At 38.1% G+C, this 108,649-nt stretch overlaps 1 protein-coding gene and 1 long non-coding RNA gene across 5 annotated transcripts; one reads left to right on the forward strand and one right to left on the reverse strand.

Annotated features, from left to right (window-relative positions):
* Positions 1 to 19,940: 19,940 nt before the first annotated feature.
* On the reverse strand, positions 19,941 to 54,227 carry LOC140517381 (uncharacterized). 3 transcript variants are annotated; one of them, XR_011971569.1, is made up of 6 exons: positions 54,066 to 54,227; positions 53,163 to 53,251; positions 49,036 to 52,294; positions 41,503 to 41,588; positions 25,050 to 25,226; positions 19,941 to 21,426 (listed from the first exon to the last, which is right to left on the reverse strand). It is a non-coding gene; the product is annotated as an uncharacterized lncRNA (long non-coding RNA). The 3 variants fall into 3 exon arrangements; XR_011971571.1 differs by lacking the exon at positions 19,941 to 21,426 and adding an exon at positions 24,356 to 24,551; XR_011971570.1 differs by lacking the exon at positions 19,941 to 21,426 and adding an exon at positions 24,637 to 24,684.
* A 114-nt stretch (positions 54,228 to 54,341) lies between these two features.
* Positions 54,342 to 87,216, forward strand: LOC140517380 (cytochrome P450 2C23-like). 2 transcript variants are annotated; one of them, XM_072628574.1, is made up of 9 exons: positions 54,342 to 54,587; positions 65,034 to 65,196; positions 65,496 to 65,645; positions 65,996 to 66,156; positions 77,370 to 77,546; positions 82,557 to 82,698; positions 84,430 to 84,617; positions 86,003 to 86,144; positions 86,637 to 87,216. In XM_072628574.1, exons 1-9 carry the CDS (start codon positions 54,357 to 54,359, stop codon positions 86,816 to 86,818), a joined length of 1,536 nt encoding a protein of 511 aa, XP_072484675.1. In that variant the 5' UTR covers positions 54,342 to 54,356; the 3' UTR covers positions 86,819 to 87,216. The 2 variants fall into 2 exon arrangements, with proteins under 2 accessions (XP_072484675.1, XP_072484676.1); XM_072628575.1 differs by lacking the exon at positions 77,370 to 77,546.
* Positions 87,217 to 108,649: the final 21,433 nt, after the last annotated feature.

Consider the following 108,649-nt stretch of genomic DNA (forward strand, 5'->3'; position numbering starts at 1 on the left):
CACAAGAAAGTAGGAGAGGAGATGGCAAGTGGAGTGAGGGGAATGTTAGAAGGGACAACAGATGGGAGAAGGGAGTCACTAGAAATAAACACTTTTGAGAAGGCATAAGGTCAATTGTGGGGGAGAAAAAGTGGGGGATAGGGTAGGTCAGAGGGCAATATAGTTAGTTTTACACAACATGATTACTATGGAAGTCTTTTGCAAAACAACACATATTTATTCTGCATTGAATTGCTTCCCTTCTCAGTGGGGCTGGGGAGGGAGGGGGGAAGTAGAGAAGTTGGAATTCAAAGTATTAGAAAGGAATGTTGAGAATTTTACTGCATGTAATTAGAAAATAAGAAATACAGAGAATGGGGTATGGAAATTTGTTTTGCCCTGCAAGAAAAGAGACAAGATGGGGATAAGCGAGGGGTGGAGTGTGATGAAGGGGAGGGTACATTGAGGGAAGGAGTAATCAGAATGTAAGGTATTAGGAAGTGGGGGGAGAGGAGTGATAGGGAGTAAAATTGGACATGTTACAAAGTGAGGTAAAAGCAATCAGTATTAAAACAATAGACTGCATTAATTACTGAGAATAAATCAATGTCATCTTTAGTTTGGAGAAAACAATTTTAGCCTAAATTTCCTAGAGGAAGGTAACATTGGGTTAAATTTGGCATTGATGGAAAAATCAAGGTTTCAATGGTAAATTTGATTTTATGATTGCCATTAAATCAGGAACTAGAACATGTATAGAAAGGCATGTAAGCGACTTAAGACTTGCCTCAAAAGATGTTCCTTTACCAAAGTGAAACTATAATCGTATTGGGAGCCTGGTTATTGGAACTTGCCATTTTTAGATGCTATGGGACAATTAAGTGAGTGTTCTTCTGAGTCTAACTCCAGGAATGGGTAGACAGAAAGGAGAGCTGAGCCTCCAATCCATGATGCCAGTAAACTCATGAGATGCTGATATACACTTCATAAGGTGATCTCAAGGGAAGGGTGGGAGAAAGGCTGTTCAGCTTGGGCTGAGGTGGGATTCTCCTGGCTCAATTACCCCACTGACACATGGCAGACTTTATGCCTGACTGAATGCAAGTGGATAGTCTAATTCTGCCTGGGGTTGACATGAGGTTGACATGAACTTGGGGAGACATTGTATCCCTGCAATGTCCTTACTATTGGTGGCAATTTCCTACAGTCAAAAAATTTGTAAGCTTAATACCAGATCAAATCAATTATAGATTAGGGGTAGGGGAACATCCAAGGTTGTCTAAAATTAAGCTATTACGCATAATACTTTACACCAACACCATTAAGTTAGGTTCCTTTAACTCTTAGCAATACTGTGGAGACAATTTGGTCAAGGGCTTGTGAAGTTAGCAACATAAATATTATCTGTGTCTGAGATGGTTAATGTTTAAAAAAATTCTTTTGTGGTCCATATTATAAATGCTTTAAAAAGATGTATCACCTAACCAAAAGTTTGAATTGCTATATCTGTTACAAACTGTGTTTAAAATAAAAAATAAAATAAAAAAAAGAAGTTCACACCAAGTTCAAAAGAGTCTATGATTGGTCACCAAGGTCCATGTCTCCTATAATAGAAAGAAAGAAGTTAATCTCAGGTTAAGTGGGTCCATAGTTCAGGTAGGATTGCAATTCTGCCTGATACTTATTTGTTATATGACTATGTACACTGATTGCTGCCTCTAATTTTCCAATGTCTACACTGACTGGGCAGAGAAGGTGGGCGAGGATGGAATCATAAGATCACGCCTCTGAAAATTCCAGTCCTAGAACTGGATCAGTTCCTTTGTTTGTAGTCAGAAGTTTCAGTAAACTGCTGCTGGACTTAGTCACTGTTAGCCTGTTAGGTCAGTTCTGTAAGTTTAAAGTGAATGAGCTGCTGATTCCCCACAAGTTTAGGACACTTTGTTTATTTGACTTCAGATTTCCAAGCTGGGCTAAAGGCTGGAAGAAAATCCCTGATATGCTCCTGGGATCAGAGCCAAACAGTTACGTAAGCATCCAGAACATTTTGTCTTGCTCAAGAAACAGATAAGGTCCATGTTTACATCCACTCCCTTCATCCAGGATCTTTGACCTAGAACCAGCTTTGAGATGACAGAGGTATCGGAAGGCATATATTGCTGTACTCTGTGCTGATACAGGCATCCCCTGAAAAACCTTTCTTTCCTGGTGCTTCCTGCTCTGGTTGCCTCTCTTGGTCATACTTCCATACCTAGATTCTGGGAAACATCACAGACATGGCACAGATGGATAATATGACAATGAAAGGGAGCTTCCTTTTTTCAGACATCTTCTGAAGACCCCCAGCCTAAAGCTAAACAGCTTGACTTCTCCTAGTGATAATTTCATCTTTCTATAGGTGGAGAAACCAACAACAAAAATTTATTATTCATATGATTCTTCTTAGCAGGTAGAAAATGGTAGCTTAGGCAGAGCTGATGAAAAGCCAGAGGGGAAGTGAACAATTCTTTGTTAGAGAGGGCAAGGAAAGCCAAATAGTCTGTCATGAACCCAAGGTTTTAGAAAAGCAGATCTCAAAGGGCTGAGTGAAGAAAGGACTAATATTCTACAGGGGATGTCAATCCAGGAGAGATGGGAGATGTTCAAGAATAAAATGGTGAAGAAACAATGGGAAATTATTGCAATGAGAAAGAAAATTAGGTCTTGTCTGAAGAAATCAATGTTGATGCACAGGAAACTCATCAACCAACTTAGATTTTTAAAAGAAACACACAGAAAATTGTCTCTTGCTATCCTTTGATGATTTATCATTCTAGGAATGGTTAAGAGAAAACCTAATTGCTCTCTATGAATTTAAGTCACTTTACACAGATGAAACACCCAGATGAACTAGGTCCTGAAAGATTTTCAGATAAAATTACAAAAAAAGAAGAAAATAAATATGCAAAATTAATACTAATGACTTTTATGGCAATTCCTGGCAAATACTAAGAACAGATCAATAAAAAGATGTGTAACAAGCACCAAGAGGTGTGATGATTACAAAAGGCCAGCATATCTTCATCTAAATAAATCATGGCAAGCTAATCTGATTTCATGCATTAATGGAAATGTGGAAGGTGGCAGAAGAGCAAAAGGCTTGGATTTAAACTTTGATTTTAAATGATAGCTACAGAATATGGAAGTAAAGCCCTGAAGGAGAGAGCAGGCATAAGAATATGGCACAGGTGTATGAAAATAATGTAATGAGTGCTGAAGCTCACAATCATCTAAAGCTGGCTAGGGAAGAGGAGAACAACAAAGATGGTTGTTTTTAAAAGTTCTATTTGGGGGTAAAGTAGGATCAACCACAGGAAAGCACACTTGCTTGGGGTGCATGGGGCAATAATGCCAACAACAGAAAGAGGGCAGGTATGATCATTTCTTTTTTGTTTCCTCTGCCAAGGAGAATGGCATATGCCCTAAAAATGACTCAACAAAATGGCTGAGAGGTGATGCTCAAGGTAAGTAAGGAGATAGTAGAAGAATATCTGATTTTACTTAATAATCTAAATCCACTTTTTCAATGAACAATGCATAAAAATCTTTCTTTTTCCTTCCTACCTCAGCTCCTATAGAAAAACAAAACCTTGTAAAAACAAATTCTTATATTGGCCATGTTTAAAATAACTGTTTCAGTCTGTACAGTGAACGTGTCAGCTCTGTATCAGAAGGTGGGTAGCATATTCCATCAAGAGACCCCTGTAATGGTGATTTGTCACCATGCTGGTCACAGTTCCTAAGTTTTTCAGAGCCAATTGTTTTTACAATGATGTTTTTATTGCATAAACTATTCTCCTTCTTCTGCTCACTTGGCTATATATCAGTTCATATGTCTTCCCATGTTACTCTTAGACAATCTCTCTTCTTTCCTTACAGCACAGCAATATTCCAATATATTCATATACAGTCAGTCTTGTTTTAATATGATGTATGATTTCCCTCGTTACCACAATATCTAAAATCATGCAATAAAACCCCCAAGTTTATAGGGTAAATGGGGTTAGGGGAGCAATAACTTTGCCAGTAACATTTTAAAAAGAGTAAGCAAATGAATAGAAATGGTGACATGGTTTTTAACATGGAAAATTATTAAGAAATACAGAAATATTACAGTAAATGTTACTACAGGTTCACTGCTACTCACTCTGAGCCCCAGGGTGGAGGGGAGGCCAAACCTCTGTGCCTTGAGACTAGAGGTCTTAGAGAAAAAGTTGAAAGGAGAGAGAGTAAGGACCAGGCCTTTTCTGCTCACAATTCCTAACTGCACCATAAAATACACAACATATGGGGCACTTTCCCTGGTCTGAAACCTTGGGTTTGCTTATGTAAGTGGGTATGGAAAGGATTACACCTTGTAAGTAAGCAGGGAGTGGTGCTGTTTCTCAGGGAAGAGATCACACAGAAGTAAACCCAAAATTTAAGTTATGCTCACCACGCTCCCTAATGGATTCATCACACTGGAACAAATTCCAGTTTTCCAAACATGCGTCGTGCCAGAACTGACTGTGCTGTGATTTGTCTAGCCATTCTCTAACTGAAGAGCACCCCCTCAGTTTCCAGTTCCTGCCACATAAAAAGAATTGCTCTAAATAATTTTATACATACATACACACACACATATATGTCATAGATCTCTTTCTTTGATCTCTGCATATAGACTGAGTATTTCTTGGCACAGAGTATATGAGCTGTCACCTATCAGTTCTGGGCCCCAACCATGGGACAATGAACCTGTGGGAATTTTCCACCCCTGGCCTAGTCCCTTGTGGTTTTCTTCCTCATCATCCTGTTTGTGTGGAGACATGGAGGCAGAGTGGGGGAAACTCTCTCCAGACTCATCTCCTCTGTCTGTCTTTTGATACTTCCTCTAGTTGAACTCGCCAAAGATCCCCAAGTTTCTCTTCAAGGTAAGGAGGCTACAGGACCTTTTCAATAAAAATTCAAAAATTTTAAAAGAGCTGAGAAAAAAAGATATATTCCTTTCTATCCCCCTTCAATTTTCTCCAGAGATCTATAATTTCTATTTTATCCCGAGTTTTATTCACCTCCTTAACTTTTTAAAATTTGTTTTGAGGTTAGATTTATCAGTTTCAGAGAGGGGGAGTTTGAGGTCCCTCACTAGTACAGTTTTGCCATCTGTTTCTTCCTGTAACTCCTTTAACTTCTCCTCTAAGAATTTCGAATCTGTACCACTTGAAGCATGTATATTAAGTAATGAAATTGCTTTGTTGTTTATGGTGATTTTTAGCAGGATATAGTTTTCTCCCTTATCTCTTGTGATCAGATCTATTTCTGCTTTTGCTTTCTCTGAGATTAGGATTGCTACCCCTCCTTTTTTTACATCAGCTGAAGCACAATATATTCTGCTCCAACCTTTTATCTTTACCATGTGTGTATGCCTCCATTTCCAATTTTTTCTTGTAAACAACATATTGTAGGATTATGGTTTTTAATCCATTCTGTATCCATCTCTGTTTTATGAGAGAGTTCATTCTATTCACATTCACAGTTATGATTGCTATCTGTGTCTTTCCCAACATCTCCTTCCCCCTGTTCATGCTTTGAATTCTCACTTCTCTCTTCCCCTCCACAAGAGAGTTCTAATTTGTGACCGCCGCCTCCCTCAGTCTTCCTTCCCTTCTTTCAGCCCCCTGTCCCTTTTAATCCCCTTTTCCCTTACTACTTCCTCCCTCCCTTTTAGCCTCCCCTCCATTTTCTTTTCCCCTTCTCCTCCTACTTCCTATAGAGCTAGATGCATTTCTATACTTAACTACGTTTGTTGTTCCCGAATAGATAAGAGGAACTCTCAAACAGTGCTCATCTCCCTCTCCTCTTTGCCTCTACTGTAATATATTTTTGTGCTTCTTCTTGTGGTGTAATTCATCTTTTTCTGACTCTTCCTTTTCACATCTCCCACTACAATCACTGTGTACTCTTTAATCACTTTTTTGTTTTTTTCCCGTTTACCTTTTTATGCCTCTCTTGAAACCTGTGTGTGAAGATCGAATTTTCTATTGAATTCTGGCCTTTTCATCAGGAAGGTTCGGACATCCTTTATTTTATTTAATATGCATCTCCTTGCTTGAAATATTATGCTCAAACTTGCTGGGCAATTGATCCTTGGTTGCAGTCTCAGTTTCTTTGCCTTACGGAATATTGCATTCCAGTTCTTTTGGTCTTTTAATGTAGAAGCTGCAAGGTCCTGTGTGATCCTGACTGTTGCTCCTTGACATTTGAATTGTTTCTTTCTGGCTGCCTGCAGTATTTTCTCTTCACTTCACAGTTCTGGAACTTGGCAACGACATTCCATTGTGTTTTAGTTTCAGATCCCTTTCAGGAGGTGATGATGGATTCTTTTGATGACTATTTTCCCTGTGGATCTAGGACTTCTGGGCAATTTTCCTTCATATTTTCTTGGACGATGTTGTCCAGGCTATTTTTTTCATCGTGGCTTTCTGGTAGACCAATAATCCTTAGTTTTCTCTCCTTGATGTATTTTCCATATCAGTTATTTTTACAATTAGACATTTTGCGTTTTCTTCTATCTTTCTATTCTTTAGATTCTGTTTGACTGGTTCTTGATGACTCTTAGAGTCATTAGCTTCTATTTGTCTGATTCTCATTTTTATCTAATTATTTTCTTCACTTAACTTTTGCATCTCCTTTCTCATCTGTCCAATTGTTCCTTTTAAGAAGTTACTTTTTCCAGTTAGGTTTTGTACTTTCTTTTCCTTTTCTCCAGTTTTCCTTTTAAATTCTTCCGTGACTTTTTTTCTATATTTTTAAGACCATTGGGCAATTTTTCTTCCATTTCTTTAATGTGGCTTTACAAATTCTTCCTAAGCTCTTCCAAGAATGCTCTTTGTGTTTCAGACAAGTTCATATTCCCTTCTGAAGTTTCAGATGGGAGTACAGTCTCAATACTGAATTCTTTGGTATTCTTGTTTTGGTCCTTTTCCCCATAGAAAGAGTCAATGTTCTTTTCTTTTCTGCTTTCTTTCTTACTCATGATGATCACCCTTTTCCTGACTTTTAAAGTAGATTTCTGCATCTGGGGAACAGGGGGCCCTGTCTCACAGTTCTTGTGCCTAAAGCTTGAGACTTTTTGTGTTGTAGTCTCTGGTTCTTTCAGCTGCAGCTTACCTGGTGCTGAGCTGGCTAGTGTTGGAAAGCAGAGCCCAGGTGAAGTCTTTTTTCCCAAGAGTTACCCTTTAGCTAGCTGCGTTAAGTGTGAGTGAGGGGTGGTCTGACCACAGGAGATCTCCTCTGGTGAGCTAGAGCATAGACAAGCTCAGTGGTTGGCGATTCCATCTGCGCTAGTGTCTTCCCGATTTTCCTGGGGTGCTGAGGCATGCCTGGGGTCCTGGTCCTGGTGTTTGAAGGCTTCATCCCTCTGGGGCTCAGGACCTTCTCCCAATTTGCTGGGTAGTATTGTCTGGGACAGCTCCAGTCTTGCACTGGTATTCTTCAGCTACAGCAAGAGGGACCCTCCTAAGTGATTTTCCTAGCCTTGTGGGCTAATAAACTGTTAACCCCTTTTGCTGCTCCCATTGTTCCAGGGCTTTTCCCAGGGAGATATTCTCTGGGCTCTTCAAGGTTGACAAGGGGAGGGAGATAGCAATTACTGATCACTCCATCATCTAGGCTCCTGGAACCAATAATCTATCTTAATTTCTTTATTATATTACCCTTTATGTCTAAATAATATACCCATACTGGCCTTATCTTGGTATACCGTATGACATGTTTGTCTATACCTTGTTTCTGCCAAACAATTTTTCAATTTTTCCTGCATTTTTTCGGTCGGATTGTGAGTTCTTGGCCCAAAAGCTGAGATCTTTGCATTTATCAAACGCTAGATTACTACAGTCATTTACTAGTGTGTATTGTGTACCCAATCTATTCTACTGATCCACCACTCTGTTTTTTACCAGTACCAAATTGCTTTCACAATTAACACTTATAATACAATTTGAGATCTGGTATGGCTAAGCCACTTTCTTTTGCATTTTTTTCTTTAATTCCCTTTACGTTCTTGGCATTTTGTTTCTCCAGATGAATTTTTTTGTCATTTTTCATAGTTCTGTAAATTTTTTAAGCTTGATTGATATGGCATTGAATAAGTAAATTAACTTAAGTAGAGATATCATTTTAGTATATTGACTCAACTTACTCAAGAGCAATTAATATTTTCTAATTTTTCAGATTTGTATTTGCATGGGAAGCATTTTGCAATTTTGTTCTATTTTCTCTTTCATTGCCACTCTACATTGGAAAGGGAAAAAAGAAAAACAAAACCTTTACCATTAATATGCATTGCCAAGAAAAAAATCCCACATTGTGTAAGTCCAAATATATAGATATATCCATGTCTTCTGTCTAACACCTTTCTGTCCAGAAATGTGAAGCACATTTCAACTTGGGTCCTCAAGAATCAACATCAGTCATTGCACTGATGAATGTAATTAAGGCTTTCAAGTTTTCTTTTATCTTTACAATGCCAAACTTGTAAGAGAAATCCGTTTGTTTCTGCTTGTTTCATTTGAAATCAGTTCATATAATTCTTTGTAGGCTTCTTTGAACTCATTGCTTTCAAGAAAATAGTATTCCATAATATTTATAGTGTAATTTTTCAGCCATCACCAAATAGATTATATCCCCCCCACACTATTTTCCACTTTGTTCTTTGCTACTACAAAAATAGCTACTATAAATATTTTTACACAAATATGATTTTCCTTTTTCTCTGATTTCTTTGGTGGATAAGACTAAGAAAGCACTTACTGGTGGAAGGATATGCAAAATTCAGTTTCTTTTGAGAGAGTTCCAAATCTCTTTAGAAGATGACTCCACTTACATCACATTAATGTGACAGTTTTTCTGCAGCTCCACCAATATTTGTCATTTCTTTTTTTTAAATCAGCTTTGTCAATCTAATGAAAATTAGATGTGCTTTCATTTTTATCTCTCTAATTCTTAGTAATGTGCAACAATTGTTTATGTGGTTGTATATGATTTGGTTGTTTTCCTTTAAGAAATGTTTGTTCATAACTTTTGCTCCTTTCTCATTTCATGAATGTCTATCATAAATTTGAATCAATTCCTTATAAATCTTGTCAATGGCATCTCTAATACAAAAGAATTTTGCAAACATTCCTGCATAAGGCAACTTTTCCTTTCATTTGGGGCTTCAATTGTTTTGTTTATATCAACAGTTTTAAATTTTGTATAACTACAATTGTCCCTTTTACAATCTGTGATTCTCTAAATTCATTGTTTTATCATGAACTCTTTCACTGTTCATAGATCTAAAAGGTAATTTCTATCTTGTCATATTCCATGTGATCTTTTATGTCATTTTGAAGTTAATCTTTAAGAATGGAGTGAGGTGCTGATGTAACTGAGTTTTGCCACAAAACTTTTTAGTTTTACCACCACTTTTTAATTAAATAGTGGATTCCCATTCCATTACGTCATTTGTGTGTATTAAGCATTTGGCTTATAGATTAGCTTGCTATTTTTCTTTAAAATTTATTTACTTTTGGTTACATTTTGAGTTCCAAGTTGTCTCCCTTTCCTGTTGCCAATACTGCATTCGAAATGGACAGCATATGATACAGATATACACATGTGGAACCATCCAATACATACTTCCACATATAAGTTTCATCGCTGGAGGTGGATGGAATTTTCATTTGCAACTCCTTTGTAATTGTTTTGAATGCTCATATTGCTCAGAAGACCTTAGTGATTCACAGTTACTCTTCAAACAATATTGTCAGGAACCTCAAGGTAAACAGTATTGTTTGAATCCAAAGTCTGGTACTTGGTATCTGTGCAGTATTAGGCATGTCACTTCATCTTTTTAAATGGGAAAGAGAATGCTATGGTCATGTATTAATTCATTTTGTTCAATTCACCAAATCCTTATTAAGTTCCAAAGCAATATAGAGCAGTGTTGGGTCTTCAGAGAGATGCAAAATTTCTAAAAGATGCAATCTGTGCCTACATGGAGGGTATATTCTCTCAGAAAAAAACACACAGAAAACTTTTAAAGAAATACTAGAAGACTGGTACATCAGAAGGTTGAAGATAAAATCCAGTGGGAGATCCCAGAGCATGGGATCATTAAAGACTGTAGGGAACATGGTAGACTTCATGAAGCAGGTGACTGTTGCATCAACGTTGATGCATATGCAGGGATTCAACAGGTAAAGAGTGGACCAGAAGAACATTCCAGGAACTGGGAGCAGGGGAACGAAAGCCACAAAGACAGAGAACCTCAGGGTTTAATTGTGGGACAGAGAATGGTCCAGTTTGGCTTGGTCATAAAATACATCAAGAGGAGTACCATGTAGATAAAGTTGGAGAATTAAGGTGGTACAAGACTGGAGGTCTGGCGTACCGGTTCTAAGTTTTCTACTTCTCAGGAAAGCCTAGCTTGTTTATCTCTGCAGCCACAAATCAACACATTTCCATACTCCAGATGGTATTGATGGTTATAAGATAAATGGGATGGAGTGGTGAGTGGAGATCAAGATAGTCTCTGGTCCTTATAAAACTGAAGAAGACAACTAAAGCCACCCTTTCATGAACTCACCAGCACTCACTCTCCTTGCCAAAAGTGAAGAGGCAGAGGCTGACCATGGTACTGAAATCCACAATGTCAGCAAAAAAGGACTTAGACATGTTGATTCTTGAATTTTGCCAAGATTGATTCACAACTTTCTTCTTTTTCTTCATATATATTTATTTAAAACATGGGACATTTTTCTACTGTGCAGTTTTCATTTTTGATTTCTTGAAAATATGTCTCTGGAAAAAGAGAATTTGCAAAAGCCTATTGTGCTTTCAATGGAGCTACTTGACTACTATCTTGACCTTTGTCTTGCCACTGGACTCTGATGACCCTGGAGGAGAGCGAGGGTGATGGCTTTGTGCAGTTCTATCTCAAATTCAGGTCATGTGCAAATCAAGTCATCATGTTCCTTGTATCTTTGGCATTCTTGTAGAAAGAAGGTTTGACCACAACAAGAAAAGCATCAAGAAAACAACAATAAAAACAACAATGGAAGACCTATAAGAATTGATCCAGAGTGAAATAAACAGAAACAGGAGATCATTGCACACAGTCACTTCAATAGTGTATTGACGGCAATGTAATGATGTAATGGTAGTAAACTATGACAGACTACTCTGATTAATACAATGAACCAAGACAATTCTGAAGGATTCATAATGAAAAACGCTATCTACCTAGAGAGAGAACTGGTGAATTCTGAGTGCAAATGAAAGTATAATTTTTTCACTTTATTTTTCTTCCTTTTTGTGACATGACAAATATAGAAATGTGTTTTGCATGGTTTTAGATGCATAATTGATATGTTTTTTGCCTTATCAATGGGTTAAGAAGTGGCTGAAATTGGAAGTTGAAAGAGGGAGAATTTAGAACTCAAAATATTTTAAAATGCTAAAAAATAAGTTTAAAAATTAAAACATCAACAATAAAAAGAAACTAGAGCTAAGAAAAGTGAAGAGACGGGACCAAAGTCCCATAAGCAGTAAGATGCAAAGATGGGATTTCAACTCAGGTCTTCTGACACTCAACCCAGTGACTGTACCGCAAAGTTTTCCTTAGGACTTGAGACACATCTCCTGGGATTTAATGTCAATCAGCTGAAAATTCTGTCAAAACCCAAGGCTTCCACTTCTTTCAATGCTTAAAACCTTTGTAATCTACCGTTTGATCCCATCAGTCAACTCAAACTAATCTCTCAAAAGTCACTAACTCTTTCAGTCAAATGTGCTAATTTTTTCAGAATCCTAACCCTTCTGTACTTTTCTGCTGCTTTCAAAGCTGGGGATGACATTGTTTATCTGTGTCCTCTCTCCTCTCTGGGTGACACCCTCCCTTAGTTCTTTTCTTGTTTCACTGATCCTTTGTCTCCCTTACTGGTTTATAATTCACATGTTAACCAATGAATTCATTACTCATATAGGATGTTGACCACAGAATCACAGAAGGAACTTTCTCCATGGTAATGTCTGCACACTATCCATTTTGGCTTACTTTAAAGGTGACACGACGTTCATTATAGCATCATTTGCATTCCGTGTTTACCACCCCCCCTGGATCTTTTCTGTATGCGTTATGGGTGGCCACATAACAATTCCAGTTTGCCTATGTTTGCCTTCATAACCAAGCAATCCTGCTTTGTTCCAGATTCAGGATGCTTATCAGCACTTTCTGCTATACATAAACTTCACACTTCTTTCCAATGTGGTGCCCATCTCTTTAAGGAATAGGGAATAAGGGCCTCTAGGTGTGTGACCTCAAATAAATGCCTTTGCTTCATTTGTAGACAGTGTGAGTCTGAATTCTTTAGAGACAACACCATGACATATGACTTACACCCCAACAACGTCACACCCAAGAACTGCTGTTTCACAAGACTCTTTCCACTTCTCCGATACTGTTTCCATCTTCGCAACTTTGTCAGCTCTCAGGGTTTATCGATCATCTTTATGCAGATAAGACATGCATAAAGACATGTAAATATATGTACATATATACACACATATGTATAAATGTATTTACGTATGTGTATCTATCCAGCCCCAGTCTCTAACTTGACATTCAGTCCCACAACATTAGTTACTTTTGGACATTACAGATTGGATGCCTCTTTAATGTAAACACATCTAAACTCAGTATTTTTACTCCCAAACCTTCCCCCCTTTTGAAACTTCCTTGTTTCTATCAGTACTCTCCTTATGATTTGGAGAACAGCTCACTGACCTTGAGTAGGTGCATGTAAATGAGTTTTCCATTACAGAACATGTGTGGAGACAGACAATTTCAGCTATGTTCTCAGAGGTCCATCACAATTTTCTCAGTTCAGGTCTTTGGACTTTGGAACATAAAATTCTTGTTCATTGCCAGGATGCTAAAGAGTATTTGACTTACAACTGGTTCTCTATATAGGACAGAATTTTATTCTGAAACACAATTAGAAATGTACTCTGTGTTGCTTTCTGGAGCCTTGAATGCCCACCTTTTGCTCATCTCCTTCCAGTAAAAACTAAGAAATTTATGTGCTAAAATCTTGATGATGAAACGAACATTTAACATACCATAGGTGCATAGTAGGACTTTGAACAGCTGAAGAATAGGTGAAAAGATATTTATTTCATCTCCACCAGTTTTGTGTCTGGAAGTTCTTACTGAGTTAGAAAAGTTTTGAATGTCCACCTAGATTTAAAGTAGGAGTTAGCTGTGATACCAGTCTGGTGATAACGCCTTTGTTTTTCATTTAACCTTAGTATAACTTTGGAAGGATTCCTCACCAGAAAACTAAAATGAGAAGGAAAACTAATTTGATGTCCCAGAGAACTAATATGGAAATGATCATCCCCAGAGTACTAGTATTGGAAGAAAATTAAGATAAAAACATAACCCTCAGGGTACTGTCATAGAAAAAATACTGCTTCCCAGAATTACTAGCATGGGATGGCTCATTCCCAGAATGCTGACATGCATAAGCCATCATCCAGAGTAACATCACAGTAACAATATAATGCCAACATTGAAAAGTTCCTCACCAGAATTACAAACTAGAGAAAGCACCTCACCAGAGTACTATCAAATGATGAATTCTCTTAGTCATAGCATCACATGAAGACCATCTTTTGTACACGGAATTGAGGTTGTGAGAGCCATCTGTGGAGAAGCTCCCAATGCCCAGGAGTCCTTTGGGTATTGCTTAAATTCCCCTTGTACTTCACTTTCCTAATTCTGAGCGTGAAGGGTTTGGACTGTATGATTTCTAGTGTGCGTTCTACTTGAAATAGTCTACAACAGGGGTTCCTTACAGTCTTCATGTCATAGCCTTCTTTGCACTGCTTCTGGTGAAGCCTAGGGAGAGACTTCTTTCTCAGAATCTTATTTTAAACATGAATCCAATAAAATACAGGGAATTGCAAAAGGAAGTAATTTTATAAAATAGTTATCCAAATGATTTTTGTAATGTGTTCACAGACCAAACATTAAGAATCATTCCAGTATAAGATTCTTAATTCAGTAAATTTGCCTACAGTTGGTATTACATGATGCAAAATGAATTTCTTTCAATTTTCTATTTAAATATATGTCAAAGAAAATCACCAAATATGATTATTTCATTTCATTTGATCCTCATGCCTTTAGCTATACAACTCTCAAATCTCTATGGTGACCCCTGGTCTCTCTTTGGTATTTTAGTTTTACTTCTTCAATAGCTTTTTAGACATTTACAGACATCACAAAGTTACTTTCTTTTTCCATACTAGCTTTCTATATTGAATAATTTCTGTCCAGTGTATTATTTTATCCTAGGCATCCAAACATGAATATTGGAGTCAGCTTTGTGTTTTAAGTAGTGCCTTCCTCTAATCAATCTTCTCCAATCAATCATCAAATTTCTCCCTTTCTTCTTTTATTTCATAGTCCAGGTCTATCAGGTAATAGGCATTTATTCAGCACCAATTGCATATCAGGCATTGTGGTAAGTGCTGCTAGGGATAAATGTAATAGCAAAAGTGAACCTTGCCCTCAAGTAATTCCCATTCTAATTGGGGAAGCCCATGTTTTATTGGAAGAAGCTTCATCATTTCACCACAGAACCCTTGTTATAGATTGTAAATGGTAAGAGATTCATTGCTAGTTCTATTTTTGTTCACTTTCAAGACAAGCTCTTCAACACCAGAGTAATACAAGTCTATGCTTCAACCACTGATGCTGAGGAGGCCAAAGTTTCTCACTTTCATGAAGACCTACAACCTCTTCTAGAAATAATACCTAAGAAATGTTACTTTCATCACAGGGAATTGGGATGTTCAAATAGGAAATCAAAAGATAATTGGGATAACAGACAAGTTAAGCCTTGTAGTACAAAGTAATGCAGGATAGAGACTAAGAGAGTTTTGTCAAAATAGCTCACTGCTCATAGTAACACTCTTTCTCAACAATGCAAAAGGTGACTCTACATGGAAATATCACCAGTTGATCAATATCAACATCAAACTGATTATATGCTTTTCAACCAAAGGTAGAGAAACTCTTTACAGCTGGTGAAAACAAGAACTGCATCTGATTGTGACTCAGATCATGAGCTTCTTATTGCAAAGTTAGACAAATAAACACAGCATGGAGAACCATGAGTCCGTATAAGTATGGCCTAAATAACATCCTTTATGAGTATGAAGTGGAGGCAATGAATAGATTTAAAGGATAGACCACCTAAAGAGCTACGGATGAATTTCATAATACTGTACAGGAGGCAGCAACAACAAAAAAACTCAAAGATAAAAAGGCCAAAAAAATAAAATATCTGTCTTGTGAAGTGTTACAAATAACTGAGAAAAGAAGGAAATTGAAAAAGAGGAGAAAAGAAAATGCATACCCAACTGAGTGTAGAATTCCGGAGAATAACACAGAGATAAGAGTTTCTTATGTGAGCCAAAAAGAATAAAAAAATAAAAGAAAACAATAGAATGGTAAAGATAAGAAATATCTTCAAGAAAATGAGAGAGATCAAGGGAATATTTCATGCAAAAATGGAAATAATACAAGACAAAAATAGAAGTAAAGGAGAAGATATAAAAAAAACTGATGACAATGCACAGAACTATATTTCAAGTTCATCAGTGCTCTCTCTGGAGGGAAACAGCATTTTTTTTATCAAGAATCCTTTGGAATTGCCTTGGATCATTGTACTGATCAGAGTAGTCAAGTCTTTCACAATTAATTATTATTGCAATATTGCTTTAACTGTGCACAATGATACCTTGGCTCTTCTCTTTTTACTTTGCATCAGTTCATAAAGTTCTGGCCTTTTTTTCTGAAACAATTCTCCACAGCATTTCTCATAACCCAATTGTACTCTATCACAACTATACGTCACAAATTTTTCAGCCACTTTCCAATTGATGAGAATCCCCTCAATTTCCACTTCTTTGTCACCACAAAAGGAGCTGCTATAAAATTTTTTGAAATAATCCTGGTCCTGTTAAGAGGATTTTACTGAGCCAATCTCTAACCTGAAAAGGATGAAACAGCAGGTCAGAGACAAAACACCAGTAATCATGCAGCCATTTAATTAATTAGTTACATTATGAGTAGTAGATTTGCAAATTGGGAATTTTCCTTATCAGAATTCCACCTTGCTGAAATGAAAACAGAGATTACATACACAAATCACAAGTGGGAAGGAAGGGGGAAAGATAGATTATGAGCAATCGTTTTCAGGGCTGGAGAAGGCTCCCTCAAGTGGAAAACAATACAATTGTGGAGTCCTGTGGGAGCAATATTGTTCAAATTTTTGGAGTTTCATTACTTGATGGGTCAACAAGACCAGAAGTCTGTGATGGGAATGAATTCTACAGTCTTTAATTTGCTCCAGGTACACAGTCAGTGACTGTGAGCATTGTCAAGCTTTGACTGATCATTTCAAGCTGTATTGTGAGCTTCTGATTCACAAGAGAGGCAATTCTGAGAAATTTAAATTCATTATGTATATAATATCCATTATTATAAAAATAACGATTCCCTTCTTGGTCCTTTTCCTTTGATCTCTTTGGGATACAGACCTAATAGTGGTATTTCTGTGTTAAAGGGTATGAAGAGTTTTATATCCCTTTGGGCATAATTCCTGAGTGTTCTCTAGAATAATTAGACAAATTCATTACTCCACCAGCAGTGTTAAATGAAGAGTTGTGAAAATCAAATGAAATAATATATGTAAAAAGTGCTTGACACAATGTGGTGCATAGTAGGCACTATAGAAATGGTTTTTTCCTTCCCTTTTCTTTTTCCTGCCTTCCAGATTCCAAGAATGTAGTTCATCTGGGCAAGGCTTATTGAATTTACAGGGCACTATTTGTTCCTCTCCAACTGACACATGTTCAAAGGACATGATTAGGCAATTTTGGGGGAAGAAGTCCAAGCTATTAATGCTGTAAGAACAAATGATCCAAATCACTAATAATTAAAGACATACAAATTCAAACAACCCTGAGGTTCTCCTTCACAATCAAACAGTTGTGAGAACAGACTAAAAAGGATAACGCATGCCTTCAAGGGCTTTTGGGGGGAGGATTCTGGGAGGATGGTGGACTAGGTTACAAAATTCCAAGCTCTCCAGATTTCCCCTACAAATGAGAAAAACATAGAGTGATAAAAATAAATAAGAATAGGGGAAGAACAGTGGTCCTCCTGAGACAATCGGAAATCTGAAGAAAAATATCAAGATGAGGTTTGGTCTCTGCAAAGAGTAAACACTTCCAGGCTAAGTCCACTTAAACAAGTGCTGTCAGTTATCTGGGATTACAGGTTGCTGTGAGAGGAGTTGGGCATTTGAGCCAGGGAAAATCGAGGGGATCTCTGCTGACAAGAAATGTCAGCTGTGCAGCAGAGATGTTGCTGTGCATGACAAGGAACCAGGACAAGCTCAGATGAGTGCAAAAGCACTGGGGTGGGGACACCACTGGCTGTGGGCACTTATGGGAGGCTAGATTTGTTGGTTTTGGTTCTACACCAAAGGGGAGAACTGAAGAAGGATCTGAGACCAGAGGCATCATCTCCCATATCACAGGGCTAGAGGTGATTATAAAAATGAAACTGCTACAAATAAAAACAAAATATGAACAAGCAAAGGAAAAGGAATCCAACCATGGAGAATTACTATGGTAATAGAGCAGACCAGAATTCACATTCAGAGGAAGATACTGAAACAAAGAAACCCTCTTCTATCCCAAAGACTAGTGTCAAATCATCACTGGCTGAAAAAAATTTCAAAAAAGAACTTTTAAAAAGACTTTAAACATAAAAAGAGACTGAGGACAATCTAAAAAAATAAGAACTATTCAAGAAAAACAAGATGATCATGAAAAGAAAGTCAACCAATTGGAAAAGGAGATCCAGAATCTTATGGAAGAAAATAACACCTTGAAAATCAGAAGATCAAGAGAAAATCAAGAGAAAGCCAGAGAAGCTATAACAGATCAATAAATAATAAGAAAAATATGAAAAAATAGAAGAGAATGTGAAACATCTCAGAAGAAAAAACAATTGATCTGGAGAAGGGATTATAAAGAGGAAACATAAGAATAATTGGACTACCTTAAAGCTGTAATTTAAAAAATCTTGATGCAACAATACAAGAAATGATTACAGAAAATTGCCCTGAAGCATTAGAACAAGATGGAAAAGTAGGAATAGGAAAAATCCACTATTAACACTTGAAAGAGATTCTACAAAGAAAATCTATAGGAATATTCTAGTCAGATTCCAATACTCTTATTTCAAGGATAAATATTGCAAACAACAAGAAAATAAAATTAAATATAGTGCGAGTGGCAATTAGAATATCATGAGCCTTGCCTAAGAGATTCTAAAGGACTGCAGATCTTGGAACACTATATACTGAAGAACAAAAGAACTGGAGTTCCAGTCAAAAATATTTTACCTAGTAAAGCTAAGCATAATCCTGAATGGGGGGAAATGGGCATTTAATTAATCACTAGACTTTCAAGATGTTGTTTTAAAACAAACCCTACCTTAATAGATTTAACTTTCAAGAGCCAAGAGAAATATAAGGTATATGCCAAAGACTAATTACAAGGGACTCAATGAGGACAGACTGCTACCTTTTATGTAAAGCATATGTCTAATACTGTTATTAGTAACTGGGTAGTTCATAAGAAATATTGGGGTAGACCTGAGCATGATATGATTTTCAAAAGCAAAACCTTTTAGGAACAGCTAAAAAGAGAAATCATCTTATATAAATGAGGGGAGAGAGGAAGAGCCAACAAAGAAGAATTAGATGGGGAAGGGGGCTGTTGATTTTGGAAACCTATTTGCATTGGGAATGGGTTAAAGAACAACACATACATATCGAGGAGAGTATAAAAGTTTTCTAAATTCAGGAAGAAATAAAACACTAAGGGAAAGGAGAAGAAGATAAGGGAAGGATCTTTACAGTGGCAAGTGAGGGAGTAGATCAAAGAGGAGTATAGAAAGGTATTTTGTTTTGTGGGAATGGGAGAATAAGGGAGGGATCCTGGTGGGGGTTAGATTAAGTAATAGGAGGGCAAGGTAGAAGATAGAATAAAGTAGAGGAGTCAGGAGGGCTAGGGATATGCAAGAAGACATGCACAAACATAAAATAAAGATCAGAAGTGGGATTTGTTAGGGAAAAAGAAGCAGGAGTATTAATCTCGGACAAAATTAAGGCTCAAATAGATTTAATCAAAAGAGAAAAACAGGGAAACTACACTATAAGTCACATTTATCAACATTGTTTTGGATTATTTAAAATAACTAGACAGTATAAGGTGGGAATATTGTTGTGATACAGGAAATCATGAGTTGATGGGTCTGGAAAACTACAGAAAGACTTGGACTTATGAAGAGGAGGTTATTGACCCTCAGAGAAACAGAGGATAAATTGGTATGATCTTACATAGATGCTTCTTAATGAATATGTCTATATATGAATGTGATTATTAATATCTAAGTACATGGATGTGGGAGTGCATGCATATATAGGTCTTTATATGTCGATATCTTTATCTGTATATATGTATATATACTTGCATGTGTATGTATCTGCACTTAATTGTGCCATCGTGGGTGAGAAGGAAGAGGGAAAAGGAACAAAGTAAAAAGTGTAGAGCATAGAACAAACTAAACTTACAAGGAAACAAACAGAAGATGGACAACTCTCAACACAATGTTTAATATTTATTATATAAGTTTTTTGAAATAGAAATTTATTGATGTATATTTTGAATTGCATGTGGCAATATTTTTTTTATTTTCTTATTTTGTAGTTAAGTTTAAAATTATTTAAAATTACAAAAAAACCCCTACAATTTGTTCTAATATGATTGATACATTAAAGAACATGTCAAACATAACATGAATTTTGAGTTTTTTTCCTGAGAAGTGACAAGAATGCAGAATATGGCACCACTTAACAAAAATTTACAAGTTGCTAATCTTAACACAAGTAAACCTAAGGCTTTTGACAAGGTAAAGTGCCACATGCATTCTATGATTTATGGTACAGTTAGGAGCTGTGAGCAGGGAAAGCCTGGTCCTCACACTCTCTCATGCCAATTTCTCCTCCATGGCCTCTAACCTCAAGGCTCAAGTTTGACTTGCCCTGAATCCTAGGGCTCAGTCATTTTGTTTAATAATTTTTAGGGCATGCATCCTTCTCCTTGGAAAAGAAAACATATAAGAAATGAACCTCTCTGCCCTCTTTCTGTTGTTGACACTATTGTCCTGTTTACCCTAAGCAAGTGTCCCTTCCCTTGGTTAATCCTCTTTTGCCCTTGTTCACTTAAATCCAATTAACTTATCATGTCATGGCATCATCTCCATGATGACATAGACCTCAATAACAAAGTACAAACAGCAGCAGCACCAAATGACTGAGTCACTCAGTGTCTAGCTTTTCACATTTGAAAAGTGAGGGAAGTAATGCTTGCCTTACCTCACAGAATTTTAATGAAAATTTTAAAAAAATCCCAATATCTGTAAAGAGCCTGGTAAATGATAAAGTGCTATGGAGAGTCATAGGCTCATAGATCTAGAGTTGAATGAGAAATTGGAAGTCATTGACTCCAACAGCTTCGTTTGACGCATAAGCAACTGAAGCCCTAATTAGGGCAAATGACTTGACCAAGGTCACATAGGGAGTCATGAGCAGAGAATGCATTTGAAGTCAGATCCTCTGACTCCAAGTCAAGGTCCCTTCCCAGGATACCAAGCCAAGTCATTATGTGCACTGCTGGCCTCACAGGAGTGGTCAAAGGCGATGGTGCACCACAACTGCATTTTACACTACAAAATGCTCTAATTATGGCTGTGTATGAGTTTAAAAGCTCTATAAAGGTCTAATAATGATGTACTTCTCATTATTACCTTCAGCTAAACCTCAACATAGAAACTGGAATGAAATAGAATTCCATCTTGTCCAGAACACTGTGCAAAGTTTGGGGGTTTGATGCACCCAGTGCTATTTTATCCCCAAATTGGAGCACCTGGAGGACCTCACCAACCAAATGAAATTTTTCTTGCTCTCTATCATGATAATGTTAAAAACTGTCCATAACCATGAGTCTCCCTGACAATAATGATTAGAAGGCTGGCTCAAGGTGACCTCATTCTAGAATCCACATCACTCCTTCTTGTCCTTGAACCATGTACCTTGCATCTGTGTGAAACAATTTAGCAGCAATTAAATAATAGCAGTCCTGGATCAGGTAAACAGGTAAGTTTTAAAGAAATGCAAACATGCTCAGAACTTCATGCCAAGTTCAAAAGAGTCCATCAGTGGTCACCAGGGTCCATTTCTCCTATAAACAAAGAATGAAGTTCATCTCAGATTGAGTGAGTGCGTAGTTCAGGCAGGATCCCAGCTCTACCTGCCACTCATTGGGTTTGTGGCCTTTTGGAAATCTCTTCCTATCTCTGTGCTCAAATGTCCTAATCTTTAAACTTGGAGGAGAACGTTTTATTGGGAAGGGAATCACAGGACTACAAGGCTTCCCTCTTTGAGAACTGCGTGGTCTAGTCCAGCACTCACAGTAATCATAGAAAGAAATTGAAATCTAGGGATAGGAAGGGACTTGACCAAGGTCAGGATGGTAACAGGGGGTGGAACCAGGATGGTATTTCTGATATTATTCTCCAGTCACTTAATCACTATGTGGCTCAATTTTGTCATCTGTAGAATGGGAATAACAATAGCATCGACTTACTCAAATTGTTGAGGTAATACCAATAAAGCTTTTTTTTAAAAATTTATTTATTTATTTTAATTTTTTTTTAGTTAAATTTATTTATTTAACTTTTAACATTCATTTTCACAAAATTTTGGGTTACAAATTTTCTCCCCTTTTATCCCCTCCCCCCCCAAACACCAAGCATTCTAATTGCCCCTATGACCAATCTGCTCTCTCTTCTATCATCCCTCTCTGCCCTTTTCTCCGTCTTATCTTTTGTCCTGTAGGGCCAGATAGCTTTCTATACCCCTTTACCTGTATTTCTTATTTCCTAGTGGCTAGAACATTACTCGACAGTTGATCCTAACACTTTGAGTTCCAACTTCTTTACCTCCCTCCCTCTCCACCCCTTCCCTTTGGAAGGCAAGTAATTCAATATAGGCCAAATTTGTGTAGTTTTGCAAATGACTTCCATAATAGTTGTGTTGTATAGGACTAACTATATTTCCCTCCATCCTATCCTGTCCCCCATTACTTTTATTCTCTTTTGATTCTATTCCTCCCCATGAGTATCGATCTCGAATTGCACTCTCCTCCCCATGGCCTCCCTTCTATCTTCCCCCCGACCCTGCTTGTTCCCTTATCTCCCACTTTCCTGTATTGTGAGATAGGTTTTCATACCAAAATGAGTGTGCATTTTATTCTTTCCTTTAGTGGAATGTGATGAGAGTAGACTTCATGTTTTTCTCTCACCTCCCCTCTTTATCCCTCCACTAATGAGTCTTTTGCTTGCCTCTTTTATGAGAGATAATTTGCCCCCTTCAATTTCTCCCTTACTCCTCCCAATATATTTCTCTCTCACTGCTTGATTTCATTTTTTTTTAAGATATGATCCAATCCTCTTCAATTCACTCTGTGCACTCTGTCTCTATGTATGTGTGCGTTTGTGCATGTGTTTGTGTGTAATCCCACCCAGTACCCAGATACTGAAATGTTTCAAAAGTTACAAATATTGTCTTTCCATGTAGGAATGTAAACAGTTCAACTTTAGTAAGTCCCTTATGACTTCTCTTTGCTGTTCACCTTTTCATGGTTCTCTTCATTCTTGTGTTTGAAAGTCAAATTTTCTTTTCAGCTCTGGTCTTTTCATCAAGAATGCTTACAAGTCCTCTATTTCATTGAAAGGCCAATTTTTCCCCTAAAGTATTATACTCATTTTTGCTGGTTAGGTGATTCTTGGTTTTAGTCCTAGTGACGTTGACTTCTGGAATATCCTATTCCATGCCCTTCGATCCCTTAATGTAGAGGCTGCTAGATCTTGTGTTATCCTGATTGTATTTCCATAATACTTGAATTGTTTCTTTCTAGCTGCTTGCCATATTTTCTCCTTCACCTGGGAACTCTGGAATTTGGCCACGATGTTCCTAGGAGTTTCTCTTTTTTCATCTCTTTCAGGTGGTGTTCTGTGGATTCCTTGAATATTTATTTTGCCCTCTGGTTCTAGAATCTCAAGTCAGTTTTCCTTGATAATTTCATGAAAGATGATGTCTAGGCTCTTCTTTTGATCATGGCTTTCAGCTAATCCCATAATTTTTAAATTGTCTCTCCTGGATCTATTTTCCAGGTCAGTTGTTTTTCCAATGAGATATTTCACATTATCTTCCATTTTTCCATTCTTCTCGCTTTGTTCTGTGATTTCTTGCTTTCTCATAAAGTCCTTAGCCTCCATCTGTTCCATTCTAATTTTGAAAGAACTATTTTCTTCAGTGAGCTTTTGAATCTCCTTTTCCATTTGGCTAATTCTGCTTTTGAAAGCATTCTTCTCCTCATTGGCTTTTTGAACCTCTTTTGCCAATTGAGTTAGCCTATTTTTCAAGGTGTGATTTTCTTCAGCATTTCTTTGGGCCTCCTTTAGCAAGATGTTGACCTGCTTTTCATGCTTTTCTTGCATCTCTCTCATTTCTCTTCCCAGTTTTTCCTCCCCTTCTCTAATTTGATTTTCAAAATTCTTTTTGAGCTCTTCCATGGCCTGAGCCCATTGGGTGGGCTGGGACATAGAAGCTTTGATTTCTGTGTCTTTGCCTGCTGGTAAGCATTGTTCTTCCTCATCAGAAAGGAAGGGAGGAAATGCCTGTTCACCAAGAAAGTAACCTTCTATAGTCTTATTTCTTTTCCCTTTTCTGGGCATTTTCCCAGCCAGTGACTTGACCTCTGAATTTTTTCCTCACACCCACCTTGCCTTCTGATCCTCCCAGCCAGCATTTGGGGTCTGAGATTAAAATGCTGCTTCGAGCCTTAGGGCTTTTGGGTGGAGCAGGGCTGCTATTCAGTGTGAGATTAAGTTCAGGTGCTGAGGTCTGGGCAGGGCTGCCTCTCAGGCTCAGTTCCCTCAGGGGGTTTATGCACAGACCTTCCACAATGGATCCAGGCTCCTGCCCCCTTGGGGAGCCCTGGTCTGCAGCCGCCTCTCAGCTTCTACCTCCCAGGGGGGCCTGAGTTATGGGGGCACCCCACTCCTCTCTCGACCTGCCAAAGAGACACTTTCACTGACCCCCCTCACCTGTGGGTGGAGGGACTTGTGCAGTCGCTGGAGATCCCGTCCCTGAAGCCTGCTTGGATCTGTACCTCTCGGTGCCGTGGGCGTGGCAGGTCTGGGCTGGGCTGGGCTCCGCATCTGCAGTGCAACGGACCTTTTGCGAGAGGTTTGCAGGTCTCTCCAGAACAGAAATCTCCCTCGCTCCAATGTTCTGTGACCTCTGGATGCAGAATTCACCATGAGTTACTTCCCTGTAGCCGTTCTATGGGTTGTGGGTTCGTAGCTATGTGTAAGTGCATCTTTCTACTCCGCCATCTTGGCTCCACCCCCCTATAAAGCTTTTAGCATGGTGTCTGAAACATGGAAAGTGTCACATAATAATAATTATTATTGTTATTGCATATATCAAGGGTTCTGTGATTGAATCAATGAAGGAGCTCCTTCTAAGAACAGAAAAGGTAAATCAATTATGCTTTTACAGAATAGGTAGCTCTTGTGTAAGTACTCCTAAAAATCCTCCACAGGGGCAGTATGCAGGGGTGGTCTGGTAAATGTCTAACGTATGGCTTCCCAGAAAGAAATGCCGGGCATATTTTCATATTAAATAAACCCCACTAACATTTACCTCATTAATTTTGAAGTCTGCAAATAAAACAACAATTTAAGCACTTCTTTATGGTATTTGTCAGATGTTCAAGGTGTAAATGTTCACACTTACAATTCAAAAACCAGCTCTCTTGAGATGAACAGAGCAGGCTCTAGCACATCTTTTGGCAAGAGTTGAATGCTTTATCTTCTCATTTTATTCTAAAACTATCACATTCTCCTTTCTTCCAACAGAACAAGAAGCTTTGATAGAGTGGCACCTTTAGACAAACTGCTGGCAGTGGACTTTCTGTGAAATGAAGAGAGGGTGATAAGTGAATGAAAACTAGCTGAGACCATACTCCAGTGCGTACATTTCTTCTTGTAGTGTTCCCTGTATGCTGACGATTGATGGCACATTAGATTATCCTTGAATCTTTAAAGATCTGTGGGTAAGTCAAACATAGGGCAAGGTGTACATCCTGATGCGATTTTCAGAGCCTTGCACCTGACATGAAAGCAGATGTCAAGTATGAACAGAGAAATGTGTCCCATATCAATCCAAGGGGGAAAACCATTAAGAATAAAACTACCTGTAGCCATAGTCTCAATCTGAGATCTGTAGTTGTTCCCCAAACTATAATGGGGTAAGTAATCCATGGAAGTCTGTAAGAGGGATGGATTCATGCTCTGCTTGAGCTGTCATTAGTAGGTGAGGGCAAATACCAAGGATGATTGGAGGGTAAGCATCATCAAGGACTGATACAGTAAAAGACAGCAACATGAAAGAAAGATCATTGTCAGGAAGGCTAAAGCTCAGAATACATCCAAGCATCTAAAAAGGTTTGGGACATCAAACGTCCAAGTAAGAAGAAGAAAGATAGATAGTGGGGAGAGCTCCTAGGGCAAGTGGACTACTGCTCAAAGAGGATAGAAAAAAGGCAAGGTATGTCAATGCCTGTTTTGTTGCCTTCTTCTCTCTCAAGAGAAACGTTCTTCAAGATGAAGGACAAGCATGATTAAGAAGTTAATCAAGCCCAGTTTAGCTTAGGACATAAGAAGATAACAGCTAATCACTTAAATGTGAGGTGAAGTCTGCAGTATCTTAGAATCTGGACTCTATAACCATGTTTTCTCAAGATGAATCTGGATATTTGCTTTGTCCTTAGCTCAACACACACCCATAGGTCAGCAGAAATTTGGTTGTTGACAGCTTCTGACCCCTCCTCAAAAGATGAGCAGGGCAAAATACTGGCATACCCTTACTTTCCCTGTGCATTTTAGGGGAACATTAGAGTCAGGAACTCAGTCTAAGGGGTCACTTCCCACATCATTAATGTTTTAAGTAAATTACTTGATCTGGTCTTCTCCATACCATACATATCTTTGATAGTGAATAGAGAGCTCGAAAGGATTCAGCTCTCTCCTGTTACATATGAGAAAAAAGGGGGCCCTAAGGAGTTAAATGACTTTCTCATTGACACATACATACCTCTTAGCTGAGGCTAAATCTAAATCCAGGTCTTCCTGATTCAAAGTCTAGTGCTCTAACTAATATGCCATATTGTAGGAGAGGAAGAAGGTTGCCTAGCAAGGACAAATTTATGGTGCAACAATGGAAGCCTTAGGAAATTGGGAAGGTTCTCTTCTCTCAGAGTAGAGAAATGAAGATGGTGGTAAGGCTCCTAGGACAAACTTTATATACCTCATATGGTTTCAAATTATTTTCCCTGTTGTCTCTCATTATTTCATGAATTTCATACTTCTCATTTAGGATAAAGGTAATCCCCAGGCTGAATTTCACTTGAAAAACCTATTAATGACTGCAACAGACTTGGTGCAGGGACAGAGACAACTAGCCTTACTCTAAGATATGGTCTGCTGCTCATTCTGAAACATCCTAAGATCCAAGATAAAGTAGAATTGCTGTGTTTCCTGACCAGGCCTGCTTTCCTAGCATTGTACCTTGCTCAGCAGATGGTCCCACTTTCTCACTTTTTGGATTTACTTGACTCCCACACAGATGAGCAACAGGTCACACAGTAGCATATTTAAGAAAACAAAACACTGGAACAAGATCAGAGAGTTATTTAAGTATGTGAAGGTCTATCATGGGAATTCAATTCACTTTAAGATGTATAAAGTTCACACTATACACCTTCACTTCAACACTTAGGATGGAAAGACTCAAATAACATGTCCCCTTTCCTCAAATGACTGACATCCTACCAGGATGGATCCAAAGATGCAGAACTAGTAGCCACGGAAAGAAGTTCCAAATTGAGCAATGAAAGTTTCATATAAGGAAAGACTTGCTTATTAATTCTTTATTTTTATTATTCTATTATTTTTATTATTTATAATTACCTACTACAAGACTATTAAAATTCTCCCAAAATTGATTCATCTGCCCTGGAAGGCAGGAGTTCTTGATTGTTGAAGGTTTTTAATTTGTTCATTCCATTAGAAAGAGGATTCCTGTTCAACTAAGGATAATGCTGTCATTTTTAACGGTGAGACTCTATGCCTCAGCAACCTAGGTTATTGAGACAGGAGATGAGATACATACCTATTGAATGGTTTGAATCAAGATTATAATATCATCACCAGCATTATCATATTCATATAAAGACATCTATTTTCTTTCACAATGTTAGCTGGAATCAATATAAAGGATGTAAGGTTTGCAAATCACTTGACATATTATTTCGTTTATTGCCCTATAAAGGAGGTATAGTTACTATCTCCATTTTACAAATCATAGAATAATAGATTTAGAGGTATAGGGAAACTTACAAGACATATAATTTATGATCCCCATTTTTCCAATAAGGAAAATGAGGCTCAGTTAGGTTTAATGACTTGCATGAATACATACAGATGGTGTCTAAAGAAAATGTAAACATTGTTCTTCCTGACTCCTATCCACGAAGTCACAGAAAATTATTCCATCGCTGTTGAAAAAGCCTGTTTCCTGGACTATGTAGAAGGAGGACACTGAGTAAAACTGAGAATTATTTTAAGTCGTAATCAGGCAGGTACTCCTCACAGGTTCTGTTGCGCATTTCCAGGAGAACAGGAAGTTCAGTGATTATTACTATTTTTGTCTTTGCAGCAAAAATTCATGAGGAAATTAATCATGTGATTGGATATAATCAAGTTACTTCCATAAAGGACAGACAAGATATGCCCTATATGGATGCTATGGTGCATGAAGTGCAAAGATTCATTGACCTCACACCTTTCAATGTGCCCCATGCAGTGACCCATGACATTCAGTTCCAAAAACATGTCCTCCCCAAGGTAAACAGTCTTGGGGCCATGGAATCTAGTGCTGGCAAACATCAAAAATGTCATTTGATCCTGTGACATCATTTTAGACATGAGAAAATCAAGTCTCATTGTCACCATCTCCTAGGAAGTTCCCCTTAAGGCAGTCTTGTTAGATATAGCTAACTTGGATGTGGTGCTGAATGGTGAATAAGAGAAAAGCATATATTTATTTTGATTCACCCTGTTTTTCATTGATCACAGCACCACTGGAAAGACAATGTGCAAGGAAAATAATAGAATGACATTGCTAAAGAGAAATTTTTGTTCACGCCATTTCCTCTTACTAGACAGTGAAGTAGATTATGTAAACGCTCTTATTTGTCCCATTCTATAGATGGAGACATTGAGTCTCAGATCTAATGCCTTGCTCAAGGGCATTTAAAAATGTTGGAGCTGAGACCAGAACCTGGATCTTTAAACTCTAAAATACTACTTTCCAGGGGTGATAAAGAAACACTGAATTAGACTAAAGTTTTCTAGCAATGGCTGAGCAGAACTGTTCTCCCTCAGAGAAAACAGAAGGGAGCATCTCATCTAATTTCACATGTAACATACCCCTTTGAGTGCATTATGCAATTCCAATCATCAAACATTCTCAAGAACCAACTATGTGAAAATTTCTAGGTCAAGTTCCGTTGGCAAAAAGCAAAAATAGAAGGATATTTGACCATTAAGGACTTTGGTTTCTCCATGAGGGAGCACAATTTGGAGCCAGAAAAGTTCATCCAAAGTATCATTTCTTTCCTTCACACTCAAGCTGGATTTGATTGGCAGAATGACTTTCTGCTGAAGAAACTCCCTTAGGGGAAAGTAAAGTGTGCCACCAGAGGCTTAAGCATTGCCTGGGGCACTGACAGTTCATACATCCTGACCAAAGTCACAAAGGCAGCACATGTAAACATGAAGTATAGATCAAAGAACTAAGGAGAGAAAGAGCACAAAAAGATTCTAAAAAGCTGAAATGAGCAATAAGTGCCTTCAGGGAATGGGGCATAACCATGATAAAGGTATGAAGATCACTGAGGGAGCCTTGTGCATGGGAATAAAGCAATTGGACCAGTTTAACTGGAACCCCAAAGAGGGCATGATGGGGACAATAATGGGGTCATCAACTTAGAAAGCTAGACTGCAGTCTATGTAGATTCACGATGGCTAGACATCCCAGTCACTCAAAGAAGTCTGTATTTTGTACTAGACAAAAGGGAGTCACTGAAGATTCTTGGCACTGCAATACAAAGGATGTTCACAATGATAATTGACTTTCCCCTGGAATTTCTTCCCTCTAGGGCACAACAATCTTTCCACTGCTCTTCCCAGTCTTACATGAGAACAAAGAGTTTCCCAAACCTGACCAGTTTGACCCCCAGCACTTCCTGGATAAGAGTGAGAAATTCAAGAAAAGTGATTACTTCATGCCTTTTTCATTGGTAAAAAGAAAAACTTCCCATCTCTACCTCTCACTCTAAAAGGAGAATTTTGTTCCCCTTTCCGCCCTTCTCTGGATAAGCTTCCTCCTCTTAGTTCTCCTGAGGATATATTGTACCATTGAGGCACATGACAATGATTTTTCTAGTATTCCTATGGCCTGATTTCTCTTTAGATCCCTCAAATGATGAGCTGATCCTCTTAGCTGCCTCACCTGACCCCTTACTTTAAAGAAACACTGGCAAGGTCCACTGCACAAAGGCTCACCATGAGAAGAATAGTATAAAGAGGGAATTTCTTCCTTACCTTAATGATGATTGATGGCTAAAACGTAACAAAATAATAGTTCTGACTATTTCTGCCCATCGATGTCCTTCTCTTTTACTCTTTTCCTCACTATTGCCCTTGATCACTGAGTCTGTTTTATTTTGTCTGACACTGGGATGTTCTGTGAAGACTTCAAAGTACAATTTTCTTTCCCTCCAGGAAAATGATCTTGTCTTGGGGAGGGTCTAGCAAGAATGGAGCTGTTTTTATTCTTTACCACAATTCTATAGAACTTCACTCTCAAATCAGTTGGAGATCCTAATGAAATTAGTATCAGGACCAATCATGTTGGGTTCACCTATGTTCCACCATATTTTCAACAGTGCTTTCTTCCTCATGTAGGAAGACGATGAAGTTGATTTAGGAAATTATGCAACTGTTTTCATCTTTTTCACTCAGTACTCTCATGTTCTTTGACTGAAATCCCCTTGAAAGAAAGAAAAATTCCCACCAGTGATCAAAATGAGTCTTAATTTCCAGAAAAAAGTCAGGTTAACAAACTACCTTGTACGCCATTATGTAATAGGGGCTGCCTTTTAGTTATTTATGTGCAACTCCCTTACCAGTGTCTCCAGTCATGATCTAATTCACACCCTCAATTCTAGTTTTAGGATATGGAGAAAGATCTGTAAAATATCGCCCCAAGAAAACTCATATTAATTTGTAATTTTCAAATATCCAGATGAATCATCTTCTCTGGCATTGCATAGCTCTTGGTTGTGAATGTAGGGAACAATAAACTTGGTGGTGTTGATAATAAATCCTAATGTGCAAATGTGTGCCTGCACTTCCATACATTGAGGATTCATGACTTCAGAAGCAGCATGGTAATATGGAAGGAACCCTGACTTTAGGGGCAGAGGACCTGGAACCTATGTGCACATGTTCACGAGCAGTAAGGAAAAAAGCAATTGAATTAGAGATATTGAAAACTGGCAAAAGACAAGGGTGGATAGAAAGCACAAGTGTCAGCAGAGAAAGGAGTTATGTATGATTAATGCTAACAACTTGTGTGTCCTGGGACAAGTCAATTTACTATTTATTCTCATATCAGATTCTTCATCTCTATAATGAATAGATTGAACTACATGGGCTCTGAGTTCCCTACTGATTTTCCATCTATAATACTCTGATGAGTGCAGATAGTCCATCCATCTTTACTTCAGTGGACCATTTTCAAAAGTTAAATTCAACGGAGAACCATCCTCTGGTGACAGCCATACTAGTGAGGAACTTTTCTGCTATTGACTAGGATGGTCATTAAACCATGGTGATTAAACCACTGGTCATTGGTGGACCCATAACTTTCCAGTGTTGTACAGTCTTCTAGAGTTTAGGTCTTAACCACTCAAGACCACATCTAAGCTACAACAAAATGCAACACATCAATCTGTCAAGGATCTGTGCTTTTGTTGGCAAAGTCCCAGAAACATAAGAACACAACTAGAACTCACTAGCTAAATCTGAGAGAGTTAACTAAAGTTCTCAGACATCATTGGACTTGCCTATGGTCACACAGTTCTAAAGAATTATTTGGAGAATCCAGACCCATATTTTTCAGACTCCAAATCCAGCTTTTATCCACTACAACACACTGTCATGTTTTTCCTGGGGCTCACACTTTCTGCATCTCTCCTTTTTCCTTCACTTCTATGCCTCCCTGTTTTCCAAGATCCTTCCTTCATTTCTTGTATCACCTTCTTCCTTTCAGCATCTTGACTCAGTGGTGAACCAGTTCCATCTTCAGTTGACCTCCATGTCAAAATCCCTTGTTCTCTTCCACTATACAGACATGTATCCCATGCCAAAATCCAACATGGAATTACTCCTATCATTTGCCTTCTCTTTTACTATAGACTTGCTACTGACCACAGAAATTTTCTCTAGCTCACTACCTCCCCCCACATATATTCTAAGATTTCTCTTTTCTGTTTAGTCCTCTCACATCCCGTTCCTTCTAACCAAGAAACTGAACTCCATCTTTCACTGAAAAAAAAAAAAGAGGATGTCTATTTCATTGAAGAAAAAGAGCAAATTTTTTCTACAATTCTATATTCTAAATTACTTCTTCATTCCACACAAACTTCCTTTCTTTTGGTTTAGTATGATAGATGGAGGTGGAAGAATAGAAAAAGAAGGCAGCATTTCTCTATGGAACCATGTACTTCTCTACTCGGGCCCTTAATCATACATAGCTCCTTTCTCTGCTGACATTTGTGCTTTCTGTCCACCCTTGTCTGTTGCTGATTTCCAGTGTCTCTATGTCAATTGCTTTCTTCCTTACTATTTGTGAGCATGTGCTCAACTCTCTCATTTTTAGAAGGAAGTAAAAAACAATTCCAGAGATTCCTTGGCTGCTTCTTGCTTTCACCCTTCAAAATGACAAAACATGTTTTTTTGGAATATGTGCCAAGTTAGCAACAGCTCTCTAACTCAGTGGAGGAGACTTTGCTTCAACTTCTGGGAGGCACAGTATATCTGAGTCCTTCATGACTGGCTTTTCATCTTAAAGGTACAAGGTGCTGAGTCACACATGGCCAGCTGGAAAGTCACCTGGAAATCTCTCTGCCCTGTTCAACCCCAAGTGTATTGCCCTTTTCTGTCTCTCCTCCTTCTCATGGTCGGTCTTTTTACTTTGTTCATTCACTCCTCTTGCCTCCAGAAGGCTACAATTAAGTGCATATATATTTATATAGATACACATATACTTATATACACATACATACATACATATATACATACATATATTTTCCTAATAAAATCCACTTCTAATCTCCTTTTTATGTTTGTGTGTCTTTCTTATCCCTCTTAACTCCTCTACTCCTTTACTTCTGCCCTCTGCCTTGTCTTCATATTAATAGACCTAGATCCCTTCCAAGGACCCATCATTTTTCTTCCAATTCCTTTAAATGTAAACACCTTTCTATGTCCCCCTTTAACCTACTTCCTCACCTTTCCCTCTAGAGATTCCTCCCTCATTCTCTCCCCCTACTTATCCCCTTAGTGCTTTATTTCTTTCTGAATTTAGAAAACTTTTATACTCTTGTAGATATATGTCTTGTTCACTCTTTAACCCATTCCTAATGAAAATAGGTTTCCAGAACTAAAAGCCCTCCTCCTCCATCTAATTCCTGTTCGTTGGTTCTTCCTCTTAGATTTCATTTGTATAAAATAATCATTCCTTTTAGCTATTCCTAAACAATTTTTGACTTTTTAAAGTCATATCGTACTCTAGTCTACCTCAGCCTTTTTTATGAATCAGCCAATACTACTAACAATCTTAGACATAGGTTTTAAGTTTTACATACATAAAAGTAACCTGTCTGTCCTTATGGAGTCCCTGATATGCACCTTATACTTCTCTTGACCCTTGGACATCAAATCTTCTATTAAGTTCAGAGTTTGTTTTTTTCACAAAGTCCTGACCATTCATTAAATATCTATTGTTTTCATCCAGCATTATGCTTATCTTTGCTGGGTGTGATATTTTTGGCTGGAACCTCAGTTCTTTTGCTCTTTAATATATAGTGTTCCAAGACTCATGATCTTTTAGTGTCCATTCTGCTAGATCTTTTGTGAATCTAATTGTGGCATCCACCATATTTAAATTATTTTTTTCTTATTGCTCATATTTTATCCTTGAGCTATGGGTTTCAGAATCTGACTGTGACTTTTCCTTGCAGGATTTCTTTCAGGTGGTAGTTAGATTTTTTTGTATTTCTGCTTTTCCATCTTGTACGTATGCTTCAGGTCAAATTTCTTTAATTATTTCTTATATTATTTGTATCAAGATTCTGTTTTTGATCATAGATTTCAGAGAGTCCAATTATTGTTATGTTTTCCAGATCAGCTGTTTTTCTTATAAGATGTTTCACTTTCTCTTCTATTTTTACATTCTTTATATTTTATTTTCTTATTTCTTGATCTTTGATAGCTTCCTTGGCTTCCCCTTCCCCAATTCTGATTTTTGAGGAGTCATTTGCTCCCTTAAGATTCTGAATTTTCTTTTCCAATTAGTTCACTTTCATTTCATAATCTTCTTGCTTTTCTTGGATTTTTTTTTAAGGTTTTCATCTATTTGTCTCCACTGATTTTTAAAGTCTTTTCAAAATTCAGCTATGAATTCTTTGGGAGGAGGTTACCATTTGATGTTATTCTTTGGCGTAGAACAAGGTTTCTTTGCTTCAGTATGTTCATCTGAATATGAACACTGATCTTTTCCATTGCTATAGGAAGTCTTTGTGGTTTGATTTTTTTCTCCTTTGCATAAGAATTTAAAAAAAATTTTAGTACTTCAGCTTTTATAACCACCTTTAGTCCTCAAATATTGGTGATGGTGCCTCTGGCCTGATATTGTCCTTTAGTTCTCCCCTCTGTCTTGGAACTGGAACAAAGTCCTCCAGCCTCCTGTAAGTGCTCACATTGAGGGGCATCTCTGCCCCACTGCTTCTGCATTCACAGGCATGTACTGGTTCCTTCTTGCCCCCAACACTCACCACAGCACAGCTGGGTCTACAATCACTTGTCAGCAAAGATTCCCTTCACCTTCCCTGGCTGAGATGCCCCACTCCCCTCACTATTCCAGGGGTAAAATTTCCTAAAGCTAGGGCCTAAATAGCCTCCCAATCCAGCAAACCCCAGGGCTTGCACTTTGTTATTTACCGGGAACCTAGGACTAAGCTCAGAGGTTTTATTTTTCACATAAACCAAATCTCATCCTGGGACTTCTCTTCAGATTTTCTCCATTTGTCCCAGGAGGACCCATTTCTGCCCCTACTCTTACTTACTTTTACTGCCCAATATTCACCCCAAGGCTTTGTTGATGTCATTTCTGGAGGAATATCTTGAGAGCTTGGAATTTTCTGACCTACTCCGCCATCTTACCAGAATACTCTCTACAGTGTCTTTTATTTGCAAAATTATGTTACCTTTTACCAATCTTCATCTTTTGACCTCTCTGACACCTTTCATATTATTGACCACACTCTCCTTCTATGCCAGTAATGCTTCTCCCTGGATTATCTTGATGCTGTACCTCTCTTCTAAATATCTTCCTTCTCCTTGTCTGGCCACAATGTGGCCAAGATAATGAATTTTATAGACAGTAAGGGAGGGGGATAAGTGGGTGCAGTAGCCATGATAAACAATCCTTTAGATGTGCTAGCTATATTACAGAAACACTCAGAAGCAAAATTAGCAATTCTGACATAAGGGACAGAAGCATCAAGTGACTTCAAATGCACTTTGCAATGACCAGGACATTGCATCATATTGAAGGGAGAGAAACTCGGGGAAACCACTAAGGAAGCCACAGGGGTAGAGAAAGGATCAAGAACAAACTGAGAAGGAGCTCCAATGGGATGGAGTCCTGTTGTCAGGGGAGAGAGAGCAGGAAGGTGCCAGCTGAAGACTGCCCAGTAGCCATTTTGGGGGGGGGGGGGGACAAGATTATAAGATCCATTGTTTCTACTTGCTGAAAGAATACAAAAGATTCCTCTCACTCTCTCATTGGTGGAACAGGGGAACAAAGTCCTCTAGCAAAGTCCTCCACCCTCCTGTAAGTGCCTACAACCAGGAGTGTCCCAACTCCACTGGTTTTGCACTCACCAGGCATGTGCTTCTTCCTTCTTGTCCCTGGCTGCGTTTCTGCAGCACAGTTGAATCTGGCATTCCTACCTGGTTCACCTTAGCTATAGCACAATTGCCCTATTTTTGATTATCTCATGTAAGATGTTATAGCCAATAGGTTCTCAAAGCAAGGACTGTGATCACTTCTCAGTCATTCTGAGGCTATCTCTCCTAATACTCCTAAAAAGCAATCTCTTTCTACACCTGTGACAATCTCCAGATGACGGCTAGGAAAAGTCTAGTGATTGTTTGGACAATGAAAATTCTTTTCTTCAAATGTAGCTTACCTAGTGTTCCATTCATCAACACCTCTATCTTTTAAAACCCTTATTACATTCAGGAAATATGCACAAAATTGGTGAGAAAACTGAATGACAATATGCCTCTTCCCCCTACCCCAACATAAAAAATCCCAAATGACACCTCAGACACTACAAATTTCAAAGGATCAGTGACATAAAAATAAAAAGTCACATGAGAAAAGAAGATGAGAATGAAATGTTAGCTCTTTGAAAAAAATGGGGAGGGCAATAAAAACCTACCAAAATGTTCCTAAACATTGACATCTGGTCAATACTTTAATTATCTAAAATCTTATAGTTTTGTACTTACAGTTTTCTCTTATAGTTTTAGACAAAGTTGCTTGGCATGCTGAGAGGTAAAATGATTTGCCCACATTCTCATAGACAGGACATAAAACCAAGTCTCTAATAATTTCAAGGTCATATGTTACTCCACAGAATTGGGCTGCCTCTTGTAGTACTCCCACATACTTTGCTGTATTTTCATCCATCTCATCCCTATTATTCAGGGACGTTCCCCAGTACTCTGTTCTAAGCCATCTTCTATTCCCTCTCTATACCAAGGATTCTTAAACTGAGGTCCAAGCACCAGTGAAGGTCTAAGGATTGATCTCAAGGTGTCTATGGGCTTGTTTGTGGACAATTTCACAGTACCAACTACCTGGTGAATATATTTCAACGTTGATGTCCCATAGACATCTCACACTCAACATGTCCAAAACAGAAGTATCTTTTGCCACAAACCTTCCCCATTAATGTGAAGGGCATCACTATCCTTCTAGATACCCAGGCTTGCAACCTCAATGTCATCCTCAGTTCCTCTCTCCTATCGATTTCCAATAGCTAATCTCTTATTGAGTAATATCGTTTCTACCTTCTTGACATCTCTTACATACATCTCCATTGACATCTCCACTCACATAAATACCACTCTTGTTTATGCCTTCATCATCTCATGTCTGAGATCACACAATAGCCTTCTGATAGGGCGCCCTGACTTATTTTTCTCTCCATGTCAAACCAAGTTACCAAACTCAGCTGCCAAACATTTAAATCACAAGTCTGATCATATGTATAAGAAAGTGCATTCATTTCTTATTACTTCCAGGATCAAATATAAAAATGTTCTGTTTGACTTTTAAGGTCCATCAGTACCTAAATGCTTTCTATATTTCCAATTATCTGACTTTTTTCTCAGTAACTTAGACAATCAGGCAATAAACATTGCTTAAGTACTTACTCTGTGCCAGGTACTGTGTGCTAAGTGCTAAGGATACAAAAAGAGATAAAAGAAAGTACCTGCTTTCCCTGGAAGAACTTACACACACACACACACACACACACACACACACACACACACACACACATGTCCTCACACACAGAAAAGCTTTATATTCAAAGAATTATCACAGAGAAGGCACTAGAATTAAGAACTTTGGAAAATTTTCCTGTAGAAGAACGGACTCTTAGTTCAGACCTAAAGGAAACAAAAAACAAAAAAGGAAATAGGTGGAGATGAGGAAGAAAAACATTCCAGGAACGTGGCACAGTCTGAGAAAATGCCTGTACCTGAGAGATAGAGTGTCATCTTTGGGGAACAACCAAGAGTCCACTGTCTTCTTTCAGTAAAATGCTGTTTCTCTATATTAATTGATTCTGGTTTTGCTCTCACCATTTCTAAGATCATGATTACTCCAACTACTTTTTTTTATTTAGCTGAGGAATATTAAATTGTGCTGTAGTTTCTTATTTTAACTGCACAAATCCCTTGTGTTTTAAGTAGATTTCTTATAAACAACATATTGTTTTATTCTGCTTTGTAATTTATTCTACTATCCTCCCAGTTTTCTGTATGAGTTTATTCACATTTAGGAACATTTATTGCATGTTATTATCTTCAACCCGTTCTCTATACTTATTCTTCTCTGGACCCATCGCCCTCCATTCACAAGTACAAATGGTAAGATGAACATAGAATATGCTCAGCATTGGTCCTCCATGATTGATGGAGTCTGACATTTTCTCTTCTCCCTTCCCAGACAACAATCACAGGGTTCTACCTTCCCCTTTTTCCTTTAAAAGTTTCTCTTCTCAACCCTCACTTTCACTTTAGAGTTTGTTTTACTTATAACTTATCCTTCACTGAATCTAGAATCCTTCTTGTTTGATACAAGCTGTTTGATCCTCAGGTAAGTCTACTAATCTCTATTAAGATGACACTGTAGAAGCATGGATCTGTAGATCCATGCAGAAGTATGCTCAGGCTCTTCCCCCAAAACCCTTAAAATACCTGCAAAAAAGACTCTAAAGAAATTCTAGAGCAGCAGAAGTCACAAAATGACAGAGTGAAACAGATTTCCAGTCCAAGACAACCTGGAAGGCTGACAGGAAGGATCTATTGTATTGAATTCAGAGTGGAGCTCATTCCAGTGTGTCACACTCCTGCATAGACAGGATTGGAGCAGACTTCAGGTCTCTTAAGCTGCTGTGGTTTCCAGATTTCTCAACACACAAACTCCAAAGACAGCTTCAAAGGTCAATGAGAAAACTTTCTGACCTAGGTGAGAGGAAAGAGTTATCTGGCCCCAGTGTCAGCCCCAGCTCCAGCTCCAGTTACAGGGGTGCAGCAGCCACAGCCAGAGCGGCAACTGCTTCTGGAGCTCTTGGATTACAGACAGTGGGGGAATCGAGGGGTTGATCTGTATCTCAGTCCTGAGTGGTGGGCCTGAAGTGAGGAGGAGAACTGGCATGGCAGAGCTGATGGCAGGAGTGTAGAAGGAATCCTACTCACAGTTCCATGGCATAAAAAGTGCTTGTGGTTGCTCACAGACCAGTGTGCAAGACAGGAGAAGAGTAAACACCTATCTTTTGATCATACCATTTTGGAGGAACTAAGAATTTACAGGTCCCTAGAGATATCTTGGGGAACAGCTACAGAAAACCACTGCCGAATGGGGTACTATAACCTGCACATAATAAAGATCTCAAAAGTCTAGTAATTGTCAGGGGAAATACCTAAAAGGGGGAAAATAAGACTGTAGAAGGTGACTTTATAAGAGAAAAGGTATTTTCTTCCATCCTTTTGGAGGAAGAAGACCAAAACTTACAACACAAGGAAGACAGCAAGATCAAGAGTCTTACATCTAAAACCTGAAAAAAATGTGAAGTAGTTTTGGGCCATGGAAAAGCTCAAAAAGGATTTTGAAAATCAAATAAGAGAGGTGGAGGAAAAATTGGGAAGAGCAATAAGTGTGATGCAAGAAAATCATGAAAAATGAGTCAACAGCTAGCTAAAAGATACCAACAAAATGCTGAAGAAAGTATGACCTTTAAAACTAGACTATCCCAAAAATGCAAATGAAGTCCAAAAAGCCAATGAGGAGAAGAATGCCTTAAAAAGTAGAAATGGCCAAATGAAAAAGAAAGTTTAAAACTTCACTGAAGAACGTAATTCCTGAAAAATTAGAATGGAGCAAATGGAAGCTAATGAATTTTTGAGAAATCAAGAAATTATTTTAAAAAATCAATACATTCAAGGAAAGAACACAATGTGCAATAACTCCTTGGAAAAATAACTCACCTGGAAAATAGATCCAGGAGAGATTATTTAAAAATTTTTGGTCTACATGAAAGCCATGTTCAACAAAAGAGCCTAGACATCATCTGCCTAGGAATTGTCAAGGAAAACTGCCCTGATTTTCTAGAACCAGAGGGTAAAATAGAGATGGACAGAATTAACCACTCACCTCCTGAAAGAGACCCCCAAAGGATAACTCCTAGGAATATTGTAGCCAAATTCCCACATTCCAACGTCAAGGATAAAAGCAGCCAGAAAGAGACAATTGAGGGACTATGGAAGAACAATCAGTGTAACACAGGATTTATCAGCTTCTACCTTAAGGAAATGAAGGGTTTGGAATATGATATTCCAGAGATCAAAGGAGGTACAATGAAAATCACGAATCACCTAACACAAAAAAAAACTGAGCATAATGCTTCAGGGAAAAAAATGGAATTTCAATGAAATAGAGGACTTCCAAGCATTCTTTAGAAAAGACCAGAGCTGAAAAATACAAGAACCAATAGAAATATGAAAAGTTAAACATGAAAGAGAAGCCATAAAGAACTCTACAAAGTAGAACTGTTTACATTCCTACATGGAAAAATGATATTTGTAACTCATGAGATCTTTCTCAGTGTTAGGGAAGTTAGAGGGAATGCATAAACATACATACATACATACACATATATGGGTGTGTGCATATGTATATATGTATATGCATATATATGTGTGTATATTTCTGGCTTAGTAAGAAGGCAGATGAAATTCAGTTTTATGCTGATACTAACATTCCAAAGTGCTTTTATGATTTCCTGAAAGCTATTTATGGACCTAAAACCTATGGTGCCAGTGGAGTCACATTGATTAGTGATAAGGACATGATCCTAGAGAAATGGGCTGAACCCTTCCATAGTGTTCCAACGGATCATCATCAATCAATGCCAAGTCCATTGGCCATTCACGTCAGGCTGATGTCAATCCCTCTCTAGCTGAACTTCCAACTGAAGAAAAGGTTTTCAATGCCATTAGGATCATTTCATAAGGCAAAGCACCTGGTGCTGATTCTATTCCAGCTGAGATTTACAATGTAGGGGGACCATTACTCAAACAAAAGCTGAATGAAATTTTCCAGGTTATATGGCAAGAGGAAGTTATCCCTTGGGAGTTCAAGGATGCCTTCATTGTCCATTTCTATAAAGGTAAAGGAAATAGATTGTCCTGTGACAATCACAGGGAGTTCTCTCTCTCTTTGCCATTGCTGGCAAGATTCTTTCTAAAGTCCTCCTTAATAGGGTGACCCTTCACCTGGAAGATGGTCACCTACCCAAGAGCCAGTGTGGCTTCAGAAAGGGCCAAGGAACAGTCGGAATGGTGTTTGCTGCCCGACAACTCCAGGAGAAATGCCAGGAGCAGAACAGAGATCTGCACACACAATGTTTGCAGATCTGACCAAGGCCTTCAGAACTGTTAGTCATGAAGGCTTATGGAAAATTATGTCAAAATTTGCTTGCCCAGGAAAGTTCATCAGCATTGTACATCTATTTCATGATGGTATGTTTGTCCAGGTTCTATATAGTGGACAATGCTCTCGTGTCTTCCCAGTCACCAATGGAGTGAAACAGGGCTGTGTACTCACTCCCATGCTTTTTAGCATGATGTTTTCAGCCATGTTGTCAAAGGCTTTCAATGAGGATTAACACGGCATCAGGGTCATCTACTGTGCTGATGGTAAATTCTTCATTTTGGAAAGGCTAAAAACCAAGATCAAAGTGAAGGGAGTGGTGGTGCACGATTTTCTGTTTGCAGATTATTGTGCACTCAATGAAGCTTCTGAAGCTGAGATACAGCAAAGTATGGATCAATTCTCTGCTGCCTGTGCTAATTTTGGACTAATAACTAACACCAAGAAAACACAGGTGCTCTATCAGCCACCACCACACCATCCATACATGGAACCATCAGTTACAACAAATGATGAAGTTTTGAATGCTGTGGATAAGTTCACTTACCTTGGTAGTGTACTTTCCAGGCATGTACACATTGACAATGAGGTTGATGCACACATTTTCAGAGCTGGCTCAATGTTTCAGAGGCTCTGAAGAAAAGTTTGGGAGAGAAGAGGTATTAGATTGATGACTAAATTGAAGATTTACAAAACCGTTATGCTGACCTCATTGTTTTCTGCCTGTGAAATATGGACAGTCTACCAGCACCATGCCAGGAAACTAAATTGCTTCCATTTGAACTGTTTTAGGAGGATTCTGAAGATCTTCTGAACATCTGAAGTATAAGGTACAAGAAACTGAGGTCCTTGCTCAAACTAAACTGCCAAGCATTCCAACTATGCTTCAGACATCACAACTCCACTGGGCTGGCCACGTTGTTTGAATGCAAAATCTATGCTTGCAAAAAAGACTGTTTTATGGAGAACTCTCATGGGGCAGGAGATCACATGGTGGTCAGAAGAAGTGATACAAGGATACTCTCAAGAATTTTGGATTTAACTATGTGACATGGGAGACATTGGCACAAGACCACTCAGTTTAGTGTGCCCACATGAGAAAGAGAGCTGTGCTCTTTGAGCAAGGCAGAATTGAGACAACACAAAGGAAAAATAAGATGAACAAATTCAGAGTGTCCACCCCAAATGTTCATACCAACTATCTGTGCCCAATCTGTGGTACAGCATTCCGAGCTCATATAGGTCTGATCAGTCACAAGTGGACACATTGAAACTTGATGTTATCATGGAGATGCCATTTTGGTCCTCCTCGAGAGCAAAGGAAAACTGCCACCACCACCATATATGTGTACACACATCATATATACATACATATTCACATACACGTGGGTATGTATGAATATACTATATGTGTGTATATATATGGGTAGGTGTGTGTATGTATGAATATACATGTATATATATACATATATATATATGAGCATATTGTATGTGTGTGTGTGTTTGTGTGTGTATATATGCATAGGCAGAGGGCACAGAATGACATGAATATGAAGGGAGAATACGTAAAAATAAAATATACTGTTTAGTGAAATACATTAGGAGAAAGAGAAAATGAGAGGTAGAATGTAGCAAATCATGTCACATAAAAGAGGCAAGAAAGAGTTTTTACAGTGGAGGGAAAGGGGGACAGATGAAAGGGAAAAAAATGAACCTTACTCTTATGGGATTTGACTTAAGGAGGAAATAAGCACCTCCAACTGGGTGTGAAAATCTATTTCATTCTGTCAGAAGGTAAGCGGGGAGGGAATAGGAGAGGGCAAATAAAAGAACGGACAGTAAATTGGGGAAAGATAATGAGATGCAAACACTGTTGGCAGGGGACAGGTCAAGGGAGAGAATTGAATAAATGCCGGGCAGGATAGGACAAAAGCAAATGTGGTTACTCTTTAGCAACATCACTGTTATGTAAGTATTCTGCACAGCTACACATGTATGACCTCGATTGAATAGCTTGCTTTCTCAATGAGGATGGGTGCGCATGGAGGAAGGGAGAGAATATGGAACTCAAAGCTTGAAAAATGAATGTTAAAAAGTTATTTTTGCATGCAAGTGGGAAATAAGATATACAGGCAATGAGTTATAGAAATCTGTTTTGCACTACATGAAAATGGGTGCAGGGGGTTGGAAAAAGTGGGGTGATAGAAGGGAGGACAGACTGAGTGAAGGGTGGATAGGGTTCATGCTTTCCTTGGGTGGGGGGTGGGAAGTAAGTTTTGTATTCAAATTCTTGAGAAAGTGAATGTTGAAAATTGAAAAATAAATAAATTATATATTAAAATTGAAAAAAATTAAGCTACCAAGAGAAAACATAAGTAATGAAGTATATTACCCTATCTCATGAAAATACTAAGAGGAGGAACAAACTAGAAAGGGACAGAAACCTATTAAGGTTTATTCATTTATTTTCACATAAAGTATTTATTTTCAATTTTCAACATTCACTTCCACAAAATTTTGAATTTCAAAATTTCTCCCCAAATCCCCTTTACCACCACCCCAGGAAAGTGCATATTCTGATTATTGTTTCCTCTAATCTGCCCTCCCTTCTATCACAACCTGAATCCCCTTCTTTTCTATTTTCCTTTAGATAAATTTCTACCCCGCTTTGCCTATATGTCATATTTCCCAGTTGCATGTAAAAGCATCCTCTAACATTCATTTGTGAAGCTTTGAGTTCCACATTCTCTCCCTTTCCCCCTCCCCACCCACCCTCACTGAGAAGGTAAGCAATTGGATGAAGGTTATACCAATGTGTTGTGATGGGAGTTAATTATCTTCCCTGTCTATTGATAGACCTCAGGTGAGGCTGTTGATGGAAGCTTGATTCAGCAATTGTTTTGTATGGAGGCCTATACTTTGTGCTGGATGCTGGTGAGGCAAGGTCACTAGGTGTTATTGAAAAGAGAATATGCACTCTGAAGTGAGGTTTTGCTTTGGGGTTCAGTTTTTGGAAGAAGTTTCATGTGCCAGATGAGACTCTGGGAAGTCATTTTAAGAATCCCCCTGACTTTGAAAACCCAGATGTTGGAGCTTCTCTCTAGTAACAATGTATGTTTGCATTGCCTATGATCAGACAGTTGGAAACCCTGTCTATTGGTCCTGCTTGTATTTTCTCTGTTAGTATATGTGTTTGATTAAAGTGATTGTTGACCCTTCAAATATTGCTTTGCTTTTAGAAAAACACCTGTGTAATAGGCCCTCCTGTGTATGCTGGTGTTCTTACTGCTGCCTGTGGTCATCCAAAACATCTGCATAACAGTGATCTTGTGAAAGACTAACCAGATTTCCCTCTATCCTGTCCCACTGTCTGTTTGTTCAATTTTCTCATTTGACCTGTCCCTCTACCAAAGTGTTTGGTTCCAATTACCCCTCACTCCAATCTGCTGTCCCTTCTATTATAACCCTTCTCTTATTCCTCTCCCTTCTGCTTTCCTTTAGAGTAAGATAAACTTCCATACCAATGGAATGTGTGTGTTATTTCCTCTTGAAGAAAAATCCAATGAAAGCAAGGTTCACTTACGTCCTCTCACTTTCCCCTTCTTTGCCTCCATTGTAAAAGTTTTTCTTTTCATGTGAGATAATTTATTATATTCTGCCTCTCCCTTTCTCTTTCTCCTAGTATATTCCTCTCAACCCTTAATTTTCTTTTTTAGATATTGTCCCTTCATATTTACCTGACCCTGTGTCCTCCATCTCCATTTCTCTCTCTGTCTGTCTCTCTGTCTTTCTCTGTGTCTCTCTGTATCTCTCTGTATATACACACATAAATATACATACACACACATATATGTATATATATATATACATATATATATATATATATATATATGTTTCTTCTAGCTATCTTAATACTGAATACTGAGAAATGTCTCAGGAGTTATAAATATTTTTCCAAGTAGGAATGTAAATAGTTCAACCTTAGTAAGCCCCTTATCGTTTCTCTTTCCTATTTACCTTTTCATGCTTCTCTTGATTCTTCTAGTGAAGAATCTTCTAGTGAAAGTGAATTTTGTCCCAAAGAGATCACAAAAATGGGAAAATGTCACACATGTACAAAAACATTTATAGCAGCTCTCTTTGTGGTGGCCAAGAACTGGAAATTGAGGGGATGTCCTTGAGTTGAGGAATGATTGAATAAGGTGTGCTATACTGATGTGAAGGAATACTATTTTCCTATAAGAAATGATGAACAGGAAGGCTCCAGAGAAGCCTGGAAGGACGTATATGGACTGAAACTGAGTGAAATGAGAAGAACCAGGATAACATTGTACACAATAACAGCCATAGTGTGCAAGGACTGTTAGTGGTAGACCTAGCCCTTCACAGCAATGCAAGGACTTAAAATATTCCCAAAGGACTTGAGGCAAAATATCATCTGGATCTAAAGAAGGAACTCTGGAATTGGAATGCAGAATGAAGCAGACTCTTCTCTCTTGTGTTATGTTATGTTCTGGTTGTTTTGTCTTATGGCTTCTCCCATTCATTTCCATTTTTTATGCAACATAACTAATGCCAAAATATGGTTAATAAGAATGTGTCTGTAGAACCCATATAAGATTGTATGCCATCTCGGGGAGGGAGATGAAAGGGAGGGGGAGAAATCTGGGACCTGTGGAAGTGATTGTGGAAAACTGAATACAAATAAATTAATTTTTAAAAAAAGAAAGTGAAATTTTCTATTCAGCTCTGGTCTTTTCAAGAAGAATGCTAGGAAGTTCTCTATTTCACTGAAGTCACATTTTTTCCCCTGAAGTATCATACTTGTTTTTGCCGGGTAGGTGATTCTTGGTTTTAATCCTATCTCCTTTGACCTGTGGAATATCATATTCCAAGCCCTTTCATCCCCTGCTCTAGAAACCATTAAATCCTGTGTTATCCTGACTGTATTTTTACAATACTTCAACTGTTTCTCTCTCCCTGCTTGTAATATTTACTGCTTGATATGGGCACGCTGGGATTTGGCTCCAATATTCCTAAGTTTTCCTTTAGGGGTCTCTTTCAGGAAATTATTGATGAATTCTTTCCATTTTTATTTTACTCTGTGATCCTAGAATATCAGTGCAGTTTTCATTCAAAATTTCTTGGAAGATGATGTCTAGGCTCTTTTTTGATCATCGTTTTCATGCAGAACAAAAAGTTTTAAATTATTTCCCCTGGATCTATTTTCCAGGTGAGTTGTTTTTCCAATGAGTTATTTCACATTGTCTTCCATTTTTTTTCATTCTTTTGTTTTTGTTTTGTAATGTCTTGATTTCTCTTAAAGTCATTAGCTTCCATCTGCTCCATTCTAATTTTTAAAGAACTTTTTTCTTCAGTGAACATTTGGACCTCCTTTTCCACCTGGTCAATTCCACTTTTTAAGGCATTCTTCTCTTTATTGGCTTTTTGGATCTCTTCTGCCAATTAAGTTAGTCTATTTTTATAGCTGTTATTTTCTTTAGAATCTTTTGAGTCTCCTCTAGCAAGCCGTTGACTCATTTTTCATGATTTTCTGGAATTACTCATTTCTCTTCCCAATTTTTCCTCCACCTCTCTTTCTTAATTTTCAAAGTCCTTTTGAAATTCTTTCATGGCCTGAGACCCTTTCACACTTTTTAGAGACTTTGGATGTAGGAGTCTTGACCTTGCTATCTTCCTCTGGTTGTATTCTTTGGTCTTATTCTGGTTCTATGTTTTGAACTTCTTCATTTAAAAGGATAGAAGACAGTACCTTTCACCAAGAATGTACTCTTCCATGTTCTTATTTTCTCCCTTTTGGGGGCATTTTTCCAGACAATTACTTGACTTTTGAGTCCTTTGAGATCTGTAAATTCTTAGTTCCTCCAACATGGTATGATCAGAGGGGAGGTGCTTACTCCTCTCATGGCCTGTACTCTGGCCTGTGGGCAACCATAAGGACTCTGTTCTACCCTGGAACTATGAGTAGAATTCCATCTCCACAGTCAATTCCAGCTCCATCATGCAAGCACCCCTCCTCACCCTAGGCCTGCCACTCGGGACTGAGACCAAGGTCAGTCAATGGATTCCCCCACCTTCTGTAGGCTGAGACCTCTAGAAGCCACTGTCACTGCTCTGGGGCTCAGCCAGGGGCTGGGGCCTAACCAAGTTTCCCTCTCTGCCAGGTGAAAGACCTTTCTCACTAACCTTTGAAGTTGTCTTTGGTGTTTGTGTGTTGAGATATCTGGCAACCACAGCAGTTATCCATGATTCAGCACATTGAAGCCTGATCCAGACCCGTCTGTTCTAGCAAGGCCCATGCTGGGCTGTGCTCCACTCCAAGGCTGGTACAAAAGACCCTTCCTGTTGGTCTTCCAGGTTGTCTTGGGCTGGAAACAAGTTTCATTCTGCCTGTCATTTTGTGGCTTCTGCTGCTCTAGAATATGTGTAGAGTCATTGTTTACATGTATTTTAAGGACTCTGAGGGGAAAGCTCAAGCAGGTCCATGCTTCTACTCCACCATCTTGGTTCTGCTCCAGGTTAGTCTATTTTTAATGGTGTTAATTTCTTCAGCATTTTTGGATCTCCTTTAGCAAGCTGTTAGCTTGTTTTCATGATTTTCTTGCATCACTCTCATTTATATTCTCAATTGTTCCTCTACTCCTTTATTGCATTTTCAAAATTCTTTTTGAGGTCTTCTGTGTCCTGAGACCAATTCATATTTTTCTGAGAGGTTTTGGATGCAGGAGTTTTGACTTTGTTGTCTTCTTCTGGCTATATATTTTTATCTTCCTTGTCTCCAAAGATGCAAGAAAATACCTTTTCACAGGGAATGTAAGAATCTGTAGTCTGTTTCTTTTTAGTTGGATTCCTCATTTTCTGAGTCATTCACTCACGTTGAGGGCTCCAGAAGCACCCTCTGGTTCAGCAGTGGCTCTGAGGCAGGGGCTTGAGATCCCTTCTGAACCAGGTGAGAGATCATTCCCACTGACGTTTGAAACTATCTTTAGCATTTGTAGGCTGAGAAGTCAGGAATCCACAGCAGACACCATCAGTTGTGTCCCTAAGGCCTGGTCCTGCTCAGTCCAAGCTGGCATGACCCGCAGAAAGGCAATCCTTCCCCAGCCTGGTTGGATACAACATGCCTGTTCCAGATTGTCTTTGACTGGTAATTTGCATCTACCTGCCATTTTATGGCTTCTGATGGTCTAGAATTTATTAAAAGTCATTTTAAATGTCTTTTGAGGAGTTTTGAGGGAAGACCTGTAGTAGGTCCCTCTTTCTACTCCTCCACCTTGTCTCTTCCTTCCCATTCTAAGTTTTAAGAGAAAAAATAACAGAAAGATCTTCAGAGATTTCTTCCCAAAGGTACTCAAGGGGATAAGGATTGAATTCCAACTTCTGTCCCTTCCTCCCTCCTGCACCAGCCCCAATAAGAAGGCAAGCAATTTAATATAGGTTTTACATGTGAAGTTATGCAAAACTTTTCCACAACAGTCATATTGTGAAAGACTAACCATGTTTCTCTCCATTCTATCATGCCCCCAATTTATTTTATTCTCTTTTCACAGAATACCTCCTTAAAAGTTATTTCCTTCAAATGCCCCCCTCCTCCCATTTCCCCAACCTTCTAAAATCCCTCCCCACCCTGACCCCACACTTATCCCCTTCCCTCCTACTTTCCTGGAGGGAAAGATACATTTTCATAGCAAATTGCGTGTTCATGTTATTCCCTCCTTAAGCCAAATGCAATGAGAGTAAAGTTCACTCTTTCCCTCTCACTTCCCTCCTCTTCTTCCCCTCTATTGAAGATTTTTCTTGGCTCTTTTATGTGACAGATAATTTACCTCATTCAATTTCTCCCTATCTCCTCCCAATATATTCCTCTCTCATACCTTAATGTTATTTTAAAATATCATCCCTATTCTACTCACCTTGTGCCCTCTGTCTATATGTATATAATCCCTCCATCTATCCTAATGCTGAGCAAAGTGTCAAGAGTTACAAATATTATCTTTCCATGTAGGAATACAAAGAGTTTGACTTTAGTAAGTTGCTTATGATTCTCTTTCCTCTTTACCTTTTCATGCTTCTCTTGATTCTTGTATTTGAAAGTCAAATTTTCTATTCAGCTCTGGTCTTTTCATCAGGAATGCTTCAAGTCCTCTATTTCATTGAAAGACCATTTTCCCTTTTCAGGTCCATACAATCAGGGATCTTTCGGGTTTGCCACCACTGAACAAGTTAATGAGACTGGCACCTGAGGATATTGTGTGTTCTCATGTTCATCAAAGGAACAGGCTAATTTGCCTTGAAACAATCAATGCTATTAATTCCCCACAATGTCATTTTAAGTAAACTAATTCTCATCCCTAACAAAAAAAAAAAAAAAAGACCATTTTCCTTTGAAGTAATAAACTCTATTTTGCTGGGTAGGTGATTCTTGGTTTTAATCCTAGCTCCTCTGATCTCTCGATTATTTTGTTCCAAGCCCTTCAGTCCTACAGTTAATGTAGATGCTGCTAGAACTTTTGTTCTCCTGATGGTATTTTCACAATACATGAATTGTTTCTTTCCTACTGCTTATAATATTTTCTCCTTGACCTGGCAGTTCTGGAATTTGGTTACAATATCCCTAGGAGTATTGATTTGGGATCACTTTCAGGAGGTGATCAATGGATTCTTTTAATATGTATATTATCCTCTGTTTCTGGAATATCAGGGTAGTTTTCCCTGATAGTTTCTTAGGAAATGATGTCTAGGCTTTTTTTTTGATCATGGCTTTCAGGTAGTCCAATAATTTTTAAATTGTCTCTCCTGCATTTGTTTTCCAGTTCAGTTGCTTTTCTGATGAGATATTTCATATTGTGTTTTATTTACCAAAGAATTCTTAAATTGATCATTCCTTTTGACCCAGCAATACCACTACTAGGGATATATTTACAAAGACGATTAAGGGAAAAGGAAAAGAACCGATATAACCTAAAATGTTTATAGTAGCTCTCTTTGTAGTGGCAAAGATCTGGAAATTTCAATGATACCCATCAATTGGGAAATGGCTGAACAATTGGTGGTACATGATTATGATGGAATAATACTGTGCCATAAGAAGTGATGAGTTTAACGATTTTAGAACAAGCATGAAAAGGCTTCCACAAAATAACCAAGAAACAAAGGAACAGAGCCAGAAGAGCATCATATGGAGGAACAGCAATATCGTTTTTAAGAATAACTTTGAGTGAATATCATTTTGACTATTATAAATGCCCAAATTAGCTACAGAAGACATGTGAAGAAAGATGCTATATGCATCCAGAGAAAGAATTGACAAAGAGAAATATGGATACAACAAATTTACACAAACACACACATGTATTTGTGTCTGGTGGTAACCATCTCTAGGTTGGGGGGAGAAACAAATAAGTTTATATAACTTTATTATATATTTAAAAGGATTAGCAAGTTGCACATAACAGATTTATAGTATCATGTACATTCATTTTGTTACACTCTGTTATGGAAAAGCTTGTTTTATTCCAGAAATTTAAAAAATAAAAACAAAATTTTTAAAATGCAAATTAAGATGATTAAGGAGATGATATCTGCAAGGGACTAGAGAAGACAAACGAATATCAATATTCAGCACATATTTAGCAGATGCCATACATCTGAATTAAAATAAAGAAAATTCACTGAATTCCAAGAAGATATAGACTTCCCTGCAACTCTAGCTCAGATGGGGTCTCATAATTATGGCACCTTGATTTCGATATATTTATTTCATTTCAATTCCACCCAAAACTAGCCATGAGAAACTATGGAAATATCAAGCTCATAAACCATCTGTGAACAGTGGACAGAAGTACATAAAAAAATACCCTGACATTAGTCAGTTCTTTTCTGCTGCAGATAAATAATAGCCATGGCTCATTATTTGCTGTCAAAGAACTACCATGAAGTACTCAGTGGCAAGGACCTGATGCATTGTCCATTATCAGCAGTGTGATCAGCAGTGTACCCAGCAGGCTAACCTCAGCTGTTTGCTCTTTTCTTCTCCTTTTATACTTCCAACCCCACATTTCATTCCTATGTTCCAGAGAAGAGAAAGTGTTGGCCCCGGGGCCAGGAAGATGTGTTCTGACTTACTGGCTATGTAGCCTTTGACTAGTCATTACCATCTTAGTATACCTAGAAAATTCTCTAGTCGAATGTTTCAGAGAAAGTGCAATGTGCATTAGGAGAGGACATCTATCAACAGAAATTCATTCCCTAATGGAATCACACATTTAAGAATGACATAGCACATACTTGGCATGATCATAAGAGGGTTTTGTGGTAGGAGAAGCTTTATATGGAGTTCAAAGGTATGCCTGCAAATTCTGCTCTGCCAGTTCCTGCTTGAACATACTTGTGTCAATCACTGAATGACTCAGGGCCCAGGATTTTGCATTTGAAAAATAAGCTGAGTAATGCTTGCCCCACTCACCTCACAGAATTCTCATGAAAGTTAAAGGAAACAATGTCTGTAAAAACCTTGGGAAATCATAAAATGCTTAAAAGAGTCATGGGATCATAAATCTAGAGCTGAATGGGAACTTGGAAGTCACTGAGGCCAATGGCTTCATTTGACACATGATAAACTGAAGCCCTTGTTAGAGCAAGTGACTTGACCAAGGTCACACAGGGAGTCACCAGCAGAGCTGACATTTGAAACCAGATCTTCTGACTCCAAGTCTAGGTTCCTTCCCTGGATACCAAGCTAACTCATGAGGTGCACTTCTGACCTCACAGGAAACTTGTGATGATCTAAGGATCATCTGCATTTTACAAATGATCAACTGCATTTTACACTAAAAATGCTCTAATTGTGACTGTGTGTGAATTTAAAAGCTATATAAAGTTTTGATAATGATGTAGATATTCCCTTTGTTACCTCCTAACTGAACCTCAACACAGAAATTGGAATTCTGTCTTGTCCAGAGTGCTCTGCAAGTGTTGGGGATTTGATGCATCCAGATGGAAGCACCTGAAAGACCTCACCACCCAAATGGAACCCATCTGGCTCTCCATCATGACAGTGCTAAAAACTGTCCATGAACATCTGTCTCCCTGATAATAATGATCAAAAGGTTGATGCCAAGTGATCTCCCTTCATAATCCACATTCGCTCTTTCTTGTCCTTGCAACATGTATTTTCCATCTCTGTGGAACCAATTAGAAGGAATTAATTCATACCAGTGTTGAATAAGGCACACGGATAAGTTTTAAGCAAGCTTAAAGTGCTCATAATTTCATGCCAAGTTCAAAAGTCCATGAGTGGTCACCAGGGTCCATGTCTCCTATAAACAAAGAAATAAACTCATCTCACTTTGGTTGAGTTCATAGTTCAGGGAGGATCCCAACTCAGTGTGTCACTCATTGAGTGTATGATATTATATAAATCCCTTCTAATCACTTCACTAACAATTCCTAATATTTAAATTAGGTGGTAAGGATTAGGTAAGGCATGGGGAGGGGGATGGAATCACAAGATCACAAGGGTTCACTATTTAAAGACTAGTTCTTCTAGCCCAATGCTCTCAGTAATCAGGGAAGGAAATTTAGGTCTAGGGACCAAGGTCAGAATGGTAATGGAATAGAGGCAGTATGGTATTTCTGCTATTATTTTTAAGCCACTTAACCTCCATTTGGATCACTTTCCTCGTCTGTTAAATGGGGATAATGATAGCACCTAGTTACTCATATTATTGTGAGGATTAAGTGAAATACTTATAAAGTTTTGAACACAGTGTCTGGGAAATAGAAAGTGTCACATAAATATTTTTTATTACATAAATTAAGATTTTGGGGATATAACCAGAGAAGGAACTCCCTCTAACAACTGATATAGTAAGACAGTCATATCTTTGCAGGGTAGATAATTCTTGTGTCAGGACACCTAAGACCCTCCAAAGAGGCAGGGTTCAGAAGTAGGCTGGTAAATAGCCAGATTTCCAGAAAAAAAATTACACTTGTCACACTTTTAGATTTAGACTTAACTATTAACATTTTCTTCATTATTAAGTCTAGAAATAAAACAATAAATCAAGTGCTGATTTGTGGTGTTTGTCAGATGATCAAAGCATAAATGGTCACACTTAGATTTTAACAACCAACCCTCTGGAGATAGACTGAGCATACCCTTGGTCAGTAATCTTAATTCTTTACCTTTTTGTTTTCTTTTTGAAACTCTCAGTATCCCCTTTGTTCCAACAGAACAAGAGACTTTAGTCAAAGTTTGCCAGGGAATGGAATTTCTGTGAACGAAAAAGAGGAAGATAAGTGAATGGTGACTAGCTGAGACCCTACCTAGAGTCCTTCCTGAAGTACTCTCTGTGTACTGACCATTGAAGGCACATTGTATTACCTATGGAACTTTAAAGATCTGCAGGAAAGTGCAATATGGGGCAAGGAATACATTCTAATGAGATGCTCAGAATCTTGAACCTGACACAAAATGGAGGTCAGTATGAACAGAGAAATGAGTTCTATATCAATATAAATTGGAAGACCACCAAGAATAAAAGGATTTAGGATTACAGTCTCAGTCTGAGAACTATGGTTATCCTCCAAGCTAGAATGAGGCAGGTAATCTATGCAGGTCAGTAGGAGAGATGGGTTCAGACTGTGCTTAAAGTGGCATTAGTAGATGAAGGCTTATAACAAGAATGGTTGGATGGTGAGTATTTTCAATGACTGATACTGGAAAAGAAATCAACCTGAAAGATCAGAGTCAGAAAGACTAAAGCTCTGAAGACATTTAAGGATGTAAAAATCTGGGAAACATAAAAGGTCTGAGCAAGAACAGTGAGAAAGAGAAAGATAGTGGGGAGGACCCCTAGAGGGGATGGACTACTACTCAAAGAGTACAAAAAGAAAGCAGGACATGTCAATATCTATTTATTTGCCATCTTCTCTCTCAAGGGGAATGTTCTTCAAGGTAGAGAAAGAATAAGCATGATTAAGAAGTCAATTAAGCCCAATGTAGCTTAGGAGAGAAGATGATAGGACATAAGTTCTTTAATGGGAGGTCAAGCATGCAGGATCTGACCATGTGAAATCCACCCCTACCTCCTCTCAGGCGGAATTTGGATATTTTCTCCCTTCTTAGTTCAATACACATTCATAGACCTGTAGAAATTTTATTATGGACAGTTTGTGATCTCCCAACAAGAAGAGATGGATATAATCCTTCCTGCCTCCCACTCTCTCCATGTAATTTATTGCCAGGTTAAGGTCAGTGTCCAAAGACCATTAAACTAAACAAAGTTAATGGAAAACTAATCCTGATTTCCTACAAGAGCTATGTGTTTATTGGCTGGTCATTCCCTCCCCTTGTTTTCTACAAATGATTATAAAAGTATGGTAACTGATCCAGTACCCCTGAGAGCTGTAGGACCACCTTTCAGGGCAATGGATCCTTGGGGGTTCACCACTACTGCCCTTCTGGCTTGTGTCCTTTTCCTGTTCTTTGTGTCCCTATGGAACCAAGGATTCAAAAGGAGGAAGCTCCCACCAGGTCCCACTCCTCTACCCTTTATTGGTAACATCCTGCAATTGGATTTCAAGAATCTGACTGCAACATTCTCACAGGTAAAGGGACAGAATTTGGGGTTTGGATCCTAGCTGCTTGGAATATGTCTCTGTGTGTGTTGGAAGGGGGATGTGACACAAACACTTCAAATAAATAATAGAATCAGGACTCATGGTGATTTAGAGTCCTAGCTTATGTACAGTATAATCAACGGTTGTATGAATGATATCTCCATTATCAATGATGCCAGGCATGCATTGATGGTTTTCTCAAAACTCTGATAGCAAAAGAATTTCAACAATACATCCAGTTTTCCCAGAAATTTTTGTTGAACAGTAAGTTCTTATCCCAGAAGTTGAGGTCCTTGGGTTTATCAAACTTGATAACAGTGTGGCAGAATCCAGGCGTAGACAAATGCCTGACACCTTACACAAAAATCAAGTCCAAATGAATACATGATCTCGGTATAAAGATTGATACTATAAACAAATTAGTGGAGCAAGGAATAGTGTATTTATCAGATTTATGGAGAAGGGAAGAATTTTTGACTAAATAAGAGATAGAAATTATTATGAAGTGCAAAAGGGGCAATTTGGATTACATTAAATTGAAAAGTTTTTGCATAAACAAACCCAATGCAACCAAGATTAGGAGGGAAGTAGAAATTTGGAAAAGAATTTTTGCAACTAGTGTCTGTGATAAAGGCCTCATTTCTAAATATAGAGAGAACTGAGTCAAATGTACAAGAATACAAGTCATTCCCCAAATGATAAATGGTGAAAGGATAGAAATAGGTAGTTTTCAGAGGAAGAAATGAAAAGATGTCTGCAGTCATATGAAAAAATGCTGTAAATCACTATTGATTAGAGAGATACATATCAAAACAACTCTGAGATATCACAGGACACCTATCACATTGACTAACATGACAAAGCAAGAAGATGATAAATGTTGGAGAAGATGTGGGAGAGCTGGAACACTAATTCATTGTTGGTGGAGCTGTCAGCTGATCCAGCAATTCTGGAGAGCAATTTGGAACTATGTCCAAAGGGCTAGAAAAATGTGCATGCCCTTTGACCCAGCAATGCCACTTCTAGGATTGTATCCCCAAGAGATTATAAAAATGGGAAAGGATACTACATGTACAAAAATATTTATAGCATTGATATATTTTGTGATGGCCAAAAACTGTAAATCAAGGGGATGCCCATCAATTGGGGAATCGCTGAATAAATTGTGGTATATGAGTGTCACAGAATACTACTGTGCCCTAAGAAATGACGAACAGGAAGAGTTCAGAGAGGAATGGACAGACAAATGATCTGATGCTGAGTGAAAGGAGCAGAACCAGGAGAATTTTGTACACAGCAGCAGCCACAGTTTGCAAGGATTTTTTCTGGTAGACTTAGCACTTCATTGTAATGCAAGGACTTAAAAAATTTCCACTCGTCTTTTAGGGCAAAATGCTTCCCACATCAAGAGAAAGAACTGTGAAATTCAACTACAGAATGTAGCAGATCATTTTCTATTGTATTATGTTTTGTTTGTTTTAGGATTTCTTCCATTCATTTTAATAAGAATTAAAATTCTTATTAAAAATAAATTTTAATTAAAATTTAAAACTACACAACATGAGTATGGTAAAAGTGTTTTTAATAGGAATGTATGTGCAGAACCCATATAAAATTGCATGCCATCTTGGGGAGGGAGGGGGGTGGTGGGAGTAAGGAGGTGGAGGGAGGGAAAAAAATCTAAGTTATATGGTAGTGATTGTAGAACACTGAAAATAAAAAAAACAAAAAGAAATTCAACAGTAGGATAAAGTATTTGTCTTTTGTAATGCATCACACTACTTTCTGGGGATGCAAACGCAAAAATAAATCAGTCAATGAATGAGAACTTCTTCAGTACTTATTATGTGCCAGGCACAGTGCCAGACACAGGAGAAAAACCTGAATGAAATCATCTCACTTTGAAAGAAAATGGTTCCTGTCCTCCTAGTGCTTATGTTCTAATAGAGGGATATGACAAATTCATAGATAAATAAGTAGAAGGTAATTAAATTACAGAGAAAAAACTTGTAAATGGAAGATCCAAAAAAAAGTTTCAAGTGGAAGAGAACACCTGAGCTAAACCCTGAGGGAAATAACACATTCTGATTGGAGGACAGGGTGGGAGTGAATGCCTGGCATGGGAGACATCCTGGGCAAAGGCAAGGAATTGGGGGATAATGTAACAAGCAAGTGGATTGGGCAATAATGTAAAGCTTGGGATGAGGGGTCATACAAAATATATCTGGGCAATTAGATTGGAGCCAGCTGTGGAGGTCTTTAAGTGCCATGTTAGGGAAGCAGTAGGGAGCCCCTGAAGACTTTTGAAAAGACGAATGACATGGTCAGAATTCTGCCACAGGAATATTGAGTTATTAATTGTGTGGATTATTCATTACAAAGGAGAAATATTAGGCCCAGGGTGTTGAAGTTGGAGTTCACTGAAAGAATGGATAAAAATATCAACACTTAAGTACTTACTATGTGCTCAGTATGGTGGAGATAATACAGAGTATGACATTTCAGGTCTATATCACTAGGAAAGGTCTGATTCTTCTTAGGGCAAATTTACAAAACTGGTAGCAATACAGCACATTTAACATCAGTTCCATTGATAAAAGTCATATCTTTTCTGATACTGAACCATTTTCTTTTGCAGTCTTCAGTAGTTATGGCTTCAGCACCTACAAAAGCAGTTGCTGGAGTTTTGCTTCCAGGGCTGATGCTGGGAGTGGCTTGAATGGAAGTAGGAACAGTGGTTTGCAGGGTGGACTGCCACTCCTAGGAATCTGGGGCTTACCTGCCTTCCAGGATCAGTTGTCTAGTAATTGGAAGTGATGGTTTTGAGGAAGGTGGGTCCCTTATTCATAGCGATTGCCCCTCAGTGAAAGGATTCTTGCTTGGCCTGGGCAAAAACGAAAGTCAACAGTCTACGGGAAAAAGTTCCCGAAGGGGGTGAAACCATGCAATGCGGGTCACTGGGATGATCCAGGAGGTGATAATAGCCTCTGGTGCAGTTATGGAGCATTGAATAAAGACAAGCTGGCAGTGGAAGCATAAGGACAGAATAGCAGAAAAATTTGAAAAACTTCTTGTACGTGTTTTATCTGTTGTGAAATAGAATTAAAGTCATATTATTTACGTTATTTTCTAAATAAAATAAACTTTTTTATTTTTTTACTTTTTAAAAATAAACAAATAAACTACATAAAATGTAAGTTATAATAGATCAGTATGTTGTCAGTCCACAGGTCTTAACAAGCGAGTGTTGTGAGGTAAGTCTATAGTACATTTATGGTTGTGAAGTCCAGCATCCATTTGCAGGAATATCTGCATGTAATGACATTTTAACATTATGACATTATGTCATAGAAATAAAAAATTTTAGAAACCACTAATTTTCACTAAATTATTAAATATAAGTTGTATCGACTGAGATATTCTTTTGCATTTTTTTTAAAAAATTGAAATGTTGAGGAAAATTGATTTCCAAGAAGCCACTAAAGAAGTTTTTTGAAAAAGAGACAGGAGGCCAAACAAGTTTGGGAACCTCAGGTCTCAGGGGAGGAATCATTGATGTGAAAAGGCCATCCCAAAGGCTCTTGAGTAACAGTTCTGGGCTATCTCGATTTCTAAAGGATTTTAATGGTAGTTTGATGGTCATATTCCATTTTTTCTTCCCCTCTAAGTTACTTATTGGGTTAAGGAGTTTGGGTGCAGTTTCAGAAGTCTATTACAGTAGTCTAAGCAAGGTAGAGAGGATGAGACTCTTTATTAGGTCAGAAAACAAGTAAGGATGGAAGACAGAATATATGTGGGAGACACGAAGATAGAATCTACCAGACTTGACCACAATTAATTGGATATAATTAGGAATGAAAAGTCAGACATAAACCCATACCTAAAAATCAGGGTTGGTGGAGGTGCCTCCAAATGAAGTTTGCCTCTTGGGTTCCCTCAAGGAAAATGGATATGTTTGGAGGAAAGTGTAGTTTTAAGGGAAAACAAATGACTTGTATTGTGGACATATTAAGTTTCTAATACCAATAGGATATACAGGGTGAGAAATCCACTTCTCAGTAGCTAAATATGTGGAGGTCAAAAGTGATAGCCTAGTCATATGAATGTGGGAATCTTCTGCTTATAAATGATAATTGAAACCATAGACACTGAATTACCTAGCTAGAAAGTGTAATGGCATCTCCATGGAATCTCCATGGGAGTGAAAAGGAAAGAGGGGCCAGAAAAGAGCCTTAGTGGGCAGGAGATTTATGATGATCCAGCACTGCAGATTCAGAATAAGCAGCCAGGCATGTAACAGGAGAACCAGAAGAAACTGAGATAGTCTGCAGAAATTTCTTGATTACTCAGTTTCCTATCTATTTTTCTCTCCATTTTGCAGGGAGTGGTAGTTTTACTTTGCTTTATTGTTTCTTGATGCCTAATGGAACCATAAGCCTCAAGTCATTCTGAAGCCAAATTTCAAAAAGAGAAAAAAATTCAGAGCCTGTGAAAAAATGGTCAATTAATTTTATGTCAATTCCTGGAAAATTTTGGGAGTGGATTACTGAATAAATATTTGTTGAACATCAAGAAAAGAGCATGATGATTACAAAAAGCTACCATGCCTTCATTAAGAACAGATAATGCCAGGGTAACTTCTTGTCCTTCTATCACAGAGATATGAAAGTGAAAGAAGATCTAAAGTCCTGGTTTTAAACTTGTTTGAAAAGAAACCTGCAGAAAGAAGTCTGGGTAGCAGAGAATGGGCCTAAGCATCTCTCACAATTCGATAAAAATAATGTTATGAACTACAACAAAGAGGGTTGTTTTTTAAATTTCTGTGTGGGAAAAGCAGGATAACTATGGAAAAGGACATTTGCTTGGCATTCATGGGACAATAATGACAACAGAGAGGGGGCAAATTCAGGTATTCCTTATTTGACTACGCTTTTCTTGCCAAGGAAAAGGAACTATGCACTGGAAATAATGGGGGAAAATGACTGAGAGGTGATGTTCAAGATAAATAAGGAAACAGTAAGAGAACGGTTAATTTTACTTAATTAATTAGATTCACATTTTTTTGTGCAAGGAAATTCATCTTTTCTCATCCTGCCTGAAGCTCCCACCTTACAAAGAAAATCAAATGCTTGTAGCTAATGTGTGGCCAAGCAAAACAAATTCCTGCATTATCTATGAACGAAAAGTGTCTCCATCTGAACCCTAATCTATCCCATTTCTTTCAGGATGTCTATAGAATGTTTCATTATTAATCCCTTGGCATGGTCGGTTCTTGGTGTGCTGATGATAGTCCTCAAGATTTTCAAAGTTTTTTGTTTTTATAATGTTGCTTTTAACACATACGTTGTTCTTGATTTGCTCACTTGGCTCCACATCAGTTCACACAAGATTTCTTCTGTTTCTCTGAGACTATCCCATTCTTCACTCCTTAGAATGAAATAATATTTCAGCAAAATTATGTACAGCTATTCCTGCAATAACATGTTGTATGATTTCTCCCAAATCACCCCACTATCCAAAATTGTGCAATAAAACCCATAGTTTATGGGGAAAATGGGATTAGGGATTAAATAATTTTGTCAGGGACCAATAACAAAGGGAGTAACCTAATAAAATGACAGAAGAGTTTTAAAATGGTAAATGATTAAGAAATACTTAAATACTATATTGATCTTAGGTAGACTTGTTCTCCACAAACAGATAGCATATAATGAAGACATTATTGTGACTAGGGCTTTTTTATCTGGGCAGAATATGCCAGAACTTAATCAATCAACAAAAAAGTCATCACTGAACATGTGCCATGTGACAGGCATTGCACTAGGAACTAAGGTTACAAAGACAAAAGCAAAATGATCCATGTCCTGAAGGATTTCACATTTGAATGAGACAAAAGGCATGTGTGTGTCCACACACACATTCATGAAAAAGACTTAGAAGAAAAAGATAATGACTTACATACTCTACATATGTATCCCTATCTATGTATAACACTGCAATCATATAACAATTTTGTGCTCACTCTTGTAGAACTCAGAGAGCTTCAGCATTCATCCATTGGAGGGGCAATAATTCCAGTGCGGATATAGATTAGGGAAGTAAGCCAAAGGGGAAATGTGAGAATTGCAAAGTAAACATAAATGCTGAAAATAAATGTAAGGTAATGTGTATATGGGAAGGCAGTGCAGAAAGGTATCAGGAAAGACCTCATGCAGAAGGTGGTACTTGAGCTAAGTTTTGATGGAAACAAGTAACTGTAAGAGTCAGAAGCAAGAAAGAAGTGCCTCCAGAACATAGGGCTCCCAAATGCCTTGCAAAGGCAAGGTTATGGGAGATAGAGTACTGTGTGAGAAACAGCAAGAAAGTCAATTTATCTAAATTACGGAATAAGGAAAGAGGAATAATGAAACTGGAAAGGTTTCAGCCCAGTTGCAAAGGACTTTAAAAACTAAGGAAGTTTACATTTTGTCCCAAATGTAATAGGGAACTGCTGAAGTTTGTTGATCTGGGGAGAGAAGTGATAAGACCTCTGCCTATATAGTGGCATCTTAGTCATGAATAAGAAAATTTGGAAGAGAACGGATCGTTAGGGTAAGGAGAGTGAATTCTATTTTGTTTTTATTGACGATGGTATGCATGTGGATATTCAAGAGAGATATTAGGGCAAAATGTATAGATCTGGGAGTTATCTCCAGAGGGATAAAGATGTTACCAAGTGCAAGTATGGAAAGAAAAGACGGCCCAGGACAGAACAATGGGGAAAATTCACATTTCAATATGGATTATGATTGAGCAAAGGAGATGAATAAGGTGTAATAATGTAAGTAAGAGAAAAAAAAAGACAGAGAGACACATAGAGCGAGACATAGATAGAGATAGAGAGAGACAGAGAGAGTGATGTAAGAAACCCAAAGAGCGGCGGAGCCAAGATGGCGAAGTAGAAAGACGCACATACACATAACTCCGAACCCACAAACCACAGAACGGCTAGAGGGGACTAACCCAGGGCGAATTCTGAACCCAGAGACCACGGAATATTGGAGCAAGGGAGATTTCTGTTCCGGAGAGACTTGCAAACCTCTTGCGGGGGGTCCTTCACGCCGTGGACGGGGCGCCGGGCCGGGGAGCAAAGGGCAGCCCTGCCGCGGCCACGACACCATGAGGAAAAGATCCGAGAGGGCTACGGGGACGGGATCTCCAGCGGCCACGCGGGTCCCCCCACCCACAGAGGGACCTGCAAACCTCTCGGAAACGGTCTGTCGGGCTGCAGACGCGGAGCCCAGCATGGACCTGCAGAGGCCGCGGCTCCGAGAGGTACAGATCTGAGAAGGCTCCAGAGATAGGATCTCCAGCGGCAGCACTAGCCCCCCCACCAACAGGTGACTGATGGGGATAGGTGAGAGAGTGTCTTTGGCAGGTCGAGAGGGGAGTGGGGTGCCCCCATGGCTCGGGCCCCCCCCGGAGATAGAAGCTGAGAGGCGGCTACAGACAGGGGCTCCCCAAATGGGTGGGAGCCTGGATCCATTGTGGATGGTCTGTGCATAAACCCCCTGAGGGAACTGAGCCAGAGAGGCAGCCCTGCCCCTGACCACCTGGACTTAATTCTCGCACTGAATAGCAGCCCTGCCCCCGCCAAAAACCCTAAGGCAGGAAGCAGCATTTGAATCTCAGTCCCCAAACCCTGGCTGGGAGGACCAGGAGGCGAGGAGGGTGTGAGGAGAACATTCAGAGGTCAGGTCACTGGTTGGGGAGAATGCCAAGAAAAGGGAAAAGAAATAAAACTATTGAAGGGTATTTTCTCGGAGAAAAGACACTTCCTCCCTTCCTTTCTGATGGGGAGGATCAATGCTTGCCATCAGGCAAAGACACAGAAATCGAGGATTCTGTGCCCCAGCCCACCCAATGGGCTCAGGCCATGGAAGAGCTCAAGAGGAATTTTGAAAATCAAGTTAGAGAGGTGGAGGAAAGACTGGGAAGGGAAATGAGAGGGATGAGGGAGAAGCATGAAAAGCAGATCAGCTCCCTGCTAAAGGAGAACCAAAAAAATCTTGAAGAAATTGGCACCTTGAGAACTAGTCTAACTCAGTTGGCAAGGGAGGTGCAAGGGGCCAATGAGGAGAAGAATGCTTTCAAAAGCAGAATTAACCAAATGGAAAAGGGGATTCAAAAGCTCACTGAAGAAAATAGATCTTTCAAAACTGGAATGGTACAGATGGACGCTAAGGACTTTATGAGAAAGACAGATATCTCAGAACATACCGCGCAGATTCGAAAAATGGAAGATAATGTGAAATATCTTATTGGAAAAACAACTGACATGGAAAATAGATCCAGGAGAGACAATTTAAAAACTCTGGGACTACCTGAAAACCATGATCAAAAGGAGAGCCTAGACATCATCTTCCATGAAATTATCAAGGAAAACTGCCCTGAGATTCTAGAACCAGAAGGCAAAATAAATATTCAAGGAATCCGCAGAACACCGCGTGAAAGAGATCCAAAAAGAGAAACTCCCAGGAGCATTGTGGCCAAATTACAGAATTCCCAGGTGAAAGAGAAAATATTGCAAGCAGCTAGAAAGAAACAATTCAAGTATTGTGGAAATACAATCAGGATAGCACAAGATCTGGCACCCTCTACATTGAGAGATAGAAGGGAATGGAATAGGATATTCCAGAAGTCAAAGGAACTAGGACTGAAGCCAAGAATCACCTACCCAGCAAAACTGAGTATAATACTTCAGGAGAAAAAATGGTCTTTCAATGAAATAGAGGACTTTCAAATTTTCCTGATGAAAAGACCAGAGCTGGAAAGAAAATTTGACTTTCTAACACAAGAATGAAGAGAACCATGAAAAGGTGAACAGCAAAGAGAAGTCATAAGGGACTTACTAAAGTTGAACTGTTTACATTCCTACATGGAAAGACAATATTTGTAACTCTTGAAACATTTCAGTATCTGTGTACTGGGTGGGAGCACACGCACACACACACTCACACATGCACACACGCACACATACATAGAGACAGAGTGCACAGAGTGAATTGAAGAGGTTGGGATCATATCTTTAAAAAAAAATGAAATCAAGCAGTGAGAGAGAAATATTGGGAAGAGAAAGGCAGAAGTTATATGGGGCAAATTATCTCTCATAAAAGAGGCAAGCAAAAGACTTATTAGTGGTGGGATAAAGAGGGGAGGCAAGAGAAAAACATGAGGTCTACTCTCATCACAATCCACTAAAGGAAAGAATATAATGCACACTCATTTTGATAGGAAAACCTATCTCATAATACAGGAGAGTGGGGGACAGGGGCACAAGCAGGGAGGGGGGAAGGATAGAGGGGAGGGCATGGGGAGGAGAATGCAATACGAGGTCGACATTCATGGGGAGGGAAAGGACCATAAGAAAATAGAAGTAATGGGGGACAGGATAGGATGGAGGGAAATATAGTTAGTCCTATACAACACAACTAGTATGGAAATCATTTGCAAAACTAAACAGATATGGCCTATATTGAATTGCCTGTCTTCCAAGGGGAAGGGGTGGAGAGGGAGGGAGCTAAAGAAGTTGGAACTCAAAGTGTTAGGACCAAATGTAATGTTCTTACCACTGGGTAACAAGAAATACAGGTTAAAGGGTCAAGAAAGCTATCTGGCCCTACAGGACAAAAGAGAAGACGGAGACAAGGGCAGGGAGGGAGGATAGAGGAGAGAGCAGATAGGTCACAGGGGCAATTAGAAAGCTTGGGTCTGGGGGGGGGGAGGGGAGAAAAGGGGAGAAAATTTGTAACCCAAAATTGTGTGAAAATAAATGTTAAAAGTTAAATTAAAAAAAAAAAGAAACCCAAAGAGCAGAAGAGTGTCAATTGTTGTAAAGAGCTATAAAAGAATGTAAATTGAGATAAGACTATCAGATTTGGCAATGCCAAGAACATTAATAACTTTAGAATCATCAGTTGGAATTGACCAGCTATGACTAAAGAACTATTGAAAAAAAAATTAAGAAATTAGAGGAGAAGCAATGAGAGTAGTTAACTTTCATTAGGAGATGCCAATGCCCTCTGCAATCTGTGTAACTTTTTCCCATTTCCTCTTATAAAACTGCCATACGTCATCTACCAAACATTAACCCCAGAGACTTTTTATATTCTCTTCACACTAGATAGGTACCAATGGAGCACAAAGGGAGATTCCACTTGAGAAAAATACTATGTCACATAAGGACAGGGCTTCCCAAGGAGCAAACTAAAAGGAATGAGAATACTATTTTGCTGCCCCACAGCTTATGCCTTTATATACCCATAATTCATTAATAGCATATAATCTCATGCATATATAGGCTCTGGCATGTTACAAAACACTTGTGGGAATAAATCCCAACTTTCTAAGATTTCACACTGAACTTCATCCTATTTCTTGGCATTCTTTTCACAGCTGGCTGAAAAATATGGCCCCATTTATACTCTTTATTTTGGAACCCAGCCTGTTGTGGTGCTCCATGGATATAATGTTACCAAGGAAGCTCTAATTGATCAAGGAGATGTTTTTATGGAGAGAGGAGATGTACCAATATTTGATGATTTTTCCAAAGGAAAAGGTAAGTTCAGTTTATGTGAGAGTCACAGAAAAGCAAAATATATGACAGAGTATATGCAGTAGAATATACCCCTCTGGAGTATAGTTACTGGTTTCATTTTTATTGTTCTATTAACAGCAGCTACCACATAACCTTCATGTGGTAGGTACCTGTTACTTGCCATGTTACCATTGCATTTGGGGCTGACTTGAATAAAATTAAACTCAATCAATGGACTAAGCCAGAAAATCCAGTCACTATACCCCTCCCCCACCTCTAAAGTTAGAGCGATCAATGTCATATTCCTCTCCTTTGTCTAGGAGTTGTTTTCAGTCATGGAGAAAGGTGGAAACAAATTCGCAGATTTTCTCTCATGACCCTAAGGAACTTTGGGATGGGGAAGAGAACCATTGAAGAGAGAGTTCAAGAAGAAGCCCAATGTCTGGTGGAGGAACTCAGGAAAACAAAGGGTTGGTTTTTGGTTATTTGCTCCTGGGCATGTGGGGTCCAACTGCTCCATCATTCCCAGTCCTAAATGGTAGTTAGAATTATTTTAAAATCTCTGCCTTGGTTGACTGAACAAGTTAATAACTCTACTGGGAAAGAGAACTCCATTCTTTCTTTCCTGTCTCAGGTATTATAAGCATACTTGCCCTCCCAATAAGCAGTAAAAGAGATGGTATAGAACAATATTCATTAACCTTAAAGGAACTAAGTACCGTATTCAGATATGAGTAGCAGAGATGCACAGACTCTACTTCATTAGAAACATTCTTACTGTATTTAATTCCCCCCCTTTTGGTAAATTTTTCTACATTAGGTCAGCCCACCGATCCCACTTTCATCCTTGGCTGTGCCCCATGCAATGTGATCTGCTCTATCCTTTTTCGTGATCGATTCAAGTACAATGATGCAAAATTTCTACATCTGATGGGCTTGTTAAATGAAATCTTTCAACTTCTTAGCAAACCATGGTCACAGGTAAGACCAGAGTTCCTTTCTTACTCTGTAATTATTTGCAGAACTTCAGAAACAGGATTAGTAAACCATAGGCTCCCATCCTTTAGAAAGATTTCCATCACCCATGAGAACACTCACACATACACACACACACACACTCACACATTTCCACACCATTCAACAAGGACAATAACATCATGTAGTATCTTTGGTTGTCAGATGAAATGCTGGGGTTGATAATCTGTTTCTAGTACTCATTCGAACTAGTTCTAGGTCATATAAAAATTTAACATGTAAGGAAATGTCTGATTGGGGTCTGCTACATCCTCAGTTGAATAGTGTTCATTGATGTGGCCAAGTAAAATAACTCTCAACAAAGAACTTTCCATACCCATTTCCCAGAGAAAAAGGAGGAGAAGTGACTAAAGTTAAACGGGCAAGCTATTTAGATTGACAGCCTACACTGACTCAGAGGGTGTTCCAGTCTAGGATCAAAGCTTCATTCATTGAAGCTAGAACTAAGTATCCTCTTCCAGACAAAAAACAAGCTTTCTTTTTCTGTGCCCATGTTCTGTTCCACTTACAGTCTGGAATACATACTCTAGCTAAACCCTTCTCTGGCAGCATGTGAACTTGTTGAGGATGACGACTGCTTCATTCTTGTCAATATCAACATAGTCTAACACAGGACTTGATTCATAGTGAGCACTGAATAAATGTGTGATGCATTTCATTACCTTAATGTGAATTGAGGTGAATTATTTAGATACTTTGATGTCTATTTGCCTTCTTTGTTACGTTGATAATTCCAAGCTACTTAGATTTCCCCTTAACTTTAATATCAGTATCTTTTGAACAAGCACATAATATTCTGCCCTCTCGCCTCTTGAGTGGGAAGTAAAACAATGGGCAAATTAATTTTGAGATATTTGCCAATTTAGATTGGAGAAGACTTATGTAACTCTTGGGATTTGGATAGAGTATAAAGTTCTGTTATGTGGAAATGAAGAGTGATCTAAATAATTAAAGGAATCTTAATTGCTCATAGGCAGGCTGAACCAACATAATAACAATAGCAATACTCAATTCATTCATTTATGAATGCCACTCAAATCCAAGGATTACTTAATAGAAATAGAAAAAGTGATAAAATTCATCTATTGGACAAAATGTCAAAAACTTCAAGGAAATCATGAAAACTGGAGAAGAGAGTCTAGCAGTACCAGATGTCAAAATGATGTTATTATATTTGAAAATGGATAAATAGATCAGGGAAATTTGATAGGATATAATGCAATTAGAGACAAGCTAACCTGGCAGCGTAAACCCTAGCTCATGGGGTAGAAAATCACTATTTGACAAAAAAGTGCTGGAGAAACTAAGTATTATCCTGGTAAAAAATAGTTAGGACCAAGAGTTCATATCTTATACATAAGGATTACCTTCAAATTGCATGTGACATATATAAAAGATCACATCACATACAACTTAAAGATAAAAGGAAGGCATTATCTTCCAGATATATGCATATGCAAAGAGCTTATGACAAAACAATGAAGCTAGAGAACCACAAAAGATTAAAGGAACAATTTTGATATGTAAAATTGAAAATTGCTAGCAAAAACAAAATCAATGCAGTTGCAATTAGTAGGGAAACTAACTTGGTAGAACATAGCTTACATTTTTCTCTGAAAAATGTACTATTGACAAGATTTGTAAAGAATTGATTCAAATTTATCGTAGCCACTTTCCAACTGATAAATGAACAAAAGATATGAACAAGCATTTCTCAAAGGAAGACATTCAAGTTACAAGCCACCATATAAAAAAAATTTGTTACACATCATTAATAATTAGAGGAAGTAAAAATTAAAGCAAATATTACTCTCATTTAGCAAAGTTGATAAAATAGTAAATCACAAATTTTGGTGGAGCTGCATAAAAGTTGGCACATTAATGTAATGTTTGTGAAGTCATTCTGGAAGTCATTTGGAAGAGTGTCTTAAAAGTCATTAAACTCAAAAGTCATTTGAACTTTCAACCATCAGTTCCTCTATAGACCTCATAGAAAAAGTAAAATGATTATATATTTACAAAAATATACTTAATTTTTGTTGGGGCAAAAACTTAAAATTGAGGGGGTACACATCAATTTTGAAATGGTTGAAAAACTATATTATATTAATTTAATGAAGTACTATTTTACTTAAAGAAATAATGAGAGTAATGAGTTCAGGGAAGCCTTGAAAGAAATGGGTAAATTGATGAAGACTGACACAAGCAGAACGAGGAGATCATTTTATCCAATGGCAACAACATTTTAAACACAAAAAACCTGTAACAGACTTACTTAGTCTTATCAATGCAATGACCAATGCTGATTACAAAGGATCCAGGATAAAATATGCTGTTTACTGAAAGAAAATTGAAAGATTGAGTATTCGGAAAGAGACAAAAATTTATGGACATAGACAATAGGATTTGTGTTTTATTTGGCTATTAATGTTTCTTGCTACACTATTTTTTATTTTCAATTCAACAGGCATGGAATGACAAAGTTTATTAACTGATAAAAAATGGAAAGAAATTGATTTTACACTTTTGCTCCACAGAAAATCTCTCTTCCTATCCCTTCAAGGGCTTAGCTTCTGCAAAGGTTAGAACTTTCCTTTTTTCTGAAGTCTCTAATTAATTCTCCTCCTCCCAATTCTAATCGCCACCTCGATTAGAATGTGGCAGCACTGTGCCCTGCCAAAGTTCCATTTCTGCAAAGAAAGAAGCATTGTCTTGTCCTGAGGTTTCTTTCTCTGTTCCACGGTCATTTCAGTCAGAAATGAAATTCTTTCTCCTTGAAGTTCAGTGAAGTCAACAACTTGTGATTTCTCTACCTCTGTTGTGCATAACCCTGAAACTTGCTCTGTCCAAATAAGGTGAGATGTTTTGTCTGCTCCTGGTTGCTAGAACCTGCTCATTATAACTAACACCAAGTCTTTGCTCAGTGGATGACTTGAAAAAAACATTCTTCCAGTTCACTGCCCTTTTGAAGTTGTCATAAAAAATTAGCCCCAAATGACTTTCTTTAAAATGTGAACAAGTCCTGACTTCTCCTTGCAACTGTTTTCAAATTCATTTAAACAAAGGTAAATAGCACATTTTAAAGGGACTGTGGGAAGAACAGCACATTGAGTTACTCTTTGGTGTAGCTGTGAACTGATCCAGGAAATCTGGAAGGCAATGTGGATCTATCCCTCCCATATCAGTAAATTTATATATCCATTGATTAGTAAATTATGTATATTAGTACATTATTAGAGAAGTAAATTATGTATATCCTTTAAACCAGCAATACCACTACTTGACCTGAACTCAAAGAGAACTTTTTTTAAAAGAAGAAAATATGAAAAACAGAAAATTATCTGCAAAATATTGAAAGCAGCCTTTTGTGGATATAAAGAACTGGAAATTAAGGGGCTATTCATCAATTGTTGGATAGTTGAATGAATTATGGCATATGCATGCAATGGAATTTCACTATATTGTGAAATATGATGAAAGTGAAAGTTTCAGACCTAGAACAAGTTTAGGAGTAGATGCCAAGTAGAATGGACAGGTAGGTAGCACAGTAGATAGAATGCCAGGTTTGAAGTCAGGAAGACATTTTCTTGAGTTCAAATTTGACCTCAGACATTTACTAACTGTGAGAACCTGGACAAGTCACTTAACCCTATTATTTTCTGTAAAACGAACTGGAGAAGGAAATAACAAGTCACTCCAAGATCTTTGCCAAGAACATCCCAAATGCAGTCACAAAGAGTCAGATGCAACTTAAACAACTGAGCAGCAACAACAAAGTGAGCAGAATTTATTTACAACAGCACTGCAAGGACAAATACCACTCAAGTCTAAGTAACAAACAATGCAAAGACTCATACCAATTTCAGAGGAAGCACAGTCAGCCAAGCTACCCACCTCATGACGGATTGGGGAATGGACTCAAGATGGAAGATGTGACACAAATTTCTGGCTATTGCCATGGTGGGGATTTGTTTTGCTTGACTATGTATATTTGTTTCAATAGATGTGTCTTTCTTGGGGCGGAGCCAAGATGGCGGAGTGAAAGCAACGACTCACCTAAGCTCCTGGAAAAACTCCTCTGGATATCTCTGGGGGGAGAGTCTGACCAGACTTTGGAGGTGTAGAATCCAGTGGGAGACGGACTTTGACAGATTCGGAGCCCAGGCTGGACTGGAAGGTCCACGGGAGGGATCTGTTCCGCGGGGGTAAGACCCCAGCACACAGCGCAGCGCGGTCGGCGCGGCAGGGCGGAGGCGGCCCGAGGGGCCCGAGAGTGGCGGGCGAGACCAGCGGAGCAGGAGATAAGCCAGGCCGAGCCAACGATATCAGCGCAACAGCCTTTGAAATCTTCAGCCTAAAGACGGGACTTCAGTGGGTCACTACTTGAACATCCAGGAGCTGGGATGCCGGAGTGATCAGTAAGTGCTCTCCCCTCCCCCCCGATGACCGTGAGGGAACCATAAAATTCTTCCCCAGATTGATCCCGGATCAGTGGGAGCAGCAGAAGGGGGCGGGTGGTCTCATAACACCAGAGGCTGGAGAGGTGGCAAAGGGGGATTCTTCCTACCGTGGTGGAGGCTATCTGGAGGGACAGACGACCCAGGGCAGAGAAAAATTCGCACTGAGACCCAAGCAAGCCTCAGCCCGGGAGACGAGCCCCAGGAGGGGCGGGAACACGCATTAGCCTCTAGGCGTGCCCCAGCCCTCCAGGGGAAAAGGGAAGACAATAGGGAAGCTGGGATCACCATCCCCCCCGGACCTTGCCTTTGCCTCAGGCCAGCTGAGGAGATAGCCTGAGACCAGACCACACCTCCCACACACCTATCAAGCTAAACCCAGGGTTGATCTGGGAAACAACAACAACAAAAAAAAAAAAAAAGCCTGCTTTTAGCCTAGACAAACATCAACTCAACTTAAAAGATCTGTATCTTCTGACTGAAAGAACCAAAAGCTACAACACTCAGCCAACATCATGAATCGGAAAAAGCAGACGAAAAGTGAAAAAACCATAGAATCTTTCTATGGGGATAAGGACCAAAACACAAACACCAAAGAGGTCAGAGCTGAGACTGTACTTCCATCTGAAACCTCAGATGGGACTATGAATTTCTCGCAAGCACAACTAGATTACCTGGAACATCTGAAGAAGGATATAAAAGAAAAACTGGCCAATGATTTTAAAACCATAAAAAAAGAATTCACTGATGAGAACATCAATCTGAAAAAGAAAATTGAAGAAATGGAAAAGGAAGTTCAAAAATTAACTGGAGAGAATAATTCCCTAAAAGGAAGAGTTAATCAAACGGAAAAGGAAACTCAAAACCTAATAGGGAAAATTGATCAGATGGAAAAGGAAACCCAAAACCTAACTGGGAAAATTGGTCGAATGGAAAAAGAAGTACAAAAATTAAATGGAGAAAATAGCTCCTTAAAGGGAAAAATTGGCCAGATGGAAAAGGAGATGCGAAAGCTAACTGAAGAAAACAATACGATCAAGATTAGAATTGGGCAAGTAGAAACTAATGACTCAATGAGGCAACAAGAATCAGTCAAACAAAATCTAAAGAATGAAAAGATAGAAGAAAATCTAAAATATTTAATTGGAAAAACAACTGACCTGGAAAATAGATCCAGGAGAGAAAATCTAAGAATTATTGGCCTGCCAGAAACCCATGATGAAGAAAAGAGTCTGGACAATATCTTCCAGGAAATCATCAAGGAAAACTGCCCAGAAGTACTAGACTCAGAGGGCAAAATAGTCATCGAAAGAATCCACCGTTCCCCACCGGAAAGGGATCCCAAACTCAAAACCCCAAGAAATATAGTTGCCAAATCCCAGAGCTATCAAGTGAAGGAGAAAATACTACAAGCAGCCAGAAAGAAACAATTTAAATATCAAGGTCACACAGTCAGGATCACACAGGACCTTGCAGCTTCTACATTAAAAGATCGAAAGAATTGGAACCCAATATTCCGTAAGGCAAAGGAGTTGGGACTCCAACCGAGGATCAACTACCCAGCAAAGTTCAGCATAACATTTCAGGCAAGGAGAAAGTCATTCAACGAAATAAGGGATTTCCAGAGCTTCCTGACCAAAACACCAGAACTCAATAGACAATTTGATCTTCAAATGCAGGTCTCCAGAGAATCATAAAAAAGGTAAACAGAGGGGAAAAAACAAAAACAAAAACTTGCAACTCAATTAGGGCAATCTGTTTACCTCCCTGTAAGGGAAGATGATACCTGTTAATCTTGAGAACTGTGCAGCTATTATGATAAAAGGGATATATGTAGAGGGAACGGGCATAAAGTAAATGATGTCATGACAAAAATATGATTTAAGTATGAGAAGGGAATGTAATAGGAGGTGTGGAAAGGGGGAAGCAGAAAATGGCAAATTATATCACAGGAAGAAGTACAAAACCATAGTAGAGGGAAGGAGGGGAGGGAGATGAGCATTGTTTGAGAGGTACTCTCATCTGATTTGCTCAAAGGAGGGAACAATAACCTTAAGCAGATAATCCCAACTAGCTCTATAGGTAGTAGGAGGGGAAGGGGGAAGAAAGGGGAGGGTGGCTAAAAGGGAGGAAAGAATCAATAAGAGTAAAGGGGACTAAAAGGGAGGGGGGCTAAAAGAAGGAGGGGAAGGCTGCAGGAGGAGGGGGAGAAAAGTGAATACTATTGAGGAGGGGAAGGGAGACGGGAGAGTTAAAAGCACAAATGGTGGGAAAGAGGGTGGAGGGAAATACACAGATTGTAATCATAACTGTGAATGTGAATGGGATGAACTCTCCCATAAAACGGAGACGGATAGCAGAATGGATTAAAAGCCATAATCCAACAATATGCTGCTTACAAGAAACACATTTGAAACGGGGGGATACACATAGGATAAAGGTCAAAGGATGGAGCAGAATATATTGTGCTTCAGCTCATGTAAGAAAGGCAGGAGTAGCAATCCTAATCTCAGACAAAGCAAAAGCAGAAATAGATCTAATCAAAAGGGATAAGGATGGAAACTATATCCTACTAAAAGGCACCATAGACAATGAAGCAATATAGTTACTAAACATGTATGCTCCAAGTGGTATAGCATCCAGATTCTTAGAGGAGAGGTTGGGGGAGTTGAAGGAAGAAATTGATAGCAAAACTATACTAGTGGGGGACCTCAACCTCCCCCTCTCTGAACTAGATAAATCCAACCTTAAAATAAACAAGAAAGAGGTTAAGGAGGTAAATAAAACTCTGGATAAGGTAGATATGATAGATCTTTGGAGAAAATTAAATGGGAATAGAAAGGAATATACCTTTTTCTCAGCGGTACATGGAACATTTACAAAAATTGACCATGTACTAGGACATAAAAATCTCACAATCCAGTGCAGAAAGGTAGAGATAATCAATGCATCCTTTTCAGATCATAATGCATTAAAAATTACATGTAATAAAAGGCCATGGAAAGAGAAACCAAAAATCAATTGGAAACTAAATAATCTAATTCTAAAGAAGGATTGGGTTAAAGAAGAAATCATAGAAACAATCAACAACTTCATTCAAGAGAATGACAATAGTGAGACAACGTACCAAAACTTATGGGACACTGCAAAAGCAGTTATTAGGGGAAGTTTTATATCTCTGAATGCTTACATAAATAAAATAGAGAAAGAGGAGATCAATGACTTAGGCTTGCAGTTGAAAAAGCTAGAAAAAGAACAAATTGAAAATCCCCAAGTAAATACCAAATTAGAAATACTGAAAACCAAAGGAGAGATTAATAAAATTGAAATAAAGAAAACTATTGAATTAATAAATAAAACCAATAGTTGGTTTTATGAAAAAACTAATAAAATTGATAAACCTTTGGTTAATCTGATCAAAAAAAAGAAAGAAGAAAACCAAATTACTAACATTAAAAATGAAAGGGGTGAACTCACCTCCAATGAGGAGGAAATTAAAACAATAATTAGAAACTACTTTGCCCAACTTTATGCCCACAAATTCGACAATCTAAACGGGATGGATGAATATTTTAAAAAATACAAATTGCCCAGATTAACAGAAGAGGAAGTTGAATACTTAAACAACCCCATCTCAGAAAAAGAAATTGAACAAGCCATCAATGAACTCCCTAGGAAAAAATCTCCAGGGCCAGATGGATTCACAAGTGAATTCTATCAAACATTTAAAGAACAGTTAATTCCAATACTACATACACTATTCTTGAAAATTGGGGAAGAAGGAGTCCTCCCAAATTCTTTCTATGATACAAATATGGTTTTGATACCCAAACCAGGAAGAGACAAAACAGAGAAAGAAAATTATAGACCAATTTCCCTAATGAATATAGATGCAAAAATTTTAAATAAGATTTTAGCAAAACGAATACAGCATCTTATCACGAGATTAATACATTATGATCAGGTAGGATTCATACCAGGACTACAGGGCTGGTTCAATATTAGGAAAACTATTAGCATTATCGACCACATCAACAACAAAGCTAACAAAAACCACATGATTATCTCAATAGATGCAGAAAAAGCTTTTGACAAAATACAACATCCATTCCTACTAAAAACATTGGAGAACGTAGGAATAAAGGGAACTTTCCATAAAATAATAAGCAGTATCTATCTAAAACCTTCAGCAAGCATTATATGCAATGGGGATAAGCTAGATGCATTCCCAATAAGATCAGGGGTGAAACAAGGTTGTCCATTATCACCACTATTATTCAATATGGTACTAGAAATGTTAGCTGTAGCAATTAGACAAGATAAAGATATTCAAGGAATTAGAATAGCCAAAGAAGAAACTAAGTTATCACTCTTTGCAGATGATATGATGATTTACCTAGAGAATCCCAGAGATTCAAGTAAAAAATTACTTGAATTAATAAACAACTTTGGCAAAGTTGCAGGGTACAAAATAAACCCACACAAATCCTCTGCATTCCTATATATTAGCAACAAAGTTCAACAGCAAGAGATAGAAAGAGAAATCCCATTTAAAGTTAGGGTAGACAGTATAAAATACTTAGGAGTCTACCTGCCAAAACAAACCCAGGGACTATATGAACACAATTACAAGACACTTTTTGCACAAATAAACTCAGATTTAAGTAAGTGGAAAAACATTAGTTGCTCATGGGTAGGCCGTGCTAATATAATAAAAATGACAATTCTACCCAAATTAATATACTTATTTAGTGCCATACCAATTAAACTATCAGACAATTACTTTCTAGAGCTGGATAAAATAATATCAAAATTCATTTGGAAAAACAAAAGGTCCAGAATATCAAAGGGACTAATGAAAAGAAATGCTTGGGAAGGTGGCCTAGCGCTACCAGACCTTAAACTGTACTATAAAGCAGCAATTATCAAAACCACTTGGTATTGGCTAAGAAACAGAGAGGTAGACAAGTGGAATAGACTTGGCACTCAAGATGCAGTAGGCAAGGAATACAGCAACCTTCTGTTTGATAAACCCAAGGACCCCAGCTTCTGGGATAAGAACTCATTGTTTGACAAAAATTGCTGGGAAAACTGGATAACAGTGTGGCGGAAATTAGGCATAGACCCATACCTGACACCGTACACAAGAATAAAGTCCAAATGGGTACATGATTTAGGTATAAAGATTGATACCATGAATAAACTGGAGAAGCAAGGAATAGTGTATTTATCAGATCTATGGAGAAGGGAAGAATTCTTTACTAAAGGAGAGATAGAATGCATTATGAAATGCAAAATGGATAACTTTGAGTACATTAAACTGAGAAGTTTTTGCACAACCAAACCCAATGCAACCAAAATCCGGAGGGATGTAGTAAATTGGGAAAAAATTTTTACAGCTAAGCTCGGGGATAAAGGCCTCATTTCTAGAATATATAGAGAACTGACCCAAATGTATAATCATACAAGTCATTCCCCAATTGATAAATGGTCAAAGGATATGAACAGGCAATTTTCAGAGGAAGAAATTAAAGCTATCTATAATCATATGAAAAAATGCTCTAAATCACTATTGGTTAGAGAGATGCAAATCAAAACAACTCTGAGGTACCACATCACACCTATAAGATTGGCAAACATGACAGAACAAGAAAATGATAAATGCTGGAGAGGATGTGGGAGAGTTGGAACACTAATTCATTGTTGGTGGAGCTGTGAGCGCATCCAACCATTCTGGAGAGCAATTTGGAACTATGCCCAAAGGGCTACAAAAATGTGCATACCCTTTGACCCAGCAATATCGCTACTAGGACTATATCCCCAAGAGATCATAAAAATGGGAAAGGGTCCCACATGTACAAAAATATTTATAGCAGCACTCTATGTAGTTGCCAAAAACTGGAAGTCAAGGGGATGTCCATCAATTGGGGAATGGCTGAATAAATTATGGTATATGAATGTAATGGAGTACTATTGTGCCATAAGAAATGATGAACAAGAAGACTTCAGAGAGGCCTGGAAGGACTTATATGACCTGATGCTGAGTGAAAGGAGCAGAACCAGGAGAACTTTATGCACAGCAACAACCACAGTGTGTGAGAGTTTTTTCTGGTAGACTTAGATTTTTGTAATAACACAAGAACTTCTGAAAAAAAAAAAAATCCCAATGGTGGACCTCAAGGCAAAATGCCTTCCACACTCAGAGAGAGAAATATGGAAGTCACTCACATAATGTAGCAGATCATGTTTGTGTATGTGTATCTGTTTGTGTATCATGTTCTGATTTGTTATACGGATTCTTTCATTTATCTTAGTCTGACTACATAGCATGACTATAGTGAAAATATACTCAATAGGAAAGTATATGTAGAATCTATAGAGAATTGTATGCAGTCGTGGGGAGGGAGGGAGGTAGTGGGGGGTGGGTGGGGAGGGATAAAATCGCAATTGTATGGCAGTGATTGTTAAACATTAAAAAAAATAAAAAAATTAATAAAAAAAAAAGATGTCTTTCTTTTTTTTCCAAATATATGGTAAAAATGAGAAAGAAAATACATTTTGTTATTGAAAAAAATTAATTAAAATGAGAAAGAAGTCTAATGCCTTTGAATAAAATGAAATAGTGTGTAATTAGAAATTTAAAGTTGATTTTTCATGACACTAAACTTATTCGTGTTTGGGTTTGGGGGTGTCTTTGTATAGTTCTACAACTTTTTACCAGCATTCAGAGCATACCTCCCTGGAACACATAAAACAATTTTTAAAAATCTTGAGGAAATAAAACACTTCATTTTGGAAAGAGTGAAGGAGCATCAAAAGATACTGGACCCCAACAACCCACAAGACTACATTGACTGCTTTCTCTCCAAAATGCTGCAGGTAGGACACATCCAGGAAGCACTTTGCGCATTGAACAAGGCTGTTTTTATACGAATTATCAACAAGTTTAGCAGATTTTAAAATTTGACAAATCTCTTCAAAGCACAGGAAGGGACATGGAGAGTCTCAAGGTATCCACATACCCCAAAGAAGCCATTGGCTTTCTTGTAACTAGACTTTATTTGATTTATGTCCCTTCTCTGAACTCTGTATGGAAAATGAGAAAGGAAAACATGCACTTTGCTGGATGTTGAGCTGCTCATGTGGGCTTTCCTGTTTGGAGGAGGATATTGCATTGGAGAATGATAATAGGAATAAATTAGTAAACATTTACAAAGCACCTACTACGTGTCAGGCACTCTGCTAAGTTTTAAAGATTAAGAAAAAAGGCAAAAGACAGCCCCTACCCTCAAGGAACTTACAATGTGATGGAGGAGATAATATGCAAACAAATAAATACAAAATAAACTTTAAACAGGAGAAAGGAGCTGCAGAGGAGGACTTGGAGTCAAAAAAAAATTGATTTCAAAGTCAAATTCCTGTACTTTCCAGCTTTGTAATCCCGGGCAAGTCTTATTGCCACTGTCTGTCTTCGTTTCCTCATTTGTAAGATGGGGATAATAGTATTTAACTCCCAGGATGATTATGAAGGCAAAATAACACTTTCCAAAGCAAATTGTTAACCTTAAAATCTTCTATAAATACTATATATTAATTCAAATGATAACAATAACTCGATTGTATAAAAACAGTCAAAATTAATTTCAGGAGGAGGGCAACCTTAATTTTGCCCTACACAACAATGAAAAACATGCAAAAGTCTCCCAGAAACCCACAAACCAATTCAGCAAATAAGTAAAGCATTTATGGTATCCCATACTGTTCCCTGACAAGGAAAATTTCCTTAGACTTGCCATGAGGACATCAGTCCTTCATCGTAATTAATCCTTCTTGTGCCACATAGTTACACTCACATTGATGGAGGAAGTAGGTATTGGTATGGAAAGAGTCCTGATCCTGAAGTCAAAAAAACTTGTGTTCCAATTTGGAGACAGCTGCTTTATAGCAGTGTACCCCTGGACAAATCACCTAACACCTTTTTGCGTCCGTCTTTTCAACTATAAGATGGATATAATACTAACATCCACCTCCTACGGTCATTGTGAAGGTCACATGAGATAATATTTTCCAAGTGCTTAGCACATTGCAAATGCTCAATAAATGCTTATTAGTAAATAAGTAAAATAAATGTTAGTAAATTCTAAACTAAATATACGCTGGAAGGAAAAATCATTTTGGGAGTGCTAACCAGTATCTGAACTATCCAAATAATTCATGATCATGTGGGGGTGGGGGCAAGGAGGAGAGAGTAATTGTCTTCCCTCCCCCAACACCATCTTGGTAGTATCCTTAACCCTTTCTTCTCTGTAGTGACACCAGAACCACCCTACTTCAGGTCACCATCGTCTCTCACCTAGATAATGCCAGTTCTCTCTTACCAGCTCTCCAGGCATCCAGACTCAATCCATTCTTGACACAGTTACCATGCAAAGCGCAAGACTCACTGGTTCACTGTTGTGATCAGAAAACTTCAGGGCTCCTAAGACAAAACACAAACTCGTCTGTTTGGCAACTAAAGCCCTTCACCATCTCCTGCCAGCCTCTCTTTCTAGGCTGCTTCTGCATTTCCCCCCTCCCAACCTCAAACTGGCCCACTTGTTTTCCCCTTTACACAATATCCCATCTTTTGCCTCTTTGCCTTTATATAATTTTGCCCCCATGCCTAGAATGTTGTCATTCTCCTTCCTCAACTCTTAGCAGGTCTAACATCCTTCCCCATGGAGCTGCTACCTGCTTTAAGTAGCCTTCTCTTCTTCCTCCTGCTGTTTGTGTTCCACTCCAAAATCTCAGTGTATTTATTTTCTATGGATCCCATATGTACTTGTCTTTCAATATGTTGCATTCCTTCAGCAGAATGTAAACTCCTAAAGGAAATTGATTGAGTTATTTTTATCATTTGCTTTTATATCACCATTATCCAGAACTCTGCTTGACACATAAAAGATATTTCGTATATATTTATTGACTGACTGATTCAATATACTGATAAAAAATAAATAAAATAGTACAGATCACTTAAGTGTTCACTAGATGGAAATACAACAATCTTTGAAGACTGTTTTAACCTCCTCCCCAGATATATTGGCACTTACTTTCTATTGTCACTATAATTTGTACTTTGTTTTTTTTCAATGATGCTGAGTCAGTGGGAGATTTTTAAAAAGTGTTAAACTGAAATAAAAGCATAAGAGTATTGCTTCCAATGCTTAGGTTTTTCTTATTAAATTTTTATTTTCCTTATGATCATCTGGTTTAAAGTATTCCAGGTCACACACCTGACTCATTATGAATTCTTTTTAGGAAATATCTGAAATCCACCCTTTTTTCATCTTCTTCTTTCTAATACTTATTTCCTCCTGCAATGGAGAAAAGATAAACAAAATCCTTGTTAACAAATAAACATGATCAATAAAAACAAATTTCCATATTTGCCATGTCCAAAAATATGTGTCCCATTTTGCATACTCGTCTATCAGCTCTTTTAGAAGATAGCAATCTTCATTATTAGTCTTCTGTGCTCATGCTTTATAATAGAATTGGTGTGAATTCTTAAATCTTTCAAAATTGCTCATTTTCATAATATTGATGGCTATAAGTCCATCTTATTTTGTGCAGGGTTAAGTTCATATTTGCAGGATTATTTAAAACTATAGCCTAATCTGCTTTGGTTTTGATAATATTGTTTTCCAGTTTATGATTTCCCAGACACAATTCATTCAAACTTATTTTTCTTGATAGATAAAGGGCATAGTTATCATGCCCAAAACACTGGTTTAGTGTTGATGATGTAATGTTGGAATATTACAGTTTGTGAGGTTTTCAACTTGATGCTTCATTCTTTTTGATGACCTCAGAATTTTATAAATATACTTTTGTCCTTTGTTTTTAAAAATTGTATAGTTTTTCTTTATTGAAGTATTGCATGCAGTATTTAAGATTAATTCTACATTTGTAAGATATCTAAGAACCTTAATATATTTCTTAAAGGCCCATCTTCAAGATCATTTTGGCTTGTAGAGAGCCAATGTGTTATTCCAACATTGTTGTCTACATTGAGTTTCCAAAATTTCTGTACTTTCCAGTACCAAATGTGTCAGTTTCATATTAAAGGGATGATTCATTGTATGTTTTAAATTATCTAGATGAGTTTTTTTGGGGTAGTGGGGGGACCTGCTCCTTCAGCCCACTCTTCATCCTTATTTCTCCCTTTAATTCTTTTCTTTATCTTTGTGAAACACTTTCATAGTAATAGTTAGCATTTAGATGACCCTAAAAATTTCAAAGCACTTTGAAAATATTATCTCACTACAACCTCACAACAACCTTGAGAGGTAGGTGCTATTATTTCCCCTACTTTAGAAATGGAAAAATGGAGAGACAGAGGTGAAATGACTTGCTCACTATCACAAAGCTAGAAAGTGTTTGAAGCTGAATTTGAATTCAGATCTTCCTGATTCCAAGTCCAGCACTCCTCCCATTGTGCCACTTAGCTCTCTCTAGGATGTTGCTCCCTTATTTCTGAGAGTCCTATTATACTTACTCCCTTGTTTTTCTCATTTATAGAGATGATTCAATAGTTGTTCTTGATTATATATTCTATATTCATTGTTTTATGTCATGGTATTGATTATTTGCTCATTTTCCACTCTTCATAAGTTTCACTGTCAGTTGATTTGAGTAGAAAATCAAGTCACATTTTGTCTCAACCTTTCCTTCCTTCCTTTCTTCCCTCCTTCCTTCTTTTTTCTTAATTTCTCTTTTTTCTTCTTTTTTGGACCACAGACAACTTCATTTCTGCTCCAGGCAAAATGGTATTAAATCTTCTCCATTCTGGAGAATCCTGACCATTTTGGTCATTCCAGCATTCATCCCTTTCCATTTTCTTCTGTGTGACCTTGAAAAAAATCACTTCACCTCTCTAAGGCATAATTTCCTTTATGTTGGGCCACGTCATCTCCAAGGTTCTTCCAAGCCCTAAATCTTATGAGTTTGAGTATTTCAGAGATTTTCAGGGAATTTATGAGTTGAAATGAAGCTCAGCAGATACCTAACTTTGAGGGCTTTCAAACAAATGAATTAGAATGTTTTGCTTCCTCCCTCCCAGGGGACACAACTCATTACAGTGGTTTGAAGTTATGGAGACACATTTCAATTCCACATGATGGGGACAGTCAACAAAATTGACATGAACTTCTTCATTAAGTAATATATTCCCCATCTGTGAAAGTCTTCAAGTTGAGGCTGAATGACCACTTATAGGTGATATCTGATCAGTCACAGGTTGGGTGGTTCATTTTCCCTACAAAATTTGAAATTCTGCATTCTTCTGCCCCAAGAGTTTTCTCTCAATTCCCCATTCTGAAAACCTGAAATTTCTTCTTGTTGTTGTTTTTTAAAACCAAGATGCTGTTTTGCCTTGTGGGGAAAGTATCAGCATGAGGGATCATTTACCTGGCTATTAGGATTTTTAATTAATTATTTGACCAGGTCCTCACCATACCATGTATATCATAGATAATAAATAGAGATTTGGAAGCGATCCAACTCTCTCATGTTGCATATGGGAAACTGAGGCCCAGAGACAGTAAGTAACTTTCCCATGGATACCTAGCCCTTAGCTGAAGCTAAAGTTTGATCCAGATCTTCCTCATTCAAAACCTACTTCTCTGTCCACTATGTCATATTGCTGCAAGAAGAAAGTTGTCTGGGAAGAACAAGTCTTTTGTAGGGCAGTGGAAGTCTAAGGATATTGCAAAAGTTCTGGTCTTTTGGGGTACTGAAGTGAAAGTGGGCAGAGCTTCTAGATCAACCTTCATGTACTTAATATGATTACTAATGATTTTCTCTACTGTCTCTCATTACTTCATTTATTTTATACCTGTCCTTTAGGAAAAAGATAATCCACACTCTGAATTTGACCTGGAGAATCTAAAAATGACTGGAGTAGATTTATTTGCTGCAGGAACAGAGACAACAAGCAGCACTCTAAGATATGGCCTGCTGCTCATTCTGAAACATCCTGAGGTCCAAGGTAAAGTATAAGAATTGTACTGTTTACTGACTAGGTTTCTTTTCCCAGCCTTGCACCTTACTCAGGAGCTGGCACCATATTTCAACCCTTTGGATTTCTATGACTCCCACACAAATCAGCAAAAGATCAGGTGGTAGTATATTTGAGAAAAGAGAACCCTTGGACAGGGACTGATAATTATATAAGTATGTGAAGGCCTGTGATGGTGAATTGAATTCATTCTAACAAACATGATTTAAGCTCCCACTGAGCACTCTCAGCTCTATGCTTAGGATAAAAAGACTCAAATGAAACATCCCCTTTCCTTAAATGGACTGCATTCTGCCAGGGCTGCTTCTGCTGGATCCAAGGAGACAAAGCTAGGAACCATAGATAGAAACTGACAATTGACAAATTGAGGCTTCATTTAAAGAAAGATTTGGCAATGATTAAAGTTCTCCCAAAACCTTCTCACTTGTTATTGAGGTAGTAAGTTCTCCTTTAATAGAGATTCTCAAGCAAAGGCTGGGTGACCCTTTGTTCATTCCATTGGGAATGTGATTCCTGTTCAAGTATGGATGGCCCTAGGTGAAAAGGGATGATTTCTAATGCTAAGTTCCTCTGCCTCAGCACTTTAGGACATTGAGACAGGAGTTCAACTGCATACCTGGTGAATGGTTCAAATTAGGAAGATAATGAAATCACTAGCACCATCAAATTCACATGAAGACATCCACTTTCTTTGACAATAACAGATGGTATCAGTATAAAAGATGTAGAGTTTGAAAATCACTTGTCATATTATTTTATTTGATGCCTTGTAAGGGAGGTGCAGATTTTATCTCCTTTCTAAAAATCACAGAATAATAGCTTCAGAGGTGTAAGGAACCTTAGAAGACAGATAATTTCTGATACCCATTTTTCAGTTGAGCTAAATAAGGTTTAGACAGATTTAATGATTTGCCTGAATTTATACAGAGAGTGTCTAAAAAGGAATGTAAAAGCAATTCTTCATGACTCCTATCAACCAAACCATGGAAAGGTATTCTATGGCTAAGCCTTTGAAGAATTAACTGAGTATTAGAAGGAGGACACTAAGTCCATCTGAGAATCATCTTAGGTCACAGGCTCTGTTGGGCATTCCTAAGAAACCAGGGAGTTGTAGCAGCAAGCACCCTGACACATCCAGGATGCCTGCAAGCATAGGTTCTTAGATCTTCCTTTATATGAGAAAAGCAACTTTTGAGGGGTCAACAATCATCTTTAATTACATTCACCAATAGAGAAAATACAAGCAGAGGAAGTAAAGACCAACAGACAGGGTTTCTAACTGTAACTATAAGCAATACATACTTCACAGATCAACAGACAGATGCAGTTGTCTGACGATTCCTTACATACATAGTTACTAGAGAGAGAAGCACCAATATCTGGATTTTCAAACTGGGAAAATTCCATAATGGCTACCCAGAGCCTCATCTGGCACATGAACCTTCTTCCAATGAGTAAGTCCCTAAAGCAAAACTTCACCTCAGAGTAAGTATACACTTTTTCACAGCTGGAGGTGGTCACGACCCTCATGACCCAGTGCCTCATCAGAAATTAACTAAATATGTGGTATTCCTACAAAGCAAGACTCCCTTAATTAAGCTTCCTCCAGTGGAATCCACCTGGGGTCTATTAATGGGTGGAGAAGGTCTTCAACTCTCATTACAAGAGTTCAGTATTTATTTATATTTTTGGTCTCTGTAGCAAAAATTCAAGAGGAAATTGATCGTGTGATTGGACCTAATCGAGTTCCTTCCATAAAGGACAGACAAGATATGCCCTATGTGGATGCTGTGGTACATGAAGTGCAAAGATTCTCTAACCTCTCACCTCTCAACGTGCCCCATGCAGTGAATCAGGACATCCAGTTTCAACAATATGTCCTTCCTAAGGTCAGTAGTCATGGAAGAATGGAATCTAGTGTTGAAAGAGATCTTAAATATCATCTGGTCCAGTGATCTAATTCTACACATGAGAAAATTGATTCCCTTTGTAATGATCTCACATGATGTGCTCCTTGAGGTAGTCCTTTGTTATTACAAACAGTTAACTTGGATGTGGTGCTGAAATAAATGAGAGGAAACTTTAAACTTATGTCTGTTCTTCCTCCTTTTCATTGACCACAGCAACACTGGAAAGAAAACATATAAGGACTATAATAGAGTGAGATTGCTCAAGTGAAGTTTTTAAAATATCATTTTCTCTTACTAGACTATGAAGCAGGTTGTATAGATGCTATTATCTGTTTGATTGTATAGATGGAGTTGCCTGTCTCAGATCAAATGACTTGATTAAAGTTATTTAAAAGTGTTGAAGCAGAGATTAGACCTAGGTCTTTAGATTCTGAAGTACTGCTTTGCAGGATGGTTAAGTAACCTTAGTAATTGAATTGAATTAGATTGAAGTTTCTTAACAAGGAATCAGCAGAAGAATTTCCCCTTGAGGAAAGAAGGGAGCAACTCAGCTAATTTCACATTTAATATACCCAACTGAGTGAATTGTTCAGTTCAAATGATCAAGGCTTCAATAAGAACCTACTATAAGAGAACTGCTGGGACAAGTGCTATAGACAAAAGGCTGGAAGAGAAGGTTTCATCATTCAGGGCTTTGGCTTCTCCTGGAGGGAGCAAAATTTGGAACCTGAGAAGTCTTCCCAAAGTGCTATTTTTTCCTTCAGACACAACTTGTGATTTGATTTGCAGATTGGCTTCCTGATAAAGAAACTCCCTCAGGTTCCACTCCTAGAGGTTTTAAGCATTGTCTGGGGCATTGAAAATTCAGATATCCTGCCCACAGTCATGCTGGCAACAGGTACAGACATGAAGAAGAGAGTAAGGAACTGAGGAGAGAACATAAATAGCTGAGGGCCTTAGTCAAAATTTCCTTTATGAAGGGCTATCCAAGCCAAGCCTTGAAGAAAGTTGGAGATTCTAAAAGGCTGAAGTTAGCAAGCAGTGCCTTCCAGGCTTGGGATATGACTATTATAAAGGCATGAAAACCAGACAGGGAGCCTTGTGGATGGGGAAGAGAAGTTTGATCAGTTTAGCGGGACCTCCAAGGAGGGCATGATGGGATCAATAATGGAGACACCAACATGGAAAGCTAGAGTGAAGTCTATGCATATTCTCAATGGCTTGGCATCTCAGTCTATACCACACACAAGGGAATGTGCATTTTGTACTAGAAACATTAGGGAGCCATTAAAGTTTCTAGGAAATGGCATAAAAGGGATAGTCATGATGATAACTGATTTTCCCCTGGAATTTCTTTCCCTTAGGGAACAACCATCTACCCATTGCTGTTTCCAGTCTTGAGGGACAGCAAAGAGTTTGCCAATCCTGAAAAGTTTGACCCCCAGCACTTCCTGGATCAGAATGGGAAATTCAAGAAAAGTGACTACTTCATGCCTTTTTCCACTGGTAAAAAGAAAACCTTCCAAATGCTACCTCTTACTCTGAAAAGAGAATCTCATATCCCCTATCACCCTCTTCTAGCCAGTCTCCCTCCTGGTAGTTTTTCTGAGGATGCACTGCCCCACGATGGCCTGTCACACATTGTCTTTTCTAGTATTCTCAAGGTCTGGCTTCTTCTCAGGCCCCTCAACAGATGGGCTGATCCTCTTGGCTGGCTCATCTACCTCTTTCTTTTAGTGGAATTCTGACTCCATTGTAAAATCCACTGCACAAGGGCTCATCATGGGAAAAATCGTATGAATGGAAATTCCTTCCTGCCCCGTAGTAACCACTAATGACAGATATAACTCCCAACAGGAATTCTCACCATTTCAGCCCATCTGTATCCATCTCTTTTACTCCCTTACCCACTATTTCCCTGGTCCAATAAGGCTTTTTCACTTTGGCTGACGCTGAGATTGTGTGAAGATTTGTGAGCACAATTTTATTTCTTTCCAGGAAAACGGTCTTGTCTTGGAGAGGGCCTGGCAAGGATGGAGTTGTTCTTGTTCTTTACCACCATATTACAGAATTTCACCCTCAAACCAGTTGGAGATCCAAATGAAATTAGTATGAAGACCAATCATACTGGGTTTACCAATATTCCACCAAGCTACCAACTATGCTTTGTTCCTCACTAAGTAAGAAGAAAAGCTCATCTGTGTAAATTATCCAGCTGGTTTTGTCTTCTAGACTCATCACTCTCTTGTTTTTGACTGGAATTCCTATGAGGAAAGACAAATTTCTATCTAGTAATTAGAATACATTTTAATTTTCAAGGATAAGATAGGCTAGCAGAGTGCATCATATATCATTATGTAATGGGGGCTACCTTATAGACCTTTATATGTAGCCCTCTCACCAATATCTAGAGCCTAGATTCTAGTTACAGGGTGTGGAGGAAGATATGTAAAACATCACCCCCAAAACGCATATTAATTTTTACTTTTCAAATATCCTTAAGGATGATCTTATTTTAAATTGCATACCACTTCTTTGTGAATTTACAGTACAATAAATACAGTTGTGTTGCTAATGACTCCTGATGTCCAACTGTGTACTTGTACTTTACAGTGAGGGTTCATGATTTCAAAGGCAGCAGGGTAACATAGAAGGATTCCTAACTTTGGGAGCATAGTACCAGGGATCAATCCTGCCTCTAACGCTGACAACTTGTGTGAGCTTGGGCAAGTCACTTCACCATTTATTGTCATCAGATTCTTCATCTCTCAAAGAAAAGGGTTGGACTACATGAGCTCAGAATTTCCTAATGAGTCCTCATATATGTTACTTTGATCAGTGGGGATAGCCCATTCATCTGTCCTTTGGGTCTTCATTCCATCTTTCTTATCACTTTCCTTTTTTCAGTATCTTGACCCAATAGTAAACCAGTTCCATCTTAAGTTAATCTCCACTTTCAAATCTCATGTACCCTTGTCCTATGAGGGCACTCATTTCCTAACTGAATTCCAGAAAGGAATTATTCCTACAACTTGCCTTCTCTGTAATTATTATCTTGCTGCTGAACACAGATCTGTTTTTCTGACCATTCCCTCACTTCAGCATCTATTCTAAGATTTCTCTCCTCTACTGAGACTTCTCCCACATCTCACTCCTTCCTTCTTACCATAAGACTGAACTCAATACATCACTGGAAAAAAATTGAGAATACATATTGCTAATTTATTCTTGTCTACAATTCTTTATTCTAAATAACCTCCCCATACTCACACACACACTTCATTTCTTTTGTCTAATGTGGCTGAGCGGGTGGAGAGAAAAAAAGTATCATTTCTCCTTGCAACCACCAGCTCCTGTACTTGAGTCCTTCATGTCACCTCTCCCTCTCCTGTAGAGGTTGCACCCTCTCACCTCCCCTTTTCTCCAATTTTCAGTTTCTCTATATCCATTGATTCCATTCCTACTGCTTGCAATAAAATGTATTTCTCCCTCAGCCTGAAAACAACCTAAAGCAAAAACAAATTCCCAGAGATTCCCTAGCTGAATCTTACTGTCTATATTTTACTTATCACTTATGTAACTTTGAAAGAACAAAGTATTTTGGACAAGGAAAAAGTATTTTTGAGTATCTACTGAGTTAATGACAGTTTTTTCAGCTTAGTGGATAAGAAGAGTTTTCTTCAGCATCTAGAAGGCACAGCACATCTGAGACCTGAACGAGTAGCTTTTCATCTCAAAGGAACAAGAGTGTGTGTCACAGCTGACCAACCAAAAATTCACCTGGGAATTCTTCTATGTGCTCTGTTCCACCCCAGTTATAATGCCTCTCTCACTCTCTCTCTCTCTCTCTCTCTCTCTCTCTCTCTCTCTCTCTCTCTCTCTCTCTCTCTCTCTCTCTCTCTCTCTTTCTCTCTCTCTCTCTCTCTCTCTCTCTCTCTCTCTCTCTCTCTCTCTCTCACTCTCTCTCTCTCTCTCTCTCCCTCTCTCTCTCTCTCTCCCTCTCTCCCTCTCTCCCTCTCTGTTTCTCTCTCTGCCTGTTTTTCTTTCTCTCTTCCTCTTTTTGGGAAGTTATCTGGAACAGAGGATGGATTGCCAGAATGGGGCTTCAAATCTAGCTTCTAACCCTTACTAGCTGGGTAACCCTGGGCAATTTGCTTAACTTCTGATTGACTCATTCCTCATCTATAAAATGGGGATAATGGTAGCACCTACCTTCCATGATTGTTTTTGTGAAGATCAAATGAGATAATCATCCTAAAGAACTTAGCATAATGTCTTTCACATAGTAAATTCCATAAAGATGTAAGTTATTCTCTCAGTCTACTTTCTCTCTGTTATACCTCTTTGTTTTCACTTTGTCTCTCTGTTTCTCTATCTGTATCTCCTTACCTCATGTCTTTGTCTCCTTGACTCTCTGTTCCTCTGCTCTGTGTCTCTGATGCTGCCTCTGTTTCTCCACCCCTTGAAAAGAAAAAAACAATCTTAAAATATCTTGACTTCTCTAATTGAAATGTCATGTTTCAAAAAGTGAAATGTCAATTCTAGATCTTATTCTCACCAAAGTAAAACTGATTATTGAGGTGGAAATGAAAGGGCCATTTGAGAGTTGACCTTGGCATCTTCGCATTTGTGATAGAGTAAAAGAGAGCTGCTCATAGGTTAAGAAAAACTGAGATGAGGGGGAGAACAGATCCCTGAGAGTTTACAGAAATGATATGTGACATCTGTAGGAGCATTCAGTCCAAGAGGAATGGAAACTTCTCAGAGTTAGATTATGTAGAAAAAAGAAAAGGAAAATAAAACAGGTGAGGAAGATATGAGAGGGGCAAGTATACACATATGTATATATGCATGTATGTATGCACACACACATTGCCAAGATACCCCCCCCCCAATTTGCAGAACTTCTTTCAATGCTACTTAATGATCAAACTGTTGAGCCAGAGTCTTTCCCAAAACTGAGCTAGCTCTGGCAATGCATGCATCAATGTCATTGTCAATGTGTACATCCCTGGAAAGTACACTACCAAAGTAAGTGAACATATCCACAGCATTCAAAACTTCTCCATTTGTTGTAACCCATGGTTCCATGTGTGGATGGTGTGGTGGTGGCTGAGGGAGCACCTGTGTTTTCTTGGTATTAATTACTAGGCCAAAATTAGCACAGGGAGCAAAGAATTGATCCACACTTTGTTGCATCTCAGCCTCAGAGGCTGCAGTGAGTGCACCATCACCTGCAAACAGAAAATTATGTACCAGTACTTCCTCTGCTTTTGTCTTCCTTATAGCCATTTCAGATTGAAGAACGTGCTGTCAGTACTGTAGCTGACCTTGAAAAGGTAAACAGCAAAGAGAAGTCATAAGAGACTTACTAATGTTGAACTGTTTGCATTCCAACATGGAAAGACAATATTTGCATTTCTTGAAACTTTTCAGTATCTGGGTAGTTGGTGGGATTACACACACACACACACACACACACGCACACACACACACACACAGAGTACAGAGTGAATTGAATAGGATGGATGTATCTTAAAAAATGAAATTAAGTGGTGAGAGAGAAATATATTGGGGAGGAGAAAAGCAGAAATGGAATGGGGAAAATAATCTGTCATAAAAGAGGCAAACAAAAGATTTTTTAGTGGAGGCAACAACAGGGAAGGTGAGAGAAAAAGATGAAGTTTACTATCATCACATTCGACTAAAAGAAGGAATAAAATGCACACTCATTTTGGTATGAAAACCTATGTTACAATACAGCAAAGTGGGGGAGAAGGTGATAAGCAGGGTGGGGGGGGATGATGGAAGGGAGCGCAATGGGAGGAAGGAGCAATCGGAAGTCAACAGCCTTGGGGAGAGATAGGATCAAAAGTGAGAATGCAATAAATGGGGGGCAGGAGAGGATGGAGGGAAATATAGTCAGCATTGCACAACATGACTATTATGGAAGTCATTGGCAAAACTACACAGATATGGCCTATATTGAATTCCTAGCCTTCCCAAAGGGAATGGGTGGGGAGGGAGGGATGAAGAGAAGTTGGAACTCAAAGTTTTAGGAACAACTGTTGAGTATTATTCTTGCAATTAAGAAATAAGAAATACAGGTAATGGGGTATGGGAAGTTATCCCACCTTGCAGGACAAAAGAGAGGATGGGGATAAGGGAAAGGAGGGATGTTAGAAGGGAGGTCATATTGGTGATAGGGACAATTAGAACACTCGGTGATTTGGGGTGGTGGAGGGGAGAAATGGGAAGAAAACCTGTAACCCAAAAATTTTTTGGGAATGAATGTTGAAAATTTAAATAAATAAATTTTAAAAAAAGAACCTAGACATGATGTTCCATGAAATTATCAAGGAAAACTGCCCTGATGTTATACAATCAGAGGGCAAAATGGATATTGAAAGAATTCATCGTTCACCTCCTGAAAGAAACCTGAACAGAGAAACTCCTAGGAATATTGTGGCCAAATTTCAGAGTTCCCAGATCAAGGAGAAAATTCTGCAAGCAGCTAGAAAGAGACAGTCTAAGTACTGTGGAAATACAATCAGGATAACACACTATCTCACAGCTTCAACATTAAGCTATTGAAGAGCTTAGAGTGGGATATTTCACAAGTTAAAGGAACTGAGATTGAAACCAAGAATCACCTACCCAGCAAATGTGAATATAATACTTCAAGGGGAAAAATGGTCATTCAGTGATATAGATGACTTTCAAGATTTCATGTTGAGGAAAAGAGAGGATGTGTATTTAAAAATTTGACTTCCCAAGACAAGAATCAAGAGAAGCATGAAAAGGTAAACAGAAAAGAAAAATCATGAAAGACTCTCTAAAGCTGAACTGTTTACATTACTATATGGAAAGAAAATGTTTTTAGCCCTTGAATCTTTTCTCAGTATTTGGGTAGTTAGAGAGATTGCACACACACACACACACACACACACACACACACACACACACACACATAGATAGGGAGTACAGGGTATGTTATACCAGAAGAGATGATATCCACATACACACCCACACAATATAAAATACAATAAAATAAATAAAATAAAGTAAAATAAAATAAAAATTAAGGGGTGGAAGAAGAAAATTCCGGGAAGAGAAAGGGAGCAATGGAATGGGGCAGGCTATAACTCATAAAAGAGATAAGAAAAATCTTATTCAATGGAAGAGATAAGGGAGAAGGGGGCAAGGAATAAAGTTACTCTCCCCATGTGTGGTTGAAGGAGAGAATCACATGCTCACTAAATTTGATATGAAAATTTACGTGCACCACAAGAAAGTAGGAGAGAAGATGGCAAGCGGAGTGAGGGGAATGTTAGAAGGGACAACAGATGGGAGAAGGGAGTCACTAGAAATAAACACTTTTGAGAAGAGACAAGGTCAATTGTGGGGAAGAAAAAGTGGGGGATAGGGTAGGTCAGAGGGCAATATAGTTAGTTTTACACAACATGATTACTATGGAAGTCTTTTGCAAAACAACACATATTTAGTATGCATTGAATTGCTTCCCTTCTCAGTGGGGCTGGGGAGGGAGGGGGGAAGTAGAGAAGTTGGAATTCAAAGTATTAGAAAGGAATGTTGAGAATTTTACTGCATGTAATTGGAAAATAAGAAATACAGAGAATGGGGTATTGAAATTTATATTGCCCTGCAAGAAAAGAGACAAGATGGGGATAAGCGAGGGGTGGAGTGTGATGAAGGGGAGGGTACATTGAGGGAAGGAGTAATCAGAATGCAAGGTATTAGGAAGCGGGGGGAGAGGAGTGATAGGGAGTAAAATTGGACATGTTACAAAGTGAGGTAAAAGCAATCAGTATTAAAACAATAGACTGCATTTATTACTGAGAATAAATCAATGTCATCTTTAGTTTGGAGAAAACAATTTTAGCCTAAATTTCCTAGAGGAAGGTAACATTGGGTTAAATTTGGCATTGATGGAAAAATCAAGGTTTCAATGGTAAATTTGATTTTATGATTGCCATTAAATCAGGAACTAGAACATGTATAGAAAGGCATGTAAGCGACTTAAGACTTGCCTCAAAAGATGTTCCTTTACCAAAGTGAAACTATAATCGTATTTGGAACCTGGTTATTGGAACTTGCCATTTTTAGATGCTATGGGACTATTAAGTGAGTGTTCTTCTGAGTCTAACTCCAGGAATGGGTAGACAGAAAGGAGATCTGAGCCTCCAATCCATGACGCCAGTAAACTCATGAGATGCTGGTATACACTTCATAAGGTGATCTCAAGGGAAGGGTGGGAGAAAGGCTGTTCAGCTTGGGCTGAGGTGGGATTCTCCTGGCTCAATTTCCCCACTGACACCTGGCAGACTTTATGCCTGACTGAATGCAAGTGGATAGTCTAATTCTGCCTGGAGTTGACATGAGGTTGACATGCAGTTGGGGAGACATTGTATCCCTGCAATGTCCTTACTATTGGTGGCAATTTCCTACAGTCAAAAAATTTGTAAGCTTAATACCAGATCAAATCAATTATAGATTAGGGTTGGGGAACATCCAAGGTTGTCTAAAATTAAGCTATTAGGCATAATACTTTAGAACAACAACATTAAGTTAGGTTCCTTTAACTCTTAGCAATACTGTGGAGACAATTAGGTCAAGGGCTTGTGAAGTTAGCAACATAAATATTATCTGTGTCTCAGATGGTTAATGTTTAAAAAAATTCTTTTGTAGTCCATATTATAAATGCTTTAAAAAGATGTATCACCTAACCAAAAGTTTGAATTGCTATATCTGTTACAAACTGTGTTTAAAATAAAAAATAAAATAAAAAAAAGAAGTTCACACCAAGTTCAAAAGAGTCTATGATTTGTCACCAAGGTCCATGTCTCCTATAATAGAAAGAAAGAAGTTAATCTCAGGTTAAGTGGGTCCATAGTTCAGGTAGGATTGCAATTCTGCCTGATACTTATTTGTTCTATGACTATGTACGCTGATTGCTGCCTCTAATTTTCCAATGTCTACACTGACTGGGCAGAGAAGGTGGGCGAGGATGGAATCATAAGATCACGCCTCTGAAAATTCCTGTCCTAGAACTGGATCAGTTCCTTTGTTTGTAGTCAGAAGTTTCCGTAAACTGCTGCTGGACTTAGTCACTGTTAGCCTGTTAGGTCAGTTCTGTAAGTTTAAAGTGAATGAGCTGCTGATTCCCCACAAGTTTAGGACACTTTGTTTATTTGACTTCAGATTTCCAAGCTGGGCTAAAGGCTGGAACAAAATCCCTGATATGCTCCTGGGATCAGAGCCAAACAGTTATGTATGCATCCAGAATATTTTGTCTTGCTCAATAAACAGATAAGGTCCATGTTTACATCCACTCCCTTCATCCAGGATCTTTGACTTAGAACCAGCTTTGAGATGACAGAGGTATCAGATGGCATATATTGCTGTACTCTGTGCTGATTCAGGCATCCCCTGAAAAACCTTTCTTTCCTGGTGCTTCCTGCTCTGGTTGCCTCTCTTGGTCATACTTCCATACCTAGATGCTGGGAAACATCACAGACATGGCACAGATGGATAATATGACAATGAAAGGGAGCTTCTGTTTTTCAGACATCTACTGAAGACCCCCCGCCTAAAGCTAAACAGCTTGACTTCTCCTAGTGATAATTTCATCTTTCTATAGGTGGAGAAACCAACAACAAAAATTTATTATTCATATGATTCTTCTTAGCAGGTAGAAAATGGTAGCTTAGGCAGAACTGATGAAAAGCCAGAGGGGAAGTGAACAATTCTTTGTTAGAGGGGGCAAGGAAAGCCAAATAGTCTGTCATGAACCCAAGGTTTTAGAAAAGCAGATCTCAAAGGGCTGAGTGAAGAAAGGACTAATATTCTACAGGGGATGCCAATCCAGGAGAGATGGGAGATGTTCAAGAATAAAATGGTGAAGAAACAATGGGAAATTATTGCAATGAGAAAGAAAATTAGGTCTTGTCTGAAGAAATCAATGTTGATGCACAGGAAACTCATCAACCAACTTAGATTTTTAAAAGAAACACACAGAAAATTGTCTCTTGCTATCCTTTGATGATTTATCATTCTAGGAATGGTTAAGAGAAAACTTAATTGCTCTCTATGAATTTAAGTCACTTTACACAGATGAAACACCCAGATGAACTAGGTCCTGAAAGATTTTCAGATAAAATTACAAAAAAAGAAGAAAATAAATATGCAAAATTAATACTAATGAGTTTTATGGCAATTCCTGGCAAATACTAAGAACAGATCAATAAAAAGATGTTTAACAAGCACCAAGAGGTGTAATGATTACAAAAGGCCAGCATATCTTCATCTAAATAAATCATGGCAAGCTAATCTCATTTCATTCATTAATGGAAATGTGGAAGGTGGCAGAAGAGCAAAAGACTTGGATTTAAACTTTGATTTTAAATGATATCCACAGAACATGGAAGTAAAGCCCTGAAGGAGAGAGCAGGCATAAGAATATGGCACAGGTGTATGAAAATAATGTGATGAGTGCTGAAGCTCACAATCATCTAAAGCTGGCTAGGGACGAGGACAACAACAAAGATGGTTGTTTTTAAAAGTTCTGTTTGGGGGTAAAGTAGGATCAACCACAGGAAAGCACACTTGCTTGGGGTGCATGGGGCAATAATGCCAACAACAGAAAGGGGGCAGGTATGATCATTTCTTTTTTGTTTCCTCTGCCAAGGAGAATGGCATATGCCCTAAAAATGACTCAACAAAATGGCTGAGAGGTGATGCTCAAGGTAAGTAAGGAGATAGTAGAAGAACATCTGATTTTACTTAATAATCTAAATCCATTTTTTCAATGAACAATGCATAAAAATCTTTCTTTTTCCTTCCTACCTCACCTCCTATAGAAAAACAAAACCTTGTAAAAACAAATTCTTATATTGGCCATGTTTAAAATAACTGTTTCAGTCTGTACAGTGAACGTGTCAGCTCTGTATTAGAAGGTGGGTAGCATATTCCATCAAGAGACCCCTGTAATGGTGATTTGTCACCATGCTGGTCACAGTTCCTAAGTTTTTCAGAGCCAATTGTTTTTACAATGATGTTTTTATTACATAAACTATTCTCCTTCTTCTGCTCACTTGGCTATATATCAGTTCATATGTCTTCCCATGTTACTCTTAGACAATCTCTCTTCTTTCCTTACAGCACAGCAATATTCCAATATATTCATATACAGTCAGTCTTGTTTTAATATGATGTATGATTTCCCTCGTTACCACAATATCTAAAATCATGCAATAAAACCCCCAAGTTTATAGGGTAAATGGGGTTAGGGGAGCAATAACTTTGCCAGTAACATTTTAAAAAGAGTAAGCAAATGAATAGAAATGGTAACATGGTTTTTAACATGGAAAATTATTAAGAAATACAGAAATATTACAGTAAGTGTTACTACAGGTTCACTGCTACTCACTCTGAGCCCCAGGGTGGAGGGGAGGCCAAACCTCTGTGCCTTGAGACTAGAGGTCTTAGAGAAAAAGTTGAAAGGAGAGGGAGTAAGGACCAGGCTTTTTCTGCTCACAATTCCTAAGTGCACCATAAAATACACAACATATGGGGCACTTTCCCTCGTCTGAAACCTTGGGTTTGCTTATGTAAGTGGGTATGGAAAGGATTACACCTTGTAAGTAAGCAGGGAGTGGTGCTGTTTCTCAGGGAAGAGATCACACAGAAGTAAACCCAAAATTTAAGTTATGCTCACCACGCTCCCTAATGGATTCATCACACTGGAACAAATTCCAGTTTTCCAAACATGCGTCGTGGCAGAACTGACTGTGCTGTGATTTGTCTAGCCATTCTCTAACTGAAGAGCACTCCCTCGGTTTCCAGTTCCTGCCACATAAAAAGAACTGCTCTAAATAATTTTATACATACATACACACACACATATATGTCATAGATCTCTTTCTTTGATCTCTGCATATAGACTGAGTATTTCTTGGGCACAGAGTATATGAGTTGTCACCTATCAGCTCTGGGCCCCAACCATGGGACAATGAACCTGTGGGAATTTTCCACCCCTGGCCTAGTCCCTTGTGGTTTTTTTCCTCATCATCCTGTTTGTGTGGAGACATGGAGGCAGAGTGGGGGAAACTCTCTCCAGACTCATCTCCTCTGTCTTTTGATACTTCCTCTAGTTGAACTCGCCAAAGATCCCCAAGTTTCTCTTCAAGGTAAGGAGGCTACAGGACCTTTTCGATAAAAATTCAAAAATTTTAAAAGAGCTGAGAAAAAAGATATATTCCTTTCTATCCCCCTTCAATTTTCTCCAGAGATCTATAATTTCTATTTTATCCCGAGTTTTATTCACCTCCTTAACTTTTTAAAATTTGTTTTGAGGTTAGATTTATCAGTTTCAGAGAGGGGGAGTTTGAGGTCCCTCACTAGTACAGTTTTGCCATCTGTTTCTTCCTGTAACTCCTTTAACTTCTCCTCTAAGAATTTCGAATCTGTACCACTTGAAGCATGTATATTAAGTAATGAAATTGCTTTGTTGTTTATGGTGATTTTTAGCAGGATATAGTTTTCTCCCTTATCTCTTGTGATCAGATCTATTTCTGCTTTTGCTTTCTCTGAGATTAGGATTGCTACCCCTCCTTTTTTTACATCAGCTGAAGCACAATATATTCTGCTCCAACCTTTTATCTTTACCATGTGTGTATGCCTCCATTTCCAATTTTTTCTTGTAAACAACATATTGTAGGATTATGGTTTTTAATCCATTCTGTATCCATCTCTGTTTTATGAGAGAGTTCATTCTATTCACATTCACAGTTATGATTGCTATCTGTGTCTTTCCCAACATCTCCTTCCCCCTGTTCATGCTTTGAATTCTCACTTCTCTCTTCCCCTCCACAAGAGAGTTCTAATTTGTGACCGCCGCCTCCCTCAGTTTTCCTTCCCTTCTTTCAGCCCCCTGTCCCTTTTAATCCCCTTTTGCCTTACTACTTCTTCCCTCCCTTTTAGCCTCCACTCCATTTTCTTTTCCCCTTCTCCTCCTACTTCCTATAGAGCTAGATGCATTTCTATACTTAACTAAGTTTGTTGTTCCCTCCTTGAAGCTGAACAGATGAGAGGAACTCTCAAACAATGCTCATCTCCCTCTCCTCTTTCCTTCTACTGTATATATTTTTGTGCTTCTTCCTGTGATGTAATTGACCTTTTTCTGACTCTTCCTTTTCACATCTCCCACCACAATCACTGTGTACTCTTAAATCACATTTTTGTTTTTTTGCCGTTTACCTTTTTATGCCTCTCTTGAAACCTGTGTGCAAAGATCGAATATTATATTGAGTTCTGACCTTTTCATCAGGACGGTTTGGACATCCTTTATTTTATTTAATATGCATCTCCTTGCCTGAAATATTATGCTCAAACTTGCTGGGCAATTGATCCTTGGTTGCAGTCTCAGTTTCTTTGCCTTACGGAATATTGTATTCCAATTCTTTTGGTCTTTTAATGTAGAAGCTGCAAGGTCCTATGTGATCCTAACTGTTGCTGCTTGGCATTTGAATTGTTTCTGTCTGTCTGTCTGCAGTATTTTCTCCTTTGCTTCACAGTTCTGGAATTTGGCAACGATATTCCATTGTGTTTTAGTTTCAGATCCCTTTCAGGAGGTGATGATGGATTCTTTTGATGACTATTTTCCCTCTGGATCTAGGACTTCTGGGCAATTTTCCTTCATATTTTCTTGGAAGATGTTGTCCAGGCTATTTTTTTCATCATGGCTTTCTGCTAGACCAGTAATCCTTAGTTTTCTCTCCTGTATCTATTTTCCATGTCAGTTGTTTTTATAATTAGACATTTTGCGTTTTCTTCTATCTTTCCATTCTTTAGATTCTGTTTGACTGATTCTTGATGTCTCTTAGAGTCATTAGCTTCTATTTCTCTGATTCTCATTTTTATCTAATTATTTTCTTCACTTAACTTTTGCATCTCCTTTCTCATCTGTCCAATTGTTCCTTTTAAGAAGTTACTTTTTCCAGTTAGGTTTTGTACTTTCTTTTCCTTTTCTCCAGTTTTCCTTTTAAATTCTTCTGTGACTTTTCTTTTCTTTATTTTTGAGATCATTGGGCAATTTTTCATCCATTTCTTTAATTTGGCTTTTAAAATTCTTCCTAAGCTCTTCCAAGAATGCTCTTTGTGCTTCAGACAAGTTCATATTCCCTTCTGAAGTTTCAGATGAGAGTATAGTCTCAATACTGAATTCTTTGGTATGCCTGTTTTGGTCCTTTTCCCCATAGAAAGAGTTTATGTTCTTTTCTTTTCTGCTTTGTTTCCTACTCATGATGATCACCCTTTTCCTGACTTTTAAAGTAGATTTCTGCATCTGGGGAAAAGGAGGCCCTTTCTAACAGTTCTTGTGCCTAAAACTTGAGACTTTTTGTGTTGTAGTCTTTGGTTCATTCAGCTGCAGCTTACCTGGTGCTGAGCTGGCTAGTGTTGGAAAGCAGAGTCCAGGTGAAGTCTTTTTTTCCCAGGAGTTACCCTGGAGCTAGCTGTGTTAAGTGTGAGTGAGGGGTGGTCTGACCACAGGAGGTCTTCTCTGCAGAGCTAGAGCATAGACAAGCTCAGTGGTTGGCGATTCCATCTGCGTTAGTGTCTTCCCGATTTCCCTGGGGTGCTGAGGCATGCCTGGGGTCCTGGTCCTGGTGTTTGAAGGCTTCATCCCTCTGGGGCTCAGGACCTTCTCCCAATTTGCTGGGTAGTATTGTCTGGGACAGCTCCAGTCTTGCACTGATATTCTTCAGCTACAGCAAGAGGGACCCTCCTAAGTGATTTTCCTAGCCTTGTGGGCTAATAAACTGTTAACCCCTTTTGCTGCTCCCACTGTTCCAGGGCTTTTCCCAGGGAGATATTCTCTGGGCTCTTCAAGGTCAACAAGGGGAGGGAGATAGCAATTACTGATCACTCCATCATCTAGGCTCCTGGAACCAATAATCTATCTTAATTTCTTTATTATATTACCCTTTATGTCTAAATAATATACCCATACTGGCCTTATCTTGGTATACCGTATGACATGTTTGTCTATACCTTGTTTCTGCCAAACAATTTTTCAATTTTTCCTGCATTTTTTTGGTCGGATTGTGAGTTCTTGGCCCCAAAGCTGAGATCTTTGCATTTATCAAATGCTAGATTACTACAGTCATTTACTAGTGTGTATTGTGTACCCAATCTATTCTACTAATCCACCACTCTGTTTTTTACCAGTACCAAATTGCTTTCACAATTAACACTTATAATACAATTTGAGATCTGGTATGGCTAAGCCACTTTCTTTTGCATTTTTTTCTTTAATTCCCTTTACGTTCTTGACATTTTGTTTCTCCTGATGAATTTTTTTGTCATTTTTCGTAGTTCTGTAAATTTTTTAAGCTTGATTGATATGGCATTGAATAAGTAAATTAACTTAAGTAGAGATATCATTTTAGTATATTGACTCAACTTACTCAAGAGCAATTAATATTTTCTAATTTTTCAGATTTGTATTTGCATGGGAAGCATTTTGCAATTTTGTTCTATTTTCTCTTTCATTGCCACTCTACATTGGAAAGGGAAAAAAGAAAAACAAAACCTTTACAACTAATATGCATTGCCAAGAAAAAAATCCCACATTGTGTAAGTCCAAATATATAGATATATCCGTGTCTTCTGTCTAACACCTTTCTGTCCAGAAATGTGAAGCACATTTCAACTTGGGTCCTCAAGAATCAACATCAGTCATTGCACTGATGAATGAAATTAAGGCTTTCAAGTTTTCTTTTATCTTTACAATGCCAAACTTGTAAAAGAAATCCGTTTGTTTCTGCTTGTTTCATTTAAAATCAGTTCATATAATTCTTTGTAGGCTTCTTTGAACTCATTGCTTTCAAGAAAATAGTATTCCATAATATTTATAGTGTAATTTTTCAGCCATCACCAAATAGATTATATCCCCCCCCACACTATTTTCCACTTTGTTCTTTGCTACTACAAAAACAGCTACTATAAATATTTTTACACAAATATGATTTTCCTTTTTCTCTGATTTCTTTGGGGGATAAGACTAAGAAAGCACTTACTGCTGGAAGGATATGCAAAATTCAGTTTCTTTTGAGAGAGTTCCAAATCTCTTTAGAAGATGACTCCACTTACATCACATTAATGTGACAGTTTTTCTGCAGCTCCACCAATATTTGTCATTTCTTTTTTTTAAATCAGCTTTGTCAATCTAATGAAAATTAGATGTGCTTTCATTTTTATCTCTCTAATTCTTAGTAATGTGCAACAATTGTTTATGTGGTTGTATATGATTTGGTTGTTTTCCTTTAAGAAATGTTTGTTCATAACTTTTGCTCCTTTCTCATTTCATGAATGTCTATCATAAATTTGAATCAATTCCTTATAAATCTTGTCAATGGCATCTTTAATACAAAAGAATTTTGCAAACATTCCTGCATAAGGCAACTTTTCCTTTCATTTGTGGCTTCAATTGTTTTGTTTATACCAACAGTTTTAAATTTTGTATAACTACAATTGTCCCTTTTACAATCTGTGATTCTCTAAATTCATTGTTTTATCATGAACTCTTTCACTGTTCATAGATCTAAAAGGTAATTTCTATCTTGTCATATTCCATGTGATCTTTTATGTCATTTTGAAGTTAATCTTTAAGAATGGAGTGAGGTGCTGATGTAACTGAGTTTTGCCACAAAACTTTTTAGTTTTACCACCACTTTTTAATTAAATAGTGGATTCCCATTCCATTACGTCATTTGTGTGTATTAAGCATTTGGCTTATAGATTAGCTTGCTATTTTTCTTTAAAATTTATTTACTTTTGGTTACATTTTGAGTTCCAAGTTGTCTCCCTTTCCTGTTGCCAATACTGCATTCGAAAAGGACAGCATATGATATAGATATACACATGTGGAACCATCCAATACATACTTCCACATATAAGTTCCATCGCTGGAGGTGGATGGAATTTTCATTTGCAACTCCTTTGTAATTGTTTTGAATGCTCATATTGCTCAGAAGACCTTAGTGATTCACAGTTACTCTTCAAACAATATTGTCAGGAACCTCAAGGTAAACAGTATTGTTTGAATCCAAAGTCTGGTACTTGGTATCTGTGCAGTATTAGGCATGTCACTTCATCTTTTTAAATGGGAAAGAGAATGCTATGGTCATGTATTAATTCATTTTGTTCAATTCACCAAATCCTTATTAAGTTCCAAAGCAATATAGAGCAGTGTTGGGTCTTCAGAGAGATGCAAAATTTCTAAAAGATGCAATCTGTGCCTACATGGAGGGTATATTCTCTCAGAAAAAACACACAGAAAAGTTTTAAAGAAATACTAGAAGACTGGTACATCAGAAGGTTGAAGATAAAATCCAGTGGGAGATCCCAGAGCATGGGATCATTAAAGACTGTAGGGAACATGGTAGACTTCATGAAGCAGGTGACTGCTGCATCAACGTTGATATATATGCAGGGATTCAACAGGTAAAGAGTGGACCAGAAGAACATTCCAGGAACTGGGAGCAGGGGAAAGAAAGCCACAAAGACAGAGAACCTCAGGGTTTAATTGTGGGACAGAGAATGGTGCAGTTTGGCTTGGTCATAAAATACATCAAGAGGAGTACCATGTAGATAAAGTTGGAGAATTAAGGTGGTACAAGACTGGAGGTCTGGCGTACCGGTTCTAAGTTTTCTACTTCTCAGGAAAGCCTAGCTTGTTTATCTCTGCAGCCACAAATCAACACATTTCCATACTCCAGATGGTATTGATGGTTATAAGATAAATGGGATGGAGTGGTGAGTGGAGATCAGGATAGTCTCCGGTCCTTATAAAACTGAAGAAGACAACTAAACCCACCCTTTCATGAACTCACCAACACTCACTCTCCTTGCCAAAAGTGAAGAGGCAGAGGCTGACCATGGTACTGAAATCCACAATGTCAGCAAAAAAGGACTTAGACATGTTGATTCTTGAATTTTGCCAAGATTGATTCACAACTTTCTTCTTTTTCTTCATATGTATTTATTTAAAACCTGGGACATTTTTCTACTGTGCAGTTTTCATTTTTGATTTCTTGAAAATATGTCTCTGGAAAAAGAGAATTTGCAAAAGCCTATTGTGCTTTCAATGGAGCTACTTGACTACTGTCTTGAGCTTTGTCTTGCCACTGGACTCTGATGACTCTGGAGGAGAGCGAGGGTGATGGCTTTGTGCAGTTCTATCTCAAATTCAGTTCATGTGCAAATCAAGTCATCATGTTCCTTGTATCATTGGCATTCTTCTAGAAAGAAGGTTTGACCACAACAAGAAAAGCATCAAGAAAACAACAATAAAAACAACAATGGAAGACCTATAAGAATTGATCCAGAGTGAAATAAACAGAAACAGGAGATCATTGCACACAGTCACTTCAATAGTGTATTGATGGCAATGTAATGATGTAATGGTAGTAAACTATGATAGACTACTCTGATTAATACAATGATCCAAGAAAATTCTGAAGGATTCATAAGGAAAAATGCTATCTACCTAGAGAGAGAACTGGTGAATTCTGAGTGCAAATGAAAGTATAATTTTTTCACTTTATTTTTCTTCCTTTTTGTGACATGACAAATATAGAAATGTGTTTTGCATGGTTTTAGATGCATAATTGATATGTTTTTTGCCTTATCAATGGGTTAAGAAGTGGCTGAAATTGGAAGTTGAAAGGGGGAGAATTTAGAACTCAAAATATTTTAAAATGCTAAAAAATAAGTTTAAAAATTAAAACATCAACAATAAAAAGAAACTAGAGCTAAGAAGAGTGAAGAGATGGGACCAAAGTCCCATAAGCAGTAAGATGCAAAGATGGGATTTCAACTCAGGTCTTCTGACACTAAACCCAGTGACTGTACCGCAAAGTTTTCCTTAGGACTTGAGACACATCTCCTGGGATTTAATGTCAATCAGCTGAAAACTCTGTCAAAACCCAAGGCTTCCACTTCTTTCAATGCTTAAACCTTTGTAATCTACCTTTTGATTCCATCAGTCAACTCAAACTAATCTCTCAAAAGTCACTAATTCTTTCAGTCAAATGTGCTAATTTTTTCAGAGTCCTAACCCTTCTGTACTTTTCTGCTGCTTTCAAAGCTGGGGATGACATTGTCTATCTGTGTCCTCTCTCCTCTCTGGGTGACACCCTCCCTTAGTTCTTTTCTTGTTTCACTGATCCTTTGTCTCCCTTACTGGTTTATAATTCACATGTTAACCAATGAATTCATTACTCATATAGGATGTTGACCACAGAATCACAGAAGGAACTTTCTCCATGGTAATGTCTGCACACTATCCATTTTGGCTTACTTTAAAGGTGACACGACGTTCATTATAGCATCATTTGCATTCCGTGTTTACCGCCCCCCCTGGATCTTTTCTGTATGCATTATGGGTGGCCACATAACAACTCCAGTTTGCCTATGTTTGCCTTCATAACCAAGCAATCCTGCTTTGTTCCAGATTCAGGATGCTTATCAGCACTTTCTGCTATACATAAACTTCACACTTCTTTCCAATGTGGTGCCCATCTCTTTAAGGAATAGGGAATAAGGGCCTCTAGGTGTGTGACCTCAAATAAATGCCTTTGCTTCATTTGTAGACAGTGTGAGTCTGAATTCTTTAGAGACAACACCATGACATATGACTTACACCCCAACAATGTCACACCCAAGAACTGCAGTTTCACAAGACTCTTTCCACTTCTCCGATACTGTTTCCATCTTTGCAACTTTGTCAGCTCTCAGGGTTTATCGATCATCTTTATGCAGATAAGACATGCATAAAGACATGTAAATATATGTACATATATACACACATATGTATAAATGTATTTACGTATGTGTATCTATCCAGCCCCAGTCTCTACCTTGACATTCAGTCCCACAACATTAGTTACTTTTTGGACATTACAGATTGGATGCCTCTTTAATGTAAACACATCTAAACTCAGTATTTTTACTCCCAAACCTTCCCCCCTTTTGAAACTTCCTTGTTTCTATCAGTACTCTCCTTATGATTTGGAGAACAGCTCACTGACCTTGAGTAGGTGCATTTAAATGAGTTTTCCATTACAGAACATGTGTGGAGACAGACAATTTCAGCTATGTTCTCAGAGGTCCATCACAATTTTCTCAGTTCAGGTCTTTGGACTTTGGAACATAAAATTCTTGTTCATTGCCAGGATGCTAAAGAGTATTTGACTTACAACTGGTTCTCTATATAGGACAGAATTTTATTCTGAAACACAATTAGAAATGTACTCTGTGTTGCTTTCTGGAGCCTTGAATGCCCACCTTTTGCTCATCTCCTTCCAGTAAAAACTAAGAAATTTATGTGCTAAAATCTTGATGATGAAACGAACATTTAACATACCATAGGTGCATAGTAGGACTTTCAACAGCTGAAGAATAGGTGGAAAGATATTTATTTCATCTCCACCAGGTTTGTGTCTGGAAGTTCTTACTGAGTTAGAAAAATTTTGAATGTCCACCTAGATTTAAAGTAGGAGTTAGCTGTGATACCAGTCTGGTGATATGCCTTTGTTTTTCATTTAACCTTAGTATAACTTTGGAAGGATTCCTCACCAGAACACTAAAATGAGAAGGAAAACTAATTTGATGTCCCAGAGAACTAATATGGAAATTATCATCCCCAGAGTACTAGTATTGGAAGAAAATTAAGATAAAAACATAACCCTCAGGGTACTGTCATAGAAAAAATACTGCTTCCCAGGTTTACTAGCATGGGATGGCTCATTCCCAGAATGCTGACATGCATAAGCCATCATCCAGAGTAACATCACAGTAACAATATAATGCCAACATTGAAAAGTTCCTCACCAGAATTACAAACTAGAGAAAGCACCTCACCAGAGTACTATCAAATGATGAATTCTCTTAGTCATAGCATCACATGAAGACCATCTTTTGTACATGGAATTGAGGTTGTGAGAGCCATCTGTGGAGAAGCTCCCAATGCCCAGGAGTCCTTTGGGTGTTGCTTAAATTCCCCTTGTACTTCACTTTCCTAATTCTGAGCGTGAAGCATTTGGACTGTATGATTTCTGGTGTGCGTTCTACTTGAAATAGTCTAGAACAGGGGTTCCTTACAGTCTTCATGTCATAGCCTTCTTTGCCCTGCATCTGGTGAAGCCTAGGGAGAGACTTCTTTCTCAGAATCTTATTTTAGACATGAATCCAATAAAATACAGGGAATTGCAAAAGGAAGTAATTTTATAAAATAGTTATCCAAATGATTTTTGTAATGTGTTCACAGACCAAACATTAAGAATCATTCCAGTATAAGATTCTTAATTCAGTAAATTTGCCTACAGTTGGTATTACATGATGCAAAATGAATTTCTTTCAATTTTCTATTTAAATATATGTCAAAGAAAATCACCAAATATGATTATTTCATTTCATTCGATCCTCATGCCTTTAGCTGTACAACTCTCAAATCTCTATGGTGACCCCTGGTCTCTCTTTGGTATTTTAGTTTTACTTCTTCAATAGCTTTTTAGACATTTACAGACATCACAAAGTTACTTTCTTTTTCCATACTAGCTTTCTATATTGAATAATTTCTGTCCAGTGTATTATTTTATCCTAGGCATCCAAACATGAATATTGGAGTCAGCTTTGTGTTTTAAGTAGTGCCTTCCTCTAATCAATCTTCTCCAATCAATCATCAAATTTCTCCCTTTCTTCATTTATTGCATAGTCCAGGTCTATCAGGTAATAGGCATTTATTCAGCACCAATTACATATCAGGCATTGTGGTAAGTGCTGCTAGGGATAAATGCAATAGCAAAAGTGAACCTTGCCCTCAAGTAATTCCCATTCTAATTGGGGAAGCCCATGTTTTATTGGAAGAAGCTTCATCATTTCACAACAGAACCCTTGTTATAGATTGTAAATGGTAAGAGATTCATTGCTAGTTCTATTTTTGTTCACATTCAAGACAAGCTCTTCAACACCAGAGTAATACAAGTCTATGCTTCAACCACTGATGCTGAGGAGGCCAAAGTTTCTCACTTTCATGAAGACCTACAACCTCTTCTAGAAATAATACCTAAGAAATGTTACTTTCATCACAGGGAATTGGGATGTTCAAATAGGAAATCAAAAGATAATTGGGATAACAGACAAGTTAAGCCTTGTAGTACAAAGTAATGCAGGATAGAGACTAAGAGAGTTTTGTCAAAATAGCTCACTGCTCATAGTAACACTCTTTTTCAACAATGCAAAAGGTGACTCTACATGGAGATATCACCACTTGGTCAATATCAACATCAAACTGATTATATGCTTTTCAACCAAAGGTAGAGAAACTCTATACAGCTGGTGAAAACAAGAACTGCATCTGATTGTGACTCAGATCATGAGCTTCTTATTGCAAAGTTAGACAAATTAAACACAGCATGGAGAACCATGAGTCCATATAAGTATGGCCTAAATAACATCCTTTATGAGTATGAAGTGGAGGCAATGAATAGATTTAAAGGATAGATCACCTAAAGAGCTACGGATGAATTTCATAATACTGTACAGGAGGCAGCAACAACAAAAAAACTCAAAGAAAAAAAGGCCAAAAAAATAAAATATCTGTCTTGTGAAGTGTTACAAATAACTGAGAAAAGAAGGAGACTGAAAAAGAGAAGAAAAGAAAATGCATACCCAACTGAGTGTAGAATTCTGGAGAATAACACAGAGATAAGAGTTTCTTATGTGAGCCAAAAAGAATAAAAAAATAAAAGAAAACAATAGAATGGTAAAGATAAGAAATATCTTCAAGAAAATGAGAGAGATCAAGGGAATATTTCATGCAAAAATGGAAATAATACAAGACAAAAATGGAAGGAAAGGAGAAGATATAAAAAAAACTGATGACAATGCACAGAACTATATTTCAAGTTCATCAGTGCTCTCTCTGGAGGGGAACAGCATTTTTTTTTATCAAGAATCCTTTGGAATTGCCTTGGATCATTGTACTGATCAGAGTAGTCAAGTCTTTCACATTTAATTATTATTGCAATATTGCTTTAACTGTGCACAATGATAGCTTGGCTCTTCTCTTTTTACTTTGCGTCAGTTCATAAAGTTCTGGCCTTTTTTTCTGAAACCATTCTCCACAGCATTTCTCATAACCCAATTGTACTCTATCACAACTATATGTCACAAATTTTTCAGCCACTTTCCAATTGATGAGAATCCCCTCAATTTCCACTTCTTTGTCACCACAAAAGGAGCTGCTATAAAATTTTTTGAAATAATCCTAGTCCTGTTAAGAGGATTTTACTGAGCCAATCTCTAACCTGAAAAGGATGAAACAGCAGGTCAGAGACAAAACACCAGTAATCATGCAGCCATTTAATTAATTAGTTACATTATGAGTAGTAGATTTGCAAATTGGGAATTTTCCTTATCAGAATTCCACCTTGCTGAAATGAAAACAGAGATTACATACACAAATCACAAGTGGGAAGGAAGGGGGAAAGATAGATTAAGAGCAATCATTTTCAGGGCTGGAGAAGGCTCCCTCAAGTGGAAAACAATACAATTGTGGAGTCCTGTGGGAGCAATATTGTTCAAATCTTTGGAGTTTCATTACTTGATGGGTCAACAAGACCGGAAGTCTGTGATAGGAATGAATTCTACAGTCTTTAATTTGCTCCAGGTACACAGTCAGTGACTGTGAGCATTGTCAAGCTTTGACTGATCATTTCAAGCTGTATTGTGAGCTTCTGGTTCACAAGAGAGGCAATTCTGAGAAATTTAAATTCATTATGTATATAATATCAATTATTATAAAAATAATGATTCCCTTCACAGTCCTTTTCCTTTGATCTCTTTGGGATACAGACCTAATAGTGGTATTTCTGTGTTAAAGGGTATGAAGAGTTTTATATCCCTTTGGGCATAATTCCTGAGTG

This window comes from Notamacropus eugenii, chromosome 1 (genome assembly GCF_028372415.1).
Source record: "Notamacropus eugenii isolate mMacEug1 chromosome 1, mMacEug1.pri_v2, whole genome shotgun sequence".
NCBI classification, from domain to species: domain Eukaryota; kingdom Metazoa; phylum Chordata; class Mammalia; order Diprotodontia; family Macropodidae; genus Notamacropus; species Notamacropus eugenii.

What these genes read in the sequence shown, in the direction of transcription:
- LOC140517380 (XM_072628574.1), top strand. Translation starts at nt 54,357, where the DNA reads ATGGTAACTGATCCAGTACCCCTGAGAGCTGTAGGACCACCTTTCAGG. An exon ending in TGATTTTTCCAAAGGAAAAG is followed by an intron (nt 65,197 to 65,495) that starts GTAAGTTCAGTT and finishes TCCTTTGTCTAG; the next exon opens with GAGTTGTTTTCAGTCATGGA. An exon ending in TTCTCTCCAAAATGCTGCAG is followed by an intron (nt 77,547 to 82,556) that starts GTAGGACACATC and finishes CCTGTCCTTTAG; the next exon opens with GAAAAAGATAATCCACACTC.